The following is a 144,179-nucleotide window of genomic DNA, read 5'->3' on the forward strand; positions in this document are numbered from 1 at the left end:
CTCCTTCCATTTAAGAATGATGGAGGCCACTGTGTTCTTGGGGACCTTCAATGCTGCATAAATATTATGACTTGGTTTTTGCTCTGACATGCGTTGTGAACTGTGGGATCTTATATAGACAGGGGTGTGCCTTTCCAAATCATGTCCAATCAATTTAATTTACTTATGTAAATAAGATATATATATATATATTTATTTTATTTTTTTTATTTTTTTTATTGGCAAAATTAAAATGTTATTTATTTTCTTTAATTTGTTGGCAATATTATGTGGTATTGTGTGTAGATTGATGAGTAAAATTTGTTTTAATCAATTTTAGAATTAGGCTGTACTGTAACAAAATGTGGAAAAGGGGAAGGGGTCTGAATACTTTCCGAATGCACTGTATACCACAGCCTTCAGCCAATCAGCATTCAGGGCTCGAACCACCCAGTTTATAATCAATTAAATATTTCTGGTGAGCCTTGTCCAATCCAGAACAGCCCATTGGGTCAGGAGCCAGTTTCTGTATCGTGAGGCAGCACATAGATATAGAATAGAGGTCTCTCTCTTTCTTTGTCAAAAGACACCACTGTCTTTCTATCTCATGGAAGTTTCTGAATTGAGGATAGGTCTATTTTATTTTTAGGACAATCCATAACCCTGATTGCCAACTCTATTTACAGCAAACTCTGCTGCTACCTTCTGGAGAAAATAATTGATTTTTTTCTGCCACTGCCACTCTACCACTGTTAATTGTGCTATTGATCCCAGTTTTTGTTAAAATGTTTCAATGAACAAATTCCTCTTATCTCATTCTTAGATGGAATTTGTGCCTCCCCCTTGTCCTCGCGGCCCCAGACCCCTTCCAATGGCCTGGCTTATGATCCCCCGGGTTGGAACCCATGTCGCTCGATGAGAACTGGGAGTCAGCGCTACATGTTTGACCAGGAGGAGGTAGGATGAATACCTCCATCTTGTTCACAAGAGACAAGCACATGCAGGACATGGAACACAACCACAGTCCTGCTGATTTTCATTTCTCCCTAGCTCTTAATTGGTCAGTGAATCTATTTGATTGACTAGACTAGAGAGTCCACATTGATCTCTGAAGTATTTACCTATATGGGTATGGTGCACCTAACCCCTGTGTGGATCGGAGTGTTGTCCCTAACCAATAAAGGTACAGTTTGTTTTATATAGATCATTTGAGTATCCAGACTAGGTCCTACTTTATTCTGTTACCTATTAAAGGTGATGTGTTTAAATGTTTTAACGCTACTAGAGAGTCCATACACCAGACTACCTAGGTCTTTATCAGTCTAGGATTGAGAGACGGGTGAGAAACAAGGCAGTGGCCGCTAGGACAGGTTGTATTGAATGTGGTGTCGTATGGGCAGCCCAATTCTGATCTTTTTCCAACACTAATAGCTTTTTGTCTTTTGACCTATCAAATCAGATCTTTTCACATCAGAGCTCATTTAGAGCTGATCTGATTGATCAAAACACCAATTAGTGAAAAAAATATCAGAATTGGGCTGCCTGGGTAAACACAGCCATAGAGATCCACATCAGATCCCTACCGCTGTTTAATTATTAAATTATATTTCTATTAAATTCTATACGTTTCCATTAGGTCCAAGTGGGGGTTATTGAATTATTTAGTTAATAAGAGGTGTCTCATCAAGTGGTTATGAACATATTTAAAGAATTGCTGTTGTAAAGAACAGCAAGCATGTTATTGTATCATACAATTTTTTTTACATTTGTTTTTGTATTATCTTTCCCCCCATTTGAATACTCCTATTTTACAGCTCATACATATACAGACTGATGAAATTAGTACAAGCTAAAGCATTAATGATGCAATGCAATATATCAGTGTTTTATTAGTTCCGATTAGGAAAGTGGAAGTGGACAAATTTGTGGATTAAAGTAATTAATCAAAAAAGTTGCTAATTGAAAAAATAAATACATTTCCGCTCTTGGTAGACGCAGTTTAATACAACACGGGGCAGTTCACATGTGAGAGCTGATGTCCCAAAACTAGCCACTGGAGGGAGACATTATTCAACAATACAATGAGGTATTGTACTGTTTATAGTACAGTAGTCTTGCAAAGACCCCCCCAGTCCTCCAGAAAGTGTCCGGGAGACACTTTTTGGTTGTTGTAAATTTAACCTTATATGATCGTAATCATTGTTTTAGGGTTAGGGTTTACTATGAAAATGAGCGGAATCCCTCTTACCTTTTCCTTTAGTGTGGATGGGATAGGGGATTAAATTAATCTATTGATCTGAGTACATAGCACAAACATTGATTATAGTTCATTATTAATTATAGTCATACAAAACATCCCCAATATGTTTTAGTCACTGCACGTACTGGGGTAGTGCATTTGAAAAATCTGTGCAGTCCTATACCAGTGAATAAAGGAAAAAAGCTATTTAACTTAGATTCAACTTAATAGATCTTAAGTCAATTGGGATGACAATTTGTCATTGCTAACGTTACCATTGCTACACTTTTTTGTGTGTTTTCTTCTACTTACTATGACACAGTATTACAATGCCTATGTCACTTGTGGCTCACGTCATCTGTCTGGGGAAATACCTGTGGGAGAAGGTATTTCGGACCACTCGCTTGTCCTTCCACTGTCCCTTAGCCAAGGTCTCTTTGCCCCAGCTAACAGCAGAACCCACTAAACATACAGTAACTCTCCAAGTTCATTGAGGTTGTGCTGAGACCTCTACTTTTCTCTCTGTGGTATTTCATGATGTCAAACAACTGTGTATAGTAAAATGATCTCCATGCAATATGTCGGATGTAATATGTGAACTCAATGCAATATCTGGGAAAATGTCACAATTTCAGAGTTACAGGATCAACAAAGCTACTAGTGTTTATAGAGAGGATAGGGGACATAAGAACGGCTCACAAATTAAATATGACATTTAATACAGTATGTGCGGCATGGTTTTGGAGGTCGCAGTAAATTACAGTATATGATAAATTAATATTTTCAGATACAAGGTCAGTAGTACTGATATTAAAGGGATATTTGTATCTCTGAAGTGTACATAGTTGCTAAAGAGACTTGAATTGCCTCCGCTGTCACAATTTCATAATGTAATTGACACAAGACTGATGGTTAGTAATACAATGAATTACGTTAAAGCTATGGTCTGGAATTTGGAAATCTGTTCAATGATAATTTAAATGAATGGATATTTATTTACAGATTGATTCCTAAAGAATACAACTTATAAATGCATCATGAGCTTAGCACAACCTTCTTTCTATACAATAACCCACATCAGGTATACAATGACATACGGTTCTATTGTTTAAAAGCAACAAAAACATAAACAATGTACATTTTCTAAATGTGTTAAACGATCATGTGGATGTCACAGACTGTCAAGAGTTTGTGCTGTCTATGAATTTGAGAAGGGTTACATTTCCCTATCCCCATCCTAAAGGCTGTATACCGATACACATTGTTTTATTAAATACCAGAATGTAGCTTTAATCCCAACCTTCTATTCACTTTGTTAACTATTTGTGTCAAACAGAGACAACGTGCTTCTGGGTAAGTCTTTGCGTGTTCAAAAGGAACTTGACCTTTCACCTCTGTAAACCACATTGGGAATGTGTTGTTCTAGCCTTTACTTTAAGTGTGGTGGAAAATGCCCTTGGTCCTTGAGACAGTCAACTCTCAAAGGTTTAGATTTCAGTAGGGGAGGTTTTCAGTTTTGAGCTTTATTATGTTAAATGCTGTACATATATTAAGTCATATGAAGGTAACTGAACATTTTACACCATGAAATGGACATAAATAAAATAATAAGAACATGTAGCAGTGTTACACAACTAATTTTATCTTATACAGTATATGCTCTGGTTTGATATGATCATTTAGCATAAATTAAATAATCAATTTAGCATAAATTAAATGATTTAAGATCCTGTGCAATCATTTTTTTATTGCAGGACAACAGCTAAAGAAAGTGAGGCTTTCGTGCCCAACACCAGTGATTTCTACAGTATAGGGGAGGTGTTAGTAGGAGGGATGAACGGGCATGGAGTGACCAAGGTACAATCTGAAGAATTGACTTTGACCTCTCTGACCCTCTGTTCCTACCATAGGTTCACCCTTTACTAATGCGTGAGCGTCGCTCAGGCTCTCAGCGCAGTGAGCGCACCAAGCTGCTCCGAAGGACAGTCAGTGTGCCGGTGGAGGGGAGACATCAACACCCTGAGATAGGTATGTAGAACATATATCCCGAAAAGATTTGTACTGGATTACAAAGTGAAAAGTATATAAATTCATTGCAGTTCAATAGCACCAATTCAAATACATTGTTTTTCGTTTTTCTGGGTATCTGCAAGCTCTCGTTAAGTACATGTATGCTTGCAGTTCCCAAGCCATTGTATTTGTTAGGAGTCGATTTAAATACACCACTATGAAAGCATACTGTTGGTTACCATTCGGCTGTGCATTCCTTCTCTGTGCCTTTTTATGTGTCAATCAAATCAAATTATATATTATAAACCATCAGTAGCTCACATTCATGTTTATACCTCAAATAAATAAGAAGTGCCCACTTGCAGTTTGTAGTCTTTTGTTGTTGAAGTGATGCATTGACATGATGCACTACAGTATGTCAAACAACAATTTGACCGTATTGGTATTTGTCAGGTTCAAAATATTATAAAATGTTTCATTATACTATTGTGCTGGAAGCATAGAATAGTTTAATTATTTAAATAGATTTGTAATCAAACTGCACCATGAAACAAGCTAAACATTCCCTGATGGCTGGTTTAGAGAAAATCTCCTTTCCAATGGTCAGTGTTGGCATGTGTCGTAATCAAATACAGAGATGAAGAAATGCGTATGGAAAACAATAATTTCATGAATTTCGGGAATGAAATGCCTATAATTGTGCCTCAAAGAATAAATCTATTGGCTTTGTTGATACAATTGTTAATACTCTGTAGCCTGTACATTAGTTGGTGGGTCGTTCAACCAATTCGGTGCCTTTTGATAAATCTAATTAGCGTAACAAAAAAATCCCTATAAAATGTGTCAGTTTATATCCAATCAAATCAAATTGTATTTGTCAAACGCCGAATACAACAGGCGTAGGTAGACCTTACAGTGAAATGCTTACTTACAAGCCCATAACTTACAATTCAGTTTTAAGAAAAATAAGTGTCAAGTAAAAAATAGAAAATAAAAGTAACAAATAATTCAAGAGCAGCAGTAAAATAACAATAGCGAGGCTATATACAGAGGGTACCGGTTCAGAGTCAATGTGCGGGGGCACCGGTTAGTCGAGATAATTGAGGTAAAATGTACATGTACAGTAGTTAGAGTTAAAGTAACTATGTATAGACAATAATCAGAGAGTAGCAGCAGCGTAAAAAAGGGGGCGGAGGGTAATGCAAATAGTCTGGGTAGCCCTTTGATTAGTTATTCAGAAGTCTTATGGCTTGGGGGTAGAAGCTGTTAAGAAGCCTTTTGGACCTAGACTTGGCGCTCTGGTACCACTTGCCGTGCGGTAGCAGAGAGAACAGTCTATGACTAGGGTGGCTGGAGTCTTCCTCTGACACCGCCTGGCATAGAGGTCCTGGGTGGCAGGAAGCTTGGCCGTACTCACCCTCTGTAGTGCCTTTCGGACAGAAGTCAAGCAGTTGCCATACCAGGCTGTGATGCAACCAGTCAGGATGCTGTCGATGGTGCAGCTGTAGATCCTTTTGAGGATCTGAGGACTCATGCCAAATATTTTCAGTCTCCTGAGGGGGAATAGGCTTTGTCGTGCCCTCTTCACTACTGTCTTAGTGTGTTTGGACCATGATAGTTTGTTGATGATGTGGACACCAAGGAACTTGAAGCTCTCAACCTGCTCCACAACAGCCCCGTCGATGAGAATGGGACGTACTCGGCCCTCCTTTTCCTGTAGTCCACAATCATCTCCTTTGTCTTGATCACGTTGAGGGAGAGGTTGTTGTCCTTGCACCACACGGCCAGGTCTCTGACCTCCTCCCTATAGACTGTCTCATCGTTGTCGGTGATCAGGCCTAAGCTAGAGATATCTGTTTGTTTTTTTGCATTGGATACAACTCAATCCACCGCATCCACCGATGTTGCACTTCCGCATCTGCTGTGAAATGTGACAGAGCTAGAGTGGTGTTGTTCAGATCATGAGACATCCCAATACTCGGTCTTCTCAGAAAAATTATCTGTAGCGTCCGAACAAACTATTATTCCTCTGATGAGACTTCTCATGATCACAGTGTTCCCCGTTTTGCTGTACTACCCCCACAAGAGTCTTTGGACTCGCCTAAAGTCGGTACAGCCGATCTGTTTACTTCTGTCTGTAGCGTCTGAACAGTTTGGGCTACAAAACTAATATCCCTCTGTGGAAAGGTGAGGCTCTCCTGAACACGTACATGTCTGAATGTCCCCCGGTATCAGTTGAAAACATTTATGGAAGTACAGTATATACAGTGCTTTCGGAAAGTATTCAGACCCCTTCACTTTTTCCACATTACAGCCTTATTCAAAAATTTATGAAATGCGTTTTTCCCCTCAATAATCTATATACAAATATCCCATAATGACAAAGCAAAAACGCTTTTAGAAATGTTTGCTTATGTATTTGGTTAAAGCGCCTTTGGCAGAGATTACAGCCTCAAGTCTTCTTGGGTATACAAGCTTGGCACAGCTCTATATGGGGAGTTTCTCCCATTAATCTCTGCATATCCTCTCAAACTCTGTCTAGTTAGATGGGGAGCGTCACTGCACAGCTATTTTCTCTCCAGAGATGTTCGATTGGGTTCAAGTCCGGGCTCTGGCTGGGCTACTCAAGGACATTCAGAGAATTGTCCTGAAGCCACTCCTGCGTTGTCTTGGCTGTGTGCTTAGGGTCGTTGTCCTGTTGGAAGGTGAACCTTCGGCCCAGTGCTCTGGAGCAGGTTTTCATTAAGGATCTCTCTGTACTTTGCTTCGTTCATCTTTCCCTCGATCCTGACTAGTCTTCCAGTCTCTGTCGCTGAAAAACATCCTCACAGCATAATGCTGCCACCACCATGCTTCACTGTAGGGGTGGTGCCAGGTTTCCTCCAGAAGTGACTCTTGGCTTTCAGGCAAAAGAGTTCAATCTTGGTTTTATCAGACCAGAGAATCTTGTTTCACATGGTCTGAGAGTCTTTAGATGCCTTTTCACAAACTCCAAGCGGCCTGTCATGTGCCTTTTACTGAGGAGTGGCTTCCGTCTGGTCACTCTACCTTAAAGGCCTGGTTGAGTGCTACAGAGATGGTTGTACTTCTGGAAGATTCTCCATTCTCCACAGAGGAACTGAAGAGCTCTATCAGAGTGACCATCGGGTTCTTGGTCACTTCTCTGACAAAGGCCCCTTTCCCCTGACTGCTCAGTTTGGCCGGGCAGCCAGCTCTATGAAGAGTCTTGGTGGTTCCAAACTTCTTCCATTTAAGAATGATGAAGGCCGCCTATGTTCTTGGGCACCTTCAATGCTGCAGAAATGTGTTGGTACCCTTCCCCAGATCTGTGCCTCGACACAATCCTGTCTCTGAGCTCTACAGATAATTCCTTCAATCTCATTTCTTAGTTTTTGCTCTGACATGCACTGTCAACTATGTAAATAGACAGGTGTGTGCCTTTCCAAATTATGTCCAATCAATTCAATTTACTACAGGTGGACTCCAATCAAGTTGTAAAAAGGATGATCAGTGGAAACAGGATGCACCTGATCTCAATTCTGAGTCTCATAGCAAAGGGTCTGAATAGTTATGTAAATAAGTTATTTCTGTTTTTTACTTTGAATAAATTTGCACACATTTCTAAAAACCTGTTTTCACTTTGTCATCATGGGGTATTGTGTGTAATTTCAAATATTAAATATATATATATTTTAGAATAGGGCTGTAATGTAAGAAAATGTAGAAAAAGTCAAGGGGTCTGAATACTTTCCGAATGCAATGTAAACCGCTGTGAAATATATTTTCCATTAACAAAAATATTGTATTGTCAGCTGTTTGAAGCTGGTATACAAAACCGAGAGTAAAAGACAAAAACAAAACTTAAAAACGGGAAGCATAGAAATAGCGCACATAGAACAGATCTACCGCTTCTTAGACTTACTTTCTATGAGAATGACAGATGCATAACTTGAATTTTGTAACTTCAAAAGTTACATATTGCAGCTTTAAGTACCAAATAAAGTAACAATATTCATAATTTCATCTTAAATCAGCCATGAATCCCCTGACAGGGGAAATAGAAGCTTGTTGTATTCAACAGGGAGGGGCAGTTTAAGCAAGATTAAAAAAGGCTAGAAATGTTTTAACAGTTTCATGTTGTCTATCTATGCTGTCTATCTATCGATAACAGGGTTGATGAGTCATGCTTGACTCACTCAGTTTTCCACCACAAAACACCAGAAAATTGCCAAAAATAGTAGAACCAGCTCACCTGCTTTTACGCTATGATTTGACTATTAGATGTTCAATGTTTCTTTTAAAAAATATAAAATAAATAAGGAATAGTTTCACATTTATATTATATTTATATTATATTAAAATGAGAGTTCAGTTCACATGAAAGAGTTGACCTTAAAATTAGGAAAACATATATAAATATATTTTACCTTGTCCATGTGGTCAATATTCATTTACTATAAGAGACTTTTAAAATTCAATATTGCAGCACAATTTCTACTTAAGATATCAAATGGACCCAAAAGGCACGCATTTTATTAAACGAACGACCCTGGTACCTTTGTATATTCTGAATTAGAGATACACTGTATTTGTAGAAAACAACATTTTCAGATTTATCTAGTGCCCCATGGAATTGGCTGGTGGTGGTAATGTGCAATTATGAACATTAACACTTTTTCTAATTCAACAGTATTTGTGAGTGGGTTTCACCGTGGGACTGCAATATGTAATCATGTAATTAATGATGGAGCGAATAAGTTATTTTCCCACATCAACAATTAATGCTGGCTATTTTATTAGTGGTTCACAAATTGGTTCACAAATTCTTCACCTTTAATTGTCCTGTTATTCTATGTAGATTAAATGCTTTTGGCTGTCAGCTAAATGGGTTTTGTTAAAAACACAGCTTCTGAAATTACATAACACGATCTGAATCCAGAGTCCCAATACTCAGGGAAAAAGTTTAAAAAACAAAGATGTGACATGGGAACCACGTCCATGCATGTTATTTCCACTTGACTACAGTCTGTCTCATTACCCAACTTTAAACCAAAACGCAATTACATGGTTTAAAGTTTTGCTGATTTTACATTGAATTGATGTCTGCCAACAACAAACTAAACATTGGACGGAGGTCTATGGCCAGTGGGAGAGCATTCAGTTCTGCCTTAAAAAACATTAAGAACAGCTGCTCTTCAGGTGAATACAGGTGGAAGCTATGATCCCTTACTGATTTAACTGTCTCTTGTTAAATCCACTTCAATCAGTTTAGATGAAGGGGAGGGGACAGGTTAAAGAATGATTTTTAAGCCTTCAGACAATTGAGACATGGACTGTGTATGTGTGCCAGTCAGAGGGTGAATGGGCAAGACAAAAGATTTAAGTGTCTTTGAATGAGGTATAGTAGAAGGTGCCAGGCGCACCGCTTTGTGTCAAGAACTGCAACGCTGCTGGGTTATACATGCTCAACAGTTTCCCGTGTGTATCAACACTTGTTAAGCAATTGTTAAGCATTTACAATTGATTAAATGTAGATTGTTTGTCACTGGCCTACACATTGTCAAATTTTTTACAAATTAATTACAAATCAAAAGCTGAAATGTCTTGAGTTAACCCTTTATGTTATGGCAAGCCTTAATACGTTCTGGAGTAAAAATGTGCTTAACAAGTGACATTATAAGTTGCATGGACTCACTCTGTGTGCAATAATAGTGCTTAACATGACTTTTGAATGACTACCTTATCTCTGTACCCCACACATGCAATTATCTGTAAGGTCCCTCAGTCGAGCAGTGAATTTCAAACACAGATTCAACCACATACATTTACATTTACATTTAAGTCATTTAGCAGACGCTCTTATCCAGAGCGACTTACAAGTACATACATTCATACTTTTTTGTACTGGCCCCCCGTGGGAATCGAACCCACAACCCTGGCGTTGCAAGCGCCATGCTCTACCAACTGAGCCACACGGGACCGTGGGAGACCAGGGAGGTTTTCCAATGTCTCACATTGGCTGTGATAGGAGAAAACTGAGGATGGAACAACAACATTGTAGTTACTCGACAATACTAACCTAATTGACAGAGTGAAAAGAAGGTAGCCTGTACAGAATAAAAATATTCCAAAACATACATGCTGTTTGCAACAAGGCACTAAAGTAATACTGCAAAAAATGTGGCAAATCAATTAACTTTTTGTCCTGAATACAAAGTGTTATGTTTGTTTTGTGGCAAATCCAATGCAACATTACCGAGTACCACTCTCCATATTTCAAGCATTGTGGTGGCTGCATCATGTTATGGGAATGCTTGCAATCATTTTTCTGACTTGGGAGTTTTTCAGGATAAGAAAATGTACGGAATGGAGCTAAGCACAGGCAAAATCCCTAGAGGGAAACCTGGTTCAGTCTGCTCTTCACCAGACACTGGGAGTTGAATTCACCTTTCAGCAGGACTATAATCTAAAACACAATGCCAAATCTACACTGGAGTTGCTTACCAAGAAGACAGTGAATGTTGGCCGAGTTACACTTTTGAGCTAAATCTACTTGAAAATCTATTGGAAGACCTGAAAATGGTTGTCTAGCAGTGATCAACAACCAATTTGACAGAGCTTGAAGAGTTTTGAAAAGAACAATGGGCAAATGTTGCACAATCCAGTTGTGGAAAGCTCTTAAGAGACTTACCCAGAAAGACACTCAGCTGTAATCACTGCCAAAGGTGCTTCTACAAAGTATTGACTCAGGGGTGGGAACATTTTCTAAAAACATGTTTTCACTTTGTCATTATGGGGTATTTGTTTATTTATTTTTTATTTAACCTTTATTTAACTAGGCAAGTCAGTTAAGAAGAAAATCTTATTTACAATGACGGCCTACCTCGGCCAAACCCTATCCTGGACGATGCTGGGCCAATTGTGCAACGCCCTATGGGACTCCCAATCACGGCCGGTTGTGATACAGCCTGGAATTGTGTGTAGATGGGTGACAGAAAATATACATTTTACTCATTTTGAATTCAGGCTGTAACAACAAAATGTGTAATAAGTGAAGGGGTATGAATACTTTCTGAAAGCACACGCGCACACGCACACGCACACGCACACACACACACACGCAGCAATCATTATTGGAATTGATGTCCAGGACTCTTGCATTTGCAGCACAAGAGAGAAGAACACCATCACAAGTTTTACACATCAACAGTGTACCGTGATCGGTTTGAATCTGTACTTTAACAATATTATACAATGAATTGGACCCCGTTTGTGAAAAAAAAGCAGCTCTTGTGACAAACGAAGTACTACACTGCCCGTTTGAAATTAGATTGTATGAAATAGATACAAATCAAAAGTTAACTGTACATCAGTTCAAACATGCTCTCTCTCTCGTAATGCTTGAATGCTTTTATACTTTTACACTGAATACAAGTTTTGATGAAATAGGGTAATGCCCATATCGAATGTGGGTTTTTTGTCTTGATTGACTTTTGTCTTAATCAGCTGACAAGTGTCCTTGTGTCCCACTGAGCTTACAAACTACCCAGTGCAGTTCTTGTTTTAGTAGGAATTACGTAATAATAGGCAATGTGTGTGTGTGTGTGTGTGTGTGTGTGTGTGTGTGTGTGTGTGTGTGTGTGTGTGTGTGTGTGTGTGTGTGTGTGTGTGTGTGTGTGTGTGTGTGTGTGTGTGTGCGCGAGACACATTTAAAATAATGAATTATAATATAGTGGGGAAAAGAGTTCAGTCGAAGAACATAAAATGGTACTGCAACATCACCGAGGTCAGATCTCATCTCTCTCCTGATGGTAACCATGGTAATAACCAGGCTGAGGTCTGTTAAATAGTAATAGATGTTTCTATGACTCTTATGTGGATGCTGTTAAAAATATTTGTTGGTCTGATGTGATTAATGATGAGCATCCAGACACTGCACTTGATGAATTTATGAAATTGCTGTTAATTAAGAAACTGACTGTTAGAACTGTTGAGGCTCCATGGATTGATGAGGAATTGAAAAACGGTATAGTTGAAAGAGATGGGGAAAAAGGAATGGCTAATAAGTCTGGCTGCACATCTGACTGGCTTACTTACTGAAAATTGAGAAATTATGTGACTAAACTTAACAAAAAGAAGAAGAAACTGTATTATGAAGTCCAGATCAATGATATAAAGATTGATGGGAAAAAACTTTGTAGTACTTTTAAATGAAATTATGGGCAGAAAGACAAATTCAACTCCATCTTTCATCGAATCAGATGACTTATTCATTACGAAACTATTTGACGTGGGCAATTATTTTAATGATTATTTCATTGGCAAAGTGGGCAAACTTAGGCAGAAAATGCCAACAACGAACAGTGAACAATTGTATTCATGCATAAAAAAACGAATAATGAAAGAAAAGCATTGCAAGTTTGAATTTTGTAAAGTTAGTGTGGGAGAGGTGGAAAAATTATTGTTTAGATCAATAATGACAAACCTCCTGGCATTGACAACTTAGATGGAAAGCTACTCCTATCTGTCATATCTTTAATCTGAGCCTAGAGAAAAGTCTTTGTCCTCAGGACTGGAGGGAAGCCAAAGTAATTCCACTACCCAAGAGTGGTAAAGCGGCCTTTACTAGTTCTAACAGTAGACCTATAAGCTTGCTGCCAACTCTTAGCAAACTGTTGTAAAAAATTGTGTTTGACCAAATACAATGCTATTTCTCTGTAAACAAATTAACAACAGACTTTCAGCATGCTTATAGAGAAGGGCACTCAACATGTACTGCACTGACACAAATGACTGATGATTGGTTGAAAGAAATTGATAATAAGAAGATTGTGGGAGCTGTACTGTTAGATTTCAGTGCAGCCTTTGATATTATTGACCATAACCTGTTGTTGAAAAATTATATGTGTTATGGCTTTTCAACTCAAAGAGTTTTCTTTAGTGGAAGCTTCTTTAATGTCAAACATGTAAAGTGTGGTCTACAGCAGGGCAGCTCTCTAGGCCCTCTACTCTTTTCTATTTTTACCAATGACCTGCCACTGGCATTAAACAAAGCATGTGTGTCCATGTATGCTGATGATTTAACCATATACGCATCAGCAACCACAGCTAATGAAGTCACTGAAACTCTTAACAAAGAGTTGTAGTCTGTTTTGTAATGGGTGGCCAGTAATAAACTGGCCCTGAACATCTCTAAAACTAAGAGCATTGTATTTGGTACAAATCATTCCTTAAGTTCTAGACTTCAGCTGAATCTGGTAATGAATGGTGTGGCTGTTGAACAAGTTGAGGAGACTAAATTACTTGGCATTGCTTTAGACTGTAAACTATCATGGTCAAAACTTACAGATTCAATGGTTGTAAAGATGGGGAGAGGTCTGTCCGTAATAAAGAGATGCTCTGCTTTTTTGACACAACATTCCAAAAAGCAAGTTCTGAGGCTAGTTTTCTCTAATCTTGATTATTGTCCAGTCATGTGGTCCAGTGCTGCAAGGAAAGACCTAGTTAAGCTGCAGCTGGCCCAAAACAGAGCGGCACATTTTGCTCTTAATTGTAATCAGAGGGCTGATATAAATACTATGCATGCCAGTCTCTCTTGGCTAAGAGTTGAGGAGAGACTGACTGCATCACTTCTTCTTTTTATAAAAAACATTAATGTGTTGAAAATCCCAAATTGTTTACATAGTCAACTTACACACAGCTCGGACACACACACTTATCCCTCCAGACATGCCACCAGGGGTCTTTTCACAGTCCCCAAATCCAGAACAAGTTCAAGAGAGCGTACAGTATTATATAGAGCCCTAATTACATGGAACTTCCTTCCATCTCATATTGCTAAAATAAACAGCAAACCTGGTTTAAAAAAAACAGATAAAGTAACACCTCACGGCACAAGGCCTCTCCCCTATTTTACCTAGATAGTTTGTGTGTATGCATTGATATGTAGGTTACGTGTGCCTTTAAAAAAAATGTATGTAGTTCTGTCTTTGAGCTGTTCTTGTCTATTGATGTTCTGTATTATATCATTCTGTGTTATGTTTCATGTTTTGTGTGGACCCCGGGAAGAGTAGCTGCTGCTGTTGCAACAGCTAATGGGGATCCTAATAAAATACCAAGTACCAAACCATTAAGATTTATTTTTTTACACCAAGATCTCTCACTCTCCATTTACCTCTATATTTTCCTCCTCTTCAAGTTAAAATCTCCTTTTGTGCTGCCTGCAGATAAAAGGGAAATAATCAATGGCATACAGTATGGTTGTCATGGAAACTGGGAATACTGATTTATCCACCCATGGCTGGCTTGGTTGGATCCAGGAACCATGATTGGCTAGTACAGTCTCATCTTTAATAAACTGCTGTAGAACACAGAACAGGTGGTCAGAATACAAATTGTGTAGTTATGTGTTCATTCAAAGATGCATGGAATAAGAATCCTTCAGTTTAGTGAGTATTTTGTTTAACAAAATGCCATCTGCATCAGTGGTTGTATTAAGAGGTGTACATTTAGACTTACTCTACCCATTGTTTATAGAAATGTAGGGCATGGAGTTTGCTTTCAATTCATTCACCATTCCAACTCCAAACTTCATAGTATCAGCCTTTAGGAAAATTCTATCTCTGAAAATGCTTAGCATTTTCATTTTCATGGTGTGGCACCATGTGGGGTGAAGTGCTGCTGCTACAGAGCTACTAGGTTCAGAGAGGCAACATTTGTGTGGCAGTGGTCTTCGACCCTGGTCCTTGAGACCCAGGATGTGTAGGTGTTCTAGCAACTGATCAAGCCTTTGATTGGTTAAATCAGGTTTGTTATTATTGGTCTTCAACAAACGGCTGCAAATCCAGTTGATCTCCAGGCCTAGGGTTGAACAACACACATCTGTGGGTAATAAATAAAGTACACATTCTGCAGCTGGAGGAGCGCCTTTTGAACAGATAGAGATTTCCTATGTAGTCAGATATGATTTATCAACACTGTTGGTTGGTGTCCTAAGCCAATGCCTCAATGCAAATGTCTAACTGTCAGTCTTCTTTAGAGGACGTAATACATATAAATGACTGAGGAGTAAAACAATATAAAGGTCAACTGACAGTATGCCATAGCTGCCAAAATGTCACCATATAGGCATATGTGGGTTCCCAGGGTCCCAGAAAGCTCCCGATGTTCCCAAATGTTGGGGCCATGCACATCATTTGAAACACAATTGAATGCTTTAGTCTTGGGAGAGCTGTTTGACTTTTCTAAAAATGAATGTGTAGTTGGTAGGCTGTTGTCTGGTTCGTTTGTGACCATTTAGGCTACCACCGTTTACCGTGCATCCTGTAAACCTATAGCGCAATTGCGCCCATGCTTCCCACACACTTCCCCCTCTCTCGTAACCTCTTCTTGTTATGCTTCGTGTGTGTGTGCGCGCGCCCCCCGGTCGTCGTTGCAAGCGATAGAGGGAGAGAGAGCGCGCGCGCCAACAAGAGAATATAATCGAGAAGGAACGATTTCACCAATCACCTCCGCCTCTTTCTGACAATTTGCATCTCAATCCTCTCGTTGCAAGTGACAGAGCTAGATGAAGCGCGACAAAACAGATTGGCGACAATGTATACAACATAACCTATGCGGACACCATCGATCAATCCATCGCTCCAAGCTACAAATAAAGTCTGATGCAGCACCATAGAGAAATAGATTTGACGGTAGAACGGAGGGAGCATCAAAGCTGAAACTCCTTTGAATTAACCAGTTAATTTGGAATGTGATGCAATTACATGTCGGTTTATTGGACTTCAGTGAGGGGATGACAGACTACGGACGTGTCCTCAACTCTTCCCCGCTGCTATCAGCAAACAAAGTGTAGCCTACGAATTGGAAAATATTCCATGTTTTACGCATTTTCTGGATTTGGGGCATATACGCGCATTGGAAAGGTATAATACGTCTATAGGCTATATTTTCTTTATTGCTGGACAGACGTGGTGTGTAACGCGCATAGCCTGAGCACGATGATGCATTCGTAGTCTAGTTGTTGGCATACACCCTAAATTTCTACACACGTTTCTGCATGTATGATATCTCTGGCCTTGTCATATCGATTAAAGTAGGGGTGATGTATGATACGCATTTAATATTGACACATCGTTCTGTGAATTTCAATCACATGTGTGATGGCATGCAATAATCTTCAGTTTCTTTCACAGAAATACTGAATGCATTTGACAAACAATTGACAGATGAACCTACCTGATCATTGATCATTAGATTGATAATTAGCCTATCAGAGAGTACAACTAGGCCTATGTTTAAATAGAACGCCAGTTATGGTATTAAAGAGTAATAGGCTGCAAAAATAATCACAACAAAAAGATGAAAAAAATCAGCCTCAGAAGAGATTCTGTAGGTTACCGAGGAAACTGCAAAGGGATCGCATTTCAGCTTTGTGGTTGTAAGACAGTCGGAAGAGAAGGCGCCGGGGGAAAAGACCAAGGAGAGGCCGCGGCCAAGGAGCATTCTGTGGGACTGCACGACAAGGAGCTACCGCTGCCAGCACTGGAAAGCGTGGCTTGGGGTTGGTGGAAGAAAGAATCGAATAATCGTGAGACGTCATAACAATCATTATAACAAAACACATCACGATATCTTTTGATTAATACCATATTTTTGATTGTGTTAAGAGGTGTGGCAAGCAGCCATTTCTAAATTAACATATTCTAACAAAGGCTATTTATAATATGTATGTTGTATAACTAATATTTATAATTTAAAGACTGTGTGCAGGTATATTTGAATAATCCAGTCTCTGTAATAACCTACTTGTATTCTTAGTTGCACTGACGATATAGCATTGTAATAATGGGATGTTTAGGAATACTTTACCACAGACACATGCTAAGTCCATGTCACAAGCAACACAAACTCACTTAGAACAGTATCATGTTAATGTTATTCTCTAAAATCTGCACACTGATAAGAACTGCCAGAAATAGGATCAGCCTTATGACTCCTTGTCCTCAACAACATGTTGGCAAAAGACATATGCTTACTTCACAGAGAGCTATCTTCATTTATTCAAAGTATATTATCATAAATGCAATTGCACACACATCTACAGAAAAGGATGAACATTTTCAAATGCATACTAATTTGGCTTAAAACGATGAGATGCACACACTCCTATTTCTGTCCAATGTGATGTGAAGAGTACCACTTTGGTAGTTATAAAGGAGTATGGATATCAGGCACCTTTAAGTTTCTCAAATGTGGTCACATAGATTGCTGTTAAGCACAAGCTAACTTAAAAAGGAGAGGACCCTATACCCTATTACTGGACACGTCTCAGCCCACACCCTCAACCTGTGTTGTGGACCAACAAAACGTGGAACCTCTTTAATATAGTCAACCTTAGCCGGAAGCGACCTGGAAAACTAACCCCCCTGCCTAAGCAACTTGGAAATCAACCTTAACTCTGCTGACTCCAACTCACCCAGTTATCAAGCTGCAGTACTTGGAAATCAACGACTCGCAACCTGACGTTTGGGTAAGGCCTGTAAATCTATCAGCGTCTTTGATTATTTGTCTTTGTAATCCTCTCCAATGTTGAACGTCAGAAGTGTCATGTCCATTCTAACTGAGACTGACTTGTAACTTTAAACCGTAATAACACTGAAGTTCCAATTGCTCGACAAGTGCCCTGTCCAGAAACAACACCTAGCTCCTACCCCTATGGCCATGTTGATCTGAATTAAGTTAATTGGTATATGTTATATGGTAGCTCCTTCGCCCTCTGGTATGCTAGATGGAGCTACTACCAAATGGTTTTACCTGTCCAATTCCTTCAGATCTACATGAAGTGCCCAGGGATTGTTTCTGTACCGGGCCGTGAGCTGTTGTGAAATGGTGAGGATACAGAACAGAAATCTGGATTAATACAAGCTAATAAGGGGCCAGGGATGGGGCTGGTCCCCTTGGAAATTTGGACGTGGAATGTATGTTACTGATTGCTCTAAAGATTTATTGTAACAATAGTTTTGGCATTGGCCATGCATGCCATGTTGTACCGTTCAGAGGCTACCTGAACAGTCACATCACATCTTGATTTGTTGTTGGAGGACCTGAGGCCCACAATGTTGTTATTACCAGTATCTCTTCCCGGTTAATGTATTGTAACCAATGATGTAGTGGAGTCTTTTTTTATTTGGTGAATAGCCTTATGCACTTATTATGCTAAATTAGCATTGATAGTGTTAGCCTTTGTTTCTCTGCCACCTTTATATACCCACCTTTTTACCTCTACATCCCTGCTTGTAACGCTACACACATACAGTATACTTAGGTCCTTAGTTTGTCCCTGTTAAAACGCTAGCCTTACCGTTTCCACATTTTGGTCAGAATTAAATAATTACAGATGGTGGATTTTCCACAACTCGTTTTCAGAAGTGTTTGACTTGCACAACAGTGTGTCCTGGATTGGAGGGAGTTGACACTTGATTTAGCAATAATTAGTCCCATTCCGTGAGCCGGATGACTTTCCAGCCAGGTTTGCCATCCGCACTGAATAGGTCACAACATGGGACAGACAATTTCTAAACTCACTAGGTCCGGGATGTGCTGCTGTGCAAATCAAGGGCACTCCTGATAGCATAGTTGTGGAAAGTCCTCCATACTCAATGATAGCCTTCCAGCCCTTGTTCTGTGCTCAGTCTACCTGGCAAATACATGAGTTCCACATCTTATTGGCTGCTAGTCAAAGAATTGCTTTGAACTTTTGCCATCAAGATATCTATTGATTTCGTGTTTCCGAATGTAAAGCTCCTCTTATCTGACTCAGCTTACTCCCTCATATAGCATTAGCTTTGTACTGTACCTAACAGATTGGCAACCGAAGTTAGTGTGTGCAGTGAAAACTTCAAATGGACAGTTGTCATGGTAACAATAGAAAAAGGGGCGCATAGGGAACAGCATTGAAGCAGATAGAAACCTACAGTAGATGCTGTGGCAAACTCCTGCACTATCATTTTAGTTTTTCACACACATCAAATTGTTCATTAAACACTAATCAAGAATGTTTTAGTGTAGTTAGCTACAGATGATGCTAATTAACCCCAGAGTCTAAGCCCCTGGCAATATCAACTAAGCTACTAACATTTGGGCTTTTTTAAGATGCTCATAAGATGGATCATTCAGCTATTTGATTTGGAATTGTAGGACTCCTGTAGATTTCCAAAAGAAATATAAAACAATTATTTGATGAAACATTGAATTTGGTATTACTGCTGTTAGCCCATATTAGCATTGAATAACACATTCGTACAGGGCAAAAAAATGTAGTCCGAAAATGAATCAAAAGGAAGTACGATTTGAAGTGTCTGAAATGCATCTGAGAGATATAGGAAAGCATCAGAGACGGGGAAAAAGGTTACATGTGCAACCCTGGTTCCAAAAAAAAGCCTATTCAGCGCCATTCATTTTTACCGCATAGTCACAGATGAGCTATGAAGCTTGTGGGCATTGTATAGCAAAACGGACGACATGTTCGTTACAAATCCTGGACTCAAACCATTCAGACTTTACAGACGGTTTTGTGAGAAGACTTGTGCAGAGTTGGCACGTCGACGGGACCGACCTTAGACAAGTCCTTTGAAGCTTGTGGGCGTCGTAGAGCAGAATGGACTACATGTTTCTATTTGTGAGAGTCTCGGCTTTTCAGAACAGGTTATAGTTATATAATAGTTTCATGCTCAAATCCTTCTGACTTTATAGACATTTTCTTGAGAAGATCTGTTTTGGGGATGTCTCCTGGTCTTACAAACATCGATGTAGCTTCCTTCATCCATTGTTTCTTGCGCAACAGCCAGAAAATCATAATATATCCTGGTGTCACACAACATCCGTGGATAAATCTATCAAGTGAAATAAATGGCACAGCTGTCACACAACAATAGCATGTTTTAGCCTTATGAGAATCTCAAAACCCTAAAAAGCATCGCAGGAAAGAAATACCCCTGTTCAGTATTTAAAAAAATGTACAAACATTTTTATTGTCACACACTGGATAGGTGCAGTGAAATGTGTTGTTTTACAGTGTCAGCGCCCCTGGAGCAAATTAGAGTTAAGTACCTTGCTGAAGGGCACATTGACAGATTTTCACCTTGTCGACGTGGGTATTCGAACCAGAGATTTTTCAGATACTGGCTCAAAGCTGGTCAGCAAAAGCCGTAAATATTTTTGATGGCCATGCATTCCGATTACTTCTTAAAAATAAAGATTTAGTCTCGGTAACACTTTACTTGAAACCCAGTGTCATAATATGTCATAACAGCTGACATAACGTGCCATAACCTGTCATAATATGGTCATAACACTGTCATGACCCATATATATTTACACCTGTTGTGACATATATTGCGTTTATTTATGGCTGGTTATGACACCTACATAGGAGTGTCAAAACCCACATGTATTCAAATGAGTTATTTTCCCTGCCAAGAAATGGCCCTGCATTTGTAGGCTTGTTTCTTAGATCCTTTGTTGTTGTTGGGTCTATCATGTACATGCCCTTATGTCAGTCATCATTCAAAAAGAGAATGTCTTGTCCTGCTCCTGAAATATGTTCCTGCATTCAGCCCAGTCTTCAGCAACAGAGCATTGGGGTAGGTGCATGTGTGACATCAATGTGTGCACAATTACAATGATAATTTAAGATGGTTATTTTCATAAAATGTTATATAACATAAACATACTGTTGAAACTTAGGCTATGGTGTAATGGAATGTTTGGCCTTGTAGGTTTTGAGGGTTTATGACATATTATGACATGGTTATGACTGTGTCATCAGGTGTTATGATGCTGGGTGTCAGGTAAAGTGTTACCAATATCTCAAACTCATGCACAGAGAAACACATGCGAAAGGGCTATTGTGTACTTCCCAAACACCCACTCTCAATCTTCCTTGCTCTCCCCCTATCTCTCTTTTTATCTCTGTCCCTTTCGCGCTCTCTCTCTCTCTCCCTCTCTCTTTCTCTGTGTATCAGTTGGCTGGAAGCTGTTACCACCCACACACACTCCGGCCTGACATAAAATGTACATTCAGAATATAAGTACGCACACACGCGCGTGCACACACACACACACACACAAAGTTATTTCAGTGTTTAAATATTTTGTTGTGTGATATGTAATAATGCCACAGCAAGAGTCATAAGGCATGTGTTTTCACTAGGATACCAGTTGTGTGTTTTATTACTGTTCCATGCCTCTGGTACAAGGCCCTGTGATTTGTTCCTCACAGTGTGAGAAATGCACTCTCATTTGCACATTTTGTGTGTGTGTGTGTGTGTGTGTGTTTGTGTGTGTGTGTGTGTGTGTGTGTGTGTGTGTGTGGTATGTTGGTGCGAATTTACTGTTGTTTTGTCCTGGAAAATGAACATGTTTGTAACTCTCAAGTCACAACATGTTTGTAACTCTCAAGTCTCTTGCTCCAAATGTATTAGTTGTGCCAATGTCTTGTGTTTCAAGTAGAATTTCTTGGTGTTGTTACCGTGGATACCAAACAATGAGCTGGGATCTAGAATAGAACATAGAGAGAGAGAGAGAGAGAGAGAGAGAGAGAGAGAGAGAGAGAGATTTGAATATTGCAAAAGGTTGAACCAAATGGACAAGTGCCAAATATACAGGGTACAACCTATATTTTCTCTTTCTTTGATGTACATGTCAGGCCACGTTATAAGCCCATATTTGGGCTTATAATGTTACAATTAGGGTTGCAAAGGGTTGGAAACTTTCTGGGAAATTTCTGGAAATTTTCCATGGGAAATTAAGCGTGGGAATTTTGCTTAAATTCATCAAAAAAGTTAGCTTATAACAGTGAACCTTTTTTGGTGGGATACACAAGGCAATTCTAGGTCTTGTGGCATATTTTGGTTAAACTATCCCCAATTCAATGGAATTGCAACCCTCTGCATATAGTGCATTCTTCCATCACATGTACAGCTGATTCTCAAGATCTTGCACACTAATGAGATGCTATTGAGCCCACACTACTAGACTGTCTGAGCCAAGGACCACATACTTTCTGGTAAGTTTTGATTACAATACTGGGTGGGGTGAATATATTTTATGTGATATACATGATTTTTTTGTTAACTAGTAAATGGTAGTCTACAGCAAAGTGTGTTTAAATCATTTCTAACTTGTTAACAACTTCTGCTGGTTAGTTGTTGCTACCATGTGGGTTTTAGCTTGTCATGCCCTGATCTGTTTCACCTGTCTTTGTGCTTGTCTCCACCCCCCTCCAGGTGTCGCACATTTCCCCCATTATCCCCTGTGTACTTATACCTGTGTTTTCTGTTTGTCTGTTGCCAGGTCGTCTGGTTTGTCAAGTTTACCAGTGTTCGTCCTGTCAGCTCCTGTCTTTTTCGCTGCGTCTTTTTATCGTCCTCCTGGTTTTTGACTCTGCCTGTCCCTGACCCTGAGTCTGCCTGCTGTCCTGCACCTTTTCTCCACCTCTGGGTTACTGAACTCTGCCTGTCCCTGACCCTGAGTCTGCCTGCTGTCCTGCACCTTTTCTCCACCTCTGGGTTACTGAACTCTGCCTGTCCCTGACCCTGAGTCTGCCTGCTGTCCTGCACCTTTGCTCCACCTCTGGGTTACTAAACTCTGCCTGTCCCTGAGCCTGCCTGCCTTGACCTGTCATTTGCCTGCCCCTGGTCTTACAATAAACATTGTTACTTCGACACGGTCTGCATCTGGGTCTTACCTTATCCTGATAGTACAAACTGGCCATGACTGACCCAGCAGACCCGGGCCAGCTGCGTGACGCCATCTCCTCCCAAGGAGCCGCCATCGGGAGTCACAAGGAACTGCTTCGTGGCCTTATAGAGGGGGCAAACGTTGGCTGAACAGGCCGGGCATTGAACAGTTTGCTGAAGCAATTCTGCGGGTTGTCTGGGAGGCAGCCTACCAAGGTGGTCGCCCCGCAGCTCCTCAGCAACTCAGCTGTTAGCAGCGCCGTCCCATCAGCCACTCCACCTTCTTGGGAGCCCCGTTTACCCCCCTGGAACGCTTCAATGGAGAGTCGAGCACCTGTCGGGCGTTTCTAGCGCAGTGTGTTCTCATTTTCGAGCTTCAGCCCTCCTCCTTCCCCTCGTTGATGTACGGGAGGACTCTCACCTGGGCTACTGCTGTATGGTAACAGCAGCTGGCCGTATGCGTTAATCTGGAGGGGTTCGTGGAAGAGGTGAAGGTTTTTTCACTCGTTCTCCGGGAGAGAAGCTGCCCGGGAGCTAATCCAGCTTCGGCGGGACTCCTGCAGTGTGGCTGACTATGCGGTGGTTTTCCGCACATTGCTAGCGTAGAGTGCTTGGAACCAAGAAGCACTGTTCGATATGTTCCAGCACGGCTTCTCGGAGGAGGTCAAGGACGAGCTTGCTGCTCGGGAGTTACCTATGGATATCAATTCCCTCATCGCTTTGACCATCCGTATCGATGGGTGACTACGGGAATGACAGAGGGAGAGGAAATTCGACTTGGCTCACAAGTCCAGGGATTCCACTGTGGCTTTGAGTCATCCCGGAAGTCCCCGATGATCCCATTGCCGAGAGAACCCGAGGCCTCCCGACCTGCCTCGAGAGTCGCCGAAGTTGGCTGAGTCACCGCTTCCCGAGCCTATGCAAATAGGTAAAGCTGGGCTATCGCCAGCGGAACGGCAATACAGGATCAACACAAAGAGTTGTCTGTATTGCGGGACTCTTGGTCATTTTTAGTCCTTTATAAGAGATCAGGCTCACTGGTAGGAGCCCTGTTCCTGCCATTCTGCTGTGTGGTAGCCAGTCTAAATCTCTCCGGATCCTCATTGATTCTGGGGCCTATGAGAGTTTTTTGGACGCTACCCTGGCTTCCAAGCTGAACAGCCCCTCTCCACTCTCATGGAGGTTAGAGCGCTGGACGGGCGCCCTATAGGCCGGGTCACTAATATTACCACTCCCATCAACCTACGGGTGTCAGGGAATCACAGCGAGACTATTCAATTCCTGCTCATCAAGTCTCCTCAGATTTCCGTGGTATTGGGATTCTACTGGCTCCAGCAACACAATCCCCTCATCGACTGGGCTACTGGTGCCATCGTGGGCCACACCCATTGCCTGAAGTCAGTTCTGCCTGCCCCGGGACATCTTCCTGGGGGTTTGGAAATTTCCCTGAACCTCTCCGCCATTCCCGCAGAGTACCAGGACCTCCGGGAGGGGTTCAGTAAGGCCCGGTGTCCAAGAAGGTCAAGTCTGAGGTGCTGGCACGCCGCTATAGTGCCGCGGCTACACCCCCGGAAGCCGAGATCTTTCCCCCCCGCTCCCAGATCAGGTGTCGCCCATTTTCCCCATTATCCCCTGTGTACTTATACCTGTGTTTTCTGTTTGTCTGTTGCCAGTTCGTCTTGTTTGTCAAGCTTACCAGCGTTCATCCTGTCAGCTTCTGTCTTTTTCCCTGCCTCTTTTTCTCGTCCTCCTGGTTTTTGACCCTTAACTGTCCTGACATTGTACCCGCCCGCCTGACCACTCTGTACCTTTGCTCCACCTCTGGATTACTGAACTGGGTTACTGAACTCTGCCTGTCCCTGAGCCTGCCTGCCTTGACCTGTCATTTGCCTGCCCTTGGTGTTAAAATAAACATTGTTACTTCGACACGGTCTGCATCTGGGTCTTATCTTATCCTGATAGAGCCTGCTAACTAAGGAGTGTTAATTCACCTATTTCCATACATGTTTCATTTTAAAACATTTATCTTACAAAGGAGTATTTAATCTAACTGCTTAACTAGTTATCTGTACATGGAATTGTATTTGGGGTTTTTTACTCCTTTTTTTCAAATCTTTACAGGAAAATGCCAATGATGTGTGGAGACATTTCACTGCAGCTAATGTAGAAGGAAAAGATGTGTACATTTGCAAATACTGTGCTAAATCATATGTGAAGAATGCAACAAAGATGCAGAATCATCTGGCCAAGTGCATAAAGTTCCCTCAGCGCTCACAACAAGCAACCTCTGACAAAAGTCCCTCTACTTGTATTCGAGGTGAACATGATGAATCAGACGCCTTATCGATAGCAACAGCTCATGGTCCTCCTGGAATCAGAAGTTATTTTGACTCAATGGAGGAACATAGTCAGAGAAATGTTGATGAATGTCTTGCTCGAGCTGTGTATGCAACTGGTTCACCTCTGATGCTCACAGGCAATGTGTATTGGAAGAGATTTCTGAATGTTCTTCGCCCAGCATACACCCCTCCAATCAGACATGCTTTGTCTACTAATTTGCTGGATGCAGAGTTCAACAGAGTTCAAGTGAAGGTCAAGCAAATCATAGAGAAAGCAGACTGTATTGCAATCATCTCTGATGGGCGGTCGAATGTTCATTGGCAAGGAATAATTAACTACATCATCTCCACCCCTCAACCAGTATTCTACAAGAGCACAGACACAAGGGACAACAGACACACCGGTCTCTACATTGCAGATGAGCTGAAGGCAGTCATCAATGACCTTGGACGACAGAAGGTATTTGCGCTGGTGACAGACAATGCTGCTAACATGAAGGCTGCTTCGTCTAAAGTGGAGGAGTCCTACCCTCACATCACACCCATTGGCTGTGCTGCTCATGCATTGAATCTGCTCCTCAATGACATTACTGCACTGAAAACAATGGATACATTCTACAATAGAGCCAATGAAATGGTTATGTATGTGAAGGGTCATCAAGTTATAGCAGCAATCTACCTCACCAAGCAAAGTGAGAAGAATAAGAGCCCCACATTGAAGCTGCCCAGCAACACCTGTTTGGGTGGTTTTGTTATCATGTTTGACAATCTCCTGGAGGGGAAGGAGTCTCTCCAAGAAATGGCCATATCACAGTATGCAGATATGGACAGCCCCATCAAGAGGATCCTCCTGGATGATGTATTTTGGGAGAGAGTGGTAAGCAGCCTGAAACTCCTGAAACCTATAGCAGTAGCCATTGCACGGATTGAGAGAGACAATGCCATCCTATCTGATGTTCAGACTCTGCTTGCAGATGTAAGAGAAGAAATCCGTACTGCCCTGCCCACTTCACTGTTGCTCCAAGCAGATGAAACTGCAGTTCTGAAATACATCTAAAAGCGTGAAGACTTCTGCCTGAAGCCCATACACGCCACAGCGTACATGTTGGACCCCAAGTATGCTGGCTAGAGCATCCTGTCTGGTGCAGAGATCAACAAGGCCTATGGTGTCATCACTACCATGTCTCGCCACCTTGGCCTGAATGAGGGCAAGGTTCTTGGCAGTCTGGCGAAGTACACTTCCAAGCAAGGGCTTTGGGATGGAGATGCAATATAGCAGTCGTGCCAACATATCTCATCAGCCACCTGGTGGAAGGGACTTTGTGGATCTGAGGCTCATTCCCCTTTTGCCTCCATCATCCTCCAAATCCCACCAACATCAGCCGCCTCAGAGCGCAACTGGTCCTTGTTTGGGAACACACACACCAAAGCACGCAACAGGCTGACCAATACGAGGGTTGAAATAAAATACAAGGGTGGTCATCCGGGCAAATGTGAGTCTTTTTGAGCCTGACAATTTTTTCATACTCAACAAGGTTGGAACGTGACAGTGAAAATGAGGCCTCAGAGTCTGATGGTCAAGAGGTGGACATTGAGGAGGTCCAGGGAAAAGACATGGAAGCCTGAGAGGAAGACAACCAAAGCTTTAGTTTATAGACTATCATTTTACAGATGTATGTTGAAAACGTTTTTGGGATATGCGATGGATCATTGGGGATCATTCAATATTCCCTTTCTTTTGTTGTTCAGTGAAATCATCCCATGTGAAGAGTCAACTCATTTAATTAAAGTTGAATTCATAACTAAATCGTTTTTTTTAATAGTTCTCCATAATTCATGGGTTGCACCTCCGTCACTCGGTTGCGTAGTTGCCATTGTTAACAACATTCTACAGATGCCGCAGCATATTGATGTCAGACTGATGGTTAATGCTCAGTCTTTCTGAACAGGGGCTAATGACTGTTCAGCCAAAATTACACAATTAGAGGCCTGGAAATACGATGACATTGCTAAAGTAGACAAATAATTAGTAGGAATCAACATTGGCATCATTATGATGTCAACAAGTTTACTTTAGAGAGATGCAATGTTGCCATGAGCTAGCAAAGTTTGTCAGAAATAGCTAGCAAAAATGTTGGCACTCTCCCCTCAGTCTTAGCTAGCTAGCAAAAATTAGAATGCATCTAAAGTCAATCTGGCGACATCACAATGATGACAAAAGCTTCTCCTACTAATTATTTGCCCCCTTCTGCCACAGTCATGCACTTTTGATCAAATCTTCATCAGCAATTGAGACTGCATTGAGTAGAATGCTCATCTGGGCATCAGTCCTAAAATGAACAATTAAAACAGTTTTGTGACGAAACGTGCCTACCGTTAATAGATGCAGTAAAGAGGTCAATGGAACGTGACCAAAACAATGGAAATGCCTTGGAAGCGCTTGGGGAAAGATGCCGTGGGGGATAGATCCTGAATCTTCTCATTGCCCCCCAGCAAAATTAACCTACATTTAGGCTAGTGTTTACATGTGTATTTCACACTATGTTAAAGTATAATGCTTGTATGTATGTCAACCCCAATACATGTTCATGTCAACTGCATTACAGTTCAAAACTACTTTTACTACCACCACAGACTTCTCTATGCTAATTATGCTACCAGCTTATACAAACAGTAGTTAGCATTTAGCAGTCACTTCTTTTAAACCTGAAAACAACTTCTAAATGTTATGCAGTGAAAACAGCCAAATATATCCAAATCAGACTTTAGCAACCACATTGTGGGTCTGTTACAACACATAAATCATGACGGATTTGATGAATATCCACTTTGTTAGATCAGATTTGTTGAATGTGTGGCAATCCGGCATCCTTCTTCTATCCCGCATGGTCTACATTCCATTGACCTCTTTGTGTTGTAATGAAATGAGCTGCCCATTTGAACACAAACATTTAAATTCATAACGTTACCGTAACGTTGTTGTAAATGTGGATAAGGCCTCAGAAACACAGGCCTGTATTTAATCAAAGTAATCTCTGGTTAACAAACAAAATGTCATTTTTGAAGTGTAAGAGATCTATTTCAAGTATTGCAGTTTTATTTTTGGCTTTGTTTCACTCCATAAACATTATTTAGGTGGGCATAGAAACATCTAAAATAATATCCTCAGTTAGACTAGTCTAGCAGGCAGTACAATCCATTTTAGAAAGGTGTTTAGATAATTACTAGTAGTGTTGCTCATTAAACAATGCATTAAAAGGGAGAGTTAACTCTCAATGGAAAATACATTGAAATTCCGTAGCCTGCAGGCAAACAAACTCTAATGAAAGGTCTAATGAAAAGTGAGTGACGGGCTGACAGAACATAATGTTCCTAATCAGTGGCGATTTTATCATCTAAATTTTGGTGGGACAAACAAACAAATTTCTTTTTGATGCATGCCAGCAAAGCCGCTACACAACACAACACTAAAAAATACATTAGTTGCACTTTAACGGTGACAAATGGTGCCCACAAACTGTTAGGGACTAGATAAAGCTGTCCCAACAGCAGAGCTTTCTTTTCAGCACCATGGAGTGAATCCTTACCACTACTACACATGCCTATGAGTGGAGCCTTGTCTGTAGTGAAATAGTTCATTCAGCCTCATTTACTGCCTTTTAAAAACGCATAGCAGATATGGGAGACTTGCTTAACCAAATGTGGTTCCTACTGACAATTGAGACGTACAAACTATGGCATAAGGGGACAACGAGCAGATAAGAGGCAATCCGTAATTTCGATTAAGACATTAATGAGCGAGCTAGGATGGACATAGTCATTATAACTATTTGTTCAGCGCTTTTGAAATGTACAGCGACAGAATTCAGAAAATGGGCCGTTCTTGCAGTATTCTCCCTGTACACCAAGTTAGAACCGTAGGATAAATGGCGCGGCGGTCCTTGTGGGAAAATTTTGTCATCAAACTTTGTAATCAAAGTCTGGCATTCTCTGGATTTATATTGTTTTCAAGACAACTGGGAACTCTGAAAAAAACAAGGTTGAATCATGACGTCAGTGATCTTCGTGGACTACAAGAAAAGGCGGGCCAAACAGGCCCCCATTAACATCGACGGGGCTGTAGTGGAGCCAGTACATCACTGGGGCCAAACTTCCTGCCATCCAGGACCTATATAATAGGCGGTGTCAGAGGAAAGCCAATAAAATTGTTAGAGACTCCAGTCACCCAAGTCATAGACTGTTTTCTCTGTCACCGCAAAGCAACTGGTACCGGAGCTCCAAATCTAGGACCAAAAGGTTCCTTAACAGCATCTACCTCCAAGCCATAAGACTGCTGATCAATTAATCAAATGGCCACTGGACTATTTACATTGACCCCCCCCCCCCCCTCCATTTGTTTTGTACATTGCTGCTAGTCGCTGTTTATTATCTATCCATAGTCACTTCATCCCTACCTACATGTACAAATTACCTCAACTAACCTGTACCCCCGCACATTGACTCGGTACCGGTAGCCCCTGTATATAGACTCGTTATTGTTATTTTATTGTGTTACTCTTTATTATTTTTTACTTTAGTTTATTTGGTAAATATTTTCTTAACTCTTCTTGAACTGCACTGTTGGTTAAGGGCTTGTAAGTAAGCATTTCACGGTGTCGTGTCTTTACTGTCATTAAATTGAAGACTTATAGTTTTTATCAAAGATTCTCTGTAATTAGTTATTACGCGATCAACTAAATAATAACGTAACTAATTAACTAGGAAGTTGGGGCACCAGGGAAAGTATTCAGATTACAAAGTTATAATTTCCTAATATAACCTTTCAGATATTTTCATATCTGATCAATAGTCTTCTGATTAATGATTTATTTATTTTACCTCACGTTAGTCTCATTCCAAATGTCGTAAATTGTTGGTTATCTGCACGAACCCAGTCTTCACTATGAGTCATCCATACATCAATTGTCTTAAATCATTTATTTATTACTAACTAAGTAATTCACAGAAATGCATAAACAAACAAACAAACTTAAAATAGTTACATGAAATGATAGGAGAATATGCCCTAGTGGGCTGAACCGGCATGGCGGCTTGTTAGACAAAGGGAAAATTGGGGGTCGACTAAGAAGTCACTACAGAGTTCATAATTATAACAATTGACATGCTAATCCTTTACACATGAACGCTCACTCATTCGGGAACAACTGCAATCAATATATATATATTTACGCTCAGTGTGTCGTCTTGATCGCTGATGAAAAGTTAGTTTCTGTTGGAGAGTTTCGTCCTCTCTCTCTCTCTCTGTCGTGGTTATAGTGGATAGTTCAGAGTGACATTCGTTATAGAATGGATGTTTCGGCGGTTGTCGTTCTTCGCGTTCAATGATACCGAATTCCTAGCTGCAGACTAGTAATCAATATCAAAGACTTGTTCTTATTCTGTCGGTATAGTCTAAGAGTTTATCCACGTGGTATGGTTAAAAGATTCAGCAGTTGTCCACAACCTTAGTCCACTCCTAATGGAGAAAAACATGGTCTAGTGATAATTTCTCAGAGTTGGGTTTTTATTCGGAATGGCAGAAAGGGGCTGTCCCAGGATGTCTGACCCTAACTGGGCTCAGGGGCGGTCCTCGGATTTAGTTCAAATCAAAAGGGAATTGTATTTTTCTTCATTAAACAGTCCAAAATCATATTACACAATTATACAAACAGTATCAAACTCACTCATTCATCTTATACAACAATTAGATGTAAACCTCATATCTGAGGCTATTATATAAACAGAGGTATGGTAATGTAGCCACACAGTCGCCCGTCAGTTTCCCAAGTTGTGACAAACGGACCAGTTCATAGCTGGAATATTCACCGGTCTTTTATACTTTTTCCGGAACATGAAATGTGTTCGTACCTCCAGTTCTGTGAGGTGGAAGGATTTCCTTTGTCCTGAAAGTTTACCCTCTCTCTAATACTGTGTTGCCATGAGGAGATTCTCAGGAATTTACGACGTCTCTCTGTGACCACAGCAGCCTAGTTGTAGGGGGCAGGGAGAGGCATGGAGAGGGGGATGGGGCTTGCTATACCCAAACAGGCAACGTCATGACAACGGTAAGGTCTACACTTGTTGTAATCGGCACATGTGACAAATACAATTTGATTTGATTTGATTTCAGGTCGGAGCTCTAGAAAGAGGCCCGAGTTCCCGACTTCCAAGTTGGTTGACCGTTCAAAACTTATTTTCCCAGTCGGAGCTCGTTTTGTCCGAGTTCCCAGTTGTCTTGATCTCACTGAAGTCTGAAATTCCCAGTTCCGAGTTTCCAGTTGAATTGAACGTAGCAGAAGTCATGCTAGATTGACAGCATTACTAATGTATTCAAACTTTTCTGGCCCGTAGTGTTTATCCTTTTAAGATTAGAAAATAATCCCTTAAACCCAGACTTGGACCACACCCCCACCGCACTGAATTAGCAGGCTAGTGATTGCTTTGCAACGCTTTCAGTTAGCCACTGATTCCTTCCAAACCATTCATTGCTGAATTTGCGATTTCCAACTTTTTGTGCAATGTCCAATGACCGATGTCCACTGATTCGCTTTATGTATAATTTCTCTTCATATGACAAGGATTGCAAAGGATTTGCCAGTAGATTGTCGACGTGATTCATGATGATGACTGCTTTTCTAGCTTGCTAACTAAGATTTTGTCTAGCTTGCTAGCTAAGATCAGTCCAATGAAAGCCACGGTAGATATAACGTGATTTTTCATAATTTTATCTGTGGCCAATGACCTTGAGCCTTCTTGGATGGGCACTTCTAATGTAACTCTATGGCAGCACCCAAGGGGCTTGCATTTTCTAGATCTCCCCGTAGATTTTTTGCGGTGACTTAGTGTCCCCATGAGTGACAGAACACTGAGCCAATCACGGCGCAACTAGAGAACATTACCAAACCCTACACTCCATATTTTCTGCTGGCTGCCCCACCATTACAGAAAGCACTGAGCTAGGCTGAAACACTTGCATTTTGGAGCTGCCTTACTCAAGAAAGCAAAAAAGAGACCATGTTTGTATGCACCTTTATTATTATTTTTTTTTTTTTTTTACATTGGTTGGAAACTGATATGTGACACGTATTAATGCTAAAATAATATACAAAACAGGCACACCAAAAAAATATATAGAGAGAGATTTTTTTTTGCTAAACATGTGGGGCTCTGCCCCACCTTCCCTGAATGATGGGTTGCCACTGTTCCTAATGTACTAAAACAGACAGGACAGAACATGGTCACTTTCTGAGAATGAGTGTATGACGTACAGTATTTTGTGCATTGAATCACAGATTTTTGGTGTGCAGTTTTCATGTTTTTTGAACCTGGATTTCAAGTGGTCTTAAAGTGTACAGTAAAACAGAGCCTCCTACTCAGTCAATTGTGTTTGTTTTTGGCCAAATTCTAGAACCAAGTTCTCCATCCCCTGCAATATTAGCAGGTACGTTTGGGTAGATACGGCTGTTCAGTGAGCTCACTTGGGCGTGCATAACTTGTTCCTGTGAGCAGGTCTTCTATAATCTACTTTTAAGATCTTGGTACTAAAAGTAAGCACTTAAAGTCTGAAATAACTGTCTGGCTGGTTGCACTGAATAGCACTTTTGTTCTTGTTTTGGAAATGTGTTATTTTTCTCAAGATATGCTACTTAGGGCAATGAGCTGTTATGTAGCATTTACGAGAGCCAGGTGACACTATGTCCTAAAATAATTGCTCTGAAATTACTCATATTCTCCCAATATAAATCCTTATGTGAATTGGCTGTATGTGACTCAGTCTCTACATTCCTGCAATATTTTGGCCTGTTTGAGTCATTAGGACACATATAGACATAAATAATATGTTATGAAATCGAGGGTATTCTATCCAGGCCATTTCTGACACTAGGTAATGGGGTTTACAATCTTCACTGAAGAAATATGTTCACCTAAAGCCGGGTGTACACTACACGACTTTCAAAATCCTAACATCGCTGAGCCGCTCACATTAAACGACCACCTTCCAGGTAGTTTTGTCTTGCTAACGTAGTGTTGCTCACAATAAATGAAGTAGCACAGACTGGGGTCACACACTACAAGGTTCTTGACTTGGTCGTTAGGATTCTTGATACCACGCTGCCTCACAAAAACTATGTGATGATGTGATTAGATTTAACTTAGCTACAATGAGCTGTGGCTCAATGTAGCCTCATGAACATTTTCAGTCAGATCTTCACGCTTGCCATTCAAAGTTTAAATATCTAGCCAACATTTAGAATTTAATAAAATGTATTGTGAACTTCAGAGCTGTAATGATTTGACACTTTGGCTTTGTTTAAAGGCAATTACAAATGCATACCATGTAGTCATCACTCCCGCTCAAGAGTCTACAAATTCTGGGTGATGTGAAACAACGTCATCATCTCACTGACCTTCTCTGGCGAGCTCTTATTGGCTTTTCCTGATCACAGTTCTCAAAACTTGTCGTTGCACATCTCACACTACAAGAGCATTGCATATCAAAATCAAACATGTTTGAAAATATCGGGACCTCTGGGACTGCTCAAAGACGAGATCGATAACCCTCTGACCAGAGTCTCTGACCAGCTCACATTAAATGGGTGTCGGTGACGGCCGCTGCCCTGAGTAGACAACGACATGGGGATTTTGTCTCCGATCTCAAAAATGTGTCTGTAACAGCTAACCGTTTAGTGTAGAAAATATATTTTTCACCGTTCCAGCTGTGTGAGATTGAGATTGAGGAGAATGCTTAACATTTTTAGATACAAATGTATGGAAAACAAGGTGGATCTTTGGTGATGCTGATTTCATCTAATGTTGTTCAAATATAATATGGAAATAATGGTCTATGGCTCTATGGTACTTAGGATTTTGTCTGCTTTGAGTCACACTGTGGCAAGGACGTTCAAGGTGGTTCTAAACGGGGCCTGTGTAGTTTGATACATTTAAACAAGACTGCTTTGGCACACGACCTTGGATTGTATTAAAGTATACCTCTCGTCTTTTTTCATACATAGTTTTGCAACGCAGCCACAAAAACCTGCAAGCCAATGAGAATGTTTTAGTGCTGACAATTGCAGTGACACTTTTCTTCTTTTCATGTTTAATCATGTTCTAGGATGATGTGGTGATTTTTTTCTTCTCCCTCATAGAATGTGCTCATGAATGCCTTTTATATTACCAACTCATATTGAAGGACACATAAATCCATATAATAGTTTATCATCTTAGGCACTTGTTTCACAGTTCACAACACCTGATTGCCCTCGGCAAGATTAATTATGCATGTTGAATGTGTATGAACTTTAGTGGTCAAATAATTGGTGACTTAATGAATTAATTAATTAGCCTACTATTTCAAATTAATAATGTTGTATAAGGGCATCAGTAATAGTTTTTATTCAAAGAGAACAATTAACTTCAAACTCTGATTAGTAGTTTAGCATCCGTTCATCAAGTCTGATACACTACATTACCAAAAGTATGTGGACACCTGCAAGTCGAACATCTCATTACAAAATAATGGGCATTAATATGGAGTTGGTCCATTCTTTGCTCCACTAATCTGGGAAGGCTTTCCACTAGATGTTGGAACCTAGTTGTGGGGACTTGCTTCCATTCAGCCACAAGAGCATTAGTAAAGTCGGGCACTGATGTTGGACGATTAGGTCTGGCTCGCAGTCGGTATTGCAATTATTCCCAAAGGTATTCAATTGGGTTGAAGTCAGGGCTCTGTGCAGGCCAGTCAAGTTCTTCCACAAAGACCAAATTATGAAAAAGCGAGAGAAAAAAATTATGCATTTTTGCTAATTTATTACAAATAAAAAGAGTAATAACTTATTTGCATAAGTATTCAGACTCTTTGCTATTAGACTCCAAATTTAGCTCAGTTGCATCCTGTTTCCATTGATCATCCTTGAGTTGTTTCTACAACTTGATTGGAGCACCTGTGGTATATTCAATTGATTGGACATGATTTGGAAAGGCACACACCTGTCTATATTAGTTCCCACAGATGACAGAGCATGTCAGAGCAAAAATCAAGCCATGAGGTCGAAGGAATTGTCCATAGAGCTCCGAGACAGGATTGTGTCGAGGCACAGATCTGGGGAAAGTAACAAAAAATGTCTGCAGCATTGAAGGTCCCCAAGAACAAAGTGGCCTTCACCATTCTTAAATGGAAGAAGTTTGGAACCACCAAGACTCTTCCTATTTCTGTCTACCCGGCCAAACTGAGCTATTGAGGGAGAAGGGCTCCAGAGTCAGAGTGACCAAGAACCCGATGGTCACTCTGACAGAGCTCCAGAGTTCCTTTTTGGAGATGGGAAAACCTTCCAGAAAAACAACCATCTCTGCAGCACTCCACCAGTTAGGCCTTTATGGTAGAGTGGCCAGATGGAAGCCATTGGTGTTTGCCATTGGTGTTTGCTAAAAGGCACCTAAAGGACTCAGACCATGAGAAGCGTCACATCTGGAGGAAACCTGGCACCATCCCTACGGTGAAGCATGGTGGTGGCAGCATCATGCTGTGGGGATGTGTTTCAGCGGCAGGGACTAGTGGACTACTCAGAATCGAGGCAAAAATGAACAGAGCAAAGTACAGAGAGATCCTTGATGAAAACCTGCTCCAGAGCACTCAGGACCTCAGACTGGGTTGAAGGTTCAACTTCCAACAGGATAACTACCCTAAGCACACAGCCAAGACAACACAGGAGTGGCTTCGGGACAAGTCTCTGAATGTCCTTGAGTGGCCAAGCCAGAGCCCGGACTAGAAACCGATCAAAAAACTCTGGAGAGACCTGAAAATAGCTGTGCAACGATGCTCCCCATCCCACCTGACAGTGCAAGAGGATCTGCAGAGAAGAATGGGAGAAACTCCCCAAATACAGGTGTACGTCATACCCAATAAGACTTGCCAAAGGTGCTTCAACAAAGTGCTGAGTAAAGGGTCTGAATACTAAATGTGATATTTAAGGTTTTTTTTTATGATACATTAGCAAAAATGTCTTTAAAAAACGTTTTGCTTTGTCATTATGTGGTATTGTGTGTAGATTGATGAGGGAAAAAACGATGTAATACATTTTAGAACAAGGCTGTAACGTAACAAAATATGAAAAAAGTCAAAGGGTCTGAATACTTTCCCAATGCACTGTACATTGAGTTCTATCTGTCAAGTAATTTTTAAACCAGTTGCATGCAGCCTGGTCTAGGCCAATTGATGAAAGCCTCGGAATTAGCAGTGAGTGATCAACAGTATCGAAAAAGCCTTTGACAGGTCAATGAAGAGGGCAGCACAATGTTGCCTTTTATCCATACAGTTAACCACCTCATTTACAACTATGCAGCAGAGATAGTGCTTTGATGTTGATCTGACCTGGTATTAAACCTGACTGATGTACATTTAGAATACATTTCAAAGATAAGAAAGATCTTCAATGAGAATTAATCAAGGATTCTAATATTTTAGCTATGCAAGAAAGTTCATTATTTAGGTCACAAGGGTCACCAACTTTGTGAAGGGGGAGTACATGGACCACCTTCCAAACCTTGGGGATATTACCAGATATAATTGTCAGGTAAAAAATATGGGTTAATGATTCAGCAACCAGGGGGACAGAGAGCTGCATCAAAATTGATCAAGCATATCAGCTCTAGTGGATTTATTTTACCTCAATCTCAAGCAAAGCATGTAGCACATCACAAATAGTTAATTGTTGAAATGAAAACAAAGATTAACTAGAAGTTGACAGGTTAACCGTCGAGTCAGCTAGAGGCTGGCAGAGGGAAGAGCAGTCGATTGACTGACCAGGGTCAACTACACCACCGTTTCTCTCAAATAAAAAGCCTACCGAGATAAAATGACAATTAAAATAATCACTTATCCCATTCTTCTCAGTTATGATGCCAAAATCAGACAGAACTTGCTTAGGCAGGGAAGAAGATTCATTTGTATGCTTCAGTGCATTTGCTGTTTTCCAACATTTTGAAGGATCACCAACAGAGTCAGAGATAGAGCTTAAAAAGTAGCTTGATTTAGCTTTCTTAATCGAGATAATACATCTGTTTCTTAAATGTCTGACATATTGCCAGTCTACTACACAGTCAGTTTTCCATGCTTCGGCCCAAGCCTGATATCTCATCTGAATGAGCTCTGATCACTCAGAAGAAATCTGATCTATCTTTGACTCTGAATTGTTTAAAAGGTACGTGTTTATCTGCCAGAGGAATACATATCGAGGAGACATTTTCTAGAGCCAACTTAGGGTCAGGTATACAGGACACAGTGGCTAAATCAGAGTAGAACATGTCATCTGAGCAGAAAACAGGATTTTGCTGATTCGTATCTCTAATACATACTATGGGACAATAATCACTGAGATCATATGAGAATACTCCACTAGAAGTATTTATGGGGGTTATTAGTAAGAATGAAATCAAATAATGTTTTTCACATTTAACTGTGTGGGTTTGAGATCAATTAAGTCAGATTAAAATCAATGCATCTATCCTTAAATTGATCTGAGGCCGGGGATAGCCAATCCAGATTCAAATTCCAGCAGAAACAGTTGTATTTTTGTGATAATCTACCTCTACCTCATATTGCACAATGTTTCCAATACAGCATAGGATTTTTTTTGATGCAAATTACAGTTGTGTATTAGTGTGTGTGTGTGTGTGTGTGTTCATGCATGTATCTATGTATGTAAACAACCTAAATAAGGGATTGCTTTTAGGGTCAGTTATTATTACTTGATTGATTGATACTTATCAACTCACATTAACATGCGTAGCCCTTCTTAGAGAAATGACTAGCAGGGGAAATGTGTTAGACAGCAGGATGAAAAGAAAAAGAAGGGAAAAGAGAGGGTACAGAGGAGAGGGGAGGATGACAGAGAGAAAAAGACGAGAGGAGGGGGAGTACACCACTGGAATTATGTAAAAGAGTGCGTGGGAGAGAAGAACAGATGAGAAGGAGAGTGAGTATTTATAGTGCCTTAAGTATTCAGAAGGTTACCATTGCTCTACTGGGAAACTGAGGAAAATGTCAGATATTGACTGTCTGATAATAAGGGGGAAATAAAGGGGGTGTGGGTGTAAACATAGGAATTGAATTGGTAGAAAATAGCTTGTTTGTTTACAGTCTGGCAACCATCTTGTTGGGGTGGTTTGAGATATTTAATTTACCATTGCTTTAACCAACAAAGTCGATGACGTTATGTTATGGGTTGTATAGTAGTAGAGTAGAGGGAGTGCTATTCGTATATAATTGATCATATGATTATATAGGTATCCCCCCCAGTTGGCTAGCCAACTGAAGCTCCCTCAGTCGCTTGGCTCGATGGAGAGGGGGGCACAAAAGCGTTGACGCAGAGGATAATTCTCATCTGCCCATACGCCAAGGAGTACTTTCATATAGTCTGCCCTCCAGTTGGTGGTTATTTTCCATGTTCACTTAATTTTGCTGGTGGCCTACTTTCGTATCTGCTTCTGAATGTAGACATATATGATGTGGACATATGGCTAGCATTTCTTCATTGTGTAGCTGACTGTACCTGTGATTTCTTCATTGTTTATCTTGACCGCACCCTTTCAAATCTTTGGCACGACTAGGGAATGGAGGCGAGGGCCAGGTAATAGGCGTGATGTGTGTGAAATAAGCACAGTAAAATGTTCAGATAGTACATAGAACAAACATGCCTCTCTGACATTTAGAATTAGTAGTCACATCAGCTCTATTCTTGACTGTTAAATCTGCAACATTCCACAACATTTGCCTGCTGAACATGGCCCAGACAAAATATGCACCCAACTGATGAGCAAAACAAACAGGCACTACCATGCACTGGCTCACCTGTAGATATAGAATGGTAGTGAAAATCATGCTACAGTATTTTCAACTTCTCAGAACAAAAGTTTTGTTTGTGTTTGTATTTTTTTGTTTAGACTATTCTTGCACTTTTTCCCATGGTCAGAGTAGATATTAAGTTACAGTTTCAGACTGGACTTAAGGTTCTTGGGTTCCTTATCTCTCTCTCTCTCTCTCTCTCTCTCTCTCTCTCTCTCTCTCTCTCTCTCTCTCTCTCTCTCTCTCTCTCTCTCTCTCTCTCTCTCTCTCTCTCTCTCTCTCTCTCTCTCTCTCTCTCTCTCTCTCTCTCTCTCTCTCTCTCTCTCTCTCTCTCTCTCTCTCTCTCTCTCTCTCTCTCTCTCTCTCTCTCTCTCTCTCTCTCAGAGCACACTCGCGCTCGCAGGAAGAGCATTGCCACTGCGAGACAGCCAAGCATGGAAACCCCTCCCACTGCCCCCCCACAACCCTTCAGACAACAAGTAAGTACTACATTACCTGTCATTTCCACTTAATCCAGGCCGTACAGTAAAGTTCTACACACCCATATTAGCTTCACTTCCTGCTCTCTAGCATTATTCTCCCTCATCTCCCTGTTCTCTTTTGTACAGAGTAGAATCAATAATAGTAATATGTAGTAGACTAACTGTCAGTGGTGGAACAAGTACCCAATTGTCATACTTGAGTTAAAGTAAAGATACCTTAATGGAAAATGACTCAAGTAAAAGTCACCCAGTAAAATACTACTTGAGTAAAAGTATTTGGTTTTAAGTATTCTTAAGTATCAAAAGTAATTGTAATTGCTAAAATATACTTAAGTATCAAAAGTAAAAGTAGAAATCAAATCAAATTCCTTATATTAAGCAATCCAGACGGCAGCATTTTCTTGTTTTTAAACATTTTACTGAGAACCAGGGGCACACTCCAACACTCAGACATAATTCACAAACAAAGCATTTGTGTTCTGTGAGTCTGCCAGATCAGAGGCAGTAGGGATGACCAGGGATGGTCTCTTGACAATTTTCCAGTCCTGCTGAGCATTCAAAATGTAAGAAGTACTTTTGGGTGTCAGAGAAAATGTATGGAGTAAAAAGTACATATTTTTTTTACCAATGTAGTGAAGTAAAAGTAGTCAAAAATATAAGTAGTAAATTAAGTACAGATACCTCAAAAAACTACTTAAGTAGTACTTCAAAGTATTTTTACTTAAGTTCTTTACACCTTTGCTAACAGTAATGGTACTAATTTACAGATTCCAAATTAAAAGTACACCAGTTCAACCGTAGAACAGTTCTCCAACCAATTGAGTTTACGAGTTTTTAATTAAATATGCTTACACCATCCATCTTAGTGACTGAATCGGCATAGCCCACTGAAACAACATTATTGAATGGACATTGTTGCTTTATCTGTAGCCCAATAGCCTCCTCCAGTGGCCATCAGTACCATAACCATCATCACCACCAACAACATGGACACGTGCTAGCACTGATTTTGCAGATAGCATATATTTTGAAGAAGGGTTTAATGATGCCATTATTTATGGAATGGACGTCCCCACCTGTGTAATAGTCTCGTCTGCTGTCCCTAATAGAGCTTCCTCAGTCGAAAGTTGAAGGGCTCCATCAAGAGGGCAAAGAGCCAGCCCAAACTGGATCGAACCAGCAGCTTCCGCCACATGATTCTACCCCGTTTCCGTAGTGCTGATCAGGAGAGGTAGCTAACACTTTCCCAAAAGTTTGCATGTGTGATGTACACTTGTGGTCCTTATTCTATACTCTGTAATGTTTTATTTTATACTCCTTTTCTTTTCTGTTTTTTTGCCTGGTGTTTTCCAATATGTACCATTTTTTGTAACAGTGGTTACTTTTTGTGGCTAATTATATTTAGTAGTGCTTGTTTCAAAGCACTGTTACCCTAAACACACCTTCTCTCTCTATCTCTCTTTAGGACCCGTCTAATGCAGAGCTTCAAGGAGTCCCACTCTCATGAGTCCCTGCTTTCCCCTAGCAGTGCAGCGGAGGCTCTGGACCTCACGCTGGATGAAGATGCTGTCATCAAACCTGTCCACTCCAGCATATTGGGCCAGGAATACTGCTTTGAGGTGTGTGCACTGCTGCCAGAAGAATATAGGATAGTATCTCTCCTAATATTACATCTGAAACAGTTATTACAGCTGTGTCTTCCCAGTTGATGGGTCAAGGTCATAACAATTGATCAACTGTCACACACTAACAAGCAACAAACAATATAATTGATGAATTCACTTCTATGGGTCTGTTTGACTGCAGGTGACCACCATTTCAGGGACGAAATGCTTTGCCTGCCGCTCGGCCGCTGAGAGAGACAAATGGATTGAGAATCTACAGAGAGCTATCAAGCCCAACAAGGTGAACAAATAGAGAGGACCCTGCTTGTAGTCCACACTCAAAATGCCTTTTTGGCATAAAAATGGTAAGATCATCTCCATTAGTTTCAGCAGTCTTCACCTCTCTCGCTCTGTCTCCAATGCTGCCATTTTAGGACAACAGTCGAAGGGTGGACAATGTGCTTAAGCTGTGGATCATTGAGGCCAGGGACCTTCCGCCTAAGAAGCGGTACTATTGCGAGCTGTGTCTGGATGACATGCTGTACGCACGCACCACTAGCAAGCCGCGTACGGACACAGTCTTCTGGGGCGAGCACTTTGAGTTCAACAACTTGCCTGCCATTCGTAGCCTACGCCTGCACCTTTACAAGGAGACAGACAAAAAGAGACGCAAGGTGTGTGTGTTTCTCTCTACGGTGGTTGTATTTCTCTTTGTCTATCTTTGTGTTTGCAGAGTTACTCAAATATTATTTTCTATTCTATTCTCCATTCTGTTCTCTAACCTAGGAGAAGAGCACGTACCTCGGCCTGGTCACTATCCCCATATCGAGCATCACAGGCAGGCAGTTTGTGGAGCAGTGGTACCCGGTGATCCAGCCCAGTGCTTTGGCTAAGGGTGGCGGTGTAGGCGGTGGCAAGGTCATCAATGCCTCAATCCGCCTCAAGTCCCGCTACCAGACCATGAGTATCCTGCCCATGGAGCTGTACAAGGAGTTCGCTGAGTACATCACCAATAACTACCGTACGCTGTGTGCCGTGCTGGAGCCTCTGCTCAGTGTCAAAAGCAAAGAGGAGGTGGCGTTCGCGCTGGTACACATTCTCCAGAGCACAGGCAAGGCCAAGGTAGGAAGGAAGGCACTACAGCAGGTGTGGCCAAGCACTCCTGTTGGAGAGTAACCCCTTTCTAAATGTTTTGTAAATGTGTCTGCTGTACAATGTGTTTGTGTTGTTTGTTTGAGGAGCATGTTCTTTTTTCAGGACTTCCTTTCAGACATGGCGATGTGCGAGGTGGATAGATTCATGGACAGAGAGCATCTGATCTTTCGAGAGAACACCCTTGCTACTAAAGCCATAGAGGAGTACCTCAAATTGATAGGGCACCGGTACCTCAAGGATGCCATAGGTAAAACTCTAGATTATTTCATTGTATACCAATACCTGTGGAAAATTACCTGAAATGGTCAAATCCAGACATGGTTTCAAATATTATTTCAAATCGATCAAATACTTTGAGTGTTTGCTTGACCTTGACTGGAGTGCCAGGTGAGTGGGGTTTGCACTTGTAAGACTTTTTTATTGAACAGGCAAGCTCAATCAAGCACAGCTAAAGTATTTGAAATGATGAGTGACAATGATGTTGATCAGAAGACTATGATGAAGAAGAAGATACTGATGGGGATTAATGAACCGTTGTCTCATTGACAGGGGAGTTCATTCGAGCATTATACGAGTCCGAGGAGAATTGTGAAGTGGATCCCATGCGCACTCCACCGTCTGTCCTCGCCGACCACCAAGCCAATCTCCGCATGTGCTGCGAGCTGGCACTCTGCAAGATTGTCAACTCTCATTGGTCAGAACTTCTTCCACATGAACTATGCCATTGTACAAATGTGTCAGTAACATAGCATCCTTTCAAATGTGGTGGGGTGTTTGTCCCCCCCCCCCAACAAAAACAACATTTGCAATGGAAAATAAAGTACTATTCTGTCCTTCTGTCCTACCCTTTCATTCTAGTGTGTTTCCGCGGGAGCTGAAGGATGTCTTTGCCTCTTGGAGGGTCAGGTGTGCCGAGCGGGGAAGGGAGGACATCGCAGACCGCCTCATCAGCTCCTCCCTTTTTCTACGCTTCCTGTGTCCCGCCATCATGTCGCCCTCTCTCTTCAACCTCACCCAGGAGTACCCCGGAGAGCGGACATCCCGCACTCTTACCCTCATCGCCAAGGTGGTGCAGAACCTGGCCAGCTTCTCCAAGTCAGTCACTACCTTCCCTCCCATGCAGCCTTCCCTTTATTTTATCATTATGTTTCTTTTAGCCTTCCCTTCCATGCAGCCTTCCCTTTATTTTATCATTGTGTTTCTTTTAGCCTTCCCTCCCATGCAGCCTTCCCTTTATTTTATCATTGTGTTTCTTTTAGCCTTCCCTCCCATGCAGCCTTCCCTTTATTTTATCATTGTGTTTCTTTTAGCCTTCCCTCCCATGCAGCCTTCCCTTTATTTTATCATTGTGTTTCTTTTAGCCTTCCCTCACATTCAGCCTTCCCTTTATGTTATCATTGTGTTTCTTTTAGCCTTCCCTCACATTCAGCCTTCCCTTTATTTTATCATTGTGTTTCTTTAAGCCTTCCCTCACATTCAGCCTTCCCTTTATTTTATCATTGTGTTTCTTTTAGCCTTCCCTCACATTCAGCCTTCCCTTTATGTTATCATTGTGTTTCTTTTAGCCTTCCCTCACATTCAGCCTTCCCTTTATTTTATCATTGTGTTTCTTTTAGCCTTCCCTCCCATGCAGCCTTCCCTTTATTTTATCATTGTGTTTCTTTTAGCCTTCCCTCACATTCAGCCTTCCCTTTATTTTATCATTGTGTTTCTTTTAGCCTTCCCTCACATTCAGCCTTCCCTTTATTTTATCATTGTGTTTCTTTTAGCCTTCCCTCACATTCAGCCTTCCCTTTATGTTATCATTGTGTTTCTTTTAGCCTTCCCTCACATTCAGCCTTCCCTTTATTTTATCATTGTGTTTCTTTTAGCCTTCCCTCCCATGCAGCCTTCCCTTTATTTTATCATTGTGTTTCTTTTAGCCTTCCCTCCCATGCAGCCTTCCCTTTATTGTATCATTGTGTTTCTTTTAGCCTCCCCTCACATTCAGCCTTCCCTTTATTTTATCACTGTGTTTCTTTTAGCCTTCCCTCACATTCAGCCTTCCCTTTATTTTATCATTGTGTTTCTTTTAGCCTTCCCTCCCATGCAGCCTTCCCTTTATTTTATCATTGTGTTTCTTTTAGCCTTCCCTCACATTCAGCCTTCCCTTTATTTTATCATTGTGTTTCTTTTAGCCTTCCCTCCCATGCAGCCATCCCTTTATTTTATCATTGTGTTTTTTAGCCTTCCCTCCCATGCAGCCTTCCCTTTATTTTATCATTGTGTTTCTTTTAGCCTTCCCTCCCATGCAGCCATCCCTTTATTTTATCATTGTGTTTCTTTTAGCCTTCCCTCCCATGCAGACTTCCCTTTATTTTATCATTGTGTTTCTTTTAGCCTTCCCTCCCATGCAGCCTTCCCTTTATTTTATCATTGTGTTTCTTTTAGCCTTCCCTCACATTCAGCCTTCCCTTTATGTTATCATTGTGTTTCTTTTAGCCTTCCCTCCCATGCAGCCTTCCCTTTATTTTATCATTGTGTTTCTTTTAGCCTTCCCTCCCATGCAGCCTTCCCTTTATTTTATCATTGTGTTTCTTTTAGCCTTCCCTCACATTCAGCCTTCCCTTTATTTTATCACTGTGTTTCTTTTAGCCTTCCCTCACATTCAGCCTTCCCTTTATGTTATCATTGTGTTTATTTTAGCCTTCCCTCACATTCAGCCTTCCCTTTATTTTATCATTGTGTTTCTTTTAGCCTTCCCTCACATTCAGCCTTCCCTTTATTTTATCATTGTGTTTCTTTTAGCCTTCCCTCCCATGCAGACTTCCCTTTATTTTATCATTGTGTTTCTTTTAGCCTTCCCTCCCATGCAGCCTTCCCTTTATTTTATCATTGTGTTTCTTTTAGCCTTCCCTCACATTCAGCCTTCCCTTTATGTTATCATTGTGTTTCTTTTAGCCTTCCCTCACATTCAGCCTTCCCTTTATTTTATCATTGTGTTTCTTTTAGCCTTCCCTCACATTCAGCCTTCCCTTTATTTTATCATTGTGTTTCTTTTAGCCTTCCCTCACATTCAGCCTTCCCTTTATGTTATCATTGTGTTTCTTTTAGCCTTCCCTCACATTCAGCCTTCCCTTTATTTTATCATTGTGTTTCTTTTAGCCTTCCCTCACATTCAGCCTTCCCTTTATGTTATCATTGTGTTTCTTTTAGCCTTCCCTCACATTCAGCCTTCCCTTTATTTTATCATTGTGTTTCTTTTAGCCTTCCCTCCCATGCAGCCTTCCCTTTATTTTATCATTGTGTTTCTTTTAGCCTTCCCTCACATTCAGCCTTCCCTTTATTTTATCACTGTGTTTCTTTTAGCCTTCCCTCACATTCAGCCTTCCCTTTATTTTATCATTGTGTTTATTTTAGCCTTCCCTCACATTCAGCCTTCCCTTTATGTTATCATTGTGTTTCTTTTAGCCTTCCCTCACATTCAGCCTTCCCTTTATTTTATCATTGTGTTTCTTTTAGCCTTCCCTCCCATGCAGCCTTCCCTTTATTTTATCATTGTGTTTCTTTTAGCCTTCCCTCCCATGCAGCCTTCCCTTTATTTTATCATTGTGTTTCTTTTAGCCTTCCCTCCCATGCAGCCTTCCCTTTATTTTATCATTGTGTTTCTTTTAGCCTTCCCTCACATTCAGCCGTCCCTTTATTTTATCATTGTGTTTCTTTTAGCCTTCCCTCCCATGCAGCCATCCCTTTATTTTATCATTGTGTTTCTTTTAGCCTTCCCACCCATGCAGCCTTCCCTTTATTTTATCATTGTGTTTCTTTTAGCCTTCCCTCCCATGCAGCCTTCCCTTTATTTTATCATTGTGTTTCTTTTAGCCTTCCCTCACATTCAGCCTTCCCTTTATGTTATCATTGTGTTTCTTTTAGCCTTCCCTCACATTCAGCCTTCCCTTTATTTTATCATTGTGTTTCTTTTAGCCTTCCCTCACATTCAGCCTTCCCTTTATTTTATCATTGTGTTTCTTTTAGCCTTCCCTCACATTCAGCCTTCCCTTTATGTTATCATTGTGTTTCTTTTAGCCTTCCCTCACATTCAGCCTTCCCTTTATTTTATCATTGTGTTTCTTTTAGCCTTCCCTCCCATGCAGCCTTCCCTTTATTTTATCATTGTGTTTCTTTTAGCCTTCCCTCCCATGCAGCCTTCCCTTTATTTTATCATTGTGTTTCTTTTAGCCCTCCCTCCCATGCAGCCTTCCCTTTATTTTATCATTGTGTTTCTTTTAGCCTTCCCTCCCATGCAGCCATCCCTTTATTTTATCATTGTGTTTCTTTTAGCCGTCCCTCACATTCAGCCTTCCCTTTATGTTATCATTGTGTTTCTTTTAGCCTTCCCTCACATTCAGCCTTCCCTTTATGTTATCATTGTGTTTCTTTTAGCCTTCCCTCACATTCAGCCTTCCCTTTATTTTATCATTGTGTTTCTTTTAGCCTTCCCTCACATTCAGCCTTCCCTTTATTTTATCATTGTGTTTCTTTTAGCCTTCCCTCACATTCAGCCTTCCCTTTATGTTATCATTGTGTTTCTTTTAGCCTTCCCTCCCATGCAGCCTTCCCTTTATTTTATCATTGTGTTTCTTTTAGCCTTCCCTCACATTCAGCCTTCCCTTTATTTTATCACTGTGTTTCTTTTAGCCTTCCCTCACATTCAGCCGTTAACATTTACCAGTAACTTTATTTTTAGCTTTTCCTCCTATGTACAATTTACTCCCACGTAGCCTTTCCTTTCTTCTAGCATTCTCTTACATGTAGCCTTTCTTTTAACATAACCTTTCTTTTAGCCTTCCCTCACATTTAGCCACCCCTCACCTGTCCTGTACAAAATAATCTGCCTTTCCCCAATTTATTCAGTATGTCCACAACCAATCAAGCCTTGATAAGTCATTATCTATGTCCTCGACCAGTTACTCTTCCAGGAACCAGTACATTCACTATTTCCACAACATTACAATGGGGTCATACATGCTTATGCCTTGCTTAAATCTCACTATGCATTATAACTGCATCATAATACATTATATCAGTCAGCATGAAGTAAAGTATTACCAAATACTTTTTTCCTTTGTGGATGGTGAATGAAGAATTCATCCAACATGATTGTCCACAAACAAGATGATTGTGCACAAAAGTGACAGAAACAGGTTTTAATCGCACAAATGTTCAGAGGGTGGAGAAGTCTGTCTGCACAGAAATTATTTGTTTTAGTGATGTTCTTGTCACATTGTAGACAAGGTTAAAGTATGAATAAATCAATTCTCCCCCCTCACCATCACCTGTTTTTTGTACTGTATCCTTCCATCTCCTCACCTGCTCTTTCATTCTTTGCATTCTCACACTGTCTCTCTCCCCATCTCTCCATACCCCCTTATCTCTATTTCTCTGTACTCTATACTATATACAGTGCCTTCGGAAAGTATTCAGACCCCTTGACTTTTTCCACATTTTGTTATGTTACAGCCATATTCTAAAATACATTTTAAAAAAGCAGCAAATCTACACACAATACCCCATAATTACAAAGCGAAAACTGTTTTTATTTGATTTTTTGCAAATGTATTGAAAGTAAAAAACAGAAATACCTTATTTACATAAGTATTCAGACCCTTTGCTATGAGACACAAAATTGAGGTCAGGTGCATGTTACCATTGATCATCCTTGAGATGTTTCTACAACCTGTGGTAAATTAAATTGATTGGACATGATTTGGAAAGGCACACACCTGTCTATATAAGGTCCCACAGTTGACAGTGCATGTCAGAGCAAAAATCAAGCCATGAGGTCAAAGGAATTGCCCATAGAGCTCCGAGACAAGATTGTGTCGAGGCACAGGTCTGGGAAAGGAACCAAAACATTTCTGCAGCATTGAAGGTCCCCAAGAACACAGTGGCCTACATCATTCTTAAATGGAAGAAGTTTGGAAACACAAAGACTCTTCCTATAGCTGGCCGCCCGGCCAAACAGCAATTCGGGGAAGAGGGCCTTGTCAGGCAGGTGACCAAGAACCCGATGGTCACTCTGATAGAGCTCTTCAGTTACTCTGTGGAGATGGGAGAACCTTCCAGAAGGACAACCATCTCTGCAGCACTCCACCACTCAGGCCTTTATGGTAGTGTCACGAACGTTCGTAGAAACGAACCATGGCGCGGCGTGCGTAAAGTTCCACATATTTTAATAAATTGAACACGCACTTGAGGGAGAGTGCGAGGAGCAGGCACAGGACGTACTGGGTTGTGAAGGTTGTGCACTGGAGACCTGGTGTGTATAGCCGGCATCAATTTTTCCTGAACTTTAACACACTTCTCAGGACGAGTACGGGGAGCTGACTCAGGTGGCACCAAACTGACAACACATTCCTTTATTACAAATCCGTGTATCCTCCACCAACTCAACAACTCTCCCATTTCTCTCTCCTCCAAATTCTCCTTCTTCTCCCATACTGGCTCTGGTTCACTCCTCGACTCCGCCGACTGCTCCATGTGCCCCCCCCCCCCCCCAAAATGTTCTTGTGGTTTCTGTGGCCTTCCTCCCCGACAGTCCCTCCTTCGCTGCTTCCGTCTGCTTCCATGGCAGGGTCTTGTCCCCTGCCATAACCTCCTCCCACGTCCATGATGACCTCCACTCCCTTTTCTCCCGGGCCCAGGATCCCTGCTCCTCCTGGCCACGCTGCTTGGTCCTTTGGTGGTGGAATCTTCTGTCACGAACGTTCGTAGAAACGGACCATGGGGCAGCGTGTGTAGAGTTCCACATATTTTAATAAATTGAAACTCACCAAACAAAACAAACACAAACGAAACGTGACGTTCTGGGCTGCTCACAGGCAGCTACACAAACACAAGATCCCACAAAGCACAAAGGGGAGATGGCTGCCTAAATATGATCCCCAATCAGAGACAACGATAAACAGCTGCCTCTGATTGGGAAACATACCAGGCCAGCATAGATGATTAAACCCCTAGATAACCCACCCTAGTCATTGTCACGCCCCAACCACCATAGAGAATAAACAGCTCTCTATGGTCAGGGCGTGACAGGTAGAGTGGCTAGACGGAAGCCACTCCTCAGTAAAAGGCACATGACAGCCCACATGCAGTTTGCCAAAAGCCACCTAAAGACTCTCAGACCATGAGAAACAAGATTCTCTGGTCTGATGAAACCAAGATTGAACCCTTTGGCCTGAATGCCAAGTGTCACGTCTGGTGAAGCGTCTGCTGTCACGTGAAGCATGGTGATGGCAGCATCATGCTGTGGGGATGTTTTTCAGAGGCAGGGACTAGTGGACTACTGAGAATCGAGGCAAAGATGAACGGAGCAAAGTACAGAGAGATCCTTGATGAAAACCTGCTCCAGAACACTCAGGACCTCAGACTGGGCCTTCCAACAGGACAGCAACCCTAAGCATGCAGCCAAGACAACGCAGGAGTGTTGAGGCTGTAATCGATGCCGTAATCGAGGCTGTAATCGATGCCAAAGGTGCTCCAACAAAGTACTGTGTAAGGGTCTGAATACTTATGTAAATGTGATATTTCCGGGGAGGTTTTCTTCATAAATTAGCAAACATTTCTAAAAACCCATTTTTTCTTTGTATTGTATGGTATTGTGTGTAGAGTGATGAAGAAAAAAAACGATTTAATCCATTTTAGAATAAGGCTGTAGCCTAACAAAATGTGGAAAAAATAAAGGGGTCTGAATACTTTCCGAAGGCACTGTATCTTGTCCCTTTCTCCCTCAGTCTTTCACTGTCTGTGGGAACTTCTTTCTCTCTGTCCCCCAGTGTCTCTCTTCTTTCCCCCTACTCTCTCTATATGCTCCCTCCACACTGCTGTCTTTTCTCCCCTCAGGTTTAGTGGCAAAGAGGATCACATGTGTTTCATGAATGAGTTTTTGGAGATGGAGTGGGGCTCCATGCAGCAATTCCTGTACGAGATCTCCAACATGGACACGGGGAGCAACGCCGGGGGCTTCGAGGGCTACATCGACCTGGGCAGGGAGCTGTCGGTGCTCCACAGCCTGCTGTGGGAAGTCATGGCCCAACTGAGCAAGGTAATGTGGAATGTAACCTCGTCCCCAGGCTATTGTGCACAGTGCATATAAGCCTGGGTCATTAACGATTCAAAATTGGCCTTAGTGGGAGTGACAATAGAATTCTATGAGATTGACCTTAATAAGTAAAGTATTTGTCATCATTTAATTTGAGTGAATCACACGACTGTGAAGCGTGGTTCAAAATGGAGGCAGGACCCGGGCAAGAACTTGCGGTGCGCACAAGACATGTAGGGTTAGGGGGAAGGTGTTGTGGTAGATGATTGATTGGTTGATTAAGCCGATGCCTAGATTTTTCCCGTTCATTCTGTATAATTGGATAACGAAGGCCAAGTTTAACACGCTGGTCCACCAGACTCTTCGTGCATTTGGGTGGAAGTGTCTGGGAACGAGATTATTTGGAATGTGACCGTCTAGGTTCGAACCCTGGTCTTTTGCACACCACACACATTCCAAGCCCGCTAATCTGAAGCCTGGTCATAGTTTTCAGGTCTCAGGCAAGGTTAGTCATCACTAGGGATGCAACGGTAGTAGGCCCACGGTTCGATATGTATCGCGGTTTGTTGGCCACGGTAACGGTACCGTTTAATGTATCTTTATATTTAAGAAAAAAATAAAAAGACATCACCCTTTAAACAATTAACTCTTTATTTTGCCTATAGACAAATAAAACTTTCCATTCAGGCCTGGTTTCTGTCTCTACTGTATGAAATCAAGGGGAGAAAAACGTTAAAATGAAAAGTGCTTCTTAGCTTTGACAACCTGTAGCTGGAGGTCCAACTATCAGTGGAGAGAGCTAGATAGGGTGTCTGTAGGTTCAACTATCAGTGGAGAGAGCTAGATAGGGTGTCTGTAGGTCCAACTATCAGTGGAGGGAGCTAGATAGGGTGTCTGTGTCAATTCGTCTTCAATTTCTCTTCGTGATGTTTCATAGAGTTTGGGAATTACTTTGCTGCTGAAATGTGTGCCGGAGGGGACATTGTAACGCGGTTAAAAAAAATTCATCAGGTGACGAAATCCCGAGCCAGTAACCACCTAATAGGACTCAAGTCTTTGGCTATGAATACTCCCACTGCTTTTGTTATTTCTTTGTTAAACTGAATTTGTTGCAAATTGTTGTTGGAAGGCAGCAGCGAGAGATTGTTGTGTTTTCGCTAACGAGTGGACTCTCCTTCCTCCAGCTCCACCTGCAAGGGATACGGCCGGGTGATGGCGACATAAATGAGACATTATGTTAGATGTGTTTCCACTCGAGTAGCCGACAGTGGCAAAGCAATGCTTGCAGACTGTACTTTGTTTATGGTCTTCTTACCCTCTTCATCGTATTGAACGCTGAATCCAAAATGTTCACACACAGCGGATTTGAAAGACGTCGGTGGCTCTTCAAATTTGCTTCTCTGTCTCGCTGGCGCTCGCCATTATCACGTTGGAGCTGAGAGAATATTTGTTTTTAGTTTCCCCTCTCTTCATGAGGCCCCTTTAGGGAGGTTTCCTACTGAGATGTCATTGCAAATCGTCCTTTAGTTGTTTAAGGGGGAAGGGGTTGCGGTCGCTACATTTTGAGGCATTGCCGTGGAGTAAAGTTTGTCAGCCCTCAGGAGCCCCCTAACAGCCACAACCTGCGCGTCTGGTTCTGTGGATCTGAATGTACAACGTGCGTGTAGTCTGCAGTGCAATAAGTAAATTTAGGAAATTATAGGAAAATGACAGGCATACCGTAAATTCGCGGATCACATGTGCGTATTGAACCGTAGGGGGCGTACCGAATGGTTTGATAACATACTGTGTACCGTTGCATCTCTAGTCATCACCCATCCCATTACATAAAGAAAATACTGTCGCTCCATCACTTTTTTTAAAACGCACATGAACCAAAGAGCAAAAGGAAAATTAGGACAAAGGAAGTTGATTTAAAAACACTTATTTATTTTTTAAAACAACATGTTTTGGCATATACTGTACCCTTCCTTGGGATATTGCATCCTAAATGCATTGGTTTTGATAATAACAAAACATTTTTTAGGACAAATTCCATTGTCCTCCAAGAGTTGCTGAATATTTTCCCATCTCCAGCTGATCAAGGTAACAGCAATGCTACACCTGCCCCCCAAAAATATCACGGCTTGAGCCACGACTGCTTACACTCCTGCTGTTGTCAATGCTGCCCACTACACTGGTAGCATGAGGAGGAGCATGGCAGCAGCAAGGCATAAGGCATGCCTTTTAACATAAAAAAACATGTTTTAGCTATTTTCTGCTATTTTTGCATCTTTGAAGTATAAAAATAAATATCAAGTGGCTGTAATACAGATACAAAACGTTTTTCTTCTGCTGATATACCTCCTGCTACTGGTTTCCCTCCGCCACCCCTTTACGCCTCTTCTCTCACCACCTCTTGGCTGAAATCCATTTGTATTTTCACTCTCTCCACTACTGCTGTTCACTTGGCTGAATTCCATTTATATTTTGACTCCCTCCTCTCTGTTGGTAGAATCCATTTTAGAGAGAGAATGCAAATGATGTGGAGCACTGGTAAATATCATTTAAGTGAAACGGAAAGGGGTGTGAACGAGGGGAAGGGGAAATCACTTTTAATTGTTTGAGAACACAAAACAGGTGATAGCAATATAGTTGACATCTGCTTTTGCCTGCTCAGTTCCTTCACCTCAGTGTAGATGAATGAGAGGAAAAGAAGCTGCTCTAGACTATTGAGATGTAGCCAGAGTCTCTCCATGACTCCTGTATCCCAATTCTCTGTTCTTTCTCCAGAGATGTGCATTTATGCATTCCTCCCCACTCATTTATAAGCATTGAAATTGGTGGAGGCATGGGCTAGATCAGGGTTCTGGAGGGCTGGTAGTTAATTGCACCTAATTGTCCCAAGTCTGAATCAGTCCCCAATTAGATGAAAACCAGATGTTTTGGCCCTCCAAGACCGGAAATGAACAGCCCTGCGCGAGATAGAGGTTCCACCACATTTCTTATAACAGTATTTTCCTTTTAAATCCACAAATGGAAGTGAATGAGTGCACACTTCGTGAGAAAGGACACAATTGGGGATAAACTGTCCAATATTTTCCTTGTACTTTGTCTCCCAGGATGCTATTCTGAAGCTTGGCCCCTTGCCACGTCTGCTGAATGACATCAGTGTAGCCTTGAGGAACCCCCAGCTCCACCGGCAGGCCAGCCACCAGCCAGACAGACAGCAGGACAGGCTCATCACACGGCCCTCCTTCAATCGCATGGTATCATCTGATTTCCAGAGCCTCATGATGCGGGATCTCAACAGGTAACTGCTCCGAGCTTAAAGGCACAATCTGTGTAAGATTTCTTGAGGTTCAATGGCCATTTCAATTGATACGCATTGATTATTGAAGAATGTAAATTATGAATGCTTCATTTATTTAGTACTGTTTCACACTTATCATAATCCAACAGCTATGATTGTACAATTTCATTGTTGTCATGAGTCTTTGTAAACAAACAATGTTGACGCAAAGAGGAGTGAGGTGTGAGTCTAAAATATACACTATAGCTTTCAAATACAGGCCCTGACAATGGTAATAATGATAGATAATGGTGATTATCCTCCCCCAGCTCAATAGACATCTCCCGTCTCCCCTCCCCAACCTCGGGATTATCTGGGGGTGGGGTCCTCTCGTCTCACGTCAGCATGGGAAGCTTTGCGGAACGAGACCCCCGCGGTTCAAAGGACGTTTTCTACGTGACCCGTCCCCCCTTGGCTCGGTCCAGCCCTGCGTACTGCACCAGCAGTTCTGACATCACTGAGCCAGACCCAAAGGTAAACTCCGATGCATTGATTTATTGCCACTAGCAGCCATCAATGAATTGACTACCAACAACGTTGAGTTGGACACATACAGTATATTACAACTCCTAATATACCTCACAATTTAGTTATGAATTATCCCAATCACTAAATAGTGAACATTTTTGGGTCATAAGGGATAATAGGTTATTCCAGTTGACAGGTTATGTTCTCTCTCTTAGGTCCTCAGTGTGAACAAAAGTGTGTCCATGATGGACCTGCAGGACTCACGCATGAACAGCATCTCCAACCTCCATTCGGTGGGTGATATGCTCAACTCCTCCCAGGCCTCCATAGCAGGCCTGGGTCACAGTTTCGGGAACCTGGGAGGCCCGCTTCGCATGGGAGGCCACATGTCCGCCGGTGGCTCGGGGGGCTCTGGTTTGAGGCTGAGCCAGATGGGGGGACCCCTCCACCAAATGGGGGGTCCCACTGACTCTCTCTCCCAGCAGCAGCAGCATGCGGCGGCCGCCATGCACTTCCCCCTCTCCTTCCAGAATCCCCTCTTCCATCTGGCTGCCGACGGCCCTCGGGGTCAGTCTCACAGTCGTCCTCAAGCCCAGCCGCCTCCCCCTCCACTCCTGCTGGCCCCAGAGCTTGACAATGCCCACCACCAACAGGGCTACGTGCGGGCATTCGGCCACGGCGGCTTCTCGCGCAGCGAGGATCTGTCGGCCCTGCGGCCACAGAGCAGTCTGGTGCAGCCCAGTATTGTCCACTCACACAGCTACAGTGACGACTACACGCGGCAGAACCAGAACGCTGAATACGCCCGGCGCCAGCTTTCGCTGCAAGTGCAGGTCTGTATTCCAGGAAAATATCAGTAATTTAATTTAAATAAACCTTCATTCGTTCCGGTAGCAGCATTTCAGATGACACTGTCAGTGCACGATAACAAGAATACATCTGTTCATACTAAACATACGCCACACAATGCATGTAACATCTTACATTGATATTTCATAGAATTTCTACATAAATGTAAAGAATGAATTCACCCAGCAGTCACTTTTTAGAGACATTGATAGTGAAATGTATCTGCCTATTGTTTGTAGTGATGCACCGATATGACATTTTTTGTCCAATACCGGTATCCGATATTTTCCTTGCCATAAAAACCCTGATACCGATACCCGATATTTAAAATTTTAGCGGCCTTTTAAGCATTCTAGTACAGGTAAATAGTTAACACACACATGGAAGCAGCGGTCCAAGGCACTGCATCTCAGTGCAAGAAGCGTCACTACAGTCCCTGGTTCGAATCCAGGCTGCATCACATCCGGCCGTGATTGGGAGTCCCATAGGGCGGCGCACAATTGGCCCAGCGTCGTCCAGGCCGTCGTTGTAAATAAGAATTTGTTCTTAACTGGCTTGCCTAGTTAAATAAAGGTTAAATTTAAAATTTAATTACTGAAACAGATTGTCATTTTGCTGTTTTTGGGGAAGTCCATTGTTTGCATCCATGAGCTAGCTAGCTTTTTTTATGACCAGCACTGTAGGTGCGCGAGACAACTTTACCAGCATCATAGCATACGTATCGATGAATCGTTGTGACATATGAAATACAAGTGATAGTGTAATCAATGTGTAATAATTACGTAAAAAATGTATGAACGTGCAGTCATATTCAGGTCCTGATTGGTCAACAAGCTCATCTGACACATCAAATAGTGTTATTTGACATGCAAAGACCCAAACGGTGTTCCATAGAAATCCTGGTTGAGAATGAAACGACTAAACAAATGAACAATGAAACAACACAGCAAGTAAGTGAAACAAAACAAAGGGATGTGTGTGCTTTGGGGACCTTTAACAGAATGTGACTGGCAGAACGGGTGTTGTATGTGGAGGATGAGGGCTGCAGTAGATATCTCAGATAGGGGGGAGTGAGGCCTAAGAGGGTTTTATAAATAAGCATCAACCAGTGGAATTGCGATGGATATACAGAGATGGCCAGTTTACAGAGGAGTATAGAGTGCAGTGATGTGTCCTATAAGGAGCATTGGTGGCAAATCTGATGGCCGAATGGTAAAGAACATCTAGCCGCTTGAGAGCACCCTTACCTGCTGATCTATAAATTATGTCTCCGTAATCTAGCATGGGTAGGATGGTCATCTGAATCAGGATTAGTTTGGCAGCTGGGGTGAGAGAGGAGAGATTACGATGGAGGAAACCAAGTCTAGATTTAACTTTAGCCTGCAGCTTTGATATGTGCTGAGAGAAGGACAGTCTACTGTCTAGCCATACTCCCAAGTACTTGTATAAGGTGACTACCTCGAGCTCTAAACCCTCAGAGGTAGTATTCACACCTGTGGGGAGAGGGGCATTCTTCTTAACAAACCACATTATCTTTGTTTTGGAGGTGTTCAGAACAAGGTTAAGGGTAGAGAAAGCTTGTTGGGCACTTAACACAACATCCGGGGAGGGGCCAGCTGAGTATAAGACTGTATCATCTGCTTATATATGGATGAGAGAGCTTCCTACTGCCTGAGCTATGTTGTTGATGTAAAAAGAGTGTGGGGCCTAGGATTGAGCCTTGGGGTACTCCCTTGGTGACAGGCAGTGGCTGAGACAGCAGATTTTCTGACTTTATACACTGCACTATTTGAGAGAGGTAGTTAGTAAAACCAGGCCAAAGACCCCCTCAGAGACACCAATACTCCTTAGCCGGCCCACAAGAATGGAATGGTCTACCATACCAAAAGCTTTGACCAAGTCAGTAAAAATAGAAGCACAACATTGCTTAGAATCAAGGGCAATGGTGACATCATTGAGGACCTTTAATGTTTCAAGTGACACATCCATAACCTGAGTAGTTTTCCAGAACTTCTTGGGGTTAGACCCACAGAGAGAGAACTGCTCCTTAAAGTTACTAACTTTGGCCTTCCGTATAGCCTGAGTGCACTTATTTCTCATTTGCCTGAACGAGAGCCAGTCAGCCTGAGTGTGCATCTGTCGAGCATTTTGCCAAATGCAATTCTTGAGGTGGAGTAACTCTGCAAGATCCCGGTCGAACCAGGGGCCGAACCTATTTTTAATTCTCATTTTCTTTATGGGGGTGTGTTTGTTAACAATACCACAGAAAATATCAAAAAAAGAAGGTCCAAGTGTCTTCGACAGAGGGGATCAAGCTGATTCTATACCATTTTACAGAGGCCAGGTCATGAAGTAAGGCTTGCTCATTAACGTTTTTTAGCAATCGTCTATGACAAAGCCAGACAGGTCGTTTCACTGAGCATCCATTACGAACACAGGCTGTAAAACAGTCATCACTAAGGTCATTACAGAAAACACCAGACTGATACCTATCAGGATTATTTGTGAGGATAACATCAAGAAGAGTAGCCTTTCCTGGGTGTTTGGTGTCATACCTTGTGGGATTGGTAATTATCTGAGGAAGATTTAGGGATGACATACTGTAGCTAGGTGTCATCATCTAAAATAACCCTAATTTATAAGGCAGTTATTATTTGATTAATGGTGGTCAGACCCATCTATGTGAAGCTAGCCACAATAAGAATTAACCACAATAGTGGACTTTGCAGTTAGCCTTCAAAATAAAAGTATGGCATAATTGTACTATTTGTATTAATTTGCATCACTGTCAATGACATTTTATTTTGAAGGCAAACCACAAAATCCACTATTGTGCCTAATCCTTATTGTGGCTAGCTTCACAACACATAACCCGGTCCATTTGAGCCTCACTAGCCAGATGAAGCTAGCTGGCTGCTTATAACGTTGGCTTTGGGCAACAGGGTTAAGTAGCTGGCTAGCTATTTATTTTCATGAACTGAAGTTCAATTTCAATTTCAATAGGCGAACAACAAGTGGCAACCTAGCTAATACTTACTCACAAGGATTCCCAAATCATTGTTGAGAATAATGAAAATGACTGCAGTTTCTACTGGTCATTGTTTTCAGGCTGGTTGTATTGGTGTTAGCTAGATACCAAGCTAAAGCTAGCTATCCCAGAAGTTGCGGTCGAACAAATTATGCTTTATTACCAACACGGTTTTGTAAACACATCATTCGTGGCCGGTGTTTGCTTGTTTGAAGACTTTTTTGTACAGTTTTGACAGTGCTACTTTTGACACGCAAAGACCCAAGCAGCGTTCCATAGTATGTATGTCGTGAAGCTAATAGCAATGAAGCTATTACTGTGTAACTCCGGTAGGCCAACATCTGAAAAATAGCGCACTTGGTCGTGTGTACCAGTGCTCGACCATTCGGCGAAAGCCAACATCACCCACGACAGAGAATGGTTGATTGTCAAGGGCAATGAATTCCATTATCTTGCCGTTAATGGATTTTAACTTTGAGTTGTCTTGCTGAAATGTTCTTACTCTTTCAAATGAGTGCTCGATCCACACAGCAGACATTGTAGGCTAGGTTAGGAATGCTGTGTAGCGCAAAATTCTACGTGGCGTCATTACGTCATGTACCTACGTTATATAGGTATGCACGGTAGCTTTGACATCGGTTTTTAAAATCGGTGTTAAACTAGACATCGGCGATACCGATGTTGGCATTTTTAGCTAATATCGGCCCGATTCCGTTATGTTCACCGATTTATTGTGCATCCCTAATTGTTTGTATGAGAAGATGCTTGAAAAACAAGTTAGACAGGCATGAACGAAAGAGGGATTGTCCAATTAAATTGACTTCACAACCATTCCTCATCTCCTTCCTCGTTTCTCCTCTTACACTCTCTCCCTCACTCTCCCTCTCCTATAGTATTTGATCTCAAATACTGTATCTTCTTTTTCTAAATATTTCCTGCCCTCCCTCCCTCTGTCTCCCTCTCTTCCTTTTCCCGCCCACCCTCTCTCTCTCAGGAGAATCTCCAGCAGCAAATTCTTATGGGCATGACCCCTCAGACGGCGACAGGCATGGGCACTCCCACCTCCTTGGCCACTCCCCCTTCTACCGTGCACCCTGTCCGTCATGGCTCCGTAGCACCGCCTCCCCCGCAGCGCCTCAAATCCCAGCTGTCCATCAGCCCCGGGGCCACCTCCACCCCTCCCAAGACCCGCCCCCAGAGCAGGAACCTCCTTCTCCAGTCGCCCGAGTCCAGCTTTGGCGGCAGGCAGCCCTCGCCACAGCAACAACAGCAGCAGCAGTTGTCCGTCAAACAGTCTGACAGCCCAGCCCCTGGTCTCCCACGCCAGTCGAGCTCTGCAAGGGACGGCCAGGGGGCGCCACAAGGGGGCAACGGAGAGACCACAGACACCCCGACTAAGAGCTCCAAGCAGCCTCAGACCACAGACACCCCGACTAAGAGCACCAAGCAACCTCAGCAGCAGTCCCAGCAGCAGCAGCAACAGCAGCCTCCACAGCAGCACCTGCTCAAGCCCACAGTCAATAAACAGGTATATTGCTGGATCACCATGGGTTCTGTGTTGGGACACCTAGGACTTGAGACCGTGTTAGTCCACAGAGCTAAAGCCTTGGCATTAGCTCTGGGAGCTAAAATTAGTCTAGAGGTCTCAGCCAAGGTTACACGTCACAAACCACCTTGGCTACATTTATTAATCACACTTCTGTGATTCTCAGAATCTCAGCAGATTTAGGAGGGAGGGGTCACTGAGGAAGCTTAGCCTTTGTCACGTCTTCAGTGTCATGAACATGTTATTTGTGTTCGATTTGAACCAAATCTATATTTGGTCCCAGTTCTCTACACATTGCACATGATGTAAAATGATGTAATGTAATGTAAATGTAACATCAAATACAATCTGATTATGTAATGAAGGCTATTGTTTGAACGTTATTGTATATTGTCAAAATCTAAGGACTTGTCCAAAGGCAAGTCCACAGAGATACATCTTGAAGATGGATAGCCACCTAAAAAGCACAGAAAAGTGTTGCTGTTTTATCTAGTAATTTAATCCATCCGCCGTCAACTCTTAACAGGTTAGAACACATCACAAGCTTTCCTAAATACTTTCTGAGATAGGAGAACCTTTTAGTCTTAATAATTTTGATAGCATGATCATGCGATTACTGAGCCTCTTCCTGTATCATCTTGCCTCTTTGCTTTCAGGCTTCTCAGTCCCCCTCCACCCTGACACCCAACGAGCGCACTGTGGCCTGGGTGTCCAACATGCCACACCTCTCTGCCGACATCGAAATATTGCGTAGCTCATCGAACCTTGAGGACCTCAAGCTGAAGGAGTACTCCAAGAGCATGGACGAGTCTCGCATGGATAGGGTGAGCCCATTTTGGGGGGGATGAGAGCCTCTCTGGTAAATAAAATAAGGTTCCTAGATTATAAGGGAATGTCTTTATCTGATTTTAATTTGGTTCTAGGGTAACATTTGACCCCCAGCATGATGTTCCAAGAATTTTATGACAAGGTCAAAGGAAAACTTTCACTCTGTCATAATTTGATGTTCCAGGATTGGGACCTGAAAATATTCCTTGAATTAAATGTTCCTTGAAGAAAGGAATGCAGGTAGCCTAGCGGTTAAGAGTGTTGGGCCAGTAACCGAAAGGTCGCTGGTTTGAATCTGCAAGGTGGAAAGAGCTGCTGTTCTGCCCTTGAGCAAGGCAGTTAACCCCCACCAACTGCGGGGGGCTGTCTTAATTGACGCTATTGGCGCAGTTGTTGGGTGTTAACTGCCTTGCTCTCTGATTGAGGGGTTGGGTTAAATGTGGAAGACACATTTCAGTTGAATGCATTCAGTTGTGCAACTGACTAGGCATCCCCTTTAATTCATGTAATTCCTCACCTAACAGATGGTTCATACTTTTAACACTGTGTAAAAGTGGGGACTACGGTGCTACAGTTGGGGAATAAAGTGTATTGTAGGAGCTCTGAAACATTGGGGTCAGTCCTAATACTGTACCCGGCTCCACGAGGGGGCTAAAGGGGGCTTAGCCCCCTCAGTTCAAACGTGTGCCCCCTCAGCATTAGTTTTATGTCCCAAATGATTGAGTGACAGGTTGGCTAAAAAAATAATTGTTTTCTGCGCTGCGATGTCAGCACAATGGACAGAGTGCACCACGGTGTGTGTAGGGGGCTATGGAAAGCAACTGGGGCGCTTCTCATCTCTGTGGTAGGCTAAGTGAATAACATAATATGCCTCTGCCTGTAATATTTTATTTTGATTTATAAGTGCGGGGACAAGTTTACCAGTTAGGCCATGGTGAGGATGCCGTGTTGGAGGCCAAACTGTCTCCTTCTTGCTCTTCTGCTGTTCCTATGGAGGGCGCTCTGGACGAGTGTCTGCCCTATGTTGGGGTGTGTGAGGTTTTCATCCCGACACTGACTGACACTGAATTGATTATGACCGAACTTTCTCAGGAGCCTGGAGAGGAGAGGGTGTGCTCTGACCCTTTCCCCGAGCTTGGAGAGAAAATGACTGCCACACAAAATGTTCCTCGGTGTGTCACTGAAGTTATTTCACTGCTGGGGTGTCTGGAGATAACCCCAGTGTCCACTGTGCATCGTTCGAGAGAGAATGCTCCCTTACCTACTTCAACAAAGGCCAATGCGGGGAAGTTTGTGCCCCCGCATCGCCAAAAGGTTAGAGGACAGTATTTAGGGCCTGGGCAAAGTGTTCATCTGCCTCCGAGCAACTGCTATGATGTTCCTTTATTTGCTCCGCCAATCTACATTCACCAAATGGACATACCATGTTGGTAAATATGGAAAAGAAAAGTGACCACTGCTGCATCCTGACAATGTTTATGAGGTTACTGACTTTTTCCACATGATGTTACGTTACAGCTTTATTCTAAAAATATATATTTCTTATTCCCTCATCAATCTACACACTATCCGATAATGATGAAGCAAAAACAGTTATTTTTTAACATTTTACTAATTTATAAAATATAAAAAAATTCGGTCACATTTACATAAGTATTCAGACCCTTTACTCTGTACTTTGTTGAAGCACCTTTGGCAGCGATTCCAGCCTTGAGTCTTCTTGGGTATGATGTTACAAGCTTGGCACACCTGTATTTGGGGAGTTTCTCCCATTCTTCTCTGCAGATCCTCTCAAGCGCTGTCAGGTTGGATGGGGAGCATCGCTGCACAGCTATTTTCAGGTCTCTCCAGAGATGTTCGATCAGGTTCATCCGGGCTCTGGCTGGGCTACTCAAGGATATTCAGACTTGTCCCATAGCCACTCCTGCGTTGTCTTGACTGTGTGCTTAGGGTCATTGTCCTGTTGGAAGGTGAACCTTCGCTCCAGTCTGAGATCCTGAGTGCTTTGGAGCAGGTTTTCATCAAGGACCTATCTGTAATTTGATGCGTTCATTAGTCTCTCGATCCTGACTAGTCGCCCAGTCCCCTGAAAGACAACCCCACAGCATGATGCTGCTACCACCATGTTTCACCGTAGGGATGGTGCCAGGTTTCCTCCAAACGTGACGCTTGGCATTCAGGCTAAAGAATTCAATCTTGATTTCATCAGAACAGAGAATTTTGTTTCTCATGGTCTGAGAGTCCTTTAGGTGCCTTTTGGCAAACTCCAAGCGGGCTGTCATGTGCATTTTACTGAGGAGTGACTTCCTTCTGGCTACTCCACCATAAAGGCCTAATTGGTGGAGTGTTGTAGAGATGGTTGTCCTTCTGGAAGGTTTTCCCATCTCCACAGAGGAACTCTAGAGCTCTGTCAGAGTGACCATCAGGTTCTTGGTCACCTCCCTGACCAAGGCCTTTCTCCCCTGATTACTCAGTTTGGCCGGGCGGCGAGCTCTAGGAAGAGTCTTTGTGTTTCCAAACATCTTCCATTTAAGAATTATGGAGGCCACTGTGTTCTTGGGGACCTTCAATGCTGCAGAAATGTTTTGTTACCCTTCCCCAGATCTGTGCCTCAACACAAACCTGTCTCTGAGCACTACGGACAATTCCTTCGACCTCATTGCTTGGTTTTTGCTCTGACAGCTGTGGGACCTTATATAGACAGGTGTGTTTTTCCAAATCGTGTCCAATATAATGAATTTACCACAGGTGGACTCCAATCAAGTTGTAGAAACATCTCAAGAATGATCAATGGAAACAGGATGCACCTGAGCTCAATTTCGAATCTCATAGCAAACGTTTGAATACTGATGTAAATAAGGAATTTCTGTTTTTTTTATATATACATATGCAAAAATGTCAAAAAACCTGTTCACTTTGTCATTATGGGGTATTGTGTGTAGATTGCTCGTTTAAAAAATATATATTTTAGAATATGGCTGTAACGTAACAAAATGTGAAAAATGTCAAGGGGTCTGAATACTTTCCGAAGGCACTGTTTGTGTGGGGAAGGTGTCTCGAGCATCATTTTAAATGTTGAGACCAGAATAAAAGCAAGAGGTGTGTGGCAAAGATGCGCTAGAGGCTCTTTTCTCTCTACTGTTGCTAACTGACTCCCACCAACTCTTGGGCATTATTTGTTTCATTGTGTGAATTGTTTATCAATGTTTATCAATGCCCCACAGGCACGGTGCCAGGACTTTTTCTCTCCCGGTGCTAAGGGAGGGCTTGACCAATACATTGGGGTGCTAATGAAATAGTTGATTTTCATGACTATTTATAAGTGAATTTATTCCATATGCATAATCAGACAACTGTGCATTGGTAATAATGTTTCGGATTAAATGGCTATCACTACTTCATAATATCCAAAGTGCAGCCACAACGAGAAGTGCAATGCATTTAGCCTATGCCTGTCAACTGTGCACACACGGTGTAAAACGAGCTGGCTATCATCACAATCTTAGCGATTATATTTCTATTGCAAAAATACTTGTAGGCCGACAATATGCATGGGTCTGGTACTTTATTGTTCCATCCAGATCCAGATCAACGCGATTGAATCATGTTCCCACCACCGGACAGGCGCGCTCTGTCAATAAATATAAGGCCTTTCAGTTACTCACCAAGTGTTGTTTTATAGAAGGACGATGCGTCTGTTGTGGTTCACTGCAAATGAGTCTATAATCTTCTGGACATCCAGGGCCTTGGTTCTTTCTATGTGTATGGACAGGAAGGCAAGGATGCTGGGTCGAGGATTTGCCCAGTATTTCATTCTGTATATCATGATGCCTGTATTTAGTATTTCTAGGATTATCTGAGATTTTCTGTGCAACTGTTTTGTCGAATGACCTGTAAAAGTTCAAGAAAGTTTCCCTGGTTGACAGCCATGTCGTTTTCTATGTCTCCTCTCTGTGAAAGACTCCACAACTGCTCTCATATACTCTCTGTTCTCTCTGACTATTTTCGAATGTCCATCACTTAGAGCATTGCATATTGTTGAGCCAGACTCTTTCTGAATAGTCCACTCATTCCACGCTGTCATTGCATATTTATACTCCACACTAGCATTGTGTGTCTTGAACGAACTTGTCGCCTTCTTCCAGTTCTGGTAGCCATCGTGGGTAAATGCCGACCTTCTCTCCACCATGGTTTCCTGAAGGTTGAAGGGGCAAGCAGAAAGCACGGTCCTTTGAAATAGAATATTCCAGCTATTTGTAATCCTCATACCATCTACGATTGAAGTAGCGATACTGCTGTCCAACTTTTGTGGCTGGATAACGCCGAAGAAGAGGGCGCCTTGGTTCTTCAACAGGTGACTGGCTTATAACAGAGGCAGTGGTGGCTGTGCTAAAAGTGCAACTAACGGTGACTGTGGAGCAGCTAGCAGCGACTAACTATCTGGTGCTCCCTCAAGTCCTGGCTTACGACTCATCTTACTTATCTCCCTCTTCTTCTTTGGCCCCCTTGGAGACAGGGTCTGGATTTTCATTTTCTACCCGCACTCTTCTCTTGATCAGAAAACGGTCCATTGCAACGGGGCGGGATGGGCGACTAGCTAGCTAGAAGTTAGCTCACATAACGTAGCCTAACGTGCGCGAGCACACACACCAGACCCTATGGGGAAAAGGGCTCAATGAAACTGACATTAGGTTAAATGTGAAGAATGATACATTTGCATCTGTTAGACATCAAGTATCCTATTTATGTATATGCCATTGTAAGCTACCATTTGATACAATAAATATGTTGAAATGACGATATCACTGGAGTCATTGCAAGTCAATGTATGCCACTTGTGTAGCCTACCTGGAGCTGGCAAACCAATTGAATAAATATCCTAGAACTTCAGTTTATTGTTGTTGTAGCCTTGTGTTATTATGCAAATATGAATCGACATGTTTAGTTAATTAAATTGGAAATTATCAAAGCTCTATTGCAATTGCTGATCAGTTGTTAGAACGCATTAGATTGACAGTAATAGTAGTCAGATTAGGCTACAGGTAAAACAAATTCTAAAGAATAAACACTGGTTGTTGTTGACATGCATATTCAGTTCATATAAATTACAAATTGTTAATATTTAGTTCTGGGATTGAAATGATGACCTCATCCTCAGTAGTTTATTCCAGCAGGCTATTGGGAAACACAAGCACTTCTTACCTCTTAATCGCCTCGCTATTCATGTCAAATAAATTAGTCAGTTAATTTGTACTAAGCAAACTGCTAAATCGTTCGGTTTACATCTTGCCTACATCTTGTCTAGGCTACTGTAGACTATCTGAAATGAGACGTAGGCCTATCAGGGGCTATAGGCTACCTGCCTTTATCTAAGCAAACTATGGCAAAATTGAATTACAATCATGAACCCAAATTCTAGTTTGTACCCTATGCCTATTGAAATGACAAGTCAGTATCGCAAATGGGCCATTTGTAGTCTTAACATTTGGCACGTAATAACAGCACAATTGCCAGAAAATAGTCTAATGTACATTTTTATGTTCATCCAAGTTTTTCTTGTTTACAGATTTCGAGATCCTCTGTCCAACTTTCATCACTCAAACTTTCCTGTCTGATTTATCTATAGTTATGCACATGTGCAAAAGGGATTTATTTACAACTATAAACCTGGTTCGAGCCCTGAATGCTGATTGGCTAGAAGACTATGTAAATCAGACCCTATACCATGGGTATGACAAAACAGTACTTTGTACTGTTCTAATGACGTTGGTAACCAGTTTATAATAGCAATAAGGCATCCCCGGGGTTTGTGGTATATGGCCAATATACCATGGCTAACGGCTGTATCCAGGCACTCTGTGTTGTGTCATGCATAAGAACAGCCCTTAGCCGTGGTATATTGGCCATATACCAAACCCCTTTTGCAAATGATCTGGTGAGTTTAATAAGGGCGAATTATCTTTTCTCTTCCCACATTTTCAAATTGCTTTATTACGTCATGTCATAGCTTGCAATAATTATTATTTTGAGGAACCCCAAATTTTGCTTCTAACATTGTTACAAGTTAAATATTCCTTCTTAATTGGCTCGATAACGTTATGGAAAAGGGGCTATTGTATAAATATGGCAACTCCTCTCTTGCTGTGAAAAAAATAATTTGGGCTAGTTTTCAGGCCTTTTGGGCAGGTTTTCCGTGGTCTTTGGGCTATAATTTTTTGCTTGACCTGACAACCCTGTAGTTAGTTGGGCCTGGTAGACCCTACCTGTGCTTTATTGGTTAAGACTGGTTTTGCCTAAAGAGGCTTTTTCTTTTGAAAACTGACATTTTGAAGTCGGAACATTATGTACAAAACATTAAGAACACCTCTTTCCATGATATAGACTGAAAAGGTGAATCCAGGTGAAAGCTATGATTATTTATTGATGGTACTAAATCCACTTCAATCAGTGTAGATGAAGGGGAGGAGACAGGTTAAATAAGGATTTTTAACTCCGTATTAGGAAGGTGTTCTTCATGTTTTGTTCACTCAGTGTATTTGTATATACCACTGTCATCTTTGAAACACCAGCGCTATGTAAATAAATCCAACACTCATTTGCACCTTTACCTGCCTGCCTCCTGCTGAATCTTTGTCCTTACGACTGCTAGAAGTCCCATATTTTATGCTGATACAGTGCAGTGGAAATGGGTGACAGATTTCGCGCCAGGCTGTCACTTAAAAAAGCACTGAATGATCTCGGAATCTCTGCATTTGAACTTAGTGTTGATTGTGATGTAGCGTGATATAAGCAGAATTCAATATAATTCCAATGCAAGAACCCCAAAAATGTTTGCCCCCTCGACGATTACATCTTCCCCCTTAGTCACGTTATACTTGCGCCAGGGTCTGCCTAATACATGCTAGAATTCCAGAGCATTGATCTCCCTCCCCTGCCGTCTGTCTGCCAGGTAAAGGAATACGAGGAGGAGATCCATTCTCTGAAGGAGCGCCTGATAATGTCCCATCGGAAGCTGGAGGAGTATGAGCGCAGGATGCTTTCACAGGAGCAGCAGACCAGCAAGATCCTATCGCAGTACCAGAGCCGGCTGGACGACAGCGAGCGCATGCTGAGGCAGCAGCAGCTAGAGAAGGACAGCCAAATCAAAGGCATTATCAACAGGTGAGCGCAACCAAAACAAGACAGAAGGTTAATGTCTGCTTGCTCACTTGCCTAGATAGCATTTACTTTGAATGCATTTACTTTTGTGGGAATTTCAATTCCCCGAACATCATATCTGTTTCCATAAACAGAAAGGCTAATGTTGGGAGGCCAAATGACTGAAAGAAACTGAATCGTGGTTCTGTAACTTTTTCTAAAATAAACATTTTCTACTTCTTTTCCAGGCTGATGGCTGTGGAGGATGAGTTGAGAGTGAGTGCCATTCCTGAAATTAAGCCCAGAATGTTCAGAGAGCAGATCTGTCAGGTCTGTCCGTTGGTCTGTATGGCTGAGAGTGTATTCTAGTCTCTATGAGTCTATGGTGTGTACGTTGACATGGTTTAATATGGATTCACTAGTCTGTCATATGTGCCATTTTTACATTAGTAGTGGTAGCATGTGGCTAGTGGAATGCATTCGGAAACCTGCTACTCTGCAACGTGCTTACCCATATATGACATACCTGGGGCAAAGAAACGGTGACATAGTTAACCCCATAAAGGGCCTTGATAACTCATGGACCCAGCCAAGTTTCTCAACACCAGCTTCCCCTTTGAGAAAACAATGCCGAAACAAGTAAAACGGTGTTCACTTTACATTGATGAATTTGTTTACTTGACAACATACAATATTGCACCATGTCTATTCCGTCCTACAGTATGTAAGCTGTTGAATGTCTGTCTGGGCACAATGTCTCTCTACATTATATAATTTTTACCACCACTGACAAAAGGCAGTTTCAACCACTGCATATTGAGGCATTTCTTTCTCAAAGCTGGTGTAAATGGCATCTATGATGGAGTGGACTGGCAGTATAAGGTTGAATGGTGTGGTAAGTATAGGGGTGTTTTATCAACTGGACAACTTTTGATTGGCTGAAGGTGATCCAATCCCTGACCAGTTTGTTTTGCCAAATGTCCCTTATTTGTAGACACAACCAGTTTCAATGAAAGCATGTAGTGAAATAATATTGAAACAGAGAGATATTCAGTTTGGATTCCAGGCTAGCTTTCCTTTGATCCAGCTACGTGGTCTTTTTTGCACACTGTATAGTGTGTATGGCCAGGGAAAGTAGAGCCTGGCATCTATATGTTTATTTGTATGGTATGCAACACTCCATTACTGAAATATACCCCCTACATTTCTGAAAACGAAATGTGGTACCATGGTACAACTGTATTAACTTGTATTTAATCATTTGAAATGTTTTCATCTTTCAAAAGCGAGAGGCTCAATGTGTGAATCAGAAAGAAGCTGCGGTTTGCACTGATAGTGTCAGACCAACACTGACAGTGAACAGGGTTGGGGGGGAAATTAGTTTTCTTTTTTCATACCGTTGTACCTGTGATTTAGTTAGTTGTTTTATTCTAACTTTGTTGCCATATTGTGTGTATGTTCATCAGTTCTTTTGAGGTGGTGGGGTGAACACGTGAACAACCCTATTTGGTACTAACTAGCATATTTTTTTCTGAGAGTGTATTGATACATCTTTGCAGGAAATAATGAATTGAACATGTCTTTTTTAGGTCTTACAGAGTGCATGACTAATGGTAGTTTTCTGTGCTACCCTGTGTTGAGGATGAGTTTGGGGCATCTGCCAGATGACTGAAACAGTGGTTTTGATTGATCATGAGCATGAGTTTTTGCTGATCCTTAACAGAGGTTAATCATGACACTTTTATTGTATTATTTGAGAAAGGATAGGAGCAGAAACAGGGAGAGTAAAGAGAGTACAAATGTGAAGGGCTCATGATTGAACCGGGATCCCCGCCGTGGGGGAACGTATATGGATTCAAACGCGAGAGCGTTACCCACTCAACCAGACTCCGGGACCACGTGACACTTTTCGTAACTTGCCAATTTCTAGCTTTACTTGTTCAGTGTGTATGAGGCCACAGTCTGCAGTAAATTAAGGCAGCCAACACTGTTAGTGTGTCACTGATATGAAGCCCATTGACAACTACTTTTTCTCAAATTGAAATGACAAACACGGACTCTTATCAATCCCGTTACATGAAGGGAAAGGTCGCTACTGCCACCTTAGGCTATAGTCCCTCTGTATTGCTTCAGACAAATGGTTGGACTACACCTGGGTTGTGTTCATTAGGGCATACATCAGAAAATGTTTTGCAACGGAAAATGAAAAATAGCGTTTCTTATTGGATAAGTCCAGGTATATCAGTCCGTCTTCTTCCATTGGGTACCTAATGAACAGGACCCTGTTTCTCAACCCTAAACCCCCCCCCTCCCCGTCTCTGTCCTGTGCTTTCTTATGGGGTCTTTCTTTTATTTCATCTCTGTTGGAACTTCACATTCCTCTACTTTATAACCCATTTTTCTTCTCTCCCTTTCTGCAAACCCCCCCCCCCAACCCCCTCCTCTATCCCCTCCTGTGTGACGTTCTCTCCCCACGCGTTCTCTTCTGACTCCCACCCACCATTCCGCCTTTTCTCCTCCCTCCCTCTATCTTGCTATCGATAGGAAGAGGACTCTTCCTCTCTGGGTTCAGCAGACCCCCATGGTCTTCCCGGAGGGGGGGGAGGGACGGCCACCACTGCCAGGCCCGGGGTCTCCTTTTCGGGCGTCTCCTGTGCCAGCGCCCCTTGGAACGGAGCCCTCCCTCCCGTCCCACCTCCCCGCCTACACGTCAGCCACAACGGGGAGCTCCGTGGCAACCGAGCCTACCCCTCGACTACTACCATGGCTACGCCAGCCAGGAGCACGGCATCTTGGACCTCGGCAACAGCAACATCAGATCCAAGCTTAACTGGGAGGAGAGCAGTCTAATAACGAAATGTGATTACTAAAACAAGTCAAGTTGAGAGAAGAGTTTTCACACCCAGAACATCCTCTTGGCTATGTTTATCCTTTTGGCCTTTTTTCAAAATAATCAATAATTTACTTGATAGGGACAGATTCAGTGACAACATTGACACATCGATGTACCAGATGGCAGATGCATTGCACCGTCTTGCTTTAGCTTGCGCTAATTTCCAGCATCAGTCACTAGATGTGCTTTGAAATAATAAGAATTGGTTCTCAATTAAGAAACCTTGTTGAATAAAGGGATAATAATAAAGTGACATATTCGTTTTAAAGACTAAAGGAGCCATACTCCGATGTTTAACAGGTGATCCAATAATGGCGGTTACGTCGTTTTTAATCAAATGGGCTTATATCAGTTTTTAAGGTTTACTAATTTACTAATTGATAATCATAGTTAATGACATGTGGATTGGAAAAGCTTATTTGTACCTCTTTATTTGCCTCTTTTTCTGTAATCCTACCAGGGCTTCCATGCTCTCTCTGTGTGTGTGTGTGTGTGTGTGTGTGTGTGTGTGTGTGGTTGCTAAATGTTCAACTCTGTATTTTGCAATGTATTTTGACCAACAAATTGCGGACTATAATAACTCAAAGATTCGTATTATTATTTCATCCATTCCCCTTTCACCATTTTCATCTTTCCCTCCCTTCCTGCAGCCAATCCAACCGTTTTACGGAGGACATCCTGGAACCTGACTGGCACATCAAATGCGGGCGGAGTTGATATGGGTCCAGGCTTAATCCTATTGGCTGAAACATAGAGGTCTGCAGTACACGGCTACTCCAGATCTTGATTTCCCCCAACAAGCTGAGCTTTTGGAAAATTCAAAGGGGGGAGGGTTCTTTACATGCTAACACACCTTCTCCACTCCCTCATGCATTTGCTCTTTCTCTTTCTCTCTGCAATACCACTCTAAGTCTTGACCCTGGTGACAATCAGTTCAGTATGAGCGGTGCTGTTTACAGTGTCTACGTGTTGCAGTGACCCATTCACGAGTGATGAAACATTGCAATATCGAACCTGTTGTTTCAATTTTAATAGGTATGACAAAGCACAATACTGAGAAAGAGAAAGAGAGACTTTGGGGGATCCAAAGACCCCCCCCCCCCACCTCAAATATTCACTTAATTAATTCCCCTGTGACACACCTGCTACACTGAACGCGTAACCCAGCGGGTAGAATTTTTGATAACAGAGCTAGTGCCTGCGTGCCTGTCGTGGAAACATGCTGCTTACGCCCAGGTTTTATTGAAAACAATGGGAGCATCTCATACCCGGTAAAAGTAACGCGTCCAGTGTAGCAGGCCTGTTATCCTGTCAACCACCATGCCTCCAATGTTTTACATGTTCTTAATATTAAACTGATACCCTCTCATTCCAGATGGTGAATGAAATTAAAGCATAATGCACAATACTGCCCCTGTTCTCAGACTATCTACAGTACCAGTCAAAAGTTTGGACAGGGTTTTTCTTTATTTGTACTATTTTCTACATTGTAGAATAATAGTGAAGACATCACAACTATGAAATAACACATATGGAATCATGTAGTAAACATAAAAGTGTCAAACAAATCAGAATATATTTTATATTTGAGATTCTTCAAAGTAGCCGGCCTTTGCCTTGGTGACAGCTTTGCACACTCCTGGCGTTCTCTTAACCAGCTTCATGAAGAATGCTTTTCCAACAGCCTTGATGGAGTTCCCATATATGTTGAGCACTTGTTGGCTGCTTTTCCTTCACTCTGCGGTCCAACTCATCCCAAACCATCTCAATTGGGTTGAGGTCGGGTGATTGTGGAGGCCAGGTCATCTGATGCAGCACTCCATCACTCTCCTTCTTGGTCAAATAGCCCTTACACAGCCTGGAGGTGTATTGGGTCATTGTCCTCTTGAAAAACAAATGATAGTCCCACTAAGCGCAAACCAGATGGGATGGCGTATTGCTGCAGAATGCTGTTGTACCATGCTGGTTAAGTGTGCCTTGAATTCTAAATGAATCACTGACAGTGTCACCAGCAAAGCACCATCACACCATCATATCTCCTCCTTCATGCTTCACGGTGGGAACCACACATGCGGAGATAATCCATTCACCTACTCTGTGTCTCACAAAGACACGGCGGTTGGAACCAAAAATCTCTAATTTGGATTTATTAAACCAAAGCACAGATTTCCACCGGTCTAATGTCCATTGCTCGTGTTTCTTGGCCCAAGCAAGACTCTTATTCTAATTGGTAGTGGTTTCTTTGCAGAAATTACACCATGAAGGCCTGATTCACACAGTCTCCTCTCAACAGTTGATGTTGAGATGTGTCTGTTACTTGAACTCAGTGAAGCATTTATTTGGGCTGAAATTTCTAATGAACTTATCCTCTGTAGCAGTGGTGATTCTAGGTCTTCATTTCCTGTGGCGGTCCTCATGAGAGCCAGTTTCATCATAGTGCATGATGGTTTTTGCGACTGCACTTGAAGAAACTTTCAAAGTTCTTGAAATGTTCCGCATTAACTTTATGTCTTAAAATAATGATGGCCTGTCGTTTCTCTTTGCTAATTTGACCTGTTCTTGCCATAATATGGACTTGGTCTTTTACCAAATAGGTCTATCTTCTGCATACCACCTCTAACCTTGTCACAACACAACTGGTTGGCTCAAACGCATTAAGAAGGAAAGAAATTCCACAAATTAACTTTAAACAAGGCACACCTGTTAATTAAAATGCATTCCAGGTGACTACCGCATGAAGCTGGTTAAGAGAATGCCAAGAGTGTGCAAAGCTGTCATCAAGGCAAAGGCTGGCTACTTTAAAGAATCTCAAGTATAAAATATAGTTTGATTTGTTTAAAACCTTTTTGTTTAGTACATGATTACGTATGTGTTATTTCATAGTTTTGATGTCTTCACTATTATTCTGCAATGTAGAAAATAGTACAAAAAAAGAAAAACCCTTGAATGAGTAGGTGTCCAAACTTTTGACTGGTACTGTATATCTCTGTCATCCCATTAACATATTTCTCTACGGCCTAATTGTTTCCTCCTTTTTCCTTATTCTATTCTTCTCTATCTCTACACGAGAGGAAATAGTAAATATGCACAGCCCTATGTTTCACAACAGAAGGACAACAGGTCTCGATTTCTATGTCATCTGGATACAATTACAACCTTAGGGAGCTGGGACATATGGACATTGTTTTACTTTTCCTATGTAAGTGTTTTCATGATATGAATTACTCACGTGGACATGTGTGGTGTTTGTTTCTTTGAAATGATATCCCAGTTAGATTTCTTTACATTGTGGACAATTCCTCTGGACCACTTTGCTGAGATGGAAAGAGGAGGTTTTTACCTGCTTTGCCTCCATCAAAGTCTGGGACACACTGCTCCCTTGTGGCCATAGTATCAATCTGCACTAGGTAGGGGAGGAAGGATGTTTCCTCAAATGGTGCTCAGCTACGGAGCTGATGTCTGGCTGGGGATCAGGAATGATACAATTGTCATGAGCGACCTGTCCCAGTTGAATTGACTCCACTCTCTCACCTTGGACTCGTGCAGATGCCTGGACTCTAACCTTCAGGTCGTACTCACCTCCCCTTATCACAGAGGGGTGTGGCAGAACAATCGTCAGATGGTATTACTTAATGTCTCAATTATTGAATGGGTGTATCTGTTCTTTGTGTATACATATATATATATATATATATATATATATATATATATATATATATATATAGATATATATATATATATATATATATATACACACACACACTACCGTTCAAAAGTTTGGGGTCATTCAGAAATGTCCTTGTTTTTGAAAGAAAAGCACATTCTTTTTCCATTAAAATAACATCAAATTGATCAGAAATACAGTGTAGAGATTGAAGAGTGACGAGGTGACTCTGGGATGCTGGCCTTCTAGGTGGAGTTCCTCTGTCCAGTGTCTGTGTTCTTTTGACCATCTTAATATTTAATTTTTATTGGCCAGTCTGAGATATGGCTTTTTCTTTGCAACTCTGCCTAGAAGGCCAGCATCCCGGAGTTGCCTCTTCACTGTTGACGTTGAGACTGGTGTTTTGGGGGTACTATTTAATGAAGCTGCCAGTTGAGGACTTGTGAGGCGTCTGTTTCTCAAACTAGACACTCTAATGTACTTGTCCTCTTGCTCAGTTGTGCACCGGGGCCTCCCACTCTTTCTATTCTGGTTAGAGCCAGTTTGCGCTGTTCTGTGAAGGGAGTAGTACACTGCGTTGTACGAGATCTTCAGTTTCTTGGTAATTTCTCACATGAAATAGCCTTAATTTCTCAGAACAAGAATAGACTGACTAGTTTCAGAAGAATGTTCTTTGTTTCTGGCCATTTTGAGCCTGTAATCGAACCCACAAATGCTGATGTTCCAGATACTCAACTAGTCTAAAGAAGGCCAATTTTATTGCAGACGAACAGTTTTCAGCTGTGCTGACATAATTGCAAAAGGGTTTTCTAATGATCAATTAGCCTTTTAAAATGATAAACTTGGATTTTTAACACAATGTGCCAATGGAACACAGGAGTGATGGTTGCTGATAATGGGCCTATGTACGCCTATGTAGATATTCCATAAAAAATCTGCCGTTTCCAACTACAATAGTCATTTACAACATTAACAATGTCTACACTGTATTTCTGATCAATTTTATGTTATTTTCATGGACAAAAAATTAGCTTTTCTTTCAAAAACAAGGACATTTCTAAGTGACCCCAAACTTTTGAACAGTAGTGTATATACTGAGTTGAATGTATATATACAAGAAAAGGGTACCATGTATATGGTTGGTGTGTGTGTGTCTCTCTGTGTGTGTGTGTGTGTGTGTGTGTGTGTGTGTGTGTGCGTGCGAAGAATTGTTCCTGAAGACAGAAAAGGGATAAAAATACACCTCAGAACAGCAAATGACGAGAGGGGGTACACAAGCATGGGTACACACAGGAGCAGATCCCATGTCCATGTCTTCTCATTTGAGCTGTGTATTGTCCTCTCTTGGTTCCCCCCACTTGAGGAAAAACAAATCTACGTTATTTCTTCCCCCATGCATGTATACACCACCCTGTTCGGCACAAAAAAAATACAAATTTCAATCCTCACACACACGAAAGAACACCCTTTCACACAGACACACATGCCGAATCTAACTAAAGGAATCCCACAGAGATTTCTGTAAATGTTTTATCTTTCCCTTCTAGTCAAACTGTATGGCACTTTGAAATACTTTTATGTCTTGGTAATTTATGTATATAAATTGGGGCAGTAGATATTACAGAATCTTGCTTGAAACGTTTTTTTTCAATTTTTCTTTTCTCATGCTGTAGTTATATTAAGGTGAATATATATTTACATTCAGAATTTTGTTGGTTTTATGAGTAGACCTTATGGTAAGTTGATTTTGTAGTACATTTTTGAGATAGTTGGGGATTTAGATAGACTGCACTTAAGATTATGCTTTTCATAGATACAGGTGCAATATATTGAGATGTGATACTGTGCCTCTGTTCGGATATCAGATTTTTTTTAAACAAAGCCACAACCCCTTTGGGGTCATTTCTCTTTTCACCTACAAAAGCCTCAGATCAACATCTTCTCACGTCTATAACCAAGTGGCCAACATACAAGTGAATAGCATGGAAATGTTTGCTGTAGCCACGAGGAATGAATTGCCATATATTGATTTAGCCAATATAGAAATGTTTTCTAAATCATTCTCAGCTGCTGTGCTACATCTCATGTGTAAGACTCCAAGACACGAGTAGATTGTCACACCAATCAACTGAACCCTTAACCTATCATATTGAAACTACCTATCTATTAGTTACAATCAGTGACATATGATATAATGCCTTTTCTCTTAGCCATTCCTGTAATCGATTCCTGTGTTTTGCCTTCCCTTTGATGCTATCCTTATTGATGGGGACTTTCCCCTTTTTACTTCCCTTAAAGTTAGCCATGCCCCTTGACAAGCCATAACCCCTCGACACCCCCTCCTATTGTCAAACTTGTAATGGACATTAGGGAATGTCACAGGCATTTGTATGCAGATATTAATATGTGTGCATACTGTAGATCAGGGGTGTAAAACTCATTCCATGGAGGGCCTAGTGTCTGATGGTTTTTGTTTTTTCCTTTCAATTAAAACCTAGGTAACCAGGTGAGGGGAGTTCCTTACTAATCATTGACCTTTTAATTCATCAATCAATCCTCAAGGGAGGAGCGAAAACCAGCAGACCCTCGACGCGCCGTGGAATGAGTTTGACACGTGCTGTCGATCAATGAAAAATATATTTATCAACATGTTATGAAGATATGATTGTTAATAGTCCCATGATAGTAATGATTATTGTAATTATTATGATGATTCTTGTAATTATTATTACTATTACAATGATTTTATTGATATTTACTCAATTATTCAACAACAGTTGATTTTATGTGAATAAGGGTGAAGTTTATATTTCTGGAGATTTAAATAAGCGAACAAATTAATAAATAGATATATCCCTATCCTCCCACATGCGTTGTGTGTTCTGTCAATTACAGTGCAGTATCTAACCTAACTACAGAGTGTTGTGATTTTGTTTAATGGAAGTCCGCCCTCCCCAAAGAGACTACTATAGATGGGACGAATTGATCAAAGTTAACAAGGGGAATGCTATGTTTGCTGAAGGAGGGTTAGGCACAGGCATGCTCATATTAACATTTAGAACAGTGGCTATAACCAAAGCATGGATTGCAGTTTCTCCCTGTCCGTAGACTGCTTTCAAGGTAAGGAAACACCATAGAGATAAATAGAGGACTAGATGGATATTTAAGCAACAAGGCCTGAGGGGGTGTGGTATATGGCCAATATACCATGGCTAAGGCACGACGCAATGTTCTTAGGCACGACGCAACGCGCCTGGACACAGGCCTTTGCCGTGGTGTATTGGCCACATACCACAAACCCCCGAGGTGCCTTATTGCTATTACAAACTGGTTACCAACGTAATTAAAGCAGTAAAAATACATGTTTTGTCATGGTATATGGTCTGATATACCACAGCTGTCAGCCAGTCAGCATTCAGGGCTCGCATCACCCAGTTTATAAACCTGTTTTAGCATGGACATTGCCACAAAGGGATTCCACCATTTTAACTTACTCAACTGGGTGGGGATTCCAATTGATCAGCCAATTATCAGAGCATTGTCTTCAAATTGGGTTGCCTATGGTTTCTAAATGGCTTTAAGCTATATTACCGCCATCTGGTGGCCACATTTGGTTCAGGACTCCAGCACTGAAGGTGGCCGTAAATCACCAAAATTAACTTATATGTTTTTTTACAAACACAAAATAAGAAAATTACTTTAAAATGGAGATAGCCTCAAAGGCGCTGCCCCTGCTGCCAGAGATGCCATAGTGGCACAGATACAAAGATGAGTCTTCTATCTATCCCTATACGAAACACACATATACATATATAATTAGAATAAACTATCCCTGTAAAATAGGTCTGGAAGAGAATCCTGGGTAGCTCTCCAGGAGGGTTCATCGCCCCGATCGATGTTTCCCAAATGCTGGGTGTTTGAAAATGTGCATTTTGTGCCTACAAAAATGTATATTGGGAAGAAGTGAAATAATAAATGTACAGGGAATAATTATTGCTAACACAAGCACACTAACTACCTTCAATTTTAGCGAATTGTAAGCAATGAAAATTGTTCCACTGACTTACATCAACTATTGTGAAATACCAAATACATTAAACATATAAAATCTCCTGAAGACAAAATGGCATAGCCTAAACCTGCCCCTACAAATTACGTGTCTATTTATTGTCTCCAGAGCCAGTTCTAGCTTGGTAGGCTATGTCAGAGTGAACAATTGGAAATGTGAGTTGGTCCATATTGGAGGCAAAAAATGCTGACCGGAGCCTGCATTTGGGCCTATTTTAATTATCGTTTATTGAGAGATGTATTTTACATCACAAAAACGTTTTGTTGTTTTGAAGTCTAATTCCCTGTAATTCTGCATAGTATAACATGACTCATGACATCTTTTGGGTAGGCTATTTCATCATAATATATATAGGGTAAGTACATTTGGTAAACAATTTTACCAAATATATAATATTGCTCATTACAGTATTAGAACCATCATCCATTTACAGAAAGTGAATACTGTAGCTCAGTTGATGTGTTAGATTTGAGTACTTGACTTTAGAGGGTCATTGCTCAGCCATTGAATGTCATAGAATTTAACCAAAGATATCTCCATGTACAGTGCCTTCGGGAAGTATTCAGACCTTTTGACTTTTTCCACATTTTGTTAGGTTACTGCCTTACTCTAAAATGGATTAAATTAATAAAAAATCATCAGCAATCTACACACAATAGCCTATAATGACAAAGCGAAACAGGTTTATAGACTTTTTTTGCAAATTTATTCATCATAAAAAATAGAAATACCTTATTTACAGAAGTATTCAGACCTTTTGCTATGAGACTTGAAATTGAGCTCAAGTACATTCTCTTCCCATTGATCATCCTTCAGATGTTTCTACAACTTGATTGGAGTCCACCTGAGGTAAATTCAATTGATTGGACATGATTTGGAAAGGCACACACCTGTCTAAATACACAGTTGACCGTGCATGTCAGAGCGAAAACCAAGCCATGAGGTCGAAGGAATTGTCCATAGAGCTCCGAGACAGGATTGTGTCGAGGCACAGATCTGGGGAAGGATACCAACACATTTCTGCAGCATTGAAGGTGCCCAAGAACACAGTGGCCTCCATCATTCCATGCAACACAGTCTCACATTCAATTCGCGCATATATGTACAAAATGTATTTCAGCAGATTTCGTGCGTTTTTGTGCATTTTTGGGGTGTTTTGGGGTGGTTCAATTCGTTTGAAAATACACGAATTTCTGTGCTACTTAATTCGTGCGAAAAGACACAAATTTAACCAGTAGGTGACACACAAGCCGTTGCAACAACCATGTAGACGCGATAATTTGTATTTCATTTTTGTTCTTCTTAATGGCTAATTCAACGTCATGAATATACAGAAATGTTGTCTTTGTTTAACCATGTTTTAAAATGTGTCGTTGTATGCCTATATGTACTGTTTTAGACTTGCTGAACAGAATTTTTGAGAAAAGACGCACATTTACCTGCGACTTAATTCGTGGGAAATATTGTTTTATTAATGCCAATGCTGTTTTCTGTGCTTGATTTCGCTTAATACTTTGGATACTGGTGCACTTGTAATCAGAACGCCTTTTTGTCATGTAGGCAACCATACACGATTTTCTTCATAACCCATTTCATATTTCGTGGAGCCTAAATTACACAATGTTCTTCATAATGCATGTATTACATGTTAATGTAAAATAATGAATTATGTTGGCTTACACTTATGGCCTTTCCAAGGCCTTTCCATACCTTAAGGGAACATTTTAGCACTCGCCATATGGTTAGTGAGAAACGCCACATTGCAAATGTAAGGTCCCTTACTAGACGTCCTGCAACGTTTCTAAAATTCGCGGACGGCGTCGGGCCGTGCGCGGGGGAGAGATCTTTCAGGAAGTCATCAAACTAAATCTCTCGGACGTTCGGTTTCCGTTTTATAAAAATAACACATTTTGGTCATTTTTCCGCAGTCTAGGAAATTCCCACCAGAGGGAAAATAAATAATATTGCAAATGCACAAGCACATTGCAAATGCATGTGGCCTTTTCTCCTAAACGGAAAATATTTCGAAGACGTAATGGACAGTTGGCCCCAAACAAGATGGCGTCGAGGCCTCAACGCTTTTTGAGTTATGGCCATTTTTCTGGGATTAAAGGTCAAAAACGTAAAGTAGGGTGCTAATTTGACCGCTTCACGTCAAAGTACATAAGCATACGGTGTCAGGAAAAAAAAAAACAGCCATTTATCTATCGTAATTTAAGAGAAATCGTACATTGACAAATTGGTCATGTTCACAAAAAGGAGTTAAAAAAAAAAAAATTACAGATCCAGTTGCAGTGTGTTCAGACGAACATTTTTTAAGTGGGTCTCGAAGCTCTGCCACTGCATCGCAGTGCTAGCTGCGCCACCAGAGTCTCTGGGTTCGCGCCCAGGCTCTGCCGCAGCCGGCCGCGACCGGGAGGTCCGTTGGCCTAGCGTCGTCCGGGTTAGGGAGGGTTTGGCCGGTAGGGATATCCTTGTCTCATCGCGCTCCAGCGACTCCTGTGGCGGGCCGGGGGCAGTGCGCGCTAGCCAAGGGGGCCATGTGCACGGTGTTTCCTCCGACACATTGGTGCGGCTGGCTTCCGGGTTGGAGGCGCGCTGTGTTAAGAAGCAGTGCGGCTTGGTTGGGTTGTGCTTCGGAGGACGCGTGGCTTTCGACCTTCGTCTCTCCTGAGCCCATACAGGAGTTGTAGCGATGAGACAAGATAGTAATTACTAGCGATTGGATACCACGAAGAAAAGGGGATAAAAGGATGGAGTGAAAAAGTACGGTGCTTAAAGACACACAAAGCCTGCAATGGCATTGCCATTATCTCCAGGACGTGCCGAGTTCAACGAGATGCCCCGCTTGACCGTAGCTAGCTCGGTCTGAGTGCAGCGACAGGGACAAGAAGAAGGACCCAAATGACCCTTTGACCTCAATTTCATAGTTTTTTGCTTTTGGGAGACAGAGAGAGAACCGTTAAGGTTAGAAGCACAATTTGACCTCAGGAACGTTCCTAAGGTCCTCCCGATCTGTGCAAGCCTAACATTGACCGTGTGGCATTAACCCTTAATAGTTAAAAGAAGGTGTTTACATCAAACAGTTTACAATGACATGTCTCCCCATAGGAATACATTGCCTGCTCCCCTAAATTCAACCTGAAGCCTATGTGGGTTAATAATGCCTTATGAACCTGTCTTCGATGACAATCCATCAGGCCACTATGAGGTCTACCTGCGTCGATTCTAAGCTTCCTGGAGCAACCGGAAGTGGTTAAATCACCCTAAAAGTGTTTGCCATACCCAACCTGCAGTTTGAGAGAAATAGTGCATTCAACCCTATGTAAATCAGTGAGTTCTTAACGTATAGACTTAAAATTCAGGATTCTGTAAAAGCCCACTCCAATGAGGATATGTGTTTACTTTCAGCTTCCTGTGCCAACCGGAAGTGCCATAATTGGTGTCAAAAGGGCTGTTTCGAAGGGTTAAAAAAGTCAAATCTTTCCAAAACTTAATATATGTGAATAGGCAACCCTCATGAACTGTAAATCAGTCATTCATCCCATCAGATTTCAAGGAAAAATTTACACACCCACACAGAAAGGATGGAGTGACACACTGAGGGGCTTAGAGGCAGACAGTGCCTGCAATAGTTACTTTTGTTTGAACTTTTAAAGAACCGTCAGACCTAGAGTTCTGAAACTTTACAAACCTGTTCTAGAGCTCAGGTCGATTAAGCACGGTGAGTTATGTGGCTCTAGAAGGTTCTCGGACCGATAAAAAGCCTCGGTGCATTTGCATTGACTTCAATTCATTTTGAGCATTACAAAATGGTGACATTTAGAAAAGTCCCAGAGTTGCAAGACTAGGTGCATTGAAACCGGCCCGGCTCATAGAGACGGACCCCGACATTTCTGTCCGATAGCTCATTCAAGGACCCCGTAGCAAGGCATGGAAAAAAGTGGAATTTCAGCACCAATTAAGGTTTTGCTCGGGCACCGAATGACCTATCGAGCCGAAACTTGGGATTCGAGGTCGCCTCACATAGGGCTAAACATAATGTGAAAACTGGACCCGCAGCTAGAACATAACTACGTATTATTTGTTTTATTATGGTTTAAATGGAAGGCGCTGTGAATTTTGGGCCTGCTCTGAAATATGTGATAGTTGGCTTCTAAACGAGTTGGAAAAAGTGAGTTTGGAGTCAGATGGTATCAGTTTGGTGTCTGAAAATATCTAATTAGCTGATGGACACTGACTTGCTAGTTGACTTTTGTGCATTTGCAATATGTTTCAACAGTGAAAAACCACCAAAATAGCATTCTGAAATCACCACTAAAAATGACATCACCATAGCCGTGCCGAGTTCAACGAGATGCCCCGCTTGACCGTAGCTTGCTCGGTCTGAGCGCAGCGACAGTGACAAGAAGATGACCCTTGACCTACATTTCAAGTCTTTTGCTTTTGGGAGACAGAGAGAGAACTGTTAAGGTTTAGAAGCACAATTTGACCTCAGGAACGTTCCTAAGGTCTCTGTGCAAGCCTAACATTGACCGTGTGGCATTAACCCTTAACAGTTAAAAGAAGGTGTTTACATCAAACAGTTTACAATGACATCTCACCCCATAGGAACACATTGCCTGCACCCCTAAATTCAACCTGAAGCCTATGTGGGTTATGAATGTCTTATGAACCTGTCTTCAATGACAATCCATCAAGCCACTATGAGGTCTACCTGTGTTGATTCTAAGCTTCCTGGAGCAACCGGAAGTGATAAAATCACCCTAAAAGTGTTTTGCCATACCCAACCAGCAGTTTGTGATATATAGTGCATTCAACCCTGTGTAAATCAGTCAGTTCTTAACGTATAGACTTAAAACTCAGGATTCTGTAAAAGCATACCCCGATCAGGATATGTATTTACTTATAGCTTCCTGTGCCAACCGGAAGTGCCTTAAAATGGGGTCATAGGTGCTGTTTCGAAGGTTTAAAAAAGTCAGATCTTTCCAAAACTTTAAATGTGTGAATCGGTCAACCCTCATGAACTGTAAATCAGTAATTTCGCTAAACAGATGTCAAAGAAAAGCTCTCACACACACACACACACACACACACACACACACACACACACACACACACACACACACACACACACACACACACACACACACACACACACACACACACACACACACACACACACACACACACACACACACACACACAGCAAGGATGGAGTGAAAAAGTATGGTGCTTAAAGACACACAGAGCCTTAAATGCTTTTAGGGGGGATCCAGACTTCCATACCCGCTCTGGGAGCGCTATACTACCGCCCCAAATCAATGGGTGCTGGCCTGAGTGATTTATGGAGGTTTTCAAAAAATATTCTAAGTCCAAACTTTTCATGCACCTGGTATTTTTTTGGGGTTACCAGGCGTCATTTTTCAAAACGGTTGAAATTGCTTTTAGGGGGCATCCAGAGTGTCACATGACCGGATGAGGTAACTATTCTTGTAACTTTCCGGTAGGCTAGAAGCTTTCCGGTGTTTTGCTGCTCGACACAGGTCGACGCAGGTATTGCACTTGATTTATCGTTATCGTAACCGTAGGTGCAGCCAAGTGGAAATACGAAAGCTTTCTAGCTATTTCGCACTGACGGTAATTTGAACACAAGAACGTTTCTAGTGAAAAGGTGCTTACACTCAGAGCCATGTATTTACACTCAGCCACCCTAGCCTTATTACGGGTTAACGTTTTGGTAATTTTGGTTGGCCAACAAAATGTGAGACTACAATGACTGCATACGTTTCCCCAAATGTTATACGAAAAAAAAATGTTTTGTTATTGATGGACAATGGCAAGGCTGCCATTGTATTTTCAGTTACATTCTGTTCAATAAAAATGGTTTACACGTTTATTTTTTAAGAAATACATGGAACTACAACCGAATAAAACACCATTAACCATCATGCATTGCTTACATTCATTCTATCCTGAACAGTCTGTTCAGAAAAAATCGAAAACAGTACATATAGGCATAAAACCACAATGTTTTAATAGGGATTAAATAAAGACAATATATATATAACCTCTTATGGTTAAATGGTTAAAAAAAGACAAAATATCTATATATTCATAACGTAAAATAAATAAATACAGGCGATCGCGTCTATGGTTGTTGCAACGGCTTGTGTGTCGCCTACTGGTTAAATTCGTGTCTTTTCGCACGAATTAAGTAGCACAGAAATTCGTGTATTTTCGCACGAATTAAGTAGCACAGAAATTCGTGTATTTTCAAACGAATTGAACCACCCCAAAAATGCACAAAAACGCACGAAATCTGCTGAAATACATTTTGTACATATATGCGCGAATTGAATGTGAGGCTGGGCTGATCATTCTTAAGTGGAAGAAGTTTGGAGCCACCAAGACTCTTCCTAGAGCTGGCCGCCCGGCCAAACTGGGCAATCAGGGGAGAAAGTCATTGGTCAGAGAGGTGAACAAGGACCCGATGGTCACTCTGACAGAGCTCTAGAGTTCCCCTGTGGAGATGGGAGAACCTTCCAGAAGGTACAACTGACTAGGTATCCCCCTTTCCTTTCCCTTCTGCACTACTCTGATCCTGGCAACCTCAACCTGCCTTTTCTCACAGGACACCTCTGATCTCCAACACTATGGGTACCCCTACAGTTTACACACACAACTCCTTCAACCGATACTACGCATTCATTTGTTTCATGTTCTCCTGCACACTTCTCACATCTAGGAATCTCCCTCCTACACACTGCTGCCACATCACCATAAGCTTGACACATAAAACCCTGTAATGGCTTCGGGACGAAAGCTCCCATGGATAACTGACACGTCCTAACTTTATCTGGTAAAGACTCTTCATCAAAACTTAGAAGTACAGAAAGTGCTTTCGTCCCCAGGTCCGAGTTTGGGAAACGCTGGTATAGAGGCAGATATGCTCTCCTTAAGGAAGGGGGTAATGTACCGACCTTAACCCAACACCTATCGACCTCGTCAAGAGGCTCGGATCTCTTGGCGTAAAGGTTTGAGTCCTGGTCGGGGCTACCCCCGAATTTGCTACAATATACAGTGTGCGAGCATGTTTAATGTACCAGCTGGCAGAAAAAAAGGAGATGTGAGCCGATATACTGTAAATCCTCCAAGACACTGTGTGGGTAAGTCAAAAGACAGTAACAACAGCGACCGCTAGCCGTCTCTCGAGGCTATGAGTCCGCACAAGCGTAGAGAAGCATATAGTGCCTCTTCTTCACACAGAGATTGTAGGCTATTTGTAGGATTATAAAATAATATGTACATCACAAAACAGAGCTGAGAAATTAGAATATTTATATAAATGTGCCAAAATATCCATATCATCTAACCTCAAGCAGGCAGCCAAAATGATTTTCCTTTTTCCTTTCTATTTTCTATAGGTTACTTTTTAAATACTTGCTTGCAGGGAAATGCAGGCTATGCATTCATTCAGAGGAAGATGGTGACTGTTTCTTCTACGAAGATAAGTAGCAAAGCATCCATGACAGGAATCTGGACTTTGGTCAAGTCTGTAGGGTCAACACACGTAACGTGTTTGTTCATCGGTAGGCCTAATCGACGGGTAAACATGCAGAGAAAATGTTTGTTTTGTTCTGCTACCTAACAACAGGGAGAGCTGGCTTAAAGGTCCACTGAAGCCATTTTTATCTCAATATCAAATCATTTCTGGGTAATATTTAAGTACCTTACTATGATTCTTTTCAATTTAAATTGTAAAAAAAAAGAAACAAAAATAGCTTCTTAGCAAAAAGTAATTTCTCAAGCAAGAATTTTGCTAGGACTGTCTGGGAGTGGTTTGAGTGTGGAGGGGAAAACTGAAAAGTAGCTGTTATTGGCGGAGAGGTTTGGAACTCTCTTTATTAATGAATTTACCGCATGGTGATGTCAACACCAAACACATTGGTTCACCGTTCCACGGGAGCGGACAGTACACAGCATACCATAATGTTCTGCATAATGGCCAAGTCTACCTCGCTCCTTATTCTACTGAACCGCTTAGGCGCAACAAACACAAGTCCAACATTTATCGGAAACTGTTAAACTACCTGTTCACTACCCTCCTGCTCTCCGGGGATGTGCAACTCAATCCTGGGCCCAACATCACCGAGCCAGCGATACGCACCGGAGTGGAAAGCGGTGGATGGCCTCGTCCACTGATCGTCGCCGCTGTGGAAGTGGGTGAGTGCTATGGTCCTATGGTTTCTCTCGACTCACCCGGCTCCAGGATAGATTTTGACTCTTCAAACATACCAGAGTCGCTATATGCGATCCCTGACTCTGCTTCTGGTACGCAAGCTGTTTTAATTAGTTCCCCGCATCCAGTGCAGGCGGGAGGGATTGTTAATTGCGCTACCGAACTGCCCCTAATCAAAACGGCCTAAACCCAGCCGTCAGAAAACACAGAAAATTTAACTTTTTTCAATGTGTCAATCACTCTCGAGTCATCTGGGACCCACGAGCTAAGCCCAAGGGACTACTAGGGGGGCACTTGACCATTCGTAGTGTCATTCCAAAAAGTGATCAAATTCAACATCTACTCACAGACTCCAACCTTGACTTTCTCTGCCTCTCAGAGACATGGCTCCATAAAAACTCTCCATCTGCTGCTTTGATTGTGCCTGGCTACAATGTTTTCAGGAGAGACAGGACTGAAGGAAGAGGAGGGGGTGTGATGATTTACATTAAAGAACATATCCGATGTAAACAAATTGAGTGGTCATGTGATAATGAACTAGAATGTATTGGCCTGAACATTACACTGTCTCCCCAAATGTCTTTTACCCTCATTGGAATGTATAGGCCACCTTCCACCAAAAGTGTGTTTTTTGATCAGTTTAATAACATGCTTAGGGAATGTGATTTTGGGAAAGAGGTCATCTTAATGGGAGATTTTAACATTAATTATGAAGACAAGTGTTGTAGGAAAACCCTCAAACGGATCACTAATACCTTTGACCTTACACAGCTAGTTAAAGGGCCAACCAGGGTGACTTGTTGCTCTAAAACACAGATTGATTTGGTGTTCAGTAATAAACCAGAGAGAGTGACTAAATCATTCAATATGGTTACTGGGCTATCTGATCATAATCTGACACTTATAGCCAGAAAGCTGTCTAAGAGCAGGTTTAACTTCTCTACTGTTAGAAAGCCTGATCAACTAAGAATACCTAAGAGTGAATTAAGCTATTTTGAAAACGCAATTAAGGGAATTAACTGGAATGATCTCTTGTCCTATGCAGACGTGGAAGCTGATAGTCAAGTTTTTCTATCCACAATCCAGACTACATTAAATGGTTTCCTAAAGAAAATCAAATCCAAACCTGGCCAAAAGAGCACTCTTCCTTGGCTAAATGGAGAAATCTGGAAATTGATGAAAGAACGAGATTATTATCTAAAAATAGCCCTAAGATCCAAATTAGAGCATGACAGACGTAGGTTTACCATGTTGAGAAATAAGGTGATGAAAGAAATCAGACAGGCCAAGGCAAACTTTTTTATTAACATAATTGGTGAAGCAAAGGGAAATTCTAAACTGATCTGGGAGAATCTAAAAAAGTTAACAGGGAAAGACCATAGTAACACTGCAAAAAGACTAGAAATCATGGTGAACAACAATCTAACACAGGATGCAGTCGAAATAGCAATAGCCTTCAATTCCTACTTTATTGACTCTGTCAGGGTACTGACACAGAACCCCTCCACTGGTTTCTTGGGCTCAGTGCTAGTAAATGATGCTCAACCTGTCTTCATCATAAGGGAGGTTTCTGAATCAAAGGTGGACAAGGTGATTAGCTCACTAAAGAACTCTAAAGCCAAAGATGTGTTTGGGATGGACTCTACCTTTCTTAAAAACTACAAAGAGTCACTCATTGGCCCCATTACTAAGGTCACCAACACATCTATTGGTCTCGGGGTGTTTCCAAGGGTATGGAAGTCGGCCATAATAACGGCCATCTTTAAATCAGGCGACCCTGCTGACGTGAGTAACTACAGGCCCATTAGTATACTACCTGTGGTGTCAAAGGTTGTTGAAAAGTGTGTAGCAGAACAACTGATTGCCCACCTCAACAACAGCCCCTTCACATTACATTCCATGCAGTTTGGCTTCAGAGCGAAACACTCCACAGAAACGGCCAACTGCTTTCTTCTGGAAAATGTGAAGTCCAAGATGGACAAAGGGGGTGTTGTTGGGGCTGTGTTTCTGGACCTAAGGAAGGCTTTTGATACTGTTAACCATGAGATTCTCATCACAAAATTGTCGAAGTTCAACTTTTCCCCCGATGCCTTGAGATGGATGAAATCATACCTTGAAGGCAGAACTCAGTGTGTCAGAGTGAGCAATGAGCTGTCGCCCACTCTTAGCTATGATGTGGGTGTGCCCCAAGGGTCAATACTGGGGCCCCTCCTGTTCAGCCTGTACATTAATGATCTGCCTTCTGTCTGTACTGGGTCTGAAGTTCAAATGTATGCAGATGATACAGTGATATATGTGCATGCAAAGAGCAAACAACAAGCTGCACAAGAACTCACTACTGTAATGGTCCAGGTTACAAAGTGGCTCAGTGACTCGTGTTTGCATCTCAATGTGAAAAAAACTGTTTGCATGTTCTTCACAAAGAGGGCAACAGATGCTACTGAGCCAGATGTCTATGTGTCAGGGGAGAAGCTCCAGGTGGTATCTGATTTTAAGTACCTTGGCATCATACTTGATTCCAACCTCTCTTTTAAAAAGCATGTGAAAAAGGTAATTCAAATAACCAAATTCAACCTAGCTAATTTCCGATTTATTCGAAATTGTTTGACTACAGAGGTAGCAAAACTGTACTTCAAATCTATGATACTCCCCCACTTAACATACTGCTTGACTAGTTCGGCCCAAGCTTGCTGTACAACAGTAAGACCTATTCAGTCTGTCTACAAACAGGCTCTCAAAGTGCTTGATAGGAAGCCCAATAGCCATCATCACTGTCACATCCTCAGAAAGCATGAGCTCCTGAGTTGGGAAAATCTTGTGCAATACACCGATGCATGTCTTGTATTCAAGATCCTAAATGGCTTGGCTCCCCCTCCACTCAGTATTTTTGTTAAACAGAAAACCCAAACATATGGCAGCAGATCCACAAGGTCTGCCATGAGAGGCACCTTTAGTAAATCCGCTTTTTCTGTGAGAGCTTCCCATGTCTGGAATACACTGCCATCAGACACACATAACTGCACCACATATCACACTTTCACAAAATGCTTGAAGACATGGCTAAAGGTCAATCAGATTTGTGAACATGGTCCCTAGCTGTGTGTTGCCGCTTTCCATGTCTGTTGTCTGTAACTTGTGAGGTGTGGAAACACTTTGTTGCTTTTATGAATTTTGTCTTGCTGCTTTTTGTTCTATGTTGCTCTGTCTGTATGCTACGTCTTGCTTGTCCTATGTTGCTATGTCTGTATGCTATGTCTTGTTCTATGTTGCTATTGTCTATATTGTAATTGTTTTTAATAACCTGCCCAGGGACTGCGGTTGAAAATTAGCCGGCTGGCTAAACCGGCACTTTTACTGAAACGTTGATTAATGTGCACTGTCCCTGTAAAAATAAAATAATCAACTCAAACTCAAACATGGAAGGCCAAAACTTCCTCCCACTTAAAACATAAATTATTTCAGGTGGTCTATTCAAAAAAGCTCTTACACTTTTCATTTTCCCAATTTCACAGTATTATTGAAAATATATATAAAACACAGGAAATCTATTTTTTGACTGCACTGGGCCTTTAATGCAGAGAGATAAGATAATCAGTGTTAGTCCCTTGGTCTCATTCTTCCACCTTTTTGGCCTCATCTTCCGCCTTTTCCACAGCTAATGTAATCAACTCATTCATTACTGATGACCTTTCCAATATCAACAGTGCACTCAGCAATAAAGAGCCCATTCTTGAGAAATCTAATTTAGAGAACATCATCACTAATTAGAAAAAAAAATATGAAAACAGATAACCTCGTGTCTATTTATAATGTGTCATACCTTGGTCAATATCGAATCTAAATATACATGGGTAAATATAGATAGGCTAATTTAGCCTCCCATTGAATCAACGTTATTTCCACGTCATTTAAATGACGGTGAATCAACATGAAATAGACCTTGAGTTGACGTCCGTGCCAAGTGGGCTGTATTTTGTATTTTTTTATTTAGTATGGATCCCTATTAGTTCCTTCCAAGGCAGCAGCAACTCTTCCTGGGGTCCAGCAAAATTAAGGCAGTCATACAATTTTAAAAACATTACAATACACTCATAACATATTTCACAACACATTAAGTGTGTGCCCTCAGGCCCCTACTCTACTACCACATATCTACAACACAAGAGCCATGTGTATGTGTGTGTATAGTGCGTATGTTATTGTGTGTTTGTATGCATGTGTCTGTGCCTATGTTTGTGTATTTTTATCTGTATTGTAAATCTATTTTTACTGCTTGCATGAATTACTTGATGTGGAATAGAGTTCCATGTAGTCATGATTCGATGTAGTACTTTGCACCTCCCGTTGTCTGTTCTGGACTTGGGGACTGTGAAGAGATCTCTGGTAGCATGTCTTGTGGGGTATGCATGGGTGTCTGAGCTGTGTGCCAGTAGTTCAAACAGACAGCTCGGTGCATTCAACACGTCAATACCTCTCACAAATACAAGCAGTGATGAAGTCAATCTCTCCTCCACTTTGAGAAAGGAGAGATTGACATGCATATTATTATTGTTAGCTCTCTGTGTACATCTAAGGGCCAGCTGTGCTGCCCTGTTCTGAAGTCCCTCTTTGTGGCACCTGACCACATGGCTGAACCTGCCTTGTTGATAGTGCTGTGAAGAAGGCAGAACAGTGCTTTATTATGGACAGACTTCTTCCCATCTTAGTTACTGTTGTTTCAATATGTTTTGACCATGACAGTTTACAATCCAGGGTTACTCCAAGCAGTTTAGTCACCTCAACATGCTCAATTTCCACATTATTCATATACAAGATGTAATTGAGGTTTAGGGTTTAGTGATTGATTTGTGCCAAATAAGATGCTTTTAAGGTTTTGAAATATTTAGAACCAACTTATTCCTTGCCACCCATTCTGAAACTAACAGCAGTTCTTTTTTGTTGCAGTCATTTCAGTCGCTGTAGTAGCTGACATGTATAGTGTTGAGTCATCCGCATACATAGGCACAGTGGCTTTACTCAAAGCCAGAGGCATGACGTTAGTAAAGATTTTAAGACAGCTGCCCTGGGGAATTCCTGTTTCTACCTGGATTATGTCGGATAGACGTCCATTAAAGAACACCCTCTGTGTTCTGTTAGACAGGTAACTCTTTATCCACAATATAGCAGGAGATGTAAAGCCATAACACATATTTTTTTTCCAGCAGCAGACTATGATCGATAATGTCAAAAAAAACGCACTGAAGTCTAACAAAACAGCCTGCACAATTTCTCTCAGCCAATCATCAATCATTTGTGAAAATGCTGTGCTTGTTGAATGTTCTTCTCTATAAGCGTTGCTGAATGTCTGTTGTCAGTTTGTTTACTGTGAAATAGCATTGTATCTGGTCCCCAAAACTTTTTGCCAGAAGTTTACTAAGGGTTGGTAACAGGCTGATTGGTTGGCTATTTGAGCCAGTAAAGGGGGCTTTACTATTCTTAGGTAGGGGAATGACTTTTGCTTCCCTCCAAGCCTGAGGGCACACACTTTCTAGTAGGCTTAAATTGAAGATATGGCAAATAGGAGTGGCAATATCGTCCGCTATTATCCTCAGTCATTTTCCATCCAAGTTGTCAGACCCCAGTGGCTTGTCATTGTTGATAGACAACAATAATTGTTTCACCTCATCCACACTTACTTTACGGAATTCAAAATTACAATTCTTGTCTTTCATAATTTGGTCAGATATACTTGGATGTGTAGTGTCAGCGTTTGTTGCTGGCATGTCATGCCTAAATTTGCTAATCTTGCCAATGAAGAAATCATGAAAGAAGTTGGCAATATCAGTGGGTTTTGTGATGATTGAGCCATCTGATTCAATGAATGATGGAGCGGAGTTTGCCTTTTTGCCCAAAATGTCATTTAGGTGTTCCAAAGCTTTTTGCTATCATTCTTTATGTCATTTATCTTTGTTTCACGATGTAGTTTCTTCTTCTTTTGATTCAGATTAGTCACATGATTTCTCAATTTGCAGTATGTTTGCCAATATGTAGTCATTTTCTTAATTGGTGCATGCTTATTAGTAACTGGGATAAGCAATTTCATAAATGTGTCAAGTGTAGTGTCTAGTTGCTTCTCATTACACACCAAGAAACCAACACCTATTATTTACACCACTGACATAGGAATCACTGCCAAACATATTTTATGACCTCTTATACACAGCTGTGGCTGTAGGCCTTTATGAAACTGAGAAAATCAGGCATAGTCTAGTTTCTAGGCTATATCCTATAATATATAAAGCAATTAAAATGCTGATTTCCTCCAGACATAGACCTTGCCTCGACCTTGCCTACATGAATTAAAAGGTACACAACTTCTTTAGTATAAATCCGATATTGTTTTAACCAATTCTGTGCACACACAGCACTAGTCAGCCGATCAAATAGGCTACATGTTCTAGCAAAACCTTTGTTTCGTTAAAGATTCACTAGGCCTCGGCTACTGTGCCATCACACCTTTCCCTTTTATATTCTTTCCCAAGCCTATCCTTTTCGTTTGAACTGTGTAAAAACATGACCTTGTTGATATCGTGCAAGTTTTGATAAGGTCAACAGGTGGTATGTTTTCATTTTATTTGGCTGTTGGGTCAATTTAATAACCACAATTTGTCGCCTTCATTCCAGTCCATTATTTAAAAAATGTAGTTGCCATATTAAACGCAACGTTAACACAGTGCAGACAAATTGCATATTGTTATATAATCCTTTCAATGCGTAATGTATTCACTTATTGAACGTCATTCAGATAGGCGATTTCTAGTTTACAAAACGAGCGTCCCCAACAGGGAAGTGTTTCGTAGCAGGGGATAGTGTGAACTCAGCAACGGCAAAGGGAAGGGACAGATTCAAAGTTACTGTCAAGTCTGCGTGATGTTCATCTGTTCAGAACTGTTACACTGCTAAATTCATACACGGTTGAGTCAGATGGTCTTTCCAGGTTGTGCTGTGGTCTCCAGGAGCGGATCCGTGGAACATTGCCATCATCGGAGCAACGGAAGCCCACTAAACGGATTATCTTCCATTCAAGTCAGGTGAGAGCTCATCTGTAATGTTAGCCCGACTTTTACATTCACGTCCGATATGTAATTACTGTCAGCATTCCATTGCACAGAGATCAAATTAGTATATTTTTATGACAAGCGCATTTGACTGTGTTTCAATTCTAAAAAGGGATACTTGTTCCCTCGAATCACGTACACTACTTGATTTAGTTAAACGGCACGCTTGATCACAAGTTATCTAGTCTGAAATTGACTGTCACGTTTGAACAAGGGCTAACGTAGGCGGCAGGTAATAACCGAAAGGTCGCTGGTTTGAATACCCGAGCCGACAAGGTGAAAAATGTGCCCATTCCACTGCTATCCGGTATATGTGACAATAAAACATCTATGTTTTTGTAAGTGAGCTGTTTTCCCAATTATATTTTGTTGATCACACTTCGGAGAATATGATATGATTGGAAAAAAATTGTATTAAATATGATGTATTTTATCCATCTAAAACATGCATGGCCTGGACATTCTTCTTAGAAATGTTTTGTTTGTTGAAATATAATGAATTGTATTTACAGTTCAAGTAGGCTGCACGAAGTTTACAATGTTTCAGCCTCAGTCTACTTATTTTCCATTGATACAAACTATAAACATGTGAGATTATAGATATGCATTGCGCATTATTCTCATTATTAAATTATAACGTTACCCGATTGTACTTGTTCTTTTGTTATAATGGATGGTGTTGAAAAAAATACAAATGTTATCCACAATGTACATTGTGCTATTAGTTAACCCGTTACTGCATGATGTTTCCATATGGCACATACCATTACCTCTTGCTCCTCCTGCCTACACCACACGTGATTCTGATTAAAAACGTGTACATTTGTCATTCCGTGAAAGATTGGCAATTTTTGCAAGGTTTAGTTAAGAATGGTTATTCTTCATTTTAATCAACTTTTCATGAATACATTTCATAGTAAAGTTACTTTTTTAATGAGACCACATGTCAACAGGGTGCAATAATGATAGTAAACGTATAAAATCCATAAGGTAAATGTGTGATTAAATTAGGATATTAAAGGATGATATTACTTTATACAACACTCTAAAAAGGAAAGTAAGGAATCAGTGACTAGGCAGTTAGTCGATAAATAAGGTACCTAACTATCTAACTCTATCAAAACAGTGACGCAGTGCATTAGCTACATTTATTAATCTACATATTTAATAGACCTGTAAAATATAAGAATAAGAAATGCCATGGTGAAGTAATCTTTCATTGTATAGCCACTGCTATTGACTGCTGTTTTTGATGATTTAAATTACTATATAACAATTATAAATGCCTCAAGAGCTAATTTCAACTATAACCCATCATAACCTAAAATATAAGGTTGTTTTACTCCATAGTTTGTAAACAATGTATAGCTTAAATATTGCCCTTGCCATACACACACACAATAGCTCCATCTATGATTCAGCTTTATGGCAAGGTGAGGCTGCCATTTTGTTGTTTTTCAAATTAATTTTCAAATTAATCTTATGAATGTTATTTTAATTTTAACAATGAAATGATAAAACAAATATTGCTTTGATGAGTGACACCCTATTGTTTAATCAGATGAGAAATATCCCTTAAGGTGAGTAAAATAATATGCATATCTCCTTTTCTTGCAGTGAATGAAGGACAATCAATGAATGCACAAAGATTCATTTCTCATTGGACCAACCAGGAATGACCTGTCTTGTACTATAGTTTCATATACAATTGGAACGTCAGTAGATGGAAACAGAAAGACCCTCAACTTGAACGGACTAAAACTCCTGAAAGCTTCTCCTACACAACCACCATTTAGGATTGTCTCAACTGTTCTTTTGGTTGTTTTCACCTGGCCACATCCAAAATGTCTGAGGCTGACTTCCAGAGACTTGAGCTGTTTAACACGACCCTGTGCAGATATCGTGAGGACCCGTCCTGTAACCATTCCCACCTGAACTTCCATGACACCAGCATGGTATACGATCTGGACTTCCCTGGCGATGGCTCCCCCTGGCTGCGCATCATCATCTCTGTGGTTTACTGCACCGTGGCCATCATCGGACTGCTGGGCAACCTCCTGGTGCTGCACCTTCTCTGCTCCACCCGGACCATCTTCAAGAGTACCATCAACTTCTTTGTGTTCAACCTGGCCCTGGCTGACTTGCTGCTCTCCCTGGTGCTGTCGTTCTGGGCAGTAGACATCGCCCTGGACTACAGCTGGCCTTTTGGTTTGACCATGTGCAAGGCCGTGTCCCTCCTGACAGGACTCAACGTCTACGCCAGTTGCTTCTTCCTGACCGCCATGAGCTTGACCCGCTACTGTTCGGTGGCTACAGCGCTCAAGCCCGCTGCACCACTCGGCCGCAAGCTTTGTGATTCCCGGGTGACCACCGCACTTATATGGGCCGGGGCACTGGTGTTTGCTTTACCGCGAGCCCTGTTCGCCGATCTCAACAGAGTAGGCATGTCCAGTGACACTGCATGCCTGCTCAGATTCCCTAAAGGTACGAATTGGCTGGCTGTCAACCAACTCCTGAGGCTTCTGTTTGGCTTCCTGTTGCCCTACTTCATCATGATCCTCTCCTACCTACTCATGCTGCGATTCCTCTGCCGGCACAAGCTGAACGGGGTCAACCCACGGCGACAGGCTCATGTCTCCAAATCCGTGGCAGTTGTGGTGCTTTCCTTCTGTACCTGCTGGTTCCCGTATAATGTGCTAACTCTCTGGAGTTCCCTGATCCAACTGGACCTCACAGAAATCAGTCCCTCCTACTACTTTGTCCAGACCTACCTCTTCCCCCTGGCAAACTGCCTGGCCTTTACAAGTAGCTGCCTCAACCCTGTCATCTACTGCCTCATTCGCAGGGAGTACCGCAAGGCCCTGCGTAGCCTGGTCTTGAAGTCAAGTCTGGCAATTGCTTCCAAGGACTGCCTCTCAGCAGTCAAGTCCAATGAGGGCCAGAACCGCGACGGGCAGCTGGGCATCCCGCTCAACAACATGGAGAGCCAAACGGCCCAGTCTTACACCAAGAGGTCAGCACTGCCTTCTACCACTCTATCGCTGGCTCCCAGTCCCAAGAGCCTCTGTCCTCTCAATGAGCTCACCTGAGGAGGATATCACTGACCCTCAGACATATATTAATTAGAAGCTTCAATTCAGTTAAAGTTTGTTGGGTTTTTTGCATGGGTATGTCCCCCACACGACAAACTTTACCAAAGACACAAAGTTGTCTATATTATGATGAAACAAATGTCTTGTTTCCTTTTGTATGCATATACAAGACAAGGATGTGGATTTTTGTGGACATCATCAGGACATTCCTTCTCATTGGCTTTAAAATTATGCCATAGTGTTTTTCTTAAATTCTACTTAATTATGCAAGGTTAAAAAAAATCTAATCAGGACACAAGTTATCAACATGTTATTGCATCTTATTTTGAGATGGAGTGTAAAATAAATTCTTAAGACAAAAAATCTGTAGGTATTCTTCAGCGTCAAAAAACTGAAACTCTTTTTCTGAGGATGTTTATTGCAAATTAACCCATGGCTCTCAGCCCAAGAGATGTTTGTTTTGTTAGGGGAGCATGTTCAGGCACTGGAGGGGTTGGCAGTTAAAACCCAGTGTGGGCCACTTCCTTTATTGCTGTACATTGATTTTGTTGGGGTATTATTTTTTGTAGCCTTTTTTAGGCCTCTTTGCTAGATCTTAATGAATTGCATTTTGAGTCAACAGTTGACTGCTCTTTGGGCAAACATTGATACGCCTAAAAACCTAGGGTATATGAATCAGGATCAGCGCTCCAGTTTTGATTAAATAGGATCCGCGGTCTTTAAAACTGTGTGTGAGTAAATAGATGATCTTCAAGAACCCCAACTAATTTAAGAAGTCATTGAATACATTTTGAGCATTCATGTTAACGTGGTTATCATAATTGTTTGCAGACCTGGGTACAAATTGGATTGAGCTTGCCCGGCACAATGGAACCAATGGGATAGTCTCAAAAGTGCAAACAATCAAACTATTTGAGCCCAGCTCAGAATGTTTGTTGCACATGAAGTCTTAAATACTTATCATTGTTTAGACAACATCTTAGACAACATTTACCAGAAATAGTGGGACAGGAAACACAATAATGTTGAAGTAAAGACCCCTGCTGTCACGGCATTCAGAGGAAGAAGGTGAGGACCAAGGTGCAGCGTGATACGTGTTCATATTATTTATTCGAAACTGAACACTAAATACAAAATAACAAAAGGAATAACCGAAACAGTTCTGACAGGTGATACAAACACTAAACAGAAAATAACCACCCACAACTAACAGTGGGAAAACAGGCTACCTAAGAATGGTTCTCAATCAGAGACAACGATAGACAGCTGCCTCTGATTGGGAACCATACCAGGCCAAAACATAGAAATACAAAACCTAGACATACAAACATAGAATGCCCACCCACATCACACCCTGACCAAACAAAAATAGAAACATACAAAGCAATCTATGGTCAGGGAGTGACACCTGCCAACTAATATCAACACTTATATTTCGTTTTGCAGAAAATATTTGCCTTCTGTAAGTTTTAAGAAACATTGCCTTGTGCCTTGTCATTCCTTCACCAAAAACCCACATATCTTTAATATATTTTCAAACTTCTCTCCCTCATGAGGAGGGAGGATAATAAAAGTTCACAGAAGTAACAAGTAAAGGTAGACCTACCAATTAGCTATAGTATTTTTACTGAAATCAAGTTTGTTGAGTGATTATTACACATAATTCTGTTACCAAATCAGTATGTGGTCTTGTTTGGGGGCGGAGCTCATTGCAATAATAGCCAGTGTGTAGAATAATACCCAAATATGCAAAATAAGTACAGTATATGCATTTTATGCATGTCTATATAGTACAGATCAGGGACCCATAATGTAATTCTGTTACCATAATTTCGTTACCAGATGTAAATCCACTTCACTTACTGTAGTTAAATCATCCAAATACATGCCATAGCTGACACCCCATTATTTCTGCAGACATCTTTGAATCTTAATTCGGAGCAGATAATTAAGAGTTTTTGGAAAACGTGGTCGCATAAACTGAAGGAGATTTTAGCGTAATTCTGTTATCAAACTTTGCATCTGCACATTTCTTCTAGTAAATGTGTTTTTTGTGACATTTTCTATGTACATTTTTCAAAGTAGTCCTTGTGCATAGAGTTGTATGGTTTGTTAAACTTTGAAATTAATGGTTTTTGTTTGGCATATATTTTAAAGTGAAAGATATGAGTCAAAGCGTAATTCCGTTACTGTGGCATTACCCAATAGCATTATTTCTAACCATGCTAATTTGTATGTCCTCATCACAGACAAGTGTATTCAAATTATCCTGCATCTGGTGGTCTCCCCAAGAAGTATAACAAAAATAACAGGGACAAACATTGTTGGGAAGAAACTGTTTTTAGTGACACAATGCCTTGTAAGATTTCAAATAAACTCAAAGATGACTGAGATATAATTTTGAGACAAAACTGTTGGGAACCAGTTGTATAATGTACTCAATAAACCACTTCAGCTGAACTGAATTAACCAGTGGCGTATCTCCAAGTTACAGATGCAAGGTAAAATTCTGTTGTACAAATGCCTATGTTGTCAGTCTGCTATTGGTCACAGAATAATGTAACTTTGGTTGGGAATGTTATGCATCCAACTGGGCACAGATACTGTATCAATTCCATGTCTAATGTTGTTTCATTGAAATGACGTGGAAACAATGGTGATTCAACCAGTGGGATTGAGCTTCAAATGATTGTTTTGCTTTAGCATTGCTAATGTTTAACATACTTTTATTGGGATAGGTTCTCACATTTCATATAGTTGTTGATAAATAATGCATTATTGATGATGGTTGTCAGTTTTTTGGTGAAGCGCTATTGTTGCATCTGATAAAGATTGTTACATATTGTATATTTGTATATAGTACTGTTTGTGCTTTCTCAAGGTAGTCTTTCATCTGTAAAGTTTTTCTCTGTCAATAAGCATGATTTATTCAGTTCTTTTGATTGGAACTTTTCTTTGACGTTAGCACTGATTTTACTGATGTGAAACTTCAGGTTTCTGGTAAAACGATTTAGGCAGCCAAAACATAATTTCCTGTCGATATTCACATTATGCCAACTGTTGAAGACAAATGTCTTCCCAACAAACCAAGAACATTCTCAGGACATAAGCTAACGTCCCAGTATAGCAGGCAAAAAAACAACACTTGATTTTCATTGGCTGTCCTCTGTCCATCACCATCTCCAGCATAACACCTAAGCCTTGTTCACACTGCAGGCCTCAAATCAGTTTTATTTTTCCAATCCTTTTATGGAATACTGACTGTCCAACAGCATGTTACAAGTGACCAAATTTGATTTGTGTGTGTTCAGACAGTCGTCATTTGCTGACATGGCTACCTACGACATGTTCCTGTCAAACTGCCAACAAAGCAGCTAGCAAGCAACAAGATATGCCAAATAACAGTCTAGAAACCACTTGAGGACAAATAAATCCGATTGGACTGTTTAGACACAAGTCACATGGCCAGGAATCAGATTTGTATGTGTCACGGTTGTCGTAAGAACGGGACCAAGGCGCAGCGGATGTTGAGTTCCACATATTTATTTCAAAAGTGAAACTTAAAGCAAAAACAATAAATCAATAAACAAACAACGAAAAGTGACTAAGTGATGCACAAACACAAAACACTATCCCACAAACACTGGTGGGAAAAATAGCTACTTAAATATGATCCCCAATTACAGACAACGATTACCAGCTGCCTCAAATTGGGAATCATACAAAAACACCAACATAGAAATTATAAACTAGAATACCCCTAGTCACGCCCTGTCCTACACCATAGAGAAACAAGGGCTCTCTATGGTCAGGGCGTGACAGTACCCACCCCTCCCAAAGGTGTGGACTCTGGCCGCAAAACCTGAAACCAAATGGGGAGGGTAGGGGGGGGTGATTAGTGTCGGTGGTGGCTCCGGTGTAGGTCGTAGCCCCCCCCCCCCCCCCCCCCCCCCAGACCCCGGATCCGGCCAACACGCTGGGCTGAACGCCGTGCCAGGACTGGGCATCGGCGCAAAGGAGGGCTCCGGCCATGGAGCTGGGTTGGACGCTGTGCCTGGACTGGGCACCGGCGCAGAGGAAGGTTCCGGCTTTGGAGCTGGACTAGACGCCGTGCCTGGACTGGGCACTGGTGCAGAGAAAGGCTCCTGCCTTGGAGCGGGACTCGACGCCGTGCCTGGACTGGGCACCGGCGCAGAGGAGGGCTCCTGCCATGGAGCGGAACTGGATGCCGTGCTTGGACTGGGCATCGGCGCAGGGGAAGGCTCCGGCCTTGGAGCTGGACTGGCCACCGGCGCAGAGGAAGGCTCCTGCCCTGAAGCTGGACTGGACGCCTTGATTGGAAGCTCCTGACCATTGACCCTCGCTGGAGGTTCCGGACCGTTGACCGTCGCAGGAGGTTCCGGACCGTGGACCGTCGCAGGAGGTTCCGGACCGTGGACCGTCGCCGGAGGTTCCGAACCGGGGTCCGTCGCCGGAAGCTCTGGACTGTGAATGCGCACTGGAGGCCGAGTGCGTGGAGCCGGTACAGGTGGCACCGGACTGGTGACACGCACGTCAGGGCGAGTGCGGGGAGCAGGCACAGGACGCACCGGACTGGGGAGGTGCACCGGAGGCCTGGTGCGTGGAGCTGGCACAGGTGGCACCGGACTGGTGACACGCACTTCAGGGCGAGTGCGAGGAGCAGGCACAGGACGTACCGGACTGGGGAGGCGCACTGGAGGCCTAGTGCATGGAGCCGGCACAGGTGGTACCGGACTGGTGACACACACTTCAGGGAGAGTGCGGGGAGCGGGCACAGGACGTACCGGACTGGGGAGGCGCACTGGAGGCCTGATGCGTGGATCCGGCACAGGTGGCACCGGACTGGTGACACGCACTTCAGGGCGAGTGCGAGAAGCTGACACAGGACGTACCGGACTGGGAAGGCGCACTGGAGGCCAGATGCGTGAAACCGGTGCAAATGGCACCGGACTGGTGTCACGCTCTTCAGCACGCCTGTACGGCAGCATTCTCATCGCTACCACCTCTCTCCGGAATCTTTCATCAAATTCCTCCTCCGACTCCCAAACAGGCTCTGGCACTCTCCGCTGCTCGACCGCCAGCTCCATGTGCCACCCCCCAAAACAATATTGGGGTTTTTGTGGCCGTGGTCCCCAGTGTCGTCGCTGTCCTTCCATGCTCCTTGGCGACTCCTGCCAAGGAAGGGTCTCGTGTCCTCTCATGTCCTCCCAAGTCCAAAACTTCCTTACCTCATTTTGACGCTGCCTGGTCCTTTGTTGGTGGGATATTCTGTCACGGTTGTCGTAAGAACGGGACCAAGGCGCAGCGGATTTTGAGTTCCACATATTTATTTCAAAAGTGAAACTTAAAGCAAAAACAATAAATCAATAAACAAACAACGAAAAGTGACTAAGGGGTGCACATGCACAAACACAAAACACTATCCCACAAACACTGGTGGGAAAAATAGCTACTTAAATATGATCCCCAATTAAAGACAACGATTACCAGCTGCCTCTAATTGGGAATCATACAAAAACACCAACATAGAAATTATAAACTAGAATACCCCCTAGTTACGCCGTGACCTACTACACCATAGAGAAACAAGGGCTCCCTATTGTCAGGGCGTGACAGTATGCGACCTTCGTAGGTGGTTTGAAATGTGGCTTGAAATATCAGATTCCCCCGAAAATGTAATATGAGTCACTTCAAACTGCCAATGTGAACAGAGCTTTAGAACTTGTGGATTTCAATGTGCGAGCCAAACAAGTGACTTAACCCTTGGGCAAAAGATGTCACCATATGCAGTGGCAATTTTAGCTCTTAAATCTTGGTGGGGCAAACACCCCCAAAACATGTTGGGCACATGCCAGCAAAGCCACTACACAACACTAAACAATACCTTAATTGCACTATAACGGTGACAAACGGTGCCCACAAACTGTTAGGTCCTACAAAAAAGCTGTCCCAACAGCAGATTCCCTACAGCAGTCCCAACACCTTACCACTGCTACACCTGGCTATCAGCAGCCTGGTCTGGCAGCGAAACAGTTCATTCAGCCACATTTACTGCCTATTAAATAAACATAGCTAATATGACTGACTTTGCTTAAGCAAATGTGGTTTATACTGACAACTGAGATGTACAAACTATGGCATAAGGGGACGACGAGCGGATAATAAGAAATCTGTCATTTCAATTAAGACATCAATGAGCGAGCTAGGACGGACGTAGTCAATATAACTATTTGTTCAGCACTTTTGAAATGTACAGCGACAGAATTCAGAATATGGGCCGTTCTTACATTATTCTCCCTGTACACCAAGTCAGAACCATAGGATAAATAAAGAGGGCATATAAGCAACAATGAAAGCAATATTCAACGATGACATTTCTCTAAAACAGGCTATAGGCTAAATGTGCACCACCAAGTCAGAACAGTAGGCTAAGTTATGAGGGGGAAGAGAGCAAATGATGAGGGTGAGGCACGTGAGTTACTAACAGCTTATTACACAACATACACTTAATATTACTTTCTTAGTTACAATATACATATCTCCCTGGTAGATTACATAATTTATGCAGCAGCTTACAATACATTTTTGGACTCACCTTGTTGTGCTGTGCTCACTTGAACAGGAAGGTGGCGCGGCGGTCCTTGTGGGTAAATTTTGTCATCAAACTTTGTCATCAAAGTCTGTCATTCTCTGGATTTATAGTGCTCTCAAGGCAATTGGGAACTCTGCCAAAAACAAGGTTGAATCATGACGTCAGTGATCTTAAGGTCGGAACTCTAGAAAGAGGCCAGAGTCCCCGACTTGGAATTTCCGAATTAGATGACCGTTCAAGTCGGAGCTAGTTTTTACTCCAAGTCCCCAGTTGTCTTGAAATCACTGAAGTCTGAGATTTCCCAGTTCCGGGTTTCCAATTGTTTTGAATGCGGCAGAAGTCATGCTGAATTGACAGCATGGCCAATGTATTCAAACTTTTCTCGTCCGTGGTGTTGAATCCTTTAAAACTTGGAACAGAGACCCTTAAACCAAGACTTGGACCACACACACACCACACTGAATAGCAGGCTAGTGATTGCGTTACAATGCTTGCAGTGATTCCTTCCAAACCACTCACTGTTGAATTTGCGATTTCAACTTGTTGTGTAATGTTCATGTTCAATGACCGATGAGCACTGATACGTTTTATCTATAATTTATTTTCATATGACAATGATTGAAAAGGATTTGCCAGTAAATTGTCGACATGATTCATGATGATGACTACTTGTCTAGCATGCTAGCTAAAATTTGGAAAGTTTGATGTTGACATGATCAATCCAATCAAAGCTAAGGTAGATATGTGATTTAATGTAATTCTATCTGTGGCCAATGACCTTGAGCCTTCTTGGATGGGTACTTCTAATGTAAGTCTATGGCAGCACCCAAGGGTCTTCAATTTTCACGATCTACGATACCATGAGTGACATAACACTGAGCCAATCACGACGCAACTAATGAACATTACCAACCCCTCTGCCCCACCTGCCCTGAATGTCGTGTTGCCACTGGGCATATGTAGGAGAGTATGAATTCGACATCGGAAGATTTTAAATTGGTATTGTTCGACTTCTCACACCCTGTCCTCCGTCCTCGCCTCCTTTTCCAAAAGGTCAAAGGTAATCGAGGAAAGAAGGCGAGGACACGAAACATGGAAACAAATGCGCTTGTATGAAATGAGACTCTCCTCGACTTGCATTTCATCAAGCAAATTACGTTTACAGAGGAGGAATCACTAAAGATACAGTGGGGTCCAGAATTATTGGATCACTTGATAAATACGAGCAAAAAAGACAGTATAAAATGCAAATTGAGCTATAATTTTTTTATGTTTAATATTATTTTATACAAATACAATTGCTCAGAGAAAGAGATTTTGTTTAACAAGTAATAAAACAAAAACAAAAAAAATAGAGGTCAAAATTATTGGATCGCCTGTTTTCAATACTGCAGCTGTCACGACTTCCACCGAAGTCGGGTCCTCTCCTTGTTCGGGTGGCGGTCGGCGTCGCCGGTCTTCTAGCCATCATCGATCCACTTTTCATTATCCATGTGTTTTGTCTGGTTTTTCCTCACACCTGGTTTCAATTCCCTCAATCATTTGTTGTGTATTTAACCCTGTTTCCCCCATGTCTTTGTGCGGGATTGTTTATTGTAAGTCCTTGTGCATGTGTTGTTTGGTCCGCGATGGGTTTTGGACACAATTATTCTTGTTATTTTTATGCCGTGGGTTTTGCTATTAAACTGCTCCGGCTATTACCAAGTTCTGCTCTCCTGTGTCTGACTTCCCTGTCACCGATTACGCACCCCTTACACCAGCACCCTCCCCTTGCGAGGTTAATGACACTGAGTCTTTTTCTAAAATGTTTTATAGATTGGAGAACACATTGAGAGGGTTCTTAGACCATTCCTTCATTCAGAATCTTCCCATATCCCTGATATCCTTTGTCTGCGCTTATGGACTGCCCTCTTCAATTCAAACCGCAGCTTTTCAAAGGGGAATAAGTCCGGAGACTGAGATGTTTTATTTTGTGGTCAATTAACAATTTCTTTGGGTACTCACTTGCTGCCAAGTTTTAGCCTCCTGGCAGAGGAAACCAGGTTTTTGGCTAAAATGTCCGGGTAAATGGTCAAGTTAATGATGCCATTGACCATAACAAGGGCCCCAGGACCAGTGGACGCTAAGTAGTCCCATAACATCAAAGATCCACCACTATGTTGCTGCAAGGGAGAAGGGTGAAATTCAGTGGCATAAAATGGCAGTTCGAGCTCTGCTTTGAGCATACACTGTGAGATGAGGCCAATGTATACTCTCCAAATGCTCGTGGTTCATACGGACCACTAACATTCCTGAAAAAGGGTCTTTCTCCAATTTCTCAATGGGGCCATTTTCTTTTTTCTTTACTGCGAAACTAAACTGCATTTTGTTCATCACTCTACACCAGAAGCAGTAAACTTAGGTAGCAATCAATCGCGTGAGACACTTTTTCAATTAGAAGGCTTCAGAAGGACAAGTGAAACACTTGAAATAGACTTACAATACACGTGCACTATGCTTATGTTATGTGCCTGGTTATGTTTGGCCGTAATAAAAAAAGAGGATACAGAGTTGAGACAGCCAGTCAGGCTGGGATTCAACCCCATGCAGGCAAAGGGACCATACATGTGCCAGAGGCAGCAGCCTTAACCACAAAACCAACATAATGTAGCCATTTCACTTGCACTTCCATTCAACACCCCATTTTACCCAAGCCATGTGTTTCATGCAAACAGTTTGTGCTAAGTCCAAGCATTGATATGAATATTGCAGTGTTATATTTATGCAGCAACATACAGTGCCTAAAACTGTCAGTTGCATAGACCAGACTCCTTTTCATTGAGCAGAATGTAGTTGATGAATGAATGACGTCATTATTCTTCAAGAGGAAATTCTTTCCACTTCTCACCACAGTTACACACACATAACAAGAGACATCATTCACCCGCCAGTATCCAAATGAGCACTATTTTTAGTTGAGAAGATAGTGTCCCATTGTCTGTGGAGGATTTGATCTCAATAGGGTACGGTACTGGCACAATACACAGTAGTTGTTGCTAAAGATCTATAGGATACTTTGAAAAAAAGTGCTAGTTAGTACCCAGTGGCAGCTGGTGTTGTTGAAGATGAGGGAGGACGATTATTTTTTTAATGAGCATGGCCTTATTTTTAATACAGTATATTGGATGACTGTCAATCATATTCCATTCATCCAGATCAATGTAATATTGATATGTTTAGGCTACTACATGATACTTGAGTTTTCCCTATACCCATCATGAGGTTGCTCCAACCTAGTCTATGAAAGAAAGTTTACAACGTATGTGCACAGGTCGAGCGAAATTTGAGTAATCAAGGTGCCAGACTTGCACACTCTTGTCTGCATCTGGCTGATCTAGGGTATAATAATTAGTCCAACAGTTGCAAACGAGAGCTTCTATTGGACTAATTCAGGTATGTTTATCCACCATTTTGTTCCGTTTCTTTCCGTTTAATAAATATTTTTCAACAGAATTGGAGTAATGAAAACATCCCTGATCACATGCAAACACAGTTCACTTTCATAGCAGCCACATACAAACAGCAGGATCCCTTTGATCATTGTATCTACACACTCTCCACCTCTCACCTTTTCTCTTCGCTTGTGGACATCAATGCTCAACACATCAGTTGTCTGTGACCAGGCGAAAAAAACCTTTCCAAACCAAACCGCTACACACAGCCTACATTGTTGTCACCATATTAGCTAAGTCACAGTCAACATAGCTACTAGAACTAACCCGTTAGTAAACCCACTACAATCATGCAGTACAGTGTACGGAAGGGGTTGGGAATCACAAGCCTCTTAGGTTTTGAATTGAGGTCAATGTACCCAGAGGAGGACAGAAAGTAGATGTCCTCCAGCTATACCATGGTGCTACCCTACAGAGTGCTGTTGAGGCTACTGTCGACATTCATTGCAAAACGGTATGTTTTAATCAATTATTTGGTGACGTGAATATACTGTATTTAGTATAATTTTATCAATAATATATATATTTTTTATGTTTCACTTTTTATTTTTATGAAACTCACTGAGGATGGTCCTCCCCTTCCTCCTCTGAAGGAGCCTCCACTGTTAGTACCAAAAAATAGTTATTTGTTTCTCTCTGTAGGGAACCCTTTGGATGATATTTTTAAAATGGTTCTACAGTGCATTCAGAAAGTATTCCGACCCCTTCACCTTTTCCACAGTGTGTTATGTTACAGCCTTCTTCTAAAATTGATTAAATTGTTTTTTCCACTCATCAATCTACACACAACACCCCATAATTACAAAGCAAGAACAGGTTGTTGTTTTTTTTGTGCAAATTTATTTAAATTAAAAACTGAAATCACATTTACATAAGTATTCAGACCCTTTACTCAGTACTTTGTTGAAGAACCTTTGACAGCGATTACAGCATAGAGTCTTCTTAGGTATAATGTGGAAAAGGTGAATGGGTCTAAATAATTTCCGAATGCACTGTATATAGAATCATCCACAAATGATTTGGGGTTCTAAGTAGCAACATTAAGGTGCTATGTAAAACACATTTTTGAAGAACCTCTTTTGCTGAAGATTTATGTGACACTGACAAGAATCTGGTTGCTAGATTGCAAGAAAAAGTCCCTTGTCTGTTCGAGTAATTGACACAAACAGGTTGCCTTCTTTCCTTGACCTTGTCAAAATAACTCCTTATCAATCTGGATTTATGACAGCTTCAATGTGTTTCTTCATCATTCTTGTCAAGGCCCGGACCGGTTCCTGTCAGACATACACTACTTATAGAAAAGGCCCATGGAGTTGGTGGAAGAATCCTTAAATTCATGGCCACTTGCTCAGCTGGACCAGGGGCGCTTTAATTAGGTCAGGTGGAAATGTCTGACAGATCTCAACTCAATCGCCATCGCGCGAGCTCGCTGCTTTCTAATCCAGACGTTCTGTGCGTCCATGAACCCACCGAATCTGTTACCTTTCATCTGAACTATCTGTTGCGATCGGGAAAGTGGGCCATTATGGTTTATAGTTATTACCGCGGAGCGCGGCTTGGAGCGGACGCTTCAAACCTATTGTGTAATGTAAATGGACAATGATCACGGCCCTACAGATCATCACAGGCCAATTATGCCTTCGATATACGGTTAATATGTCATGAAATTACATGTACATATGAAGACAAACTTGAAAGGATGAAATATGAAACGTCATTGTTTGCTGAACTGATCAATTCTGATATCAAACTGATGGAGATTATATTGAATAACCGATCACTGATTGAATTATTTGTATTATTCTTCTCGTGATTATGATGAATAGTTACGAGCCAATGATGATTCCTATTGACTTCTTATTGAACTGAATTGCTGAATTACCTAATTATGTTAATAATGAGAATGATTGTTATGATTTGATCTTTGTGATTTTGAATTTGATTGGATGCATGTTATTCTGTTTCCTTTGTTATGCTGCACAAACTACCCAGTAAATGTACCACTTTATGGTTAAAGGAATTCCTACCTCAGTCTCATCCATTCCTCTGTCACCTGACCCGTGATCACCTGTTCACCTTCACTGTCAGTCATCCCACCTGTCCAGCTACCCACACAGATTACACAAATCTTTCACTACTGTTCAAAAGTTTGGGGTCACTTAGAAATGTCCTTGTTTTTTAAAGAAAGTCACATTTTATGTCCATTAAAATAACATCAATTGATCAGAAATACAGTGAAGACATTGTTAATGTTGTAAATGAATATTGTAGTTGGAAACGGATGATTTTTTATGGAATATCTACATAGGCGTACAGAGGCCCAATATCAGAAACCATCCCTCCTGTGTTCCAATGCACGTTGTGTTAGCTAATCCAAGTTTATAATTTTAAAAGGCTAATTTATCGTTAGAAAATCCTTTGCAATTATGTTAGCACAGCTGAAAACTGTTTTTCTGATTTAAAAAAGCATTAAAACTGGCCTTTAGACTAGTTGAGTATCTGGACCATCAGCATTAGTGGGCTCGATTACAGGCTCAAAATGGCCAGAAACAAAGAACTTTCTTCTGAAACTCGTCAGTCTATTCTTGTTCTGAGAAATGAAGGCTATTCCATGCGAGAAATTGCCAAGAAACTGAAGATCTCATACAACTCTGTGTACTACTCCCTTCACAGAACATGGCAAACTGGCTCTAACCAGAATAGAAAGAGGAGTGGGAGGCCCCGGTGAACAGCTGAGTAAGAGGACCTGTAAATTAGAGTGTCTAGTTTGAGAAACAGACGCCTCACAAGTCCTCAACTGGCAGCTTCATTAAATAGTACCCGCAAAACACCAGTCTCATCGTCAACAGTGAAGAGGCGACTCCAGGATGCTGGCCTTCTAGGCAGAGTTGCAAAGAAAAAGCCATATCTCAGACTGGCCAATAAAAAGAAAAGATTAAGATGGGCAAAAGAACACAGACACTGGACAGAGGAACTCTGCCTAGAAGGCCAGCATTCCAGAGTCGCCTCTTCACTGTTGACGTTGAGACTGGTGTTTTATAAAATGTATTTACATGTATGTAAGTAATGTATGTAATTAATGGGTGGAATGTATGTATAAGCATGTATAAACTTCTTCAATGGCTGGAAATTATCTTTGCAAACATTTTACGTTGTGTATAGCATAATGTCAATTGTTAATCTTTTCTGCAAATTAAATGATGTTTGACAATCTATTTTCTAAGTGCATACATGTATAAACTACTGTGTAGGTTACGTGATCATATCGAGGATTACAAAGGCTATGACTGTCTGGAGAGATTTAGCAGTAAATTCAGTCAGCACAAATACATTTTTACTGAGAACCGAATATACACAAGCTGATACTACCCCAGGCACGTGTACAGATAGAGCTCTACCTGTGCAGAGCACATACCCCTTTGCCCTTCCAGTCTCCAAAGTGCCCTTTTCGGTGATGGTATAATTTCCCCCAAAATATAGTTTGTTTTTTTGTATACATTTTTTGTCATTGCTTTTCTGAACCCACTGCCCGCAAGTCGTCATTAAATTCTCACCTATGCTTCAGAACCAAAAAGTTGACCATCTTGATTGTTGACCAATGACCAGTCATCAACATTCGCGCGCAAAGGCTAGAGGGGTCAAGTTTATGGTTTAGGGTAGGGACATCCCAAGGATTCTGAATAGCACTAACCTATCCAGATTAGTGACCAGAAATAACTTGTTATATTTCCTCCAGTTGCGCCTGGCAAAAACAGACTAGGTCTACGATTACCATCCAAGTAAAATACAGTTTAGCAATCTACTACTACTACCGACTCATATTTGCCAAAACAATAGGCTACCTGGCGATTTGATTGATAATTTTCATATTTTAGATAGACCTAGTTTGGGTGGCTACTGGTTATAAACTGAGTGTACAAAACATTACGAACACCTGTTCTTTCCTGACGAACTGACCTGGTGAATCCAGGTGAAAGCTATGCTCACTTATTGATGTCACTTGTTAAATCCACTTCAAATCAGTGTAGATGAAGGAGAGGAGACAGGTTAAAGAACAATTTGTAAGCTTTGAGACAATTGAGACATGGATTGTGTATGTGTGCCATTCAGAGGGTTAATGGGCAAGACAAAATATTTAAGTGTCTTTCAACAGGGTATCGTTAGTAGGTGCCAGGCGCACCAATTTGTGTCAAGAACCGCAATGCTGCTGGGTTTTTCCACGCTTAACAGATTCCCATGTGTATCAAGAATGGTCCACCACGGAATTGACACCCAGCCAACTTGACACAACTGTGGGAGGCATTGGAGTCTACATGAGCCAGCATCCCTGTGGAACGCTTTCAACACGCTTTCAATACCCTGACAAATTGAGGCTGTTCTGAGGACAAAAAGTGGGGGGAGGGAAACTCAATATTAGCAAGGTGTTTCTACACTCAGTGTATGTCTAAAGATAGGCAGCTGTAACATCGCACTGCCTTCAATATTATGGGATGAAGATGTAACATATTCTGGCAAATTTATTAAGATATTTGTGAAGAAGAACAAGGCTACCCGGCTGACAACGAGCACTCTGCAGGCAGACATCCATAGTTGATGGCATAGGTGCAGACAGAACATGCTTTCCATCCAATCCTGCAACCTCTGCTACAAGTAGCCTAGGCCGTATAATTTTGCTTGCTCTGGACTCCAGAGAAGTGACATGATATATCCCTTGTTGATATTGGCCACTAACGTGAATGACTTTCAACTCCAAATGCAGGTGTAAAACGCAGTTTAATTCTGTAGCCTATCTTGCATTTTGAAAATGCATCACCGTTTGTGACTGTAATGACAGGCTACATTTTCTCAGCGATTGTGCTTGTATGTTTGTGTGTGCACATGTGCATGTGTGTGCGCGGGTTCGCACGTTTTGTACCATTCCTTTTTGGGGATCGCGGATCAAACAGTTTGAAAACTACTGGGATACATGGTAATGGTAACAAATGGAGTTGGGTTGGATATAGTCATAGTAGGTTACAGTATTTCTTACAATCTTCTATTTTGCCTGGAATTGTGTTGGTCGTTGTTTAGTGCAGCATTTATTACAGTTCAAAATAGTTCAGCAAAATAATTGACTCGTCAGATTGTGCTGCTTTCCCCTCTTCTTTGTGTGTGTATGGGGGGGTGCTCTTTTATTAGTTTGAGCATATGCCCCCCAAAAGGTCTATGCACAGCCCTATACTACCCAATGACCACCTCACTAGCAGTTGGATTAGCCATCCTAAGAAAAAGAGTCCACAGGTGTACATCTTCATGGGGATTTCAACTACCTACAACTGAAACCCATTCAATGAGTTTAAAACAACTTGTTAACCATTACACCAGGGCAGAACTTTGACCTTGTGTGAATGATCATACGATCACGCTTCTGTGATGTTGGTGAATAAACACCTGAAAGCCAGGCCCAAGAAGGAGGAAGTGTACACAGGGGCATGAGTCTTACCATTAAGGAAGCATTAGGCGGCCACACACACAGGTTCACACTGCACTTAACCCAGATCTAAGTGAGTTCTTAGGAACAGATTACAGGGCTTGGCAATCACAGAGTTCCATTGTCACCTAATTTGAATATTCAATAAGCTTAGCCCTGGGTTAAGGACATGCAATTTGAACCCAGGTGATTGAATAAAATAAAACCTTTTAAGCACTGTTTAGTTTTTAGATTGCTGTGAAATACATCATTTTAGTTTGCTTGTTTCATATGGTTTGAATTATTATATATTTTTTACAATTTCATTTAGAAAGACAGGAGCATAGTTATTACATTCTGGTCATTAGCAGCCAGCCACTGAGTCATGGATGATGCAGACTGGTCCATATTTTGACCCGAGATGTGTAAAACTGTGTCTCTCATTGGCGCCGTCATAATTTAATAATAGGCTCATCCACTGCCTCGTTTATCATTAACAGACTTCTACCACAGCTAATAAACATGGGTCGAAAACAAGTGGCTTTTGCTTAATTTTGTTAGAACCAATGATAATTAAATACAGTTTAGTGTAACCTATTAGTTCTACACAACAACACAATAAGGAGAGTCAGAGATTAGTCTGCCATTTCTTCACAGCTAGCGAGACTAATAATATGATTTATTATACAATAGGTACAGTTTAAAATAAGAAACAGGTTCATTTCATCTTGTGGTACACAATGCAAGCCTCTCTTCAGGCCACCAACTAATCTCTGAGCGGGAATGATATGTAACTGTCCAGTGCGTGACATCCCTGACCACTCATAAATAGCAAGTGCAATAAAACATACACTACCTGTCACGGCCGATGAAAGAAGAGGACCAAAGCGCAGCGTGGTAAGCGTACATATTCCTTTTTATTAGGTGATGACGCCGACAAAAACAATACAAAAACGATCGTGAAGCTTAAGGCTATGTGCCACAAACAACGTTAACTTCCCACAATGAAAGGAGGGAAAGGGCTACCTAAGGATGGTTCCCAATCAGAGACAACGATAGACAGTTGTCCCTTGTTTAGAACCATACCCGGCCAAAACATAGAAATACAAAATCATAGAAAACAAAAACATAGAATGCCCACCCCAAATCACACCCTGACCAAACCAAATAGAGACATAAAAAGGCTCTCTTAGGTCAGTGCGTGACAGTACCCCCCCAAAGGTGCGGACTCCGGCCGCAAAACCTGAACCTATAGGGGAGGGTCTGGGTGGGCATCTATTCGCGGTGGCGGCTCAGGTGCGGGACGCAGACCCCGCTCCACCACTGGCTCACCCCACTTTGGTGGCACCTCTGGTGTGGGGACCCTCGTCGCCGGCCACGGACTGGGCACCCTCGCTGCGGGCCCCGGACTGAGCACCCTCGTTGCAGGCCCCGGACTGGGCACCATCGTTGCGGGCCCCGGACTGGGCACCCTCGTTGCGGGCCCCGGTCTGGAGGCCGTCGCTGGAGGCTCCGGACTGGAGACCGTCGCTGGAGGCTCCGGACTGGAGACCGTCGCTGGAGGCTCCGGACTGGAGGCCGTCGTTGGAGGCTCCTGACTGGAGACCGTCGCTGGAGGCTCCGGACTGGAGGCCGTCGCTGGAGGCTCCGGACTGGAGACCGTAGTTGGAGGCTCCTGACTGGAGACCGTCGCTGGAGGCTCCGGACTGGGGACCGTCGCTGGAGGATCCGGACTGGAGGCCGTCGTTGTAGGCTTCGTGCCATGACTCCTCACTGGAGGCTTCGTGCCATGGATCATAACTGGAGGCTTCTTGCCATGGATCATCACTGGAGGCTTCGTGCCATGGATCATCACTGGAGGCTTCTTGCCATGGATCATCACTGGAGGCTTCGTGCCATGGATCATCACTGGAGGCTTCTTGCCATGGATCATCACTGGAGTGAGGAGACGTATGGGCAGTCTGGTACGTGGAGCTGCCACAGGGCTCACCATGCTGGGGAGACATACAGGAGGCCCTGTCCTTGGCAGAGGCACCGGATACACTGGGCCGTGGAGGCGCACTGGAGGTCTCGAGCTTGGAGCCTGCACAACCCGTCCTGGCTGGGTGGTTATCTTCACCCCGCAAATGCGGGGCACTGGCACAGTATGCACTGGGCTGTGCAGACGTACCGGAGACACAGTGCGCAGAGCCGGCGCAGGATATCCTGGGCCGTAGAGACGTACTGGCGGCCAGATGCGCTGAGCTGGCACCCTCCGACCTGGCTGGATGCCCACACTAGCCCGGCCAATTCGGGGAGCTGGAAGGTAGCTCACCGGGCTATGCACGCGCACTGGAGACACCGTGCGCTCCACCGCATAACACGGTGCCTGACCAGTAGACGGTAGCCACGGTAAGCACGGGGAGTGGAAACACAATTTGAGTTTGCTATTCACAAGAATCATTGCCTGATGTGAAAAATGCCTCGAACAAAAGAGATCTCAGAAGACCTAAGATTAAGAATTGTTGACTTGCATAAAGCTGGAAAGGGTTGCAAAAGTATCGCTAAAAGCCTTGATGTTCGTCAGTCCACGGTAAGACCAATTGTCTATAAATGGAGAAAGTTCAGCACTGTTGCTAGGAGTGGCCGTCCTGCAAAGATGACTGCAAGAGCACAGTGCAGAATGCTCAATGAGGTTGAGAAGAATCCTAGAGTGTCAGCTAAAGACTTGCAGAAATCTCTGGAACATGCCAACATCTCTGTGGACGAGTCTACGATACGTAAAACATTAAACAATGTTCATGGGAGGACACCACGGAAGAAGCCACTGCTGTCCAAAAAAAACATTGCTGCACGTCTGAAGTTTGCAAAAGTGCTCCTGGATGTTCCACAGCGCTACTGGTAAAATATTCTGTGGACAGATGAAACTACAGTTGAGTTGTTTGGAAAGAACACACAACACTATCTGTGGAGAAAAAAAGGCACAGCACAGCACACCAACATCAAATCCTCATCCCAACTGTAAAGTATGGTGGAGGGAGCATCATGGTTTGGTGCTGCTTTGCTTTCTCAGGGCCTGGACAGCTATCATTGATGGAAAAAGGAATTCTCAAGTTTATCAAGACATTTTGCAGGAGAATGTTAGGCTATCTGTCCACCAATTGAAGCTCACCAGAAGTTGGGTGATGCAACAGGACAACGACCCAAAACACAGAAGTAAATCAACAAAAGAAATACTTCAACAGAAGAAAATATGCCTTCTGGAGTGGGCCAGTCAGTCCTGACCTCAACCTGATTGAGATGCTGTGGCATGACCTCAAGAGAGCAGTACACACCAGACATCCCAAGAATATTGCTGAACTGAAACAGTTTTATAAAGAGGAATGGTCCAAAATTCCTCCTGACCGTTGTGCAGATCTGATCCGCAACTACAGAAAATGTTTGGTTGAGGTTATTGCTGCCAAAGAAGGGTCAGACAGTTTTTAAATCCAAGAGTTCACATATTTTTCCACCTTGTACTGTTAATGTTTACAGTGTGTTCAATAAATACTTGTTTTTTTACCTTTATTTAACTAGGCAAGTCAGTTAAGAACAAATTCTTATTTACAATGACAGCCTAGGAACAGTGGGTTATCTACCTTGTTCAGGGGCAGAATGACAGATTTTTACCTCATCAGCCTAGGAATTTGATCTTGCAACCTTTCGGTTACAAGTCCAACGCTCTAACCACTTGCCTACCTGCCACCCCACCACATGAGAACACAAACATTTTTGTGTGTTCTTAGTTTAAGCAGACTGTGTTTGTCTATTGTTGTGAGCTAGATGAAGATCAGATCAAATTTTATAACCAATTTATGTAGAAATCCAGGTATTTCCAAAGGGTTCACATACTTTTTCTTGCCACTGTATGTACACAACATGGGGCTATACTTTTGCTTAGACCTGGCACAATTAGCCACTATGCTAAGTTCGACCAGCTGAGCACAAAATGATATCTGGCAACAGAATTCTGTATCAGCCAATTCAAATCGTCAGCGTAGTTGGACTTGATTCAACACTTTTTCACGAAAGTGTCCAGAAGTTCACCAGCACGTTCTGATAATCAAACTATGTAGATCACAAGAGGTATGTTTCTGGACAAATAGTTCATAGCATAGAGCGCCACGCAAATTGGGATGGTTTTCTTCTCCTTTGAAATGTACAATTACATGTATTGTGTTAGTGTGTTGAGAAGGGAAGTGCAGTCAAGTGCAGAAGGTGTAGGTACAGGATTCCGGAGCACTTATTCGGGAGCACTGCATTTTAGAAGTTTAGGATGATTAATATCATACCTGTGTGTTCCTATTGAGAGGTTTGCGAAAAATTGTCATTTCTAGAGCATCACCATCGCTTTAAAAAAATTGTACGGTTGAGGAAATTTACAGACGAAATACAATGCTCTTCTGTAAATGATAAATGGGGTTAGTAGAGTTGGCCTTAAAAAAAGGGAATATAATGCTCCAGATAAAGTTCAGAATGACACACTTTCATGTGTACAACATCTATAGACCTTCATCGCTATACTGAAAATGACGTATTTGGATGTTTTTGGAGCCTTTGTTCATGTTTTATCTGTGCCTCTGCAACTGTAGAGGGAGCATGAAAAAGTTTGTCGCTGGTGGATAAGTTTCTCAAATCAAGGTGAAATTGTTTAAAAAATGTCTGCACACTTCTGTAACATGCCATTTACCTTAAAAATTGAATTATGTTAAAAAAGGGAACTTGTCCTTTAATTCAAAGGTTCTTTATCGGGTAAGAGTTCACAATGGACCTTAAGCACTGAGGAAGAACCATTTACGAACCTTTATTTCTTTCTGTGTTGGCTGGCACAACTGTGAAACCAGGGACGTGCCCAAAAGGGGCAGGAGAGAGGTATAAAAAAAAACAAGTCAGCGACCATACACTTCTTAAGAAGATGTTTATAGTCTCTGTCTCAACTGTACCTAGGCAGATCCTCTCTCAATCTCTATCTTGAACATGAGAGCCCAATTCCGGGGAGTTCTCACCTTGGCGCTCATGGTCGCCGTGTGTGCATTGCTCTATGTGCTTCTGTATGGACAAATCTCTGATCGTAGCATCGGGTATGTATTCTGCACCAACAAATAGCAATATATCTGACTTGTTTAGTTAGTCAACGGACGGTATTTAGCCTTTAAGATTACACATTGTGGGGGACATTCACAACAAGGATAAAAACTCACAATTTAAACTCAAACTCAATAATATTTTTTTCTTGTTCCAATTGTTGTATTTGATGCCTATTTGAGGCATTTGACCACATAAATATTAATGAAAATTAGTTAATTACAGTGCACATATCACTGTGTAATTAAGTATATTCATTCTTACACTAATTGCACTGTACGACAGTAACCCTAACCCTGCAGTGTACTTAGTGTAAAAATGATTGATTACAATACTTGTTAAACTGTACTTGTATTAATACTTACATATTAATAATGGCATGTAATAATGGATAATAATTATTACTGTTTGATTTGATCATCATGTCCCTAAAAAGAGGTGAAATGATGAAGGGAAACTGATGTTTTCTGTTACTTTCAAAATACGTTTGTAGCCCAACATTTTTCTCTATGGTTTAATCTAAAAATATATATTTTTTAAACATTGAAGTGCTAGTAAAATATTGTAATTATTGTGTGTATGGATCCTATCATTCCATTGATAGAATCCTAGATTTACATGACATCAGTGCATGACTAAGTGAAAATTCGACCTCAGTGGAAGTTAGGATTTACCTCTGTAGGCTGTTAAAATTGGCCGGCTAAAGGGACATTTTACCACTTTTTGACATCATATTCATAATTTCTTCGCACCATAACAGTGTTTCAATGCAACCTATAAATCTGAATCTAAAATTGTATAACTGAAAAAACAAAGATGTTCTGTATTCAAAAAGATAAGAAGAAAATATAATGACAAAACCCCCTATGATGTCATCTTTTATATTGTTTAGCTATTTTCAAAAACTACAACTAGTTCCTCGGGGAGGGCGTCTCCGCGAAACGAATTGTCCTTGTAAAAATACAACAAGAGACGTTTTTACGGCTGGATCCGGATCTGCGCACAAGGAGACCCCCATGCTCCGGCTGCAAAAAAAGGACTTCAAGCAATATCCCATCTGGGCTTCTGAGGATGTTTATGTCCGGGACAAGCAAAAGAGGCAGATGGTAAGCCTGTGTGTTTTAGAGTAGACAGTCACTGGTCCAGGATATGCAAATCATTCACAAACATCCTAGATAAATTGTTCGTGTGTGTGTGTGTGTGTGTGTGTGTGTGTGTGTGTGTGTGTGTGTGTGTGTGTGTGTGTGTGTGTGTGTGTGTGTGTGTGTGTGTGTGTGTGTGTGTGTGTGTGTGTGTGTGTGTGTGTGTGTGTGTGCCAGACCTGTCCCCAGTCTCTGAGGAACTCCCAGAACACAGGCTTCAAGCAGGCCTTTATACCAGACATCCAGATGTACCTCCACGGAGAACTACTCAACGTGTCAGAGTGGAACAGACTAGCCTACTTCAATAACCCCTTTGGCTTTATGGACTACACTAACTACACAGGTGTGTGTGTCCAGGAGTAGAACTATCCTTTGTCAGGCAGCTCAGCTCATAGAGCCAACTCCCTCTCCAGCTGTGTAGACTTGATAACGAGACATAATGAAACCTACTTTCATTATTTACAGTGCTTTGGAAAGTTTTCAGACTCCTTGACTTTTTCCTCATTTTGTTACGTTACAGCTTTAATCTAAAATGGATTAAATAAATAAATACATTTAAATAAAATGTTTTAAAAACAAAAAAACTGAAATACCTTATTTCCATAAGTATTCAGACCCTTTGCTATGGGACTCGATATTGAGCTCAGGTTGCATCCTGTTTCCATTGATCACCCTTGAGATGTTTCTACAACTTGATTGGAGTCCACCTGTGGTCAATTCAATTGATTGGACATGATTTGGAAAGGCACACACCTGTCTACAGTTGAAGTTGGAAGTTTACATACACTTAGGTTGGAGTCATTAAAACTCGTTTTTCAACCACTCCACAAATTTCTTGTTAACAAACTATAGTTTTGGCAAATCGGTTAGGACATCTACTTTGTGCATGACACAAGTCATTTTTTCATCAACTGTTTACAGACAGATTATTTCACTTATAATTCACTGTATCACAATTCCAGTGGGTCAGATGTTTACATACACAAAGTTCACTGTGCCTTTAAACAGCTTGGAAAATTCCAGAAAATGATGTCATGGCTTTAGAAGCTTCTTATAGGCTAATTGACATAATTTGAGTCAATTGGAGGTGTACCTGTGGATGTATTTCAAGGCCTACCTTCAAACTATGCCTCTTTGCTTGACATCATGGGAAAATCTAAAGAAATCAGCCAAGACCTCAGAAAAAAAATTGCAGACCTCCACAAGTCTGGTTCATTGTTGAGAGCATTTTCCTTACGCCTGAAGGTACCACATTCATCTGTACAAACAATAGTACGCAAGTATAAACACCATGGGACTACGCAGCCGTCATACTGCTCAGGAAGGAGACGTGTTCTGTCTCCTAGAGATGAACGTACTTTAGTGCGAAAAGTGCAAATCAATCCCTGAACAACAGCAAAGGACCTTGTGAAGATGCTGGAGGAAACAGGTACACAAGTATCTATATCCACAGTAAAACGAGTCCTATATCGATATAACCTGAAAGGCCGCTCAGTAAGGAAGAAGCCACTGCTCCAAAACCGCCATAAAATAGCCAGACTACGGTTTGCAACTGCACATGGGGACAAAGATCGTACTTTTTGGAGAAATGTCCTCTGGTCTGATGAAACAAAAATAGAACTGTTTGGCCATAATGACCATCGTTATGTTTGGAGGAATAATGGAGAGGCTTGCAAGCTGAAGAACACCATCCCAACCATGAAGAACGTGGGTGGCAGCATCATGTTGTGGGGGAGCTTTGCTGCAGGAGGGATGGTGCACTTCACAAAATAGATGACATCATGAGGCAGGAAAATTATGTGGATATATTGAAGCAACATCTCAAGACATCAGTCAGGAAGTTAATTGAGTGTATGTAAACTTCTAACCCACTGGGAATGTGATGAAAGAAATAAAAGCTGAAAGAAATCATTCTCTCTACTATTATTCTGACATTTCACATTCTTAAAATAAAGTGGTGATCCTAACTGACCTAAGACAGGGAGTTTTTACTAGGATTAAATATCAGGAATTGTGAAAAACTGAGTTTAAATGTATTTGGCTAAGGTGTATGTAAACTTCCGACTTCAACTATATATAAGGTCCCAAAATTGACAGTGCATGTCAGAGCAAAAACTAAGCCATGAGGTCGAAAGAATTGTCCGTGGAGGTCTGAGACAGGATTGTGTCGAGGCGCAGATCTGGGGAAGAGTACCAAAACATTTCTGCAGCATTGAAGGTCCCCAAGAACACAGTGGCCTCCATCATTCTTAAATGGAAGAAGTTTGGAACCAGCAAGACTCTTCCTAGAGCTGGCCGCCCGGCCAAACTGAACAATCGGGGGAGAAAGGCCTTGGTCAGGGAGGTGACCAAGAACTCGATGGTCCCTATGACAGAGCTCTAGATTTTATCTGTGGAGATGGGCGAACCTTCCAGAAGGACAACCATCTCTGCAGCACTCCACCAATCAGGCCTTTGTGGTAAAGTGGCCAGACGGAAGCCACTCCTCAGTAAAAGGCACATGACAGCCTGCTTGAAGTTTGCCAAAAGGCACCTAAAGGACTCTCAGACCATGAAAAACAAGATTATTTGGTCTGATGAAACCAAGATTGAACTCTTTGGCCTGAATGCCAGGCGTCTGGAGGAAACCTGGCACCATCCCTACGGTGAAGCATGGTGTTGAAAGCATCATGCTGTGAGGATGTTTTTCAGCGGCAGGGACTGGGAGGCTAGTCAGGATCGAGGGAAAGATGAACGGAGCAAAGTACAGAGAGATCCTTGATGAAAACCTGCTCCAGGGTGTTCAAGACCTCAGACTGTGGCGCAGATTCACCTTCCAACCGGACAACGTCCCTAAGCACACTGCCAAGACAGGAGTGGCTTTGGGACAAGTCTCAATGTCCTTGAGTGGTCCAGCTAGAGCCCGGACTTGAACCCGATCAAACATCTCTGGAGAGACCTGATAATAGCTGCACAGCAACACTCCCCATCCAATCTGACAGAGCTTGAGAGGATCTGTAGAGAAGAATGGGAGGAACTCCCCAAATACAGGTGTGCCAAGCTTGTAGCGTCGTACCGAAGACTCGAGGCTGTAATCGCTGCCAAAGGTTTTTCAACAAAGTACTGCGTGAAGGGTCTGAATACTTATGTAAGTGTGATATTTCCGCTTTTATTTAAAAAAATGTATTAGCAAACATTTTTAAAAACCTGTTGTTGCTCTGTCATTATGGGGTATTGTGTGTAGATTTATGAGGGAAAAACACTTTAATACATTTTAGAATAAGACTTTATTAACCTAACAAAAGGTTGAAAAAGTCAAGGGGTCTGAATACTTTCCGAAGGCACTCTATCCTTTGGTACTTATCATACCTGGCTAGATCACACAATAATACAGCGTTAAAGAGGGCAGGTCTACATTGGCTAAAGGAGTGCATTGGGCTTATTACCGCCCAGTAGTAAAATTACACGTGACCGTTGAGTTACGGTAATCTCCTTTTATGCACTCTGGCCATGTGTTGGTAGTACCCAACTCGTTAAACAATCATCAGGTCACTTTTGGCCGGGTATTCAGGGCTCTATTGTCCCTCTAACCACTCTGACAGCAATACAAATAATATTTTAAATCACACCAAACACTTAAAACTCACCGTGATTGATCAATTTGAAGAAAGAAGTTCAACATTAGATTGAAACTGAGTGGAAAACATGGGAGTTGTGGATGTTGTTTCAAAGCCTAACAGAAGGAAATGGACAGAGCTTTCTAAGGGGATTTATTCACTCAAAACACCCATACCCATATTAGAGCTTATGCATATGCGTAGGCCCAAGCTCCTGTAATCGGCTTTGAGTATGGTCAGTATTATTATTACTGGATGTACTGGTTACCTTAATGCTACTCTTCAAACATTCTATCCATGAGTCTGGGAGACAACATATATGCCTAGGCGATGCTGTTGGTTCGTTCACTGATTGTGCAGGGCGACTTATAGAGTTACTCTACAATTATAGTGAATTTGTATTTGATTTGGAATGGCCTAATAATAGGGCATTACCTTTAGTGACAGAATATCTCACTACCTTGCATTTCCATCTCCTCCCCTCTCCTTCATTCCTTTCTCGAGCGAGCAAAGACAGGGACTGTCAACAGTGTAATGAAATATGTTTTGTTGTGAAAACATGTTACTACTGATGTTCCCAAACAGATTTCACTTGGTTTCCCAAATTAAAATCTGGGTAGCTGCAGGAACAGGGTTGGAAAGCCCATGGCATACAGAGTTTTGGCGGAATATCACCTGTCACGCAGGGAGAGGCAACATTGCTCCTCAAACAGTTGTTGATGTGTGGAGGGAAATAACCAGAGTAGCCTGCTGGGCACTAGTGAAAAGAGAACTTGTGAATAAGTGCCTCCATTTGCTATTTCAGTGCATATGGACAGGGGTGCAACTTTCACTGGGGACAGGGGGGGCGTTCTGAAATTGCATTTTTGTCCATATGCACTGAAATAGCAAATGGAGGCACTTATTCACAGGTGTGGACCATGTGGATGCCTCCGAGCAGACGGGTAGGCTGCTTGGCGTGTTAATCCGACTGGGTAAAAATATTATAATAAATAAAAACACAAATATTATTTCCCTCCCACTTCTAAAACCAAAGTTGCACCCCTGCATGTGGATGGCATGTATTTTTTCCCCCGCCAGTGTTCCTGTCCATTTAATAATGGGACATTCTAAATCAAAACTAATTTGACATATTAGTAAAGACAAGATAAAATGGAGAATATTCTGATGGGGGAAAAATATGATCACTTGATGAGAGAACAGTGTGAGCAGCCTGAGGCAAGGAACAAAGCTTTTTTTTGCGACATTCTCAAATGCTCATTAGCCTGAAGTTACATCATGCAGCCCATTAACACTATCGTTCAAAAGTTTGGGGTCACTTAGAAATGTCCATGTTTTTGAAAGAATAGCACATTTTCCGTCCATTAAAATAACATCAAATTGATCGAAAATACAGAGTAGACATTGTTAATGTTGTAAATGACTATTGTAGCCAGAAACGGCTGCTTTTTTAAAATGGAATATCTACATAGGTGTACAGAGGCCAATTATCATCAACCATCAATCCTGTGTTCCAATGGCACGTTGTGTTAGCTGATCCAAGTTTATCATTTTAAAAGGCTAATTTATCATTAGAAAACTCTTTTGCAATTATGTTAGCACAGCTGAAAACAGCCTACACCAGTCTCAACATCAACAGTAAAGAGGCGACTCTGGGATGCTGGCCTTCTAGGCAGAGTTGTACGAGATCTTCAGTTTCTTGGCAATTTCTCGCATGGAATAGCCTTCATTTCTCAGAACAAGAATAGACTGATTAGTTTCAGAAGAAAGTGCTTTGTTTCTGGCCATTTTGAGCCTGTAATCAAACCCACAAATGCTGATGCTCCAGATACTCAACTAGTCTAAAGAAGGCCAGTTTTATTGCTTCTTTAAACACCTATGTAGATATTCCATTCAAAATCAGCCGTTTCCAGCTACAATAGTCATTTACAACATTAACAATGTCTACACTGTATTTCTGATCAATGGGATGTTATTTTAATGGACAAAAATGTTATTTTCTTTCAAAAACAAGGACATTTCTAAGTGACCCCAAACTTTTGACTGGTAGTGTAGATGTTCCAAAGGCATCAGCTGCTTGCTTGTACAGTATTTATGGAGGCCTGTCCACGCTAAACGTTTTATGTTAATTCAAGGTAAATTACCGTGAGACCGGCAGTCTTTCGCATGAAAATCACCGGCTGATAAAATACAGCCACAGCCCTATGTGTGCAGCCTCAGGAATATGACATAAAGAAAGAAACAGCAAGACAGAGAATGGAAAAAGCAAGTGGCATATGCATTTGATTGCCCAAAGGAAGTCCTTTGCTTAAAGCTGCTGTAACTTTTTGGGTGACCCCACCAAATTCACATAGAATTGTGAGTTATAAATCTGTAATTCTTATTAAAACCAAGTCTAAGAAGTGGTAGATCTCTTCTAAGTTTCTATTTCTATAGTTCCCTTTCTTAAGTTACATTTTTGCTTCTTCTACTTTCAGTTTTGTACAGTGGCACGTATTCATGGATGCCAAGGGAAGTCAGGCTTCCCCAAACAATTGACAAAAGAAATAAAGAAAAAACTGAGTGAGCTCAACTGTGAATGGTCCTGCCGCACACAAAAAAAATATAAAGGGAAGCCAGTTTGGATTTGGCTTCCCTCCAATCACATCACATTGAGAGCAATAGGTGTTAACATTGTCTTGTTTCCTAAATTAGCTATGGATGGAGGTAGGGATTTGGACTTGTGGTTTTACTTAATTCTCCATACTGGCCAAATTATTATAATGGCAATTCTGATCCAACCATAAATTAATATATTGTGCCCCTGGCCTGAGAGGATGGAATTTCAATATGTATCTAGATGTAGAAAACTAATGTTAACAAGCTAACGTTGCCCATGAAAGGAAGGTAGGCTAGCGAGCAAGCATTTTAGCCAGGTAGCCTAGGACAAAAATAAATAAAAGTGTGTACTGTATGACAGTGTGTTAGACCGTTTCGTCAACATGAAAGAGAGACGGATGGCATTGGTGTTTCTCCACAAGTAGGGTGAGTCAACAACTTTTTTCTACTTGCACGAACACAGAAATTAGAAACATGGACAGCCACATCATATTTAGCTTATGTGGATAGGACTAAATCCTTTTGGGGATCTTTTAATTGTCACTGTATTAGACCAAGCATAAGTGATTTGATGATGTTGAAATATTGAATTTGAAACGGTGCTGAAATAGTGGAGTTAGCTCCTGTTTTTATTTAGACTTGGTTCTAAATCAATAGTTGTTTAATAGTCCAGAAATGTCAGAAACATTAACTTGCTTCACCATGCTGTAGGTCATGTAACTGTGTGTTACATGCAATATGCTTTGTGGACTCCACCAGACAGATGTTGCTCTCCGGTTTTGTGATGAAACAAAGGCGTGGTTGAATTTATTCTGCCACTGTGTCTTCTTATTGTCTCGGCCTTAGGTCTATATATCTCGGTGGCATGGCATATGAACTAACAGGTTATAGAGCAAAGAACGCAATTATTATTAACACAGGTTGTAATATGGCTTTTTCTTCCTGGCTTGGCTTCACCAGTGATTTTACCAACACACCGCTAAGTACACCAGCGTACACCATATTCAAACAGCTGAAAATACAATCTTTTTTCTTATGGAAAATATATTTCACAGCGGTTTAGATCGTACAATGATTCTCTATACCATACTTTCTTGTTTTGTCACATAAACTGAAATTAGGCAAACTATTAGAATTTTAGCAGCTAGGAACTGGTAGAGCGATTTCTGCATATTGCACTTTTAAAGGGACACTGCAATGAAAAATGGGAAATAAAACTATTGGCTATGGTTTCCCTTCATGTTCTGGTCATTTATTCAACCTTCTATGCTTGTTTCTATTATCCAAGTGAGTTTTGCGCATTTTAACATTTGAGCAATGTTTGACACATTTGGAATCTCTACCCTATAGGCCCTTTTGGTCAATGTCATAGTGCCTTGTATGCATGCTGGACCAGTTTGACTGGATGTTTTAACTCCATGAATCTTGGAAACTCCAGAAGCATCATGAGACCGTTCAGATCAAGTTAACTTTATTCTAAAACTGCATGAAACCGTCTTGTCTCGGCTGTTGTATCTGTACCGGGCTTGAACTTTTTCCAGATTTTTACTGCAGCCTATGCAACGTAAAGTGTCAGAGTTTATTTTCATCAACGAGCCAATGGTTTATTTACTGTTTCTACTGCTATGTAGATCTACTTGGCCTTTATTATTAAGACATTGTGAATTGAGTGGTTACAAAGTATTTCCAAAGTGCCCCTTTATTGAATCCCCCCAAAATTGGTTTTGTATCTGTGTGTTTACAGAGATAAAGGCAGTGGTGGATCTGATCCCCAAGCCCAGAGAGCCCCTGCTCTTGCCACGGGGAAACCCTGAGTGTATACGCTGTGCTGTGGTGGCAACAGGAGGAATACTCAACGGCTCTAGGATGGGCAAGGAGATAGATGCTCACGACTATGTGTTCCGGTCAGTGGGGTCATTGTGTTCTGTGTGTGTGTGTGTGTGTCTCTGTGAGTGCATGCATCAGCACATTGCAATGTACAATAGAAACAAAATGCACCAATCAGGAAGGATAAAAAGCTAAGCTAATTAAAACAAACATGTTGATATTAACGTTTCAGCTATAACCTATTTTTGTTTCTGGATCATAACTTTGTGTTTGATGTCAGGAGATAGACTCCTATGAGAATAAAACGGGCTGTGAGTTTAACTCCTGGCCGTACTCCTGGCAAGCACTGGAGGTGTTTATCACAGTAGGGCTTTAGTCCAAGCAGGGTGAATTACTATAACACCAACAGGATAGTCCATATATATATTTCTATATTCTACAAAGTCCTCCAGTATAATAGCTACATCAAATATGTGTTGTACTTTGTTTTATTAAGGTATGGTTACAGTATGTTTGGAATGGGATTTATTCAGCAACACACACACATAGACATACAGTATAACACACATACATCTCAAGCGTTTAGTTTACAATGTTGCTATCTGGACGTTGTCACTCTCTCCGCCCTGGAGCCACCATTTTTTTTTATCTGGCAGGGTCCATTTGTGTCAGGGAGGGAAGGGATATGAGACACACACCTTTTAAGTGCATTGTGGGATTGGCTGAGATGCTGATGGGGACTGACTGCCTAGAAATGTCTGCTTGCTTAGCCTGAAGCATTGTGGGTGAATGAAAGGACTGATGTAAACTTTTAAGGGGCAGAATGGTCGCCATGGTAGCTGGGCTGCTCCACTGGTTCACCTGGTCTGACTTTGTAAAGGTTATTAAAGGATTTCGGACTGTGAAGCCTGTGGAAAACCCTGTTCAAATAGGGCTGAATGAACGACTATGAGCTCATACATAGATTAGTAGGTTGAATCGCATTAGAATGATACAGACACAGTCAGAATCTGATATTGCCAATTAGGATTAGACATGTTACAATATAGACAACACAACTGTTATGTGTGCAACATACTTAGCAGTTATCATGATCGTGTCAATGTAATGGAGGTGGTCAACATTTGCGTGATGAGTGATGACTAACCTTGCCTGTCTCTTCCTGTCTCTGTCCCTGTTCCCGTCTCTGTCAGGATGAATGGTGCCGTAACCAAGGGTTACGAGGAGGATGTAGGCAACAGAACCTCGGTCTACGTTCACACCGCCCACTCCATCACCCAGTCTCTTCTCATCTTCAAGAAATATGGCTACAACAGTGCACCGCATGACAAGGTAGGTAACCGAAGTGCTGCTGCTGTACTGACATGAGACTACAGTGACTTTTTAAAGGTTCATGACTGAGATGGTATTGTGTTTTCACTGTAATGGGGAAATTTAAGATCAATAAAGTTCATATTTTCAGTTTAGAGTGCTTAACACAATGTTAAGCATATTTCTATGTTTTCCCTTTCTGTTTTACACATGATTTCCAGTGTTCTGTTTGTGACACTGGGTGCAGCTTGATGGTCACTAGACTTGAAGCTGAATGTTATGGATTGTTCTCGTATCTGTTGATAGCGATTGACGCCAGACTGGAGGTCCATGTTCAAGGACCAAGGACATACTGATTATTCACTGTTGGTTTGTCTTCTGTGGAACACAGTGTGGTTCTGTAGCAGATGACAAAGTCCCTGCCTTTTGTTTTGACTTCCTACAAGCCTGTCGGGCTGGTGTTTACAGAACAGTTGTCTGCTGATTAGGATATAAGGGTCTTCTCAGAGAAGGCCAGTTAGACATTTTCTCTGCTTCTCTGGTGTAGGTGTCTCCCTGTTGCAACTTGTAATAAAGCGGATTGATATTTTTATTGATTTAATCTGCGACTGCTCTGCTCTTTAGTTCACATGGAAATTCCTACTACACTCACACACACACACACTCACCCACACGCAGGCATGTACACACACATACTGCTGAGTGCTGAGTGTGCCTGTTCTGTGCAGGGTATAAAGTATGTGCTGATTCCAGAGGGGCTGAGGGATTTCCAGTGGCTAAAGGGTCTATTGGGGAGGACAACTGTCTCTGATGGACCCTACAGGAACAGACGGTAAGCCTGTGACGTGGTCTCACACACTGACACTCTTTGCTCTCACGACTATTCTATTGGTCCATTGTGCCAGGCAAGCTCAGCTAAAGTCATTTTTAGATTTCAAATAGTTTTTGAACCCAGTTCTGACACACACACACACACACACACACACACACACACACACACACACACACACACACACACACACACACACACACACACACACACACTGCTCAGTGTTGTGTTTGCTGTCTTATCTGCAGACCGTGGATGCAATACTCAGGAGAGTTTGATGAGAACCGCTTCTATGTTCTTCACCCTGACTTCCTCAGATACGCCCGTAACAGGTATAACAAACAGCGTCCAATAACAGTTGTATGAAAGGAGAGAAGGCTAGCCCTCTGCTTGAGAAGGATGCAATAGGCCCTAGTGTAGCCTAGGTGCCAGTCTGTTTCAGCTCTCTTGCCAACTCTATATGGAATTGTCATCTCTAGCAATGACACGGTGTACAAGGAGTGAAATGGTAGCCAAACAGACTAGTACCCAGACTAGTCCTAGTGGCCTTCAACACACATACGGTTAAGGAATTGCCACCTACTTTGTGGCATATTCAATGTGGTCCATTCTGGCTCTGTTGATAGGGCACAGTGCTAGCAATCCCATGATTGGGTGTTCAATTCTCACTGGGACCACACATGTGAAACTGCACACATTACTCTAAACTGCTATGGATAAAAGTGTCTGCTTAATGGCTTATATTATTTTTAAGAAGACACACAACATGGGGCAGTTCCCATAGAAATGACTAGTATAGTAATGGCGCCAAGTCAGCTACAGTGCCTTCAGAAAGTATTCACATCCCTTGACTTTCTCCACATTTTGTTGTGTTACAGCCTGAATTGAACATTTATTCAATTTAGATTTTTTTTTTCACTGGCCTACACACAATACCCCATAATGCCAAAGTGGAATTATGCTTTTTGAAAATGTTCCAAATGAATTAAAAATGAAAAGCTGAAATGTCTTGAGTCAATGAGTATTCAACCCCTTTGTTATGGCAAGCCTGAATAAGTTCATGAGTACAAATTTGCTCAACAAGTCACATAATAATGGACTCTCTGTGCCTTAATAGTGTTTAACATGATTTTTGAATGACTACCTCGTCTCTGTAACACACACATACAATTATCTGTAAGGTCCCTCAGTTGAGCAGTGAATTTCAAACACATATTCAACCACAAAGAGCAGGGAGGCTTTCCAATGCCTCGCAATGCGACTTGAAAATAGTTGTCTAGCGATAATCAACATCCAATTTGACAGGGCTTGACATTTTTTTGAAAATAGTAATGGGAAAATATTGTACAATCCAGGTGTGCAAAGCTCTTAGAGACTTACCCAGAAAGAGTCACAGCTGTAATCGCTGCCAAAGGTGATTCCAACATGTACTGACTCAGCGGTGTGAATACTTATGCAAATTAGATATTTCTGTATTTCATTTTCAATACATTTGCTAAAATTTCTAAAAAAAAAATCACTTTTTCATGGTTTATTGTGTGTAGATAGGTGATAATTATTTTTTTCATCCATTTTGAATTCAGGCTGTAACACAACAAAATGTGGAATAAGTCAAAGGGCGTGAATTCTTTCTGAAGGCGGTGTAGGTAGAACCACGTGATCACATAGTGCATGGAGTGCAGTACAGCCCTCGCTTCTATGTTACAATTGAAGTCGGAAGTTTACATACACCTTAGCCAAATACATTTAAACTCAGTTTTTCACAATTCCTGACATTTAATCCTAGTAAAAATTCCCTGTCTTGGGTCAATTAGGATCACCACTTTATTTTAAGAATGTGAAATGTCAGAATAATAGTAAAAATAATGATTTATTTCAGCTTTTATTTCTATCATCACATTCCCAGTGGGTCAGAAGTTTACATACACTCAATTAGTATTTGGTAGCATTGCCTTTAAATTGTTTAACTTGGGTTAAACGTTTCAGGTAGCCTTCCACAACTTCCCACAATAAATTGGGGGAATTTTGACCCATTCCTCCTGACAGAGCTGGTGTAACTGAGTCAGGTTTGTAGGCCTCCTTGCTCGCACACGCTTTTTCAGTTCTGCCCACAAATTTTCTATAGGATTGAGGTCAGGGCTTTGTGATGGCCACTCCATCTGACTGATGTCTGACTGATGCCTGACTGATGTCTTGAGATGTTGCTTCAATATATCCACATAATTTTCCATCCTCATGTAGCCATCTATTTTGTGAAGTGCACCAGTCCCTCCTGCAGCAAAGCACCCCCACAACATGATGCTGCCACCCCCGTTCTTCACGGTTGGGATGGTGTTCTTCGACTTGCAAGCCTCCCCCTTTTTCCTCCAAACATAACGATGGTCATTATGGCCAAACAGTTATATTTTTGTTACATCAGACCAGTGGACATTTCTCCAAAAAGTACGATCTTTGTCCCCATGTGCAGTTGCAAACCGTAGTCTGGCTATTTTATGGCAGTTTTGGAGCAGTGGCTTCTTCCTTGCTGAGCGGCCTTTCAGGTTATGTCGATATAGGACTCGTTTTACTGTGGATATAGATACTTTTGTACCTCTTTCCTCCAGCATCTTCACAAGGTCCTTTGCTGTTGTTCAGGGATTGATTTGCACTTTTCGCACCAAAGTATGTTCATCTCTAGGAGACAGAATGCGTCTCCTTCCTGAGCGGTATGACGGCTGCGTGGTCCCATGGTGTTTATACTTGCGTACTATTGTTTGTACAGATGATCGTGGTACTTTCAGGCGTTTGGAAATTGCTAACAAGGATCAACCAGACTTGTGGAGGTCCACAATTTTTTTCTGAGGTCTTGGCTGATTTCTTTTGATTTTCCCAAGATGTCAAGGAAAGAGGCACTGAGTTTGAAGGTAGACCTTGAAATGCATCCACAGGTACACCTCCAATTGACTCAAAAATGTCAGTTAGCCTATCAGAAGCTTCTACAGCCATGACATAATTTTCTGGAATTTTCCAAGCTGTTTAAAGGCACAGTCAACTTTGTGTATGTAAACTTCTGACCCACTGGAATTGTGATACAGTGAATTATAAGTGAAATAATCTGTCTGTAAACAATTGTTGGAAAAATTACTTGTGTCATGCACAAAGTAGATGTCCTTACCGACTTGCCAAAACTATAGTTTGTTAACAAGAAATCTGTGGAGTGGTTAAAACATGAGTTTTAACAACCTAAGTGTATGTAAACTTCCGACTTTAACTGTACTTCTGAAATGAAACTGTGCGTGTATGTGTGCTCCTCATTCGTAGGTTCATGTGGTCCCAGGCGCTGAAGGGTTCTTATTGGGCTATATGCAGACCTACTAACGGAGCATTCACACTCTTCCTGGCCCTGCACACCTGTGACGTGGTTAGTCTGCACCACACACACACACACACACACACACACACACACACACACACACACACACACACACACACACACACACACACACACACACACACACACACACACTCAATTTAGAAGTAACTTAGAAGCGATTGCTGTACTGCAGTACATCCACTGAACATCCACTAATTACGTTGTTGTACATCGCTGGCTTGGCGCCATGACTATGCTGAAACAGACCATTGAGTTATTTGATGGTCTTATGATGCTCTTTATTGAAATTGGGGCTCTAGTTTAAAGTAGTGCACAACAGTGTAAGGGGAACTTGGTAGCATCTGAGATCATCTATCTCTCCCTCTGGCCTCTCTCAGGTGGATGCGTATGGATTCATCACTGAGGACCACAGTAAATATCCTAACTACTATGCTGAGAGACACTCTAAAACCAGAGTCATCTTCTACGCTAATCACGACTACAACCTAGAGATCAAGACCTGGAAGAAACTACATGACACCAAGATCATCAGGCTTTATCAGAGACAGGAGAGCCCAGAGAGAAAGACAGGAAAGCCAACAGAACCATAAAACCCTGTCTGTCTGCAGAGATGAGCAAAGATACATGGACATATCATGTATCTTGTTACAAAATAAACTAAAGACCAATGCATTTATATCAGAATAAACAACAAAATACTGGTGCCAAGTAATGTATTTAATTAAAATGCATGTATTATTCATCCCATGCCATCAGGGGCAACAGTGAAAGCTGTTACCTTCAAGTAGGTTTAAGTTTTTCTAGGGCATTGTGGACGGGGATGGCGAATAAGTATCTGCCTCAGGTGCCAAAGGTAGCACGCTCGAATCCAGCAATTGAAAGTTGTTTTTTAGATTTTTGTTTTAAGCCTATCCCAAACCTTCACTCTTACCTTAACCATTTGGAGTTAATGCCTAACCTTAAAATTTCAGAGTTAATGCCTAAACTTAATTCTAACATTTACAATTCAGAGTTAATGCCTAAACTTAATTCTAACACTTACAATTCAGAGTTAATGCCTAAACTTAATTCTAACACTTACAATTCAAAGTTAATGCCTAAACTTAATTTTATCATTGACAATTCAGAGTTAATGCCTAAACTTAACCATAAATACTTAAAAAGTTGACGTTTGCAACAACTTTGAAATTTGACGTTTGAGAAACATGGACGAACGTCTAATTTTGACTTGAGACTGCGAGAGCTAGTTGACAAATAGTCTATAATACTGGTGCAAAGTAATGTATTTAATTAAAATACATGTAAAATACATTTGCAAGTAGCCCCCTTTCTATATGGTTTGTGTTAACATTGCTTTAATGTAATTTGTCAACATATTGTGACGTGGAATCTACATGGAGTCTACATCTACATGTTGGAGTCTACAATCTACATGTTGTTTTGAGGGTGAAATTTCAACCATAGGGTTATGTCATCATGGTAACCAAATTTCAACATACACAAACCTTGTATAAAATATGTTGAATGTGTACCTTTAACCCTCATGGGAATTGGCCTATATGGATAGGGCTAATGTAAATGCTTCTTACAGAAGTAAATGCTTCTTTGATCAATTATTAATTGATAGACAAGCTGGCATTAAAGCCAAGCTAAGTTAGTGGCACAGATAGAACTATCAAAGCAGAAGATAAATCTCCTTCAAATGTTGATATTTGATATTTGCGTTGACAATCAAACGATTCAATAGCACTTTTGAAATACAATAAATAGCCTATTAAGTTGTTGATAAGTTAACAAATTATATGTTGAATTCACAATTGCAACTCAACCTAAAATAAATGTTAATGAATGCAATTAAACAATATAAGCTCAACTGCAATCCAGGTAATTTGGTTGTGCTATTAGATGAAGCACAGAGATAACACATTAATATGTTGTATAAATAAACCAAACATCTGACATTGTATTCACATTTGAACATTGCTGTGCTTTTAAATGGTTGAAAGCTCAGTGATAGACATTTGGGTGACTAAGCCAAAAATCGAACATTGCTTTTCCATTGGACATTGGTTGTGCTTTTAGATGGTTGAAAGCACATTGGAAAGTCAATTCACTTTTCGCTGTCTTTTTGAGCGGGTGAATATAGTTTGTAATCTCATTGATCAATGTCTCAACCAAATATTACCCAATTATCCACTTTGAAATGACGCGTTGTGCCCTTTGGGAAATGTTACGTTTGAGGGGTGCACACGCATGCTCCCAGCTCACAGCTAAGAACGAAACGCTGATATTGGGACCTTGACAAATTTAGCAGTGGGTATGTGAACACCATGAAAACACACAAGACTGATGGCTATGCTCAACAAGTATATTATTCTTCTGGCTTTATCTAGTTTTATTCGTGATATTTTACCTTGCCTCACTGGCTTGCTAACTTCCTAGGTAATCAACCCTCTGATGACATCTGTGATGTTGTAGACGATAACCACCGAGGTAAAGACAGTTTCAAGTTGGATATTTGACGGATATTCACGCTTTCAAACCTCAATAGCTTTCAAACCACTTGAGCCACAGACTCCAAATAAGTGTCATGACGTTGGAAAAATTGAGCACAACATTGCACAGGTCTTATCTTCACGATTTGGACATTAATTCCCTTTCCAAAGCTAACAAACATGTAGAAATATGAGCAGCATTTTGTATTCCTAGGTGAATAGTTAGAAAAAAATAAACAAAGTACAAACTTTTTTACATTCGAATTTCAATAGCTCCTTGGTGATGTGACCTACTGACCTCAAACAAGGTTCAGAATGTCCACTGACTACCCTTCTATATTGCACACCCTTTAGTTTGTCCATTTTTATCTCACACGTTTTTACATTAAATTTGTAAACTTTCAAATTTCAATAGCTCCTTGGTCATGTAACCTACTGACTTCAAACAAGGTTCAGAGTGTCCACTCAGGAGGCCTACACATTGTGTAACAGTTCAACTTTAGTCCGTCCCCTCGCCCCGAGCTAGTGAGGTAGGCTGCAGTGGGTTTGCTGGGCAATACATATACTGATCATGTAACCACAGTAATGGTGGCCAGTAAATCAATGAATAAAAAATGAATATTGACAAATAAACAGAAATTGTAGACCTTTAATCTTTTCCAACATGTCAACAGACACTTTACTTCAAATAAGTACAGAACATTTCACTGTGTTAACTTTCTCTTTATCCCTGGTTGATGTACATTTCAGAGCCTCTTCAGTGTGGATGGGGTATAGCATACATTTTCAACAACAAAGACTGCACTTCCAGTTTGTGTTCTTCACTCTGTTGAACTCTTTTGTCTTCATTCCGAGGCACAGCACATGGAACCACTGTTGGCATGCAAAACATTCAATCTAAAACAAAACAAAGCGTAACAAAGTTTGCTGCTTCAGTGTCTTTAGATATTTTTGTCAGATGTTACTATGGAAGACTGAAGTATAATTACAAGCATTTCATAAGTGTCAAAGGCTTTTATTGACAATTACATGAAGTTGATGCAAAGAGTCAATATTTGCAGTGTTGACCCTTCTTTTTCAAGACCTCTGCAATCCGCCCTGGCATGCTGTCAATTAACTTCTGGGCCACATCCTGACTGATGGCAGCCCCTTCTTGCATAATCAATGCTTGGAGTTTGTCAGAATTTGTGGGTTTTTGTTTGTCCACCCGCCTCTTGAGGATTGACCACAAGTTCTCAATGGGATTAAGGTCTGGGGAGTTTCCTGGCCATGGACCCAAAATATCAATGTTTTGTTCCCCGAGCCACTTAGTTATGACTTTTGCCTCATGGCAAGGTGGTCCATCATGCTGGAAAGGGCATTGTTCGTCACCAAACTGTTCCTGGATGGTTGGGAGAAGTTGCTCTCGGAGGATGTGTTGGTACCATTCTTTATTCATGGCTGTGTTCTTAGCCAAATTGTGAGTGAGTCCACTCCCTTGGCTGAAAGCAACCCCACACATGAATGGTCTCAGGATGCTTTACTGTTGGCATGACACAGGACTGATGGTAGCGCTCACCTTGTCTTCTCCAGACAAGCTTTTTTCCGAATGCCACAAACAATCGGAAAGGGGATTCATCAGAGAAAATGACTTTACCCCAGTCGTCAGCAGTCCAATCCCTGTACCTTTTGCAGAATATCAGTATGTCCCTGATGTTTTTCCTGGAGAGAAGTGGCTTCTTTGCTGCCCTTCTTTACACCACGCCATCTTTCAAAAGTCTTCGCCTCACTGTGCGTGCAGATGCACTCACACCTGCCTGCTGCCAATCCTGAGCAAGCTCTGTACTGGCGGTGCCCCGATCCCACAGCTGAATCAACTTTAGGAGACGGTCCTGGCGTTTGCTGGACTTTCTTGGGCGCCCTGAAGCCTTCTTCACAACAATTGAACCGCTCTCCTTGAAGTTCTTGATGATCCGATTAATGGTTGATTTAGGTGCAATCTTACTGGCAGCAATATCCTTGCCTGTGAAGCCCTTTTTGTGCAAAGCAATGATGACGGCACGTGTTTCCTTGCAGGTAACCATGGTTGACAGAGGAAGAACAATGATTCCAAGCACCACCCTCCTTTTGAAGCTTCCAGTCTGTTATTCGAACTCAATCAGCATGACAGAGTGATTTCCAGCCTTGTCCTCGTCAACACTCACGCCTGTGTTAACGAGAGAATCACTGACATGATGTCAGCTGGTCCTTTTCTGGCAGGGCTGAAATGCAGTGGAAAAGTTTTTGGGGGATTCAGTTAATTTGCTTGGCAAAGAGGGACTTTGCAATTAATTGCAATTAATCTGATCACTCTTCATAACATTCTGGAGTATATGCAAATTGCCGTCATACAAACTGAGGCAGCAGACTTTGTGAAAATTAATATTTGTGTCATTCTCAAAACTTTTGGCCACGACTGTACATAATTCTCTTTTTTATGTAAACATAATGGAATTCTGATTAGTTATACGCAAATGAATACACAGGCCAAAACTGTATGTTGATTTCCTTATCACTATAATCTAATAGAGGTAATGTCCTTTATGCCCCAATCTACACACAGCCTAAATTATAGGCACTGAACCATTTACAGGAGAATAATAAAAGTAGCATGTAGGACGGACATAAGACATTCCCACATACAGTATATACATACATAGAGGCATTTTTCAGCTATGATTTTACCACTCAGAATCCAGAATGGATATGACAATGTGGCCAGCACAGGATGTAATACACCCTTACAACAATCTACTTTCTGATCTTCTTGACTTCTTATCTAGTAAACTGCTACTGTGTGTCAAGAAAGAGCCCCAATTAGGGGTTAGTGTACTCTAGTAAAAAAGGGGGCTGGTTAAGATTAAAAACTATTGCCCTGTGTCCCCATTCATAGGGGCATGAGAGACTAGTCAGTGGTAGAATTGAGTTGGCACTTTATTGGCCCAAACACCCACAGACCCACAAGGTTGAGGTTAATGGACAGTAATTAGTAATGTTTTTAGTTTTTTTTGCTTTGACACATTGTGTCTTTTAACTGTCCAAGATTAGCATCCAAAGTGTTAGGGAATATTTGTTCCCATAAATAGAGTTGAAGTCGGAAGTTTACATACACTTAGGTTGGAGTCATTAAAACTCATGTTTTAACCACTCCACAGATTTCTTGTTAACAAACTATAGTTTTGGCAAGTCGGTAAGGACATCTATTTTGTGCATGACACAAGTAATTTTTCCCACAATTGTTTACGGACAGATTATTTCAATTATAATTCACTGTATCACAATTCCAGTGGGTCAGAAGTTTACATACACTAAGTTGACTGTGCCTTTAAACAGCTTGGAAAATTCCAGAAAATGATGTCATAGCTTTAGAAGCTTCTGATAGGCTAACTGACATTTTTGAGTCAATTGGAGGTGTACCTGTGGATGTATTTCAAGGTCTACCTTCAAACTCGGTGCCTCTTTGTTTGACATCTTGGGAAAATCAAAAGAAATCAACCAAGACATTGTAGACCTCCACAAGTTTGGTTCATCCTTGGGAGCAATTTCAAAACGCCTGAAAGTACCACGATCATCTGTACAAACAATAGTACGCAAGTATAAACACCATGGGATCACGCAGCCGTCATACCGCTCAGGAAGGAGACGCGTTCTGTCTCCTACAGATCAACGTACTTTTGTGTGAAAGGTGCAAATCAATCCCAGAACAACAGCAAAGGACCTTGTGAAGATGCTGGAGGAAACAGGTGCAAATGTATCTATAGCCACAGTAAAATGAGTCCTATATCGACATAACCTGAAAGGCCGCTCAGCAAGGAAGAAGCCACTGTTCCAAAACCGCCATAAAAATAGCCAAACTACGGTTTGCAACTGCACATGGGGACAAAGATTGTACTTTTTGGAGAAATGTCCTCTGGTCTGATGAAACAAAAATATAACTGTTTGGCCATAATGACCATTGTTATGTTTGGAGGAAAAAGGGGGAGGCTTGCAAGCCAAAGAACACCATCCCAACCGTGAAGCACGGGGGTGGCAGCATCATATTGTGGGGGTGCTTTGCCGTAGGAGGGACTGGTGCACTTCACAAAATAGATGGCATCATGAGGAAGCAAAATTATGTGTATATATTGAAGCAACATCTCAAGACATCAGTCAGGAAGTTAAAGCTTGGGTCTTGGGTCAAATGGGTCTTCCAAATGGACAATGACCTCAAGCATACTTCCAAAGTTGTGGCAAAATGGCTTAAGGACAACAAAGTCAATGTATTGGAGTGGCCATCACAAAACTCTGACCTTAATCCTATAGAAAATTTGTGGGCAGAACTGAAAAAGCTTGTGCGAGCAAGGAGGCCTACAAACTTGACTCAGTTACACCAGCTCTGTCAGGAGGAATGGGCCAAAATTCACCCAACTTATTGTGGGAAGCTTATGGAAGGCTACCTGAAACGTTTGACCCAAGTTAAACTATTTAAAAGCAATGCTACCAAATACTAATTGAGTGTATGTAATCTTCTGACCCACTGGGAATGTGATGAAAGAAATAAAAGCTGAAAGAAATCATTCTCTCTACTATTATTCTGACATTTCACATTCTTAAAATAAAGTGGTGATCCTAACTGACCTAAGACAGGGAATTTTTACTAGGATTCAATGTCAGGAATTGTGAAAAACTGAGTTTAAATGTATTTGGCTAAGGTGTATGTAAACTTCCGACTTCAACTGTACAAAGGAGAATGTCTGTCGTCATACATCTGGCACTTTAGTCCGTCTGCCAGACTGTGTAAAAGCTTTTTGATGGGGCCCCATTGACTAAGCACCACCGAGACCAATCTGGAGAGAATACACACAGGTCAAGAGTGCCAATTGAAAGTCAAGGGGCGTGTCTGTGTCTTTTGGATTACACTCTCTTTACAGAGAACCCCTGTGGTTCAAGTCAAGATCTACCCTTCCCCTTCCAGCCTGCTCTGTGCATGTCTGAAAGTGACAGAGCCAGCAGCCAAGAGAGGTTTTAACAGTATGTCATAAAAAATGATTACACTTACGAATTTAAAATGGTAATATGTATTAGATCCAGTAAAATGGAATAACTATAGTCAACTGACTCTATAAGGGTAGTCAGTGGACATTCTGAACCTTCTTTGAGTCCAGTAGGTGACATGACCAAGGAGCTATTGAAATTAATAAGTTTACAAATTTAATGTAGAAACGTGTGAGATTAAAATGGACAAACTAAAGGGTGTGCAATATAGAAGGGTGGACATCCTGAACCTTGTTTGAGGTCAGTAGGTCACATGACCTATTGAAATTAGAAACATTAAAAAACATTGAAAATGAATGTAAAATTGCATGAGATGACAATGGACAAACTAAATGGTGTGCAATGTGTAGGCCCGCTGAGTGTATATTCTGAACCTTGTTTGAAGTCAGTAGGTCACATGACACAGGAGCTATTGAAATTTTAAAGTTTGAAAAAATCATGTTAAAATGTGTGAGATGAAAATTGACAAACTAAAGGGTGTGCAATGTGTAGGGCCACTGAATGTACATTCTGAACCTTGTTTGAAGTCACTAGATCATATGACCAAAGAGCTATTGAAATTCACAAATGTAAATAAATCATTTAAATAGTGCGAGATGTAAATTTACAAAAAAAAGTCTGTGCAATGTGTGTCTATGCCATCGGGTTAGCTACAACCAGTTTTGAAAGTATTAGGAGTAATGGTTAAATAGCTATTGAAATGTGAAAAATTTGATTTGTCTCTGTGTTGACGGTCCCTAACTGCTGTTGGACGTAAGGAAAACTACAGGCGAATATCCGTTGAATTTCCAACCTGAATCTGTCTTTACCTCGGTACGATAACCATCTGATCATGTGTTTGTTAACTTGCGCACGCTGCATTTGAAGTTGCATGTGACTTCCATGTAAACACACCCCTTTCTTCTGCTCAAATGAGCACACAGCTTTTTATGACGTGGCTGGAAAATGGGTCTATATTGTCGATCTATGTTGGTCTGTCTGACTGACTGTCTGGGGCAGTAGTGTCAGGTATAGTCACAAGGATGCTTTACATATTTTACGTACATTGACATACTGACATACTGAAACAATAAAAAAGTGGTCACCAGCTTCTGTTTCGATAAAAAGCTGAGGGATGGGCCTCGAGGAATGTAACTACTCTCAAATTCACAGACAGAGCTATGGATGCAACGACTGACCATCCATGATATCAAAAGGGTAGTTTTAACCATGTTTTGAGGCTATATTGTGTTTGTTACGTTTACATTGTTTACAAACATTGGAGTAAAACAAGTTCTGACGGGACATGACAGTTAAACTACACTAAGTTTATGAGGCATTTAAGAATCTATTTTTAGTGTCCAGAAATGAATGTAGCAGCTAAGGATTCTAGCTTTGATGTATTTGCATATGTACATTATGTTCTCTCCTGATTGGTGAATGAATAGATAAATGGAAGGAGCCTGACAGCTGCTGTGGAAGTGGTGGTTGTGGTTGTGGTTGTGGTAATTACAGGTCAGCAACCCTTGTGGAAAACCAGAATAACTTTGTAACCCTGTGTGGTAACTTTTCTTGTGTTGTGTCATTTTTATACTCACAGTCTGATTGTGAACATGTGGAGGGAATACTCATTATGACCGTAAAGGTTGTTGGTTTGATGTCAGTTTGCAAAGGTCAGAGTTTGATGGAAATCTTGCCATTGATGTATTCAATATGGTGTCAGTACAGTGCAGGGATATAAGGTGCTTTTTATGGGTTAAGGATTTTACTTAACAGAAACAAACGGTTAATTCATGTTTTACTTGAAGGTGGTCTTATTCTCCTGAGTGGAATGCACTTTTTATTTCAGTTTGCTTTTGTGATCAAATGTTTTTCAAAATCAAGTAAAGTTTTTATTTCATTTAAAAATTGTCTTATTCCTTTTATGGTTATATTGTTATTTTATTTGTTCATTTTTTTCTCTCCTCCTCGTTTTCTTCTTCTTTTTAGCGTGTAGATATGTTCACGGAAAGAAAGATTCATTTGATTTATTTTGAACTCACCCTCATTCTTTCTGGGATTATATCTGAGAGTATGAGTGTGTCTTAAATGTCTGCTAAATTAATAAAATATAAGCATTTCAAAGTTTACCTTGACAAACGCATTGGAACAAGTTCATCGATAAGAATTCTTGATTCTACCAATCCATTTGTTTGTGTTTTGCCCCCCCACACAAAAAATACTATACTATTGATAGGGGAAAGGAAAGGGGAGAGATTTCTACAGGTATCCATAGGAAACACTGGCCGTTTCCCTTCCCCCTCCAAAGATAGACAGTGCAACACAGAAGGCCTAAACAAAGAGAATCATGCCTTTCAAACCTAGTTAATTATCAACTTAGCAGCAGATAGTTGACTATACTTGGCCGATTGACTAGACTGGAGGATGGGGATGGAAGATGGGGTGTGTGTGGATGAGGATGTGGGCTGGTTGGTGAGGGATTAGACCTTGGAGGATAAGACCCTTCAGACTTTAACGACTCTTGGAACTCTTCAGAGAGGAAGCTACGCACAACCTTCGAAAAACAAACACTTCCTTAGATAAATGTCTGTTCTTTTTGTAACGATGGATCCATTGAAACAAAAGCTGACGCCTTGCTTTTCTGTGGGTTATACAACGACATTAGGGATTATCTGTTTCAGCAACTGTCCAGCCTTAGTGAAAATGTTAACGTTCTAGATTAAAATAATCATTTGTCTGAAATCTTATCAGATCGCAATAATGTAAATGCCTGTGCCAAAGCCTGCCATCTTATCATTCAGCAGAGACGTTTTTATGTGCCTAAATGTCATTTTATCTACTGTACTTTATTTTTGTTTATGCATACATGTGTACAAATGACGTAATGTATAATCATTTATATAGATTATGCAATGTGTTATAGATTACTCAGATAATAATACTAGAGTCTGTGTGCATGAACATTCTGATTTGCCTGGTTCAGTTCCCTTGCTCCTGCAGCCGGTCAGAGCCATATGGGGAGCATCATCTAGCTACAATTCTCTGACTAAACTACTGAATTATCATGCCATATCTTTTTCTGCTTTCTATCCAATTCCTAGTCCATGATTGCTGTGTACTGTAAATTGTGCATTTCTCTCTGGCAAAGTAATCGTTCTCAAGCTGATAAAGTAAAAGATGTTGCTTGTACTCCGAGTGATGTGAGAGCTGTAGGTCTTAACTGTGCATGTGTATTTGTCCAAATCGGATCTCTCTTTTGGAGAAAACCAGCCTATTCTTATAAAGTTTAAGAAACATTTCAATTTGTTTAGCAACTTTTTGACTCATTATTTGAATCGTGCCATTCCGGACATCTTAACGGCAGAATGAAGCAGCTTTTCACAATTAATGGAAACACTCAGGAAGTGGATACATTATTACCCAGCGTCCCCATCGCGTGTGTATATGGAAACGATATTTGATTATTTGCCACAATTCAACCAAAAACATCAGCACAGGGATCATCTACCTAGTGTTCTTGAGTGGATAGCCAGGTGACCAGAACATAATTACAACTAATTTGTAGACTGCAAACTGACCACAAGATATATTTGACTAAAACATAATACTTTCAAAACCTTGTTTACATATATCTCTCTGTGGGAATACTTTGGAACAGATTTACAAAATGAAAATCACTTGGAGCTGATTTGCTGGTGTTTTTACAGTATTTTATGTCCAACAATCTGTTGTTTGTTATGAACATTCAGGAGGATGTACTTTTCTACAAAGAACTGTAACGCAAATCTACTCGTGGGTTCTCAACGGTCACCTACGGGTGGTCGTTGACCAGCTCCATTATTCAAATAATTAATTGATATTAAATGAAGATGATTGTTTGAAGAACTCTCTCACTTGGTTAGAATTTCCACAACACATGGCCAAATTGCTGCAAGGAAACCACTACTAAAGGACACCAAAGGAGAGACTTGCTTGGGCCAAGAAACACGAGCAATGGACATTAGATCGGTGGAAATCTGTCCTCTGGTCTGATGAGTCCAAATTTGAGATTTTTGGTTCCAACCGCCGTTTCTTTGTGAGACGCAGAGTAGGTGAACGGATGATCTCCACATGTGTGGTTCCCACCGTGAAGCATGGAGGAGGAGGTGTGATGGTGTGGAGCTGCTTTGCTGGTGACACTGTCAGTGATTAATTTAGAATTCAAGGCACACTTAACCAGCATGGCTACCACAGCATTCTGCAGCGAAAACTCGAACCCACCTGGTTTGGGCTTAGTGAGACTATCATTTGTTTTCAACAGGACATTGACCTAGCACACCTCCAGTCTGTGTAAAGGCTATTTGACCAATAAGGAGAGTGATGGAGTGCTGCATCACATGACCTGGCCTCCACAATCACCCAACCTCAACTCAGTTGAGATGGTTTGGGATGAGTTGGACTGTAGAGTTAAGGAAAAGCAGCCAACAAGTGCTTAGCATATGTGGAAACTCCTTCAAGACTGTTGGAAAAGCATTCCAGGTGCATTCCTCATGAAGCTGGTTGAGAGAACGCCAAGAGTGTGCAAAGCTGT

General features: G+C 41.6%; 3 protein-coding genes and 1 non-coding gene across 4 annotated transcripts; all 4 read left to right on the forward strand.

The window, feature by feature from the left end:
- The first annotated feature begins 894 nt into the window (after nt 1-894).
- LOC120026840 (ras/Rap GTPase-activating protein SynGAP-like) lies at nt 895-70,544 on the forward strand. The gene is made up of 19 exons (XM_038971550.1): nt 895-936; nt 4,129-4,203; nt 40,781-40,902; nt 41,137-41,290; nt 41,478-41,576; nt 41,710-41,949; nt 42,062-42,397; nt 42,533-42,677; nt 42,980-43,124; nt 43,289-43,525; nt 50,309-50,515; nt 53,557-53,799; nt 54,108-54,312; nt 54,564-55,139; nt 59,178-59,711; nt 60,386-60,553; nt 67,507-67,718; nt 67,943-68,024; nt 70,239-70,544. Exons 1-19 carry the CDS (start codon nt 895-897, stop codon nt 70,542-70,544), a joined length of 4,128 nt encoding a protein of 1,375 aa, XP_038827478.1.
- A 22,029-nt stretch (nt 70,545-92,573) lies between these two features.
- On the forward strand, nt 92,574-97,865 carry LOC120027214 (relaxin-3 receptor 1-like). The gene is made up of 2 exons (XM_038972108.1): nt 92,574-93,632; nt 95,277-97,865. The coding sequence occupies exon 2, from the start codon at nt 95,504-95,506 to the stop codon at nt 96,746-96,748; it is 1,245 nt and encodes a 414-aa protein (XP_038828036.1). The 5' UTR covers nt 92,574-93,632; nt 95,277-95,503; the 3' UTR covers nt 96,749-97,865.
- Nucleotides 97,866-118,423: 20,558 nt separating this feature from the next.
- On the forward strand, nt 118,424-135,198 carry LOC120026841 (alpha-N-acetylgalactosaminide alpha-2,6-sialyltransferase 1-like). The gene is made up of 8 exons (XM_038971551.1): nt 118,424-118,513; nt 118,727-118,892; nt 126,488-126,647; nt 127,764-127,902; nt 128,610-128,713; nt 128,959-129,042; nt 132,011-132,110; nt 132,461-135,198. The coding sequence occupies exons 1-8, from the start codon at nt 118,424-118,426 to the stop codon at nt 132,671-132,673; spliced, it is 1,056 nt and encodes a 351-aa protein (XP_038827479.1). The 3' UTR covers nt 132,674-135,198.
- Nucleotides 129,066-129,149, forward strand: LOC120027557. Its single transcript, XR_005473318.1, has one exon. It is a non-coding gene; the product is annotated as a U6atac minor spliceosomal RNA (small nuclear RNA).
- Nucleotides 135,199-144,179: the final 8,981 nt, after the last annotated feature.

This window comes from Salvelinus namaycush, chromosome 32 (assembly GCF_016432855.1).
Source record: "Salvelinus namaycush isolate Seneca chromosome 32, SaNama_1.0, whole genome shotgun sequence".
Taxonomy (NCBI): domain Eukaryota; kingdom Metazoa; phylum Chordata; class Actinopteri; order Salmoniformes; family Salmonidae; genus Salvelinus; species Salvelinus namaycush.

What these genes read in the sequence shown, in the direction of transcription:
- LOC120026841 (XM_038971551.1), top strand. Translation starts at nt 118,424, where the DNA reads ATGCTCCGGCTGCAAAAAAAGGACTTCAAGCAATATCCCATCTGGGCT. An exon ending in ACAGTGCACCGCATGACAAG is followed by an intron (nt 127,903 to 128,609) that starts GTAGGTAACCGA and finishes TGTTCTGTGCAG; the next exon opens with GGTATAAAGTATGTGCTGAT. An exon ending in CTCAGATACGCCCGTAACAG is followed by an intron (nt 129,043 to 132,010) that starts GTATAACAAACA and finishes CCTCATTCGTAG; the next exon opens with GTTCATGTGGTCCCAGGCGC.
- LOC120027214 (XM_038972108.1), top strand. Translation starts at nt 95,504, where the DNA reads ATGTCTGAGGCTGACTTCCAGAGACTTGAGCTGTTTAACACGACCCTG.
- LOC120026840 (XM_038971550.1), top strand. Translation starts at nt 895, where the DNA reads ATGAGAACTGGGAGTCAGCGCTACATGTTTGACCAGGAGGAG. An exon ending in GCCAGGAATACTGCTTTGAG is followed by an intron (nt 41,291 to 41,477) that starts GTGTGTGCACTG and finishes GTTTGACTGCAG; the next exon opens with GTGACCACCATTTCAGGGAC. An exon ending in AGCTTTCGCTGCAAGTGCAG is followed by an intron (nt 55,140 to 59,177) that starts GTCTGTATTCCA and finishes TCTCTCTCTCAG; the next exon opens with GAGAATCTCCAGCAGCAAAT.